A 144,179-nucleotide genomic window follows, 5' to 3' on the forward strand; every position below is an offset into this window, starting at 1 on the left:
CAACCTCGTTGTGCTTCAGCTTCCAATCTATATTTGTATTATCTATATAGTGTACGCCTACATATGGTACAATCTATATTTGTTGGTTTGTTTGTACTTTAGGTAGAAGTCTGAACATTTTTGAAGTATATTGCAAACCTGAAGTTGGCATAAGTGCTGATTCTGCAACAGCTACTATTACATCCTCAAAAATAAAAACCTCTCTGGGACTTTTTCTTCATTTACACAATAAAAGAGGTTGGATTAGAACTTATTTACCCACAAGGTCTTTTCCAGACCTGATATGCTAGCATTCTGAAAATAAAAGTTGTTTAGAAACTATCAGTTTTTTAAAAGATTTTATTTATTTGAGAGAGAGAGAGAGAAGAGAATCTCAAACAGACTCTGATCTGAGCGTGGAGCCCAACACGGGGCTTGATCTCATGACCCTGAGATCATGACCTGAGCCGAAATCAAGAATCGGATGTTTAACCGACTGAGCCACCCAGGCGCCCCTAGAAACTATCAGTTTTTAATTCTTCCTTCCTTTCAGCACAATTCATGATGAAACTGCATTGAGAGTAGCTGAAACTGTAGCACCTAAAGGAGAGGTTAAGTTCAAAGTATTGGGTAAAGCTTGAGCTTTAATAAAACTGGTAAGTGCTTTAAACAGTACTATATAGCAGGGGTTTTCAATCTTGTCTGCACATTAGAATCACCTGGGGAGCTGTTAACTACCTCGATGCCCAGGCTACACCAACCAGAAACTTGGGGATGACACCTAGGCATAGTAATTTTTTAAAACTTGCCAGGTAATACCAATATGAAGCCAAGTCTGAGAACCACGGCTATACAGTATTGTTCAAACATCTAATATTCCTGGACTTTTTTGATTACTTGTACCTTAATAAATATTAACTATCTTAGCAAAGGTACATAATATTAACAAAGGCATAGAGAAGGGAATTGTTCATCTCTTAGGCAAGGAACATTTCAAATTTCTCCATATGACTGAACAACAGTTATGGCAAACCCACCATTGAAAGATGAGAAAGCACAGCTGCATTTCTAATAGAATACAGGTAACCCTTGACTGTTCATAGCAAACTTCCAGTTGTGGGCTGGGTGACTCTAACTTGGTGTATGTTCAAAAGGAATAAAAATTAATTTTAATATTAGCCTAAGCTGAATAAAAGAAATAACTGAGATCTGATATTACAGAATCACTCGATGTCCAAAGTCAAATATGCCTAGGACCATATGACAGCAAAGATACATGAAAGTCATCTACATTTTACTTGGTAACTAAGAAATTGCCTTTGTGATCTTGAGGGGGGAGGGGAAGAATTTTGTGAGTGTTAAAATTTTTTTCTTTCAGTGAGAATTTGTTAAGAACTGGATCATTAGAACTGGGCAAGACACCTGAATCTATATTTTAATGTTATCTCTGAAATTTATGTGGACTATAGCTGCTCCCAATCTCATTTGTCATCGAGCTGGTCCCCTTGCTTTCACTTCTGCCCCCTGCATTAGTAGTATACAGGTTGGACTGCCAGAGACCCAAAATAGTGGTGACATAAACAAGATAGTTTGTTTTTCCCTCATGTAACAGCCCAAACAGGTAAGAAGTACAAAGCTGGTATGGCAGTTCCACAATATCAGGGATCTAGGCTCCTACTAGCTGGTTGGGTTCACATCCCTAGAATTTTGCTCTTCATCTGCAAGGTCCCTGGGATCGAGTCTTCATTGGGCAACCTCCTGGGTGGGGGAGTCTGCTTCTCCCTCTCCCTCTGCCCTTCCCCACCATTTGTGTTCTCCTCTCTCTGTCTCTCAAATAAAAATAAAATCTTAAAAAAAATAAAATAATCAGGACTGAATAATACATACTTCACTTCCCATCAGTGTACCTGCAGATTCTTTGGTAGCAATATTTAAGAAAGAAAAAAAGAAGGAAATGTACCTGAAAAGCAAACCAGTGAAACAGCAAGCAGTGTAAACCATAGAAATGCCTTTGGAATAAAAGAATTGGTTATAACCTATGTCCATATTGGCAGAGGGTGTATAGCTAAAAATATCAAACGTTATTACTGTCATCAAATAAGAGTGACAGTCATTTCTTAAAAGTCCTTTTCTTAATATGAATAAAATGAATGCAGGGTAATTCCATAAAGAAATAAAAATAGAAGAGCAGATACTCAGATTCTTTAATAGCTTACTACAGGATTTCAATGTGCATATCTCATGTGCCATCTAAAGAGAGAGACTGCGGTTCTCCAGTAGATTATATAATATTTCATAATTTACTAACTGATTCCTTAATTTGAAGGTGACATCACAGTAATATATTTGTGTGGCTTTGGAATTAATGAACACATATTGTCACTTGTAGGTAAGTTCTTCTGAGGGTAGTTTGGTATTTTTCTTAGGAAATGCTCCCATAGCTCTCCCATTTTACAACAACCAGAAATGTGGACACAGAAATGTAACTCCAAATTTAGATAGAAACACTTCTAGAATACAAAATAAATTGCCAGGAAAGTTGTTTTTAAAGATCCTAAATTTTCAAAAATTGTTCATATTTTTCATTCAATATGAGAACAGAAATTATACCTGTTAAAGTGTGTAGCTTTGAAATCTCAGCCTGAGGTTTTTAGTCAATAGCCATGTAAGTATTAATTTTTCCCTTCCCCAACATTTACATGTCAGTAAAATTGAACTGCCTTTTAAAGTTTATAATGGTTTAATACAGAAACCCAGATTCCATTTGATAAACAAGTCTTCAATCCATAGGGAAGAATTATATTGGCTCATTTAGCAAGTATATGTAGGTCTATTATTGGCCAAAAAATACGGAGGAGGGCCGTCAAATACATTAAAAATGAGACAAGAGACCAAAAAAGTTATTGTGTTTTTACTTTAATAATACACTCAAAATTTTAACGCAAGAAGGATTCACTATTTTAATTAACATTTAAACACAATTATAAGGAACAGAAGGTGGAATGCTTTTATGAACAAAGTACAGCATCTGTCTTTAGATTCATGAGCTGCCCAAAACATTTAAAATACATAGTATATGAAGTCACAGAACCATAGGGCTAGAATAAAACCCACAAGGTAATTGCTTAACTAGATTCAGATTGATCTTGACACTGAATACTTTTTAACTCATGTGATGGTCATTTTGGTCATCTAACTAACCACATAACTGTCAACCACAGGGCTTCGCAAATGTGGAATGGTGATTTACAGTTAAAATGAAGTATAATAGATAACCAGAATAAAATCCCCTTAGTCACTGTTTTATATTTTCAATATGCACACTTAAAATGTTAATATGAGATAAAATTTCACTATTTAAACTCACATTACATGTACCAAAACTACAAATGAATACAGCAAAAATAGAGACCTATTGTAGCCTCTCTGGCTTTTAAGTTCACGCACTGGTCAAAACATTTAGAAAGTCAAAGGATAAGAAGTCACAATAAAGAGTGGAAAGTCTTAAGACAATTTAACACACTCATTGTACAGCTGACCAAACTAAGGACCAAGGCAACTGGACGATAACAATTCCATGTGTGCTTTTTGAAAATGACAGTAACCACCACAGTCATGAAAAATGCAGGTTGACACCTCCAGGACCTCTCCAAATTTTAGGAGAATTTAATCTTCAAATTAGCAATTCAGAATTTCCCACTACGGGTGAATAAAAGTGGAAGGATGTTAAATATTCACGAGAAGTTACTCTTGTAAGTCAGGATGCCTTTGGCTGAGGCTTGAGAATAAAAGCACTTCACAAATAGAATAGTGAACACAAATGATTACAAGTCAAGAAAATATATAGAAGTAAGGTAGATTTTCTTGATACACAAAAATTGTTTCGATGAACTTTTCAGGAACGAATTTAAAATGAAGTGTGTTAGCTTCAAACACAAGGTGAACATAAAACCACTTAATAACTTTAGAGCTTATGTAATATTCTTGCCAAAAAACAGTTGCTGAAATTACCAACAAAATGACAGAATATCTTTAAAGCAGTGCCCTCCTTAGAGCCTGTAATCATTTCACTTGCCAATTTTTAAGAAGTATTAGTTGGACTATAAATTCTGTGCAGGTAGACTTCTACTTTATTGTTACCCAAATTACAGATATCCAAGATACCGACGATATGCACTCTATCCAGTTTACTCGCAGCCTTTATAATATCACCTAAAAGTAAAAAGCAGATGGTAAGTATTGTAAAATAGTTAAATATTTACTTGGATTTAGTATCACATAAGCTGATGTTTTTTTTTTCTTATAGCCTTAACAATGTCTCTCATCTCCCTTTTCCCTCCAATTTATCACACGTTCATCGAAGTTACATTATGGTAACTTCTGCACATAACAATGACTATATCACACAGATGCTACTACCAATGTCAAGATATGGGCTGGTATTCCAAAGCCATATTTAGTTATTTTTACTTCTTGAATCTTTTTGGTGGAGTAGAGTAAGTCTATATATTTTCAAGGTTATTTATATGGTACCAAGTAAACAACTTATTGTTTACACTTCAAGGGAGTACAACAATCATTTTTTTTTCTATTTTGAAATTTATCAATTCTTTACAAAACTTACAAGACGTAAAGCAAAATGCATATATGTAATTGAAGTTTTTTTCAAAGTATATTTCCTTTGGAGCAGCTTTATTAACTATAACACTTAGCTTTGGATACTCTCAAGAAGCTTTATCAAAAATGGATCAGGGGAGGGACACTACTGTATATGGCGGAGTAGGCAGTTTTAGGGCTGTGTCCCCCCACTAAAGCAACTTACAGGCTGACAAAAACTCTCAGATCAACTTCTGCAGAACTCTGGAATCTATACAAAAACTTAAAACAATCAGGGGAAAGATGAATAGAGAGAGAGCTGCTGCACTGTGGTAAGAATGCGCTATGGTATTTTTTTTTTAAAGATTTTATTTATTTGAGAGAGAGAGAATGAGAGATAGAGAGCACGAGAGGGAAGAGGGTCAGAGGGAGAAGCAGACTCCCTGCTGAGCAGGGAGCCCGATGTGGGACTCGATCCCGGGACTCCAGGATCATGACCTGAGCCGAAGGCAGTCGCTTAACCAACTGAGCCACCCAGGCGCCCTGCGCTATGGTATTTTATTTTTTATTTTTTAAAGATTTTATTTACTTATTTGACAGAGAGAGAGGGAGACACAGTGAGGGAGGGAACACAAGCAGGGAGAGTGGGAGAGGGAGAAGCAGGCTTCCCACGGAGCAGGGAGCCCGATGCGGGGCTGGATCCCAGGACCCTGGGATCATGACCTGAGCCGAAGGCAGACGCTTAACAACTAAGCCACCCAGGTGCCCCATGTTGTGGTATTTTAAATTGCCCATCTACTCCCTGTATCAGCAGCAGCCATGAAGCCGGCAGCTCGCACTCCTGCTGTAGGTGGCTAGTACCAGACGATGCGATGCAGAACTTATTCTCGAAGACATTGTGAGTTTGGACCTGTTAGGCAGTTCCCTCAAGGGCAGATGCAAGAGCTTGCTTTCGTTTCACCTGATTGGGGGCATTCCCACAACTGGGGTAGCTTCCCCAGTGGCTTTTGTTGAAAGCATATGAAGGCAAAAACACTAGCCAGAGCAGCTAGGGCAAAGTATAAAGCCGGGACAAGCAATAGACAGATCAAAAAGCCTGAGGAGGAACGGGTTGGGAAAAGACACATGTGGGAGGGATAAGGGCTTTTTAAAAGCTCCTGTGTACACTGGGGCATCAAGAAGGCTACATGTATGCCCAGTGCTGGATGCATACTCAGAAAAGGCCTGAGAAAAACTCCAATTGTTCACCTCTGGCTGACCATCTGCAGGCTCTGCAGAGCAGGAAGTGAAAGCTAAGACAGGGTTGTAAACAGCCTGGGTAAACACTGAACACAGATCCAATGGCAAAAACTGGAGATCATTTTTGTCCTTGTTTTCCCTTTCTGTCCTCCAGGTGTTTAAAGAAACTCTTCCAAAGCACTAACTGACCACCGCTGAGCTAACGGATCACAGACACCAGTGGCTACACATGACAAAGACTTCATTTTATGTATGAGAAAATGAAAACATTTAGAGGTTAAGAAATTTATGCAAAGTCTCATGGTGATTCTAATCTGCACAGTCTGGCCTCAAGGCATGTGCTCTTAACCTTTGTATGCTAGGGCTACATCTCTGTAAAACTGTACCTAAAAGCCAGTGGTGGATCTAGGTTTTGTGGGGCCTGAAGGGCATACTATTTAGAAGCCCCCTTTATATATACAGTACCGAAGCAAGTGAGGGCTTCTCAGGCTTAGTCTTTGTTAGCTTCACAGTTAAAGCCACGTCCGCTAGACATATTACATAATCTGTTGAACGGTTTATAACTGTGCAAACTCGCTAATGCATGATGAATATAATAACAACAAATCTAGAAAATAACTATATAACTTTCTTCTTCTTTGAATGGGATGGACTTTAACCTAGATGCTTTGGAAAGATTTCGAGATCTTTAGCTTTGATGCTAACAGCAACAACCCAGACCTTAATAATTCTAGTTGTTATCATAAATTGACTTTTACAAGTAATCACTTACAGAGTCCCTGCAACATAAAGTGTAAGTAAATCTACTGTTTGGGTGAGAGACTCTGCCTACTTGTGTTAATGCTTTGAGCAAATGAAGACCTCTCAAACTGCTCATCTAGTACTACATCAGAGAATGTTGTGAAGATTAAATACTCAGGATGTAGAGCACTTAGAATAGTGGCTGACACAGAGCAAGAACTCAGGTATTAGCAACAATCATTTTCTTGTCTTTTTCTTTTTAAGATTTTATTTATTTATTTGACAGAGAGAGAGACACAGTGAAAGAGGGAACACAAGCAGGGGGAGTGGGAGAGGGAGAAGCAGGCTTCCCACTGAGTGTGGAGCCCGATGCGGGGCTCGATCCCAGGACGATGGGATCATTACCCGAGCCGAAGGCAAATGCTTAACAACTGAGCCACCCAGGTGCCCCAGCAACAATCATTTTCTACTTAAGAAAACTTAGTATGAAATTAGCATGTTGTTATTTATATCACATAGGGATTCTCTTAAAAGGACTACAGATTTTTACCTATAAAATGAGCTTCTCTACATTTCACTTTAAATTGTTAGAACTGTGTAAAAACCGTACTTTTTTAGAAACATCACAGATGCATGCAGTGAGGGTGACAAAGGCAGTGCTATGTAGAAGTTCTCCACTCCGTTTCCTCATGGTCACATGGGAAGCCAAAGTGTTCGGCATCTCTTGTAGCTAGGTTGGGATCGTGTAAGTAAGTTTTGGCAAATGAGAATGTGCATAGAAATGATGTGTCACTTCCAGTCTAACATAATTAAAAGTAACATCTCCTTCATCTCTTCCTTGCTCTGCCTACACAGCCCTAGAAGCCACTTGTTTCTGCTGAAGCTGCAACAAGATGGAAGCAGACGGCCTTCCTGAATCACCGCTGAGAAGAACGCTAATAACTAGTGCATCAGGTTTAACTTGAGCAAGAAATAAACATCCATTGTGTTAAAAGTCACTGAGACTTTGAAGTGGCTTTGTAACTGCGGCACCATCTAACCTCTCTTGTAACCCAGTGCGGTATTCCTGCCTGCAAAAGGAATACGGAAAACCCTGATCACCTAGAGAATAATAAAACTGTTTTCTTACATGTGCTAAAACTCTTCCGTATCATGTTATGCTTCTGAAGTGTTTATCAATGGAGATGTTAACTCAATGTGTTCAAAGAGGAGGAGGGTGTGTGTGTGTGTGTGTGTGTGTGTATCTGTAGTTCATAAAGATGATACTAATTAGGACATCATCTCAGTAAGCATTAGTCAATACATGATTTGGGAAATACCACTAACCACTTGGAAAAAAATAAAGCTGTGTCCATTTCTCACTTTCCATACCAAAATAAATTCCAAATGGATTAAAATTTTCAATGGTGAAAATTAAGCCATATTAACAACAAAACCCTAAATAATCCAGTTCAAAATTGGCAAAGAACTTGAATATACATTTCTCCAAAGAAGACATACAACTGGCCAATGAGCTCATGAAAAGATGCCCATCATCATTCATAATTAGGGACATGCAAATCAGAACCAAAATGAGAAACCATTTCAGGATGGGTGGTTTGTTAAAAAAAAAACTAACAGAAAATAACAAGTATTGGTGAGAATGTGGAGAAACTGCAATCCTCATGCATTGCTGGTGGGAATGTAAAATGGTGCAGCTGCTGTGGACAATGGTTTGGTGGTTGTTCAAAAAGTTAAATTCAGAATTACCATACGACTCAGCAATTCCACTCCTAGGTATATTCCCAAAAGAACTGAAAGCAAAGACTTTGATATACTCATACACCAATATTCATAGCAGAATTATTCACAATAGCGAAGAGGTAAAAACAACCCAAATGTCCATCAACACATGAATGGATACACAAAATGTGGTATATACATACAACGAAATATTCTTCAGCTGTAAAAAGGAATGAAATTCTGATGTATATTACAACATGGATGACCAAGTGACATAAGCCAGGCACAAAGGGCAAAGTCTGTATGATTCCACTTATATGAGTTATCTGGAACAGGCAAATTCATAGAGACAGAAAGTAAAACAGAGGTTACCAAGGGCGGGGGAGAGGGGGGCAATGGGGAGTTACTATTTAAAGGTATCAGAATTTCTGTTTGGGATGATAAAAAAGTTCTAAAAATGGATAGCAGTGATGGTTGCACAACACTGTGAGTATACTCAATTTCACTGAATTGTACAGTTAAAAATGGTTAAAGTGGTGAATTTTATGTAAATTTTGTCATAATAAAAATGATATGAGTAAAAAAATGAAACTATAAAAGTACCAAAAACCCATACTGAATTTAAAAAGAAATAATCTTGGACTAAGTGATGTCTTTCTGACTATGGCATAAAACCAGTAGCCACAAAAATAAAAGATTGATATATTTGAGTACATATAAATAAAATTACTTAAAATACCAAAAGAAGCCTCCCATTGAACAAATTTAGTCAAACAGGATAAAAGTATTTGCAACACACAATAAGGGATTAACTCCTTTAATATGTAAATAAAATTTATAAATTAATAAGAAAAAGAACATTCTTATAGAAAAATGGAAAAAATAAAACTAGCATATAAAATTTCATAGAGGGAAGAAATATAAATGGCCAACAAACATTATGAAGATGTTCAAGCTTAGAAATAAATAAGAAATGCAAATGAAAATAGTGATATAACTTTTTTTGCCACCAGTCTGCCAAAAAGTTAACAAGAACAACAATATCTAGCATTTCTAAGGGTGTGAGTAAAGTGGCATTCTTGCTTTTGGTAAAAGTGTAAATCAGTATAAATCTTTTGGATGACAATGTGACAGTACTACCAAAATTTTAAATGTCTACATCTTTGAGTCAGTGACTTCTCTTCCAAGAATTCATCTTACAGATATGTGTATAAGTGCACAAAGATTATGTATACACACACAGAGATAGACAGATAGATACTTATTGCAGTACTCTTTGCTGAGAGCCAAAATATTTGAAAACAATCTCAACACCCATCACTAGGAGACTGATTAAGTAAATTTTGGTACATCCACACAGTGAAATATTTGTAGGTATTAAAATGAATGAAGTAGCTCTCTATATACTAACATGGAAACTATTCAAGTTACATTGTCAAGAGGAAAAAGGTGGTTATGGAATTATGTTTACTATAATTCCATTTATGTGTACTTAACTTTAAGACTGTGTGTGTGGGCGATCAAGTGAGATTTATTCCCAGTTGCAAGGGTGGTTTAATATTTGCAAATCAATCAACGTGATAAATCACATCGATAAAAGAAAGGCTAAAAACCATATGATCATTTCAATAGACACAGATAAAGCATTTGATAAAGTACAACATCCATGAATGATGAAAACCCTCTGCAAAGTAGTTCTAGAGGGAACATACCTCAACATAACAAACGCCATATATGAAAAACCCACAGCTAACACCATCCTAAATGGGAAAAAACTGAGAGCTTTTCCCCTAAGGTCAGGAACATGATAAGGATGACTACTCTTACCACGTTTATTCAACACAGTACTGGAAGTCCTAGCCACAGCAGTCAGACAACAAAAAGAAATAAAAGACATCCAAATCGGTAAGGAAGAAGTAAAACATTCAGTATTTGCAGATGACATGATACTATATATAGAAAATCCTAAAGACTCCACCAAAAAAAAAAAAAAAAATAGAACTGATAAAAAAATTCACTAAAGTTGCAGGATACAAAAACAACATACAAAAATCTGTTGCATTTCTATACAGTAATAATGAAAACAGTAGAAAGAGAAATTAAGAAAACAACCCCATCACAACTGCAATCCAAATAATAAGATACCTAGGAATAAGCCTCACCAAAGAGGTGAAAGACCTGTACTCTGAAAACCATAAAACATTGATGAAAGAAATTGAAGATGACATAAAGAAATTCCATTCTCATGGATTGGAAGAACAAGTATTGTTAAAATGTCTGTACTACTCAAAGCAATCTACAGATTTTATGCAATCCCTATCAAAATACCAACAGCATTTTTCACAGAACTAGATGAAACAATCCTAAAATTTATACGGAACTTTAAAAGATCCAGAATAGCTGAGGCAATCTTGAAAAAGCAGAGCTGGAGGCATCACATCCTGGACTTCAAGTTATATTATAAAGCTGTAGTTATCAAAACAGTATGGTACAGGCACAAAATAGACACATAGATCAATGGAACAGAATAGAAAACCCAGAAATTAACCTACAACTCTATGGTCAACTGATCTTCAACAAAGCAGGAATGAATATCCAATGGGAAAAAGTCTCTTCAACAAACGGTTTGGGACATATTCTATTTGAAACAAATCACCTTGCTTTTGATTACCACATCACTTTTCAAGTGGTTCTTGCCCTTCATGTCTCAAATATTAACTGCTTTGGCAGAATGATACTAGGTTTTTTCAGGTGACTATGTTAGTGACTTCTGGAGAACAACTGGCATTAGCAACTGAGAATTTTGCCTTGATATTTCATATCAATAATAACATATACACATAGCAGAAGAAATGTGATGGAAGTAGATGTTATGTGCAGTAAGAAAATGAATACACAAATATTTGAACTATATATTAGGGCACTAATTAAGAAATCTGGACTTTCTGGAAGTCTAAAGAGCTGCAATATAGGAAGTAATACTGCAAAGTCAACTAATATATCATCTCCAAAATGAACTGTGGAAAAAATAAAAGACTCATAAAATCAGATATTCAAGTTCAGTTTGCAGTAACCATTACTGCCAAAAGTTACTTCATCAGCAGGCGCACCTCATAAGACTTGTTTAAAAACAATATACACTCAAGAGTTTCATCATCTTAGAAAGACCCACCACAAAATCCCAAGATAATAAAGGCTGTCTTAAAAGCTCTTTTAAATGTAATATCCTTTTAAGCTCAGTGAGAACTGCTAGAAACTTTACTACCTGCTTGGGAAATAGAGATGACAATAGGAAGTGGATAATTATAACTGGATACATAATTTTACAGGAATATAGAAATAATATAGAGTTCAGTAAATTATGTAGCAGCCTAAACAATTAGTTGGTGGAAGGGTTTCACTACTGGGATTACATGAACTCCTAGCAGTCCTCAAGGAATTTATTGCACAGCACTTGAATAACTAAACATTTATAAGAGAAAACAACCATACTGTACTACACTATGGAGGTCTTAAAATTTCAGGCAACTGTAAAGTGAAAGACAGATCATTTCGCCTGAGTTAAAAGGAGAGAAGAGTCGAATTGGCACTGCTCCATGTGCATACCACTTAAATCTAATGAATATGTACTTTTAGAAATGCATTATAAGAGAACATTCTTAATGTCTGCCTGGAATAAAAACCATAAATTTGTCCAATTTTATTTAAAATATATTCTCATTTATAAGTCTTGGGGTACATTTACCAAACAACCCTTTAAATTATATTGAATGTTAAGGCTAGAACTGTTTATATAATCACATCTTAAGATTAGAAGTGTTTACAATATTAATTTTATCTTCTGAGTGAAAGGAATACTGAGATTGTCTTACCTGCAAGTGCTCTTGGACCTACCAGTGTGTCATTTCCAGGCCCATCCTGCGGATACACACAGCTGTAATTCATGCAGGTTAGTAATGTGTCGATTTGAGATGTTCGGAGATCTTCTGGACAATACATGGGCAGGAATGCAACATCAATTGCGATCTCATGGTTCAGACCTGTATAGAAAAACGACACTTTGTTAAAAGTGGGTTAGTACAGGAGGCTAATGAGGCCAGGTTTGCTGGTTTGATCCTGACATGTGCCAAATAGCTTCACACATGTAAATGCATGGTTTCAAAGCTAGGGACTAAACCCTTTGCTGTGCAAAACTTTATGAACACATGCAAATGTTTGAAAGAGGAGACACTTTAGTGCAGTCTATCACCACTGCTGGAAATAACAATCCAAAATGTTTTGCCAAAAACCAAAAAACGAAAAAAACCAAAATGTTTTACCTACTGATAGAAGGTTTAAATTTTAATATCCAGAGGATGGCTTGGTCACATAAATGAAGACATGTAGCATATTTTTCTTGGTCATTATGTCAGGGGCCATTACAGAATAGAATAATTCAGAGATGACTATTGGTTCCCTTATTGCCATTTGCACTTAAGGATGTATGACTCAAGCAAAGCCAGGGATGGTAGAAACAAGGTCCCATCTGTCCTTAATTATGCAATACAAACTTCATTTACTCACCATTAGGGCTATAAAAGGTTGCAGTAGAAAAGGGACTATGGGGGAACAACCAAAGTAAATCCTGGCCTGTGAAGGTCATCTCTTTGTATGCGTCACTGTCTACCAGGGTGGATCTAAAAGACTTTGTAGGGGTGCCTGGGAGGCTCAGTCAGTCAGATGTCTGACTCTTGATTTCAGCTCAGGTCATGATCTCTGAGTCCTGGGATTGAGCCCTGCGTTAGGCTCTGTATTCAGCTGGGAGTTGGCTTGAGGATTCTTTCCCTCTGCCCTTCCTCCTGCTTTTGCATGCTCTCTCACTAAAATAAATAAATCTTTTTCTTTTTTTTTTTAAAAAGAAGACTTTTTAGAGGCAAGGCTTTGAGCTGGGTACAAAAGGATGAATAGCATTTAAATAAACAGAGAGAAGGTATTTCAGGTGGGGCAGGGAGTAGCCAAAATTATAGATCAGAGTAAGGAGACCATCTTGACTGGATGAAGGGTAAACACACAGAGCACAGCTTGAAAACCCTATGAATTCTACCCAGTCACACAAAACAGAACCCTGGAGGTTATCCTTAACTCCTTCCTTTTGTTCTTCCGATATTCAGCCAGCAAGTTTTATAGATTCTATGATCTTAATATCTCCTCTACTCATCGCTACAGCAATTCTTAACTACTGTGCTTAGGCCAATGATAGGTAAACAAATTCCTTCCTGTTAAGCTGTAAACTGATCCAGAAAAACAAGTGCATTTTTTAAAAGATTTTGTTTATTTATTTGACAGAAAGAGGACAAGCAGGAGGAGTGGCAGGCAGAGGGAGAGGGAGAAGCAGGCTCCCCACAGAGCAAGGACCCTGTTGCAGGGCTCGATCCCAGGACCCTGAGATCATGACCTGAGCCAAAGGCAGACACTTAACCATGTGAGCCACCCAGGCACCCTATTATTTTTCCTTTTTATGGGCAAATGACACTAAAATTCCACAGCTTTAATTTAACATACAACTAATGGCTACTTAAAGGTTTTAAGGATAACTAAAATTTGGTATTCATAAACTATAATGGTCAGGGTATCTAGAATTTACTGAGGATTTCAATTCAGTATAAGAAGTATAACTACCCCGTAACTCTAAGCAATGTTGCAAAACTCATGTGGAAGTGCACATGCTGGTATCTTATTTCCTTGATTCTTTTTTTTTTTAAAGATTATTTATTTATTTATTTATTTGAAAGAGAGAGAATGAGAGATAGAGAGCACGAGAGGGAAGAAGGGAAGAGGGTCAGAGGGAGAAGCAGACTCCCTGCTGAGCAGGGAGCCCGACGTGGGACTTGATCCCGGGACTCCAGGATCATGACCTGAGCCGAAGGCAGTCGCTTAACCAACTGAGCCACCAGACGCCCCTCTTATTTCCTTGATTCTAAGACCAAATTTAACTCTAAGATATACCATCAACTTAATAACAGTTTTAATAAAAAGGAAATTCAGCATTAAGTGTACCCATTGACCGTAAGATGCATTCCAACTTGCAAATATAACAAAAGAAAGTATGCCTTAGAATTGAGAAAATATCAGAAGTTGGAAATCCTGATATTCTCAGGAAGGTAGTTTGATTATCAGTGTGTCATTGATACTCTTTTTGAATTATTTTCTAAATTATAAAATATGGTGTGTTTAGCTTCATCATTACTCATGAAATTTGTCGTGAGTTCCTTGGTTAAAACTAGAGTTGTGAGTACAAATGTATAAGTAAACAGGCCTCAGAGCCTCCATACTTGCTGTTTCTGTGCCTAGAATGTTCTTTCCTCAGATAACCAGATTGTTCCTTCACCCCCATCAGGATTCTGGTGAAATGTTATTTTTTCAGGGAGACCTAACCCTAACCCTGACCACTCTATGAAAATGTCATCCTTTCCAGAGTGCCTGGGTGACTCCAGTGGTTAAGCATCAGACTCTTGATTTTGGCTCAGGTCATGATCTCAGGGTTGGGAGATCGAGCCCCACATCAGGCTCCACCCTGGGCATGGAGCCTGCTTAAGATTCTCTCTCTTCCAGTTTTCCCCCTAAGATCAGGAACACGGCAGGGACGTCCACTCACCACTGCTGTTCAACATAGTACTGGAAGTCCTAGCCACAGCAATCAGACAACAAAAAGAAATAAAAGGCATACAAATTGGCAAAGAAGAAGTCAAACTCTCACTCTTTGCAGATGATACTTTATGTGGAAAACCCAAAAGACTCCACCCCAAAACTGCTAGAACTCATACAGGAATTCAGTAAAGTGGCAGGATATAAAATCAATGCACAGAAGTCAGTGGCATTCCTATACACCAACAACAAGACAGAAGAAAGAGAAATTAAGGAGTCGATCCCATTTACAATTGCACCCAAAACCATAAGATACCTAGGAATAAATCTAACCAAAGAGGCAAAGACTCTGCACTCAGAAAACTATAAAATACTCATGAAACAAACTGAGGAAGACACAAAGAAATGGAAAAACGTTCCATGCTCATAGATTGGAAGAACAAATACTGTGAAGATGTCAATGCTACCTAGAGCAATCTACACATTTAATGCAATCCCTATCAAAATACCATCCATCTTTTTCAAAGAAATGGAACAAATAATCTTAAAATTTGTATGGAACCAGAAAAGACACCAAATAGCCAGAGGAATGTTGAAAAAGAAAACCAAAGCTGGCGGCATCACAATTCTGGACTTCCAGCTCTATTACAAAGCTGTCATCATCAGGACAGTATGGTACTGGCACAAAAACAGACACATAGATCAGTGGAACAGAAATAGAGAGCCCAGAAATGGACCCTCAACTCTATGGTCAACTAATGTTCGACAAAGCAGGAAAAGAATGTCCAATGGAAAAAAGACAGTCTCTTCAACAAATGGTGTTGGGAAAATTGGACAGCCACATGCAGAAGAATGAAACTGGACCATTTCCTTACACCACACACAAAAATAGACTCAAAATGGTTGAAAGACCTCAATGTGAGACAGGAGTCTATCAAAATCCTTGAGGAGAACACAGGCAGCAACCTCTTCGGCCTCAGCTGCAGCAACTTCTTCCTAGAAACATTGCCAAAGGCAAGGGAAGCAAGGGCAAAAATGAACTATTGGGACTTCATCAAGATAAAAAAGCTTTTGCAGAGCAAAGGAAACAGTCAACAAAACCAAAAGACAACTGACAGAATGGGAGAAGATATTTGCAAATGACATATCTGATAAAGGGCTAGTATCCAAAATCTATAAAGAACTTATCAAACTCAACACCCAAAGAACAAATGATCCAATCAAGAAATGGGCAGAAGACATGAACAGACATTTTTCCAAAGAAGACATCCAAATGGCCAACAGACACATGAAAAAGTGCTCAACATCACTCGGCATCAGGGAAATCCAAATCAAAACCTCAATGAGATACCACCTCACACCAGTCAGAATGGCTAAAATTAACAAGTCAGGAAATGAGAGATGTTGGTGGGGATTCGGAGAAAGGGGAACCCTCCTACACTGTTGGTGGGAATGCAAGCTGGTGCAACCACTCTGGAAAACAGTATGGAGGTTCCTCAAAAAGTTGAAAATTGAGCTACCCTACGACCCAGCAATTGCCCTACTGGGTATTTACCCCAAAGATACAAATGTAGGGATCCGAAGGGGTATGTGCACCCCGATGTTTATAGCAGCAATGTCCACAATAACCAAACTATGGAAAGAGCCAAGATGTCCATCAACAGATGAATGGATAAAGAAGACGTGCTTTTATATACATACAATGGAATATTATGCAGCCATCAAAAGGAATGAAATCTTGCCATTTGCAACATGGATGGAATTGGAGGGTATTATGCTGAGCGAAATAAGTCAATCAGTGAAAGACATGTATCATATGATGTCACTGATATGAGGAATTCTTAATCTCAAGAAACAAACTGAGTGTTGCTAGAGTGGTGGGAGGTGGGAGGGATGGGTGGCTGGGTGATAGACATTGGGTAGGGTATGTGCTATGGTGAGTGCTGTGAATTGTGTAAGACTGTTGACTCACAGACCTGTACCTCTGAAACCAATAATACATTATATGTTAAAAAGAAGAAGATAATAGGAAGGGAAAAATGAAGGGGGGGAAATTGGAGGGGGAGACGAACCATGAGAGACTATGGACTCTGAGAAACAAACTGAGGGTTCTAGAGGGGAGGGGGTGGGGGATGGGCTAGCCTGGTGATGGGTATTAAAGAGGGCACCTGTTGAATGGAGCACTGGGTGTTATACGCAAACAATGAATCATGGAACAGTACATCAAAAACTAATGATGTAATGTATGGTGATTAACATAATATAATAAAATTTAAAAAATGCAAAAATAAAAGATTCTCTCTTCCTCTCCCTCTGCCCCTCCCCCCAAAAAAAGATAAAATGTAATCCTTTCCTACTACCTTACTCTCCAACCCCTTTCTAGCATTTATCACCATCTCTTTTATCAGCAAGCTCTTTTATTTGTTGTGTTCACTCACTTAACCTCATAACCTCAGGACCTAGAACAGTGCTGGGCACACTTAGATGCTCAGTAAATACTTGTTAAATCAAGCAAATGAATGTATGTTTGTGCATTTTTTACCTATAATTTTCAAATACTAGACTTTAAGACATTTGTGCATTATGTGTTCAAATATGAATTCATCTGTATTCCTATTACCAAAGGAGATGAACACAAATATCCTTCCCACAGTGTACATACATATGCACTTTAATGGTGACTTCCTGTTTCTGTGTTACTTCAGTAACTTACACCTTACTGTCTAGGTAAATGTGATCATATATCTGGACTATATTCAAAATTTTAGGAAAATATAAGATCAAACAAGTAAGCTCATATTATTCTTTTGTAATGTGTGTTATATGCAATTTATATATCTTCTTCCTCAATTCTTTGTGATCACTGAATTTCTTTTGCAATAAAAAGTGTGAAAGTGTGTGTGTATATGTGTGCATTGGAGGGGAGGCAATTTATAATCCTGGCACTTAGCACAATGCTTGCAACATACCATATTTTACTTAATCTAAGATGCCACTAAGAAAAATGCTACCAAGTGAACAAAGACATGACTTCAATTATAAGATGCATATCGATTTTCAAAGATGTTAAAGTATGGGGAAAAAGGGTGTCTTATGATGACAAAATCTGATAGTAGGTGCTTCAGGTTTCATGATTAAATTATAATTAATTATGCAATGAAATAAGGGACAGAATTAGGGTATGGCAACAGTAATCTAGCTCTGGAACCCATATAATCCAGTGTACTGCTCTACTGAGATACAAGAGTGGGGAAATCTCATCGGGAAAAGATATCCTGAGGATGTAGCCAGTGAGGGAACCAACAGTGAGAAAACTCAGTGCTACTCAGTTAATGGTTCGAATAGGCTTCAACAAAGAAGGAGGCATATTTTATGGGTAAGAATAATTTGCCCTGAGCCCACAGGCTAGTACCAAGGAGGGGAGGAGTTATGTTGGCCTCCTTGGTTGCTTTAATAGAAGAAAAAAGTCAAGGTAAGTAAATCCTTATTATTTCAATATAACTACAACATATTAAATTGCTTTGATGTTATAATTAACGTTATTAAAAATGCAAATGTATTTTGCAAAAAAGTAAAAGAACAAACCATATAAAAAATTGAGGGGGTTTCTCTTGACTTGCAAGAGACAAAGCTGATGAGCTTCAGAGGTTTACAGAAGGCTGGCTGAATTATGATCGTTATTACCTGAGTCAAGGGCAAATTGAAGAGAGGGCTCTTAAGCTTTGATTGACTCACAGCATTTCACGGGTAACTAAATCAGTGTTAGCAGAGTCGTTGATATACTAATGCCATCTAGGCTTTGAAAACTGTTTTCTTATATTTAAAGGGGGAATAATTCTTAAAATTAGGAGAGATTGACCAATAGATTTTGTAACTGGGCCTAAAGGCACTGAAAATTTAGTTTGTTACTTCATTCCAGTATCTTCTTTTTGAAATGTGTGTTATTTCATAATAAGCAATGGACTGAGGTTTTAGTGCTTACTAAAAATATCTGTTTATTTGAGACAAGTGAGATGGCATAGCAAGGATTTTAATACAAGAACCAGCATTTCTGGAATAGGTTTCTGATATTGCAACAGGTTGTTGGGAGCCATTAGAATTGTAGGAAGGAAGATTCATAATTCCATTCGATGTTCTCAATAATGACTCACCCTAGACCAATCAGAGTTAATGATTGTAACAGAGTTGTGGTGTGAGTAACCTTTCTGGCTCCCAGAATAACACACTTCAAAATTACTGTGTCCTCCAGAGATCAGCAAGATACTGCAGAGAGATAATCAATCACTGGAAGATAGTATCAACGTAGGTGGACAATCCTCATGTTGGAAGAAATTTAAATATCATACAGATTTATCTGCCTGGATTGGTTTAGCTAGTTTTATGTAAAAATAGAGGTCTAGAACAGGGGTCAGCAAACTATGGCCTGGGTGTTCAAATCTAGCTTGCACCTGGTTTTGTACAAACCATGAGCTAAGAATGCTTTTTTATATCATAAATGGTTGAAAAAAATCAAACGAATATTTTGTGATATGTGAAAATTATTTATAAGCAATTCAAATATCAGCATCTATAAATAAAGTTTTATCCAAACAGAGCCATGCACATTCATTTATATATTGTCTATGACTGCTTTCACACTAAAATAGCAGAACTAAGTAGTTGGGACAGATACTGTATGGCCTGCAAAGCCTCAAACATTTACTACTTGGCCCTTTACAGAACAAGTGTACCCCCATGTACTGAATACATATAAGGTTATCTTTCGGTTTTAGGGTTATATCTTTTAACAAAGAGTACATTATTAAGAGATGTAATCATCTCTTTTGAGTTCATTGCTCATGCCATGCTTACAAAGGATTGGCCATTTGGTCTCATAATACAACTTAGTTTCATACTTTTAGAAAAGCTGTAATAAATTCACTACTTTCATATCTGATATTCACCACTTATTTAACCAAAATTTGAGAATATCTGGGGCACCTGGGTGGCTCAGTTGGTTAAGTGTCTGCCTTTGGCTCAGGTCATGATCCCAGGGTCCTGGGATGGAGCCCCGCACGGGGCTCCCTGCCTGTTTCTCTCTTTCTCCCTCTGACCCTCACTCGTGCTTGCTCTCTCTCTCTGGTGCTCTCTCTCAAATAAATAAATAAAATTTTTTAAACCCCCCCCAATCTGAGAATATCTGTACTTCAAGTCCTATTAAGAGAGTAGTATTTCTCAATCTTAATTCTATTCCTGCATACCTGACAAGCAGGACACATTCTTGTCACTGGCTCTGGTGCAGCAGTAAGTCTCCCTTAGGAAGGTAACGGACATTGAATAGGCTGCTTCTCTGGAGTGTACCAGAATCTTATGGAGTGTGGGAAGGTCTCCCTCAGATGATTCTGATAGGCTACCTCTTCCCATCAAGGTTCTATAAGAATCAATGGATCAGCACTAGGTGTTATATGTAAGTGATGAATTGCTGGATTCTACTCCTGAAACTAATATTATACTATACGTTAACTAAAATTTAAATAAAAACTTGAAATATAAAAAAAGAATCAATGGATCAGTACCATTTATTTTAGTTCTCTAGATTTCATTTATGTATTAAGTTAACCATTAGAGAGCTAAGTACTTGCATTTTGTGATAATTAGGTTAAAATACACTCCTTTACAGAAATGTGTTACTAAGATTTGACCAATTATTATACTGATTATATATTATAAGTTTGATGGAAGAATCAATTATCTGAAGAGCATTTCCATATCTTTAAAAAAGAAAAACTATAGTTGAAAATATCAACCTACTGTTATTCTATCCTAAACAATAACTTCATATGGTAAAATCTGACTTGAGATTTTTTTAAGATTTTTTTTTATTTGACAGAGAGAGAGATAGGAGAGAGGGAACACAAGCAGAGGGAGTGGGAGAGGGAGAAGCAGGCTTCCCTCTGAGCAGAGAGCCCAATGTGGGGTTCGATCCCAGGACCCTGGGATCATGACCTGAGACGAAGGCAGATGCTTAACAACTGAGCCACCCAGGTGCCTCCTGACTTGAGTTTTAATAGAGGAAAAAAATAGGCTTCCTATATAGGAGTGTTTGTTTTCTCTGTAATAGGAGATATGTTTACAGACTCAGGAAACATGATTTCTAATCATGGCCTGGGTTCTACCTAGCCAGGGTGTAGGACTAGATGATATCCAAACTTCTTTTAACTTTAAAATTAAATACCTCATCAGGAAAAAAAAAATCCCCTCTTTTTTCCTGCCAGAAAGTTGACCAAAAATTACTGCCAAATGGTAATATAGTTATTTGCAGGTACCTAGTAATATGTACTTTTTCTGTTTCCTTTGAAACGGTCTGTTTTGTTTTATCCACCTGTGACTTATTTTTCACTGTTTTTATTCCTGTAAACCACCTTAAGTCCTTGAAAACAGGTAGGATATAAAACAGCATAATTGTAATGTGGACTAGAGCTGATTGGACAGAATGACACATTTGCCCTTTTCATTTGATTCTTGCTTTTAAGTGATGTAAAGAGACCAAGTAATACAGTCTAGTAAAAAGAAGTATTTGAAACAGGTCTGACATGTCTAACAGAGTCAGGGGAAAGTCATACTTTTCATAGATTGTACACATACACACAATCACACGTATGTACGTATGTGTGTGAGGAGGCAGAGAAGAGGGAGTGTGAGAGAGTAAAAATGAAAAAGGAATCCTGATAAAAGTCAAGGTAATTCATTCCAGTACTGTAGATGTAAAAATCTACGAACTGCACTTTCTTTCAGCCATTAAATTAATTTGCTAATGACATTTCCTCATTCTTTTATTTTAAGGTAACAAGACCTTCTTTTGAGATACAAATACAAATAAACATTTTTCTTGACTCTGAGAATAGCTTATTTTGGCTATGGTTTTATTTTAGAATTAATTTTTTGTGTACATTTTTCATTCATTGGAAAGAAAGACAAAATTAAATATAAGTTTAAAAATGTGTTGACTTTTTAAAAGTTTTTATTTAAATTCCAGTTAGTGAACATACAACGTAATATGAGTTTCAGGTGTACAATATAGTGATTCAACACTTTAATACGTCACCCAGTGCTCATCACAACAAGTACACTCCTTAATCCCCATCACCTCGTTCACCTGTCCCCTCACCCATCTTCCCTCTAGTCACTGTCAGTTTGTTCTCTTAAAAAAAAATATGTTGGCTTGTGTGTGTGTGTGTGTGTGTGTGTGTGTGTGTGTGTGTGTATACACCTCATCTTTTTTTTATTGACTTTTAAATTTCTGTAAGTTCTATGGGTACTTCTCAGTTTTGAACAACCTGAGAAAATCCATTTATTTTTCCTTATAGACCAGGGAAGTTTTTTAGCTTCTTTCTGTTGCAACCTGGTTTAGTTGAGAATTTAATTTTTTATAGGGGCTAAACAGACCTCTGTTCATAGGAGCTTCTCTCGATTAGTACCCTTTTTCTCTTTAACCTACATTTTACCTTTCAGTGGTTCAGATACACTGAGAAAGAGGCAGAGAACATGAGCAAGAAAGTGGAGGCTAAAGAAAAACAAAATCAGTTTTAGAAGTAGTCAGGTAGTCAAGGGTGAGGAAAGTTCCCTTGGTTCCCATTCTTCTCTGCCCAAATACTTTCCCAGGACTTGCCAATGTTTAAAGCCCACAATTAGAGCTTAATGTATTCCAGAATTAGTGCTCCATTCCTCCATTGGTTTGAGCTAAACAGGAGCTCTCCTTGGACTTTATTTTTGGGGGAGGGAGCTTAATTTTTTCAAGCAAAATAGTATCATCTATATTGAAAATATTAAATTAATGATATTCAAAGAAAAGAACACTTCACTTACCTAGGATGGTTACTTCAAAATGTCCAAGGCTCCGGGCACTCTTAAAGTCATCAAGGTTTGGGGGCCTTCCCTCTGGTGGTATGTACTTTGCAGGCTGAGAATTAAACTGCTCAGTAAGAAACTTTCTCTGCTCGAAAATAAATTTTCGTGGAATGCTTTCAGGATAAACATGGCTGTAATGCAGGTGATCTATTAAGCCAAACTTTTTCTCTCTCCACAGCTGACTTTCCCACCTATCGCTTATAGTTTTTCGGGCTTTTCCTGCAGTACTAGTGCTTGCGCTTTCTCGACCTGTTAAAGACACAATGAGATAGATACAATGGACATGCAAACTAACCAAATTAAGTCATTCAGTACAAAAAAGTACAGATTAATGAGGAATAGTTTAATTAACTTTAAAAATCAAACAACCACATATAAAATGTAAATTGAATGTCCAAAAGATAATTCTTATTAATGTGAAGAGAGAACTAAATTCATTTTCAAAATAAACTTTTCCTCCAAAATATTAAAAACGGATATTGTTTTTCTCTGTTGCTGGAATTATGAAAATTTGTGATTACCTTCCTTATACTTTTTCTGTATTTTATAAACTCTCTTAAATAAACATATATTTCTTTTATATTCAGTGACAAATTCAAGTTAAGTCAAATTCTTAACTCTTATAGATGGGACCACCACTCACTATTGGTGGAATTTAAGCTTCTAATAAAATTTGTTAATCTTTGCTAAAAGGAGCCTGAACAGATACAAAATACAGTCTTTTTCATGGATATAACTCTCCTTCAAGAAAACCACTTATTATATATGATACTCCTTTCAGATCTAAATAACATGGAAAACAAAGAGGGAACTAAACTCAGATGAAAGATCTCTTCAATTCTTGATTTTTTTCTATCAAGTCAATTTATCACTTATGTACAGTTTATCTAACACATTTAATTTATAAAGCAGAATACAATTTCTCCCCTACACATTAGACATTCATTCATTCATTCATTCATTCATTCATTCTTTCAGCAAATAATTATTGAGCACTTATTATATATATTCCAGTAACTGTGCTAAAGAATTTGGTAAAATAATATTTTAATTGAATAATACACCCTGGGAACTGAAGACACATGGCAGAATCAGAAAAAATAGATTTTGGAATAAGACTCTCATGTTGTCAGTTCTGCTAGCTGAGACAAACTGACAGCAACTCTGTTTCAGAGTTTACCAAGGTTGCTGAATTGCTTCCTTGCAGGTGGCCTGTGCCTTGGTGCTTATTATTATCCTAGCATAAAAAACCTTGCTAAGGCTGAAGGGGGTTTCAATAGCAAAGTTTCAATGTGGTTAATATACCACTTCTGCTTTTGAAACATACCCTATTCCCACACCACTTTCTTAGTTTTTTAAACCTATCCAGAGACTTACTAAAAATTTCTTATGGGGTAGAGTATTAGACTGAGTTGTAACAGAAAATAAAGAAGTTGAATACACATTTCTTACTCTCCAAGAATTCAAACCACTGCAATATTACAAAAGAGTTTAATTCAAAATTCAGTTGATGAACACACTTAACTTCCTATAATAATGCTTGATAACAAAAAGGATAAAAAATGTAATTGCACATGAAAAAAGAATGGAATTAATCAAAGCCAAGAGAAAAACTCAGTTAATAGGAGTAAACAGAACTGTAGAATGATTTAATCTTTTTTATTTTCTAAAATTGTTCTCCTTTCCCCAAACTAATAAAAGTACGTAATTAGAACAATAAGTAGCTATTACAATGACTCAAGTTATAGTGAACATTTCTGACTTATTTGTTCTAAAATATAGCATGCAAATAACAAATTATAAGCTATTCCAATTTTTAAAAATTAAATAATTACATCTACCTTACAGGAAAAAAAATCCTATGGCCGACCCTGTCAGGAATAAGTCAGAATATTTGCTATGCTTTGTTTGAGTGTTGATATCAAGGACTGGCAAGGTACAAATGTTTATTTGAAAAATTCCTCTGAAAAATCCTGCTTTGTTTTTTATTTTGGTAACTTGGGACTGTAAGTACCCTACCCTGATTATATGTTCACAATTATTACAAATGGATATGAATTCAAGAGATACTGTCAGTCACTGTGAATAGTAAGATTTCAAAGGCAATAATTAGGAGACAAAAATACATCCAGAGTTCAGGTTTTTCTAAAAATATGATGGAAAATTATGAACTGGAATTCTTTTATTTTTAGTTTGAATACTACTGAAATTACCATATGAAACACATTATGTTCTTAAGCCTAATGCACAACAAAGATACAGGTTAATTCCCTAGTAAAATTATGTTTTTGCATATATATACGTACATACATATATATGATTGTTATAATTATAATGATAACTTATTTTAATGATTCATTTTACCCTAATTTCTGGTGAGAACAGACTTATGTTTTAGTGGGGAAAAATTTTAGAAGACCACGTTAAGGTTGTGAGGTAAAAAAAAAAACACATTATAAATGTATGTATGTAGGCATGGTAATTTTGTTTCTTCACAAAATCTACTCTGAGCATTTTATTATATAGATAAAAATGATGGGCAGGGGTGTATGGAAGCATTTGGGAAGGTGAGGAGCTATTTTCTTTGCCTCTTCCCCCCTTTCATCCACTAACTTCACCTTGGTATAAGATCTACAAGGCTAGAAAAGAACAGGGTATTTTTCACTCAGTAGCAAGTATAAAATAGACTTTTAAAAAAAGTGTGTAAGTCAGAGGCTACCTGTAATGTTTTATGATCTCAGTAATACTGTTATTGTCATAGTCAACAGTGAAAAATTGAAAGCATTTTCTCTAAGATCAGGAACAAGACAGGATACCCTCTCTCATCACTTTTCTTCAATAGAGTATTGGGAGGCTTAACCACAGCAATAGGCAAGAAGAAAAAAAGGCATCCAAATTGGAAAGGAAGAAGTAAAACTGTCACCATTTGCAGATGACATAATATACATATTATTAAAGTCTCCACAAAAAAAAACTGTTAGAACAAAAAACAAATTCAATAAAGATGCAGGATACAAAATCAATATACAGAAATGTGTGGTATTTCTATACACTAACAACTATCAGAAAGAGAAATTAAGAAAGCAATCTCATTTACAATTGCACCAAAAGAATAAAATACCTAAAAATAAATTTAATCAAGGTGGTGAAAGACCTGTACTATAAGACACTGATGAAAGAAACTGAAGATGACACAAACAAATCGAAAGACATTCTGTCTTCATGGACTGGAAAAATCAGTATTGTTAAAATGTCCATACTACCCAAAGCAATCTACAGATTCTATGCAATCCCCATCAAAATTCCAATGGCATTTTCCACAGAACTAGAACAAGTAATTCTATAAATTTGTATGGAACCACTAAAGATCCTAAATAGCTAGGGCAATCTTTAGAAAGAATAACAAAGCTGGAGGTATCATACTGGCAGATTTCAAACTATACTACAAAGCTATATAGTAATCAAAACAGTATGGTACTGGCATAAAAACAGACACACAGATCAATGGAAGAGAACTGAGAGCCCAGAAAGAAACCCACATATATATGGACAATTAATTTATAACAAAGGATTCAAGAGTATACATTGGAGAAAGGACAGTTGTTCAATAAATGGTGCTGAAAAAACTGGATAGTCACATGCAAAAGATGAAACTAGACTGCTAACTTACACCATACACAAAACTTAACTCAAAATGCATTAAAGATTAGAATGTAAGACCTGAAACCATAAAATTCCTAGAATAAAACATAGGCAGTAAGCTCCTAAGGCACTAAGACATCAGTCTTAGAGATGTGTTTCTGGATCTGACTCCAAAGGCAAGGGAAAGAAAAGCAAAAATAAACAAATGGGATCACATCATACTAAAAAGTTTTTGCACAGCAAAGGAAACCATCATCAAAACAAAAAGGCAACCTACTCAATGGTAGGAGATATTTGCATATATCTGATAAGTAATTAATATCTAAAATACAGAAAGAACTCATACAACTCAACAATTTAAAAAAAGAAACCTGATTAAAAAAGGGGCAGAGGATCTGAATAGACATTTTTTCCAAAGAAGACATACAGATGGCCAATAGGCACATGAAAACAAGTTCAACACCTCTAATTACTAGGAAAATGCAAATCAAAACCACAACAAAATATCACCTCACACCTGTTAGAATGGCTATTATCAAAAAGACAAGAAATAACTATTGGAGAATATGTGGAGAGAAGGGAACCCTAACACATTGTTGGTGGGAATGTAAATTGGTGCAGCTGCTAGGAAAACAGAATGGAGGTTTTTAATAAAATTAAGAGTAGATTTACCATATAGATTTAGCTGTTCCAATTCTGGGTATTTATCCAAAGAATACCAAAACACTAATGTGAAAAGATACATACATCCTTATCTTCATTGTACCATCATTTACAATATCTCCAATAAATATCTTAGAGCATGTCTCCTTGTGTACCCAACACATAGGTCAGAAGGTATAACATATTTGGTACTGTCAAATTACTCAAAAGTAGTAGAACCACATTTATATAAGAAAGGGGAGCATGACTCTTTTTCTTTGAAATACTTACATATTTGCTTATATTATAAAACAAACTTTGGAAAAATACATCATAAAATGAATTAAAAAGTTACCTACAGTGAGTGAGAAGGAATCAGGTGCAGGGAACTAAAGAAAGAAGCTAAACTTCTTTAAATATATATTCTTTTTCTATATTTGACTATTGAACCATGAAAATAATTTAGAAAATTAAGTGTTTATTTAAATAAATAAAGCAATCCTTAAGCATCAAAATAAAATAAAACAAAATAAAAGAAATGAACCTAAATATCTATCCACCTGATAGTATAACCATACAGAGAGAAATATCACAAATGGCTTTAATGAATAATAATTCATGTATCCCTAGTTGGCATATTTCAAAGACAAAATAATTGCAAAACAAACAAAACAAACCTTCAATTGTTTATAGTAAAATTGTTGATGCAAATGTTCAGGTGATTATTCTGGAATTGTTTTTATATGTGGTGAGTGAAAGCAAACAAATTACTATGTAATATTCTGATTCTATCATCTCCAGGGTCTTCAGACACAAGATTCTTCCAGTGGAAAAAAGCCTCTTCTAGCTTTATCTCCTAAGTAAAAATTCTGTAGTTGTGAATTTGAATTGAAAATATAAAAATGAAATCAAGACATATTTTGTCTTAACTAAGCAACCAACCAGTCAGCTGAGTACATTTTCTAGTTCTGTCCCCTGCAAAGGCCTAGAAATAATAACTAAACCAATATCAATCAAAACCCATAACGCCTAATCTGTAGTCCTTAAATACCAGAGCTCTGTGGAGAAATAGCTGATTCCATGTCTGGGGCAGAAAATGTTCACAATGAACATGGATATACTTTGTCAAGCCGGATACTAAAAAGCTATTGCAAACCATTAAAGTCATATCAAAAGGACTCATGAGCAAATTTTCAGAGTTTCCTACTAGTCAAAAATAAAAAAGCTTGACCAGTGATGAGGATGGTAATTGCGACAGAAAGAAACACATCAAATATATTTAAATTCATGAGTTTATAACATTATTAAAAATACCAAAAACAAACAAAAGACTAATTGGAGATCTTTGGAAAATTCTAGGCATCCAACTCATTATTTTGAAAATTGATAAAGAGAAAGAATCAAGTATCTATCCTGCCTTTCCTCAATGAACAGTATGTTTTAGTAACCAAATAATAAATTAGAAGTTTCTCCTTATAAAGCTATTTCAGCTACTAAATGAAGGAATGATAGAATTAGCTTATGACCACTTTGCAGCCTCTTATGAATTAATGGGCCTAAGCATTTATTATCAGCAGCCACTAACAATATAAAGAAACAATAAAACTTTATAAGTTGAGCAAAATGGCAGAGTAGGCAGCTCAAAGCTTCCATTCCCCCACAGAAACATTAAAAAATATGCAGAAAATGTCAGAAATGACTTTGTCAGAAATCTAGAAAATAATCAAATGTTTACAGGAACAAACGGAATGCCAAATCAAGAAAAAGGTCACTTGCAGGGCGCTGGGGTGGCTCAGTCAGTTAAGTGTCTGCCTTTAGCTCAGGTCATGATCCCAGGATCCTGGGATCAAGCCTCCCATTAGGCTCTCTGCTCAGCAGGGAGTCTGCTTTTCCCTCTCCCTCTGTCCCTTCACCAAATTGTTTTAGCTCTCTCAAATACATAAACAAAATCTTAAAGAAAGGAAAAAGGTCACTTAAAAATATTAGGAAATCTTTGTGGAATTTTTACTTGCCTTTGTCCCACCCTCTCCCCAGCAGGGTAGCATTCTTGAAGAAGGCAACCTGCATTTCTAGTATGGGAGCCTGGTCCAAGGTTCTAGAGGGAGCAGAGCAGATGTTATTCACGAATTATTGTGTAGGTCTGTTCTAACTTGTCTGGAAGCTTTCTGACGGACTGATACAAGAATCCTGTCTCTGTTTCACCTAATCTTGAACCCAAATAGGCTGGAATAGCAGTGGTCATTGCTGGAAAACATTAGAAGGTAGACAAACAACCCACAGACACCTGGGGCAGATTACAGTTAAGACATAAACACCCTAAGGCCAGAAAGGAAAAACCAGGGACAATGTTTTGTTGGGAAATTGGTGCATTCAAAAGCATTCCTGTATCTTGGGAAATTTAGAAAGCCAAGGGCACACTCAGGGAAAGAGGCATATGCAGAAAAGAACTGAGACCTTAACCTTTTACCCTGGGCTGATTCCTAGGCTAGGTGTAAGTCTAGCTAAGTACTGAAAGAGAGCCTGAATATAGAGCCAATCTGCAAAGACTGGAAGGCTAGAATCACAGTTTTTAGTTCATGTTATTCAAAGAAATACCTGTCAAAAAAAATAGCTTAATACATGCTAAGTAAAAGAAATTTCAACGATCACATGCAACAAGAAATAGCCAGAAAAAATTCTGGGAAATGTCACTAGACAAATGGACTACAACTTTTAAAAATTAATAAACTCTGACAAATCCCGAGAAGAATTTCCACAGTTACCATATTATAATATTTTTATTTCTAGGTTTCACAAAGAAATCACAATTATACAAATAAACAGGAAAGTGTGGCCCTTTCAAATGAACAAAATAAATTGACAGAAAGAGTCTCTGAAGAAGTCTGAACTTTGAACATTTGATACAAACACTTTAAAACAACTGTCTTAAATATGTTCAAAGGGCTAGAAGAAAACATGAACAAAGATCTAAAAGAAACCAGGAAAATAATGTATGATAAAAGAGAGAATATCAATAAAGACAAAGAAATTATAGAAAGGAACAAAATAGAAATTCTAGAGCTGAAAAGCTAAATAATTGAAATGAAAAATTCACTAGAGGAGTCAAAGCAGATTTGAGCAGGCAAAAGACAGAATCAGTAAATTTGAAGGTAGTTCATTGATATTATCTAGTTTGAGGAGCAGAAAGGAAAAAAAAAGAATGAAGAAAAGTAAACAGAATCTAAGGGACTGGTGGGAAACCATCAATCAGACCGATATTCACATTATAGAAGTCCCAGAAGGAGATGAGAGAGAAAGGAACAAACATAATGGCCAAAAATCACCAAATCTGATGAAAATTATGAATGTACCCATCCAAAAAGCTCAATAAACTCCAAGTAGGATAAACTAAAAGAGATCCACACAAGGAAGGTTCTAATCAAACTGATGAAAAACAAAAAAAGGGTCACCAGGAAAGCAAGAGAAAAGTTACTCTTCATGAGTAAGGGAGCCTCATTAAGATTAATAGTAGATTTCTCATCAGAAACCACAAAGTTAAAAGGCAGTAGGATGTCACATTTAAAGTACTGAAAAAAGACCACATCAACCAAAGATTCTATATCCAGAGAAAACAAAGGCAGTGGATGATATATTTAAATTGCTAAAAGGAAACAAAAATGTGTAAGCCAAGGATTTTATATCCAGCAAAACTGTCCTTCAAAAATGAGGGAGAAAGTAAGACATCAGAAGATTAACAAAAGCTGGAGGAGTTTGTTACCACTAGACCTACCCTACAAGAAATGCTAACAGGAGTCCTTCAGGTTGACATGAAAGGACACTAGTCAGTAACTTGAAGCTTTATTTAGAAATAAAGATCTCTACTAAAAGTAACTACACGGATAAGTATAAAAGCCAGTATAATTGTATTTTTAGTTTGTAACTCTACTTTTTATTTTCTACAAAAAAACAAACATCTATAAAACAAAATACAATATGATTATAAATCATGTTATAGAGCATACAATGTATACAGCTGTAATCTGTGATAACAGGAACATAAATGGGGGGATGTGAGAGTTGTATAGGAACACCATTTTTATATGCTATTGAACTTAAGTTGATATCAATTCAAACTACATTGTTATAAATTTAGGATGTAAAACTTAACCCCCATGGCAACCACAAATAAAATATCTAAAAAGATATATAAAATGAAATGTGAAGGAAATCAAACCAAGTCACTATAAAAAACCTACTGAACACAAAAGAAGGCAGTAATAGAGGAAATGAGGGGCAAAAAAGGTATAAGAGAAACTGAAAACAATAAATGGCAGAAACATGTCCTTTTCCATCAGTAATTACATTAAATATAAGTGGCTTAAATTTTACAAATGCAGAGACTGGCAAGTGGGAAAAAACAGGCAAATAGATGCTGCCTATAAGAGACTCAATTTAGCTTCAAAGACACAAATAAATTGAAAGTAAAAGAATAGAAAAAGCAATTTAATGCAAATAGTAACCAAAAGGGAGCTGAGGTGGCCATACTAATAGCAAAGTAAAATTAAAGTAAAAAAAAAAAACTGTTACAAGAGACAAGGGAGAACATTATATGCTGATAAGAGTCAAGTTATCAAAAAGATATAACAACTATAAAGAGGCGGAGCAAGATGGCAGAGGAGGAGACCTGGATTTCATCTGGTCCCATGAATTCAGCCTGATAGGGATCAAACCATTTGGAACACCTATGAACTCAACAGGAGATCGAAGAAAAGAATAGCAGCAACTCTCTGAACAGAAAAACTACCACTTTCTGGAAGGTAGGATGTGCAGAGAAGTGAATCCGAGGTGATATTCGGGAGGATAGACGGCGGGGAAGGGGGCCTCCGTCTGCCGCTTCTGGCAAGTGATAGAGCCGCAGAACACAAAATCGGAACTTGTAGAAGTCGGCTCAGCTGAGGGACATTGCTCCAGTGGCTAAGCGGGGAGTGGAACCCTTGCGGGAAAGCGTGGTCTCAGGACCCTCGGGGTCACAGAAAGACCGGGGCTGCCTGAGTGCGGCAGAGCTACCATGTATCAGAGCAGGGAAGCCGGCTGCAGAGACGGAGCTGAGGTGCGGGCTCTCAGCTCAGGGTTGCCATAAACCATGATCACCGGCACAGTCGGGCCACTGCTCCTCCAGCAGGGACCCAACAAGCGGCAGAGCCGGGAAGACCCCCCTTCCTCCCCCGGGAGGAGGGGTGGGAGCGCACCGCAGGGATCTCCTGGGTTTGGAGACTCCACACCGAGTCGGATGGCAGAGATAGAAATGCTTGGTCAAAGGCCAGGTGAGCATGGAGACCGGGGAGACGGGAGTGACTGACCACTTTTCTCTGGGGGCGCACTGAGGAGCGGGGCCCCGAGTTCTCGGCTCCTCCAGGGCGGAGATTGTGAGGCCGCCATTTTCACTCTTGTCCTCCAAAGCTGTACTGAAAGCTTGCAGGAAACAAAAGCTCCCGAGAGCAAACCCGAGCAGATGACTTAGCCTGGACCAGGCAATGGCGGGGCAATTCCCCCTCCGGGAAAGACATTTGGGAACCATGACAACAGGCTCCTCCCCCAGAAGATCAGCAAGAACAGCCAGCCAAGACCAAGTTTACTGATCAATGAGAACGGCAGGACCCCAGCGCTAGGGGAATACTGCACATAGAATTCATGGTTTTTATTTTACCATGATTCTTTAGTCTTTCAAAGTTAATTTTTTTAACTTCTTTTTTGAATTTTTCTTTTTCCCTTTTTCAACCAACATCTTATCAATCCCTTTTTTAAGAAACATTTTTATTTTTCATTTTTAGAGTCATATTCTACCCCTTCATAGTAGTTACCCTTATTTTTGGCATATATATAAGTTGTTCTCTCTTTAAAATTTTGAGATACAGTTTCTTCTAACAGATCAAAACATACCCTAAATCTCTAGTGTATGGCTTTGTTCTAGTCTCCTGCCTGATCATATTCTCTCCCATTTTTTTTAAAATCCTCTTTTCTTTTTTCAAACAACTTCTTATCAATTGCTTTTATAAAATGTTTTATAATTTTCATCTTTACAGTCATATTCCATCCCTTCATTGTATCAACCCTGATTTTTGTACATATATAAGTTTTTCATTCTTTAAAATTTTCGGAGGCACTTTCTTCTAACAGACCAAAATACACCCAAAATCTAGTGTGTGTCACTGATCTATGCACCAGCCTGACCATAACTGATCATATTTTGTTTTTTTGTTTTGTTCTGTTTTTGTTTTTATCTTTTTTTTCTTTTTTCTTTCTTTCCCTTTCTTTTGCCCTGGTTTCAGATATTTTTTTTGATTTGTTTAGAGTATATTTTCTGGGGATGTTATTCCCTGTTAGCATTTTGTTCTCTCATTCATCTATTCTCCTCTGGACAAAATGACAAAATGGAAAAAATCACCTCAACAAAAAGAACAAGAGGTAGTACCGACTGCCAGGGACCTACTCAATACGGACATTAGTACGATGTAGGACCTAGAGTTCAGAATCATGATTTTAAAGATACTAGTTGGGCTTGAAAAAAGCCTGGAAGTTATTAGAGAAACCCGTTCTGGAGAAATAAAAGAACTAAAATCTAACCAAGTCAAAACCAAAAAGGCTATTCATGAGGTGCAATCAAAAATGGGGGCACTAACTGCTAGGATAAATGAGGCAGAAGAGAGAATCAGCGATATAGAAGACCAAATGATGGAAAATAAAGAAGCTGAGAAAAAGAGAGATAAATAACTACTGGATCACGAGGGCAGAATTCGAGAGAAAAGCGATACCATAAGATGAAACATTAGAAAAAATGGGATCTCAGAAGAAAAAAGAGAGAGAGGGGCAGAAGGTATATTGGAGCAAATTATAGCAGAGAACTTCCCTAATTTGGGGAAGGAAACAGGCATCAAAATCCAGGAGGCACAGAGAATGCCTCTCAAAATCATTAAAAATAGGTCAACACCCCGACATCTAATAGTAAAACTTACGAGTCTCAGAGACAAAGAGAAAATCCTGAAAGCAGCTCGGGAGAAGAGATATGTAACCTACAATGGTAGAAACATTAGATTGGCAACAGACCTATCCACAGAGACCTGGCAGGCCAGAAAGGACTGGCATGATATCTTCAGAGCACTAAATGAGAAAAATATGCAGCCAGGAATACTATATCCAGCTAGGCTGTCACTGAAAATAGAAGGAGAGATAAAAAGCTTCCAGGACAAACAAAAATTAAAGGAATTTGCAAACACAAAACCAGCCCTACAAGAAATATTGAAAGGGGTCCTCTAAGCAAAGAGAGAGCCTAAAAGTAACATAGACCAGAAAGGAACACAGACAATATACAGTAACAGTCACCTTACAGGCAATACAATGGCACTAAATTCATATCTTTCAATAGTTACCCTGAATGTAAATGGGCTAAATGCCCCACTCCAAAGACACAGGCTATCAGATTGGATTAAAAAACAAGACCCATCGATATGCCGTCTGTAAGAGACTAATTTTAGACCCAAAGACAGCCAAGATTGAAAGTGAGGGGGTGGAAAACCATTTACCAAGCTAGTGGACACCAAAACAAAGCTGGGGTGGCACTCCTTATATCAGACAAATAAGCTTTTAAACCAAAGACTGTAATAAGAGATGAGGAAGGACACTATATCCTACTTAAAGGGTCAACCCAACAAGAAGATCTAACAATTGTAAATATCTATGCCCCTAACATGGGAGCTGCAAATTATATAAGGCAATTAATAACAAAAGCAAAGAAACACATTCATAACAGTATAATAATTGTGGGGGACTTTAACACCCCCCTTACTGAAATGGACAGATCACCTAAGCAAAAGATCAACAAGGAAATACTTTAAATGACACACTGGACCAAATGGACTTCACAGACATGTTCAGAACATTCCATCCCAAAGCAACGGAATACACATTCTTCTCTAGTGCCCATGGAACATTCTCCAGAATAGATCACATCCTAGGTCACAAATCAGGTCTCAACTGGTACCAAAAGATTGGGATTATTCCCTGTATATTTTCAGACCATAATGCTTTGAAACTAGAGCTCAATCATAAGAGGAAAGTCAGAAAGAACTCAAATACATGGAGGCTAAAGAGCATCCTACTAAAGAATGAATGGTCAACCAGGAAATTAAAGAAAAATTAAAAAAATTCATGGAAACCAATGAAAATGAAAACACAACTGTTCAAAATCTTTGGGATACAGCAAAGGCAGTCCTGAGAAGAAAGTATATAGCAATACAGGCCTTTCTTAAGAAACAAGAAAGGTCTCAAATACACAACCTAACCCTACACCTAAAGGAGCTAGAAAAAAAATAGCAAATAAAGCCTAAACCCAGCAGGAGAAGAGAAATAATAAAGATCAGAGCAGAAATCAATGAACTAGAAACCAAAAGAACAGTAGAACAGATCAACGAAACTAGGAGCTGGTTCTTTGAAAGAATTAACAAGATTGATAAAACCCTGGTCAGACTTATCAAAAAGAAAAGAGAAATGACCCAAATCAACAAAATCATGAATGAAAGAGGAGAGATCACAACCAACACCAAAGAAATCAAACAATTATAAGAATATATTATGAGCAACTATATGCCAGCAAATTAGATAACCTGGGAGAAATGGATGCATTCCTAGAGATGTATCAACTACCAAAACTGAACCAGGAAGAAATAGAAAACCTGAACAGACCTATAACCAATAAGGAAATTGAAGCAGTCATCAAAACTCTCCCAACAAACAAAAGCCCAGGGCCAGTCGGCTTCCCAGGGGAATTCTATCAGACAATTAAAGAAGAATTAATACCTATTCTCCTGAAACTGTTCCAAAAAATAGAAATGGAAGGAAAACTTCCAAACTCATTTTATGAGGCCTCCATTACCTTGATCCCCAAACCAGACAAAGACCCCATCAAAAAGGAGAATTACAGACTAATGTCATTGAATGACCATGGATGCAAAAATTCTCACCAAAATACTAGCCAATACGATCTAATAGTACATTAATAGGATTATTCACCACGACCAAGTGGGATTTATCCCTGGGCTGCAAGGTTGGTTCAACATCTGCAAATCAACGTGATACAATACATTAACAAAAGAAAGAACAAGAATCCTATCAATAGATGCAGAAAAAGCATTTGAGAAGGCACAGCATTCTTTCTTGTTCAAAACTCTTCAGAGTATAGGGATAGAGGGTATATACCTCAATATCATAAAAGCCATCTATGAAAAACCTACAGTGAATATCATTGTCAATGGGGAAAAACTGAGAGCTTTCCCACTAAGATCAGGAATGCAGCAGGGATGTCCACTATCACCACTGTTATGCAACATAGTATTAGAAGTCCTAGCCACAGCAATCAGAAAACAAAAAGAAATCAAAGACATCCAAAGTGGCAAAGAAGAAGTCAAACTCTCACTGTTGGCAGATGATATGATACTTTATGTGTAAAACCCAAAAGACTCCACCCCAAAACTGCTAGAACTCATACAGGAATTTAGTCAAGTGGCAGGATATAAAATCAATGCACAGAAATCAGTGGCATTCCTATACACCAACAACAAGACAGAAGAGAGAGAAATTAAGGAGTTGCTCCCATTTACAATTGCACCCAAAACCATAAGATACCTAGGAATAAATCTAACCAAAGAGGCAAAGGATCTGTACTCAGAAAAGTACAAAATACTCATGAAACAAACTGAGGAAGAAACAAAGAAATGGAAAGCTCATGGATTTGAAGAACAAATATTGTGAAGATGTCAATGCTACCTAGAGCAATGTACACATTCAATGCAATCCCCATCAAAATACCATCGACTTTTTTCAAGGAAATGGAACAAATAATCCTAAAATTTGTATGGAACCAGAAAAGACACTGAATAGCCAGAGTAATGTTGAAAAGAAAAGCAATGCTGGCGGCATCACAATTCCGGACTTCCAACTCTATTACAAAGCTGTCATCATCAAGACAGTATGGTATTGGCACAAAAACAGACACATACATCAGTGGAGCAGAATAGAGAGCCCAGAAATGGAACCTCAACTCTATGGTCAACTAATCTTCAACAAAGCAGGAAAGAATGTCCAATGGCAAAAAGACAGTCTCTTCAACAAATGGTGTTGGGAAAATTGGACAGCCACATGCAGAAGAATGAAACGGGAGCATTTCCTTACATCACACACAAAAATAGACTCAAAATGGTTGAAAGACCTAAATGTGAGACAGGAGTCCATCAAAATCCTAAAGGAGAACACAGGCAGCAACCTCTTCGACCTCAGCCGCAGCAACTTCTTCCTAGAAACATCGCCAAAGGCAAGGGAAGCAAGGGCAAAAATGAACTATTGGGATTTTATCAAGATAAAAAGTTTTTTGCACAGCAAAAGAAACAGTCAACAAAACCAAAAGACAACTGACAGAATGGGAGAAGATCTTTGCAAATGACATATCAGATCAAGGGCTAGTATCCAAAATCTATAAAGAACTTATCAAACTCAACACCCAAAGAACAAATGATCCAATCAAGAAATGGGCAGAAGACATGAACAGACATTTTTCCAAAGAAGACATCCAAATGGCCAACAGACACATGAAAAAGTGCTCAACATCGTTCGGCATCAGGGAAATCCAAATCAAAACCTCAGTGAGATATCACCTCACACCAGTTAGAATGGCTAAAATTAACAAGTCAGGAAATGAGAGATGTTGGCGGGGATTCGGAGAAAGGGGCAACCCTGCTACACTTTTGGTGGGAATGCAAGCTGGTGCAGCCACTCTGGAAAACAGTATGGAGGTTCCTCAAAAAGTTGAAAATAGAGCTACCCTACGACTCAGCAATTGCCCTACTGGGTATTTACCCCAAAGATACAAAAGTAGGGATTCGAAGGGGTATGTGCACCCTGATGTTTATAGCAGCAATGTCCACAATAGCCAAAGTGTGGAAAGAGCCAAGATATCCATTGACAGATGAATGGATAAAGAACAAGTGGTATATATACACAATGGAATATTATGCAGCCATCAAAAGGAATGAGATCTTCCCATTTGGAACGATGTGGATGGAACTGGAGGGTGTTATGCTGAGTGAAATAAGTCATTCAGAGAAAGACATGTATCATATGACCTCACTGATATGAGGAATTCTTAATCTCAGGAAACAAACTGAGGTTTGCTGGGGGGTTCGGAGCGATGGGGTGGCTGGGTGATAGACATTGGGGAGGGTATGTGCTATGGTGAGCTCTGTGAATTGTGCAAGACTGTTGAATCACAGATCTGTACCTCTGAAACAAATAATGCAATATATGTAAAGAAAAAAAAAGAAGAAGATAGCAGGAGGGGAAGAATGAAGGGGGGAAATCGGAGGGGGAGATGAACCATGAGAGATGATGCACTCTGAAAAACAAACTGAATATTCTAGAGGGGAGGTGGGTTGGGGGATGGGCTAGCCTGGTGATGCGTATTAAAGAGGGCACGTTCTGCGTGGAGCACTGGGTGTTTCGGACAAACAATGAATCATGGAACACTACATCAAAAACTAATGATATAATGTATGGCGATTAAGTTAAGAATAAAAAAATTTAAAGAAAAAAATATAACTATAAATTAATATGCACCTAAAAACACAGCCCCAAAGTATGTGAAAAAACTTTTACAGAAGTGAAGGGATAAATAGACAGTTCTACAATAATAGTAGGTGACTTAAATACAGTGCTTTGGATAATGGATGAATATCTACAGAGAAGGTGAGTAAGGAAAGACAGGTGCAAACAGCACTATAAAACAACTAGAACATATATGGAACACTTTTCCTCAACAACAATGGAATACACATTCTTATCAAAAACGACATGAAACATCTCCAGGATAAACCATGTATCAGGCCACAAAACATGCCTCAATAAATTTATAAAATTTGAAATTATACAAAATATCTTGTTTGTTTGTTTTCATTATTTTTAGGTTTATTGAGACATAATTGACAAAACTTGTATATATTTACAGTATACAAGGTGATAGTTTGTTATACGTATATACTGTACAATGATTACCACCATGAAGCTAATTAACATTCATTTCCTCACAGTTACCTTTTTCGTCATAACACCTAAAGTCTACTCTTAGCAAATTTAAATTATTAAATATAGTATTACTAATTATAGCCATTATGCTGTACATTAGATTCCCTAGAACTTATTCATCTTATAAATTAAAGTCTGTATCTAATGACCAACTTGTCCCCATTTCATACAACCCTCAGCTCCTGGCAACCTCTGATCTCTCAGGTTTTCTGAGTTCTACTTGTTTAGATTCCTCATATAAGTAAGATCATACAATCTTTGTATTTCTATGTGTGGAATTTCACTTAGCACAATGTCCTCCAAGTTTATTCGCATTGTCAGAATGGCAAATTTTCCTTCTACTTTATGGCCAAATGCTATTCCATTATATATAGATAGACAGATCACAATTTTTTATCCATTCATCAGTTGATGGACAAGAAAGTTGTTACCATTATAGGCTGCTGTGATAATGGTGCAATGAACATGGGAGTGCAGATATATCTGTGATACTCTTTTTATTCCCTTTGGATATATACCAGAATTAGGATTTCTGGAGCAAATGGTAGCTTGATCTGTGTTCAGTTTACTAAAGGATCTGCATACTGTTTGCCAAATGGCCATATCAATGTACAATTTACCTTCCCACCAACAGCACACAAGAGTTCCTTTTCTCCATATCCTTGCCAACACAAAGTATCTTCTATGACCAAAATGGAATGAAACTAGAAGTTAATAATTGAAGGAAAACTGAAGAATTCACAAATATGCGGAAATTAAACAATATACTTGTGTGTGTGTGTGTGTGTGTGTGTGTGTGTATAGTCTGGGTTGCACACTATTAAGGCCCTAAACCCTGACTTGAAAATGGGCAGTAGCTGCAGAGAAAACCTGCGGCAAATGTGGATTTCTTAATTTTTTTTAAATATTGTATTTCTTTATTTGACAGAGAGAGACACAGCGAGAGAAGGAACACAAGCATGGGGAGTGGGAGAGGGAGAAGCAGGCTTCCTGCTGAGCAGGGAGCTCAATGCAGGGCTCGATCCCAGGACCCTGGGATCATGACCTGAGCCGAAGGCAGACATTTAACTGACTGAGCCACCCAGGCGCCCCATGCATTTCTTTAAATAATACACTCTTAAGCAACTAATAGGTCAAGAAGAAATCACAAAGGAAATTAAAAATACCTGGACATGAGTGAAAACAAAAATACAACATAAAGTTTATGGAATGCAGTAAAAATAGCTACCAGAGGGAAATTTATAGCTGAAATAGAATTAAAAAAGATCTCAATTCAACTACCTAACATTATACTTTGATGAATGAGAAACATAGAAAACTAAACTCAAAGTTAAGAGAAGGAAATAATGATGCTTAAAGCAGATATAAATGAAATGGAGAATAGAAAAATAAGAGAATCTATGAAACGAAAAGTTCATCATTTGAAAGATCAACAGAATTGTTCATCTTTACCTAGACTGACTCCCTAAAAAAGAGAGAAAACACAAATAATTAGCATCAGAAATGAAAATGGGATTCACTACAGAAATAGCAAGTTTTCTAACAGAATGCTATGTATTGTCATATGCCAACAAATTAGATAACCTAGATGAAATAGAGAAATTCCTAGAAATAAATTACCTAAACTCACTCAAGAAGAAATAGAAAATCTCCACAGATCTGTAACAAGAGATTAAATGAGTTTTCAAAAATCTCCCAAACAAGAGAAGGTCCACATCAGATGACTTCAATGGTGAATTCTATTAAACATTTAAAGAATTAATACCAATCCATCTCAAAAGTCATCCAAAAAATAGAAGATGAGAGAATACTTCCTAACTCATTTTATGAGGGCAGTATTACCCTGATACCAAGGTCAGATAAAAAAACCACTAGAAAAGTAAATGACAGATTAACATCTCTTTATAATAATAGATGTATAAATACTCAACAAAATCCTAGCAAACCAATTCCAATAACTTCTTAAAAAGATTATACACCATGACCAACTACGATCTAGCCAAGAAATGGAAGGGTAGTTCAACAAAAAGATCAATAAATATAATACATCACATCAACAGAATGAAGGAAATACCACATAATCATCTTATTTGACGCCAAAAAAGGCATCTGAGAGCCTGAGTTGGGGGGCACATGTGGGAGGAGCACATTCCCTAGCTGAACAGACACTGTGTCCTGGGATGGCTTAAATTATCAGAAACCAGAAAGTTATTAACTAGAAGTTAATAATTAATAAACCAGGAAGGTTTCTGATAAGTTCTGGCAGGACAAATATTCCAGAAAGGAGAAAGAAGATGGCAGTGGAGTAGGGAGGACCCTAGGCACATCTTGTCTCATGAACACAACTAGATAACCATGAAATCATCCTAAATACCTTAAATACCCCATAAATAGACCTGAAGACTGACAAAACTCTACAACTAAAGGGAGAGAAGAGGCCACACCAAAGAAGGAGCAGGAAACATGACTGGCTTTTCTAATGCACAGAAGGCAGAAACAGACAAAATGCCAAGATGTTGGAATCTACTCCAAATGATGGAACAAGATTAGGCCATGGCCAGAGATCAAAGTGAAACAGATATAAGTAACATGCCTGATGGAAAATTTAACGCAACAATCATACAGTACCCACTGGGCTTGAGAAGAGAAGACATCAGTGATACCCTTACCACAGAGAAAAATCAGTTAAAAAAGAATCAATCTGAGATGAAGAATGAAATACATGAGATTGAAAACAGGCTTGATGCAATTAGCATTAAGCTGGAAGAAGCAGAGGAATGAATTAGTGACCTAGAAGATGAAATAATGGAAAATAATGAAGCTGAAAAAGAGAGAGAAAGAAGAATCATGCAACAAGACAATAGATTTAGGGAACTCAGTGTCTCCATCAAATGTAGTAACATTTGTATCATAGGAGTCCCAGAAGAAGAGAGAGAAAAGGGGGAAGAAAATTTATTTCAAGAAGTAATAGCTGAAAACTTCCCTAATCTGGAGAAGGAAAAAGATATCCAGATCCAGGAGGCACAAAACACCCATCAAAATCAACAAAAACAGGCCAACACCAAGACATATTGTAATTAAGTTGGCAAAATATAGTGATACAGAAAAAATCTTAAAAGCAGCAAGACAAAAGAAGTCCCTAACTTAAAAGGGAAAACCCATAAGGCTAGCTGGAGATTTCTCAATAGAACTTGGCAAACCAGAAGGGAGTGGTATAATATATTCAAAGTACTGAATGGGAAAAATCTGCAGCGAAGACTACCCTATTCAGCAATGCTATCATTCAGAATAGGAGAAATAAAGAGTTTCCCAGACAAATGAAAACTAAAGGAGTTTGTGAGTACTAAACCAGCCCATCAAGAATATTAAAGGGGACTCTGAGTGGAAGGGAAAGACCAAAAGTGACAAAGACAAGAAAGGAACAGAGAAAATCTCCAGGAACAACGACAAAACAAGTAATAAAATGGCACTAAATACATATCTGTCAATAATCACTCTGAATACAAATGAACCAAATGCTCTAATCAAAAGATACAGGTTCCTGTACCTCTGAAACAAATAATACATTATATGTTAAAAGAAGAAGAAGAAGAAGATAGCAGGAAGGGAAAAATGAAGGGGAGGGAAATTGGGGGGGGAGACAAACCATGAGAGACTATGGACTCTGAGAAACAAACTGAGGGTTCTAGAGGGTAGGGGGGTGGGGGGATGGGTTAGCCTGGTGATGGGTATTAAAGAGGGCACATACTGAATGGAGCACTGGGTGTTATATGCAAACAATGCATCATGAAACACTGCATCAAAAACTAATGATGTAATGTATGGGGATTAACATAAAGAATTTAAGAAAAAGATACAGGGTGTCAGAGTATATAAAAAACCAAGACCCACCCATACACTGCCTCTAAGAGACTCATTTTAGACCTAAAGACACCTCCATATTGAAAGTGAAGGTATGGAGAAATATTTATCATGCAAATGGATGTCAAAAGAAAGTCAGAGTAGCAATACTTATCTTGGAAAAACTAGACTTTAAACCAAAGACTGTAACAAGAAGTGAAGAAGGGTAGCATACATAATAAAGGGGACAATACAACAAGAAGTCATAACATTTCTAAATATTTATGTACCCAACATGGAGCACCCAAATATATAAAACAATTAATAATAAAGGAACTAATTGATAATAATATGATAATAGTAGGGGACTTTAATACCCCACTTATGTCAATGTACAGATCACATAAACAGAAAATCAATAAGGAAACAGTGGCTTTGAATGACACACTGGACTTAATAGATATATTCAGAACATTCCATACTAAAACAGCAGAATATAATTCTGTTCAAGTGCACACAAGACATTCTCCATAATATATCACATATTAGGTCACAAATAGATGTGACCTCAAAAAATACAAAAAGATTGAAATAATACCATGCACCTTTTCTGACCACAATGTTATGAAAATAGAAGTCAACCGCAAGAAAAAATTTGGAAAGACCACAAATACATGGGGGTTAAATAACATGCTACTAAACAATGAATGGGTCAACCAGGAAATCACAAAAGAAATTAAAAAATATAGGGAAACAAATGAAAATAAAAACACAATGGTCCAAAACCTTTGGGATGCAGCAAAAGCTGTCCTAAGAGAGAACTATATAGCAATACAGGCCTACCTCACGAAGCAGGAAAAATCTCAAATAAACAACCGAAACTTACACCTAAAGGAGCTAGAAAAAGAACAACAAATTAAGCCTAAAGCCAGAGAAGGAAGGACATCATAAAGATTAGAGCAGAAATAAATGATATAGAAAATAAAAAACCCCAATAGAACAGATCAATGAAACTAGGAGTTGGTTTATTGAAAAAATTAATAAAATTAATAAGCCTCTAGCCAGACTTATCAAAAAGAAAAGAGAAAGGACCCAAATAAAATCATAAAGAAGAGAGGAAAAATGAAACCAACACCACAGAAATCCAAACAATTATAAGAGAATATTATGAAAAACTGTATGCTATGAAAGAAGTTGAAGATGACACACAAAAAAATGGGAAGATATTCCATGCTCATAGATTGGAAGAACAAATACTGTTAAAATGTCTATACTACCCAAAGCAATTGAGAGATTTAATGCAATCCCAATCAAAATACCAACAGCATTTTTCAAAGAGCTAGAACAAACAATCCCAAAATTTGTATGGAACGACAAAAGACCTCGAATAGCAAAAGCAACCTTGAAAAAGAAAAGCAAAGCTGGAGGCATCACAATTCCAGATCTTAAGTTATATTACAGAGCTGCAGTGATCAAAAGAGTATGGTATGAGCACAAAAATAGACACATAGATCAATGGAACAGAATAGACAACCCAGACATGAACCCACAACTCTATGTTCAATTAATCTTGGACAAAGCAGGAAAGAATAACCAATGGGAAAAAGACAGTCTCTTCAAACAATGGTGTTGGGGAAACTGGACAGGAACATGCAAAAGAATGAAACTGGACTACTTTCTTACACCATACACAAAAATAAACTCAAAATGGATTAAAGATCTAAGTGTGAGATCTGAAACCATAAAAATCCTAAAGGAGAACACAGGCAGCAACCTCTTTGACCCCAGCTGTAGCAACTTCTTACTAGACACGTTGCTGGAGGCAAGGGAAATAAAAGCAAAAATAAACTATTGGGACTATTTCAAAATAAAAACCTTCTGCACTGTGAAGGAAACAACCAACAAAACTAAAAGGCAACCATGGAATGGGAGAAAATATTTGCAAATGACATGTCTGATAAAGGGTTAGTATCCAAAATATATAAAGAACTTATACAACTCAACACCCAGACAATGAATAATCCAATTAAAAAATGGGCAAAAGACATGAATAGACATTTTTCCAAAGAAGACATAGAGGTGACCAACAGACATGAAAAGATGCTCAGCATCACTCATTGTCAGGGAATTAGATATTAAAAGTACAATGAGATATCACCTCATACTCGTAGGAATGGCTAAAATCAATTCAGAAGAAACAACAGAGGTTGGTGAGGATGTGGAGAAAGAAGAACACTATTATGCTGTTGGTGGGAATGCAAACTGGTATAGCCACTGTGGAAAACAGTATGGAGGTTCCTCAAAGAGTGAAAAATAGAGGACTACCCCACAACCCAGCAATTGAACTACTAGGTATTTACCCAAAGAATACAAAAATACTAATTGAAAGGGATATACGTACCCTGATGTTTATAGTGGCATTATCTACAATATCCAAATGATGGCAGCAGCCCAAGTGTCCTTCAACTGATGAATGCATAAGGAAGATATGGCATACATACACACAAAAAATGGAGTATTACTCAGCCATAAAAAAGAATGAAATCTTGCCATTTGCAGTGACATGGATGGAGCTACAGAGTATTATCCTAAGCAAAATAAGAGAAATATAAATACAATATGATTTCACTCATATGTGGAATTTAAGAAACAAAACAAATTAGCAAAAGGGAAAAAAAGAGAGTGGCAGGCAAACCATGAGACTCTTAACTATAGCGAACAAACTGATAGCTATTAGAGAGGAGGTGGGGAGTGGGAATGGGTGAAATAAGTGATCAAGGAGTGCTTGTATTGTGATGAGCACCAGGTGTTGTATGGAAGTGCTGAATCACTGTCTTGTACAACTGAAACTAATATTACACTGTATGTTAACTTACTGGAATTTAAATAAAAACTTTTAAAAAAGGCATCTGACCAAATCCAATACCTGTTCATTATTAAAAAACTCAGAAAACTAGCAGTAGATGGGAATTTCCTCAATATGAAAATAGGTTTTTATAAAAACTGCACAGCTAACATAATACTCAATGATAAAGTACTGAAAGCTTTCCTCCTAAGTACAGAAACAAGTCACGGATGTCCACTTTCACCACTGCTATTCATCATTGTACTGGAAGTTCTATTCAAATAAATTAGATAAAAAAAAGGAATAAAATGAATCCATATTAAAAAAGAAATAAAATGACCTCTGTATGCATATGACATAATCCCATGTATACAAAATCTGCAAGAATCTGCAGGAAAAGCAACTAGAGCTAATAAACCAAATCATCATATTTGCAGATTACAAGATCAACACACACAAGTCAGGTGAGTTTCTATGAACCAACAATAAATAATCTGAATAGGAAATTAAGAAAGCAATTTCAAGTATAATAGCAACTAAAAGAATAAAATATCTAGGAATAAATTTGAGCAATAAGGTAAAACACTTGTGTGCTAAAAACTACAAAACATTGCTGAAATAAAATAAAGAATACATAAATGAAAAGAAAGACATCACATGTCCACAGCCTGGAAACTTTAATATTACTAAGATATCAATACTATCTGAAGTGATCTACATATTCAATGCAAACCCTATCAAAATTTTAAAAGCCTATTTTGCAGAAATGGTAAAAACTGATCCTTAAATTCATATGGAATTACAAGGAGCCCTGAATGCTAAAACAATCTTGAATAAAAATAACAAAGTTGAAGGGCTCACACATCCCAATTTCAAAACTTAATACAAAGCTACAGTAATCAAAATAATGTGATCCTGGCTGGCATAGGGACAGACATATAGACCAATAGAATAGAAGTGACTCCAAGAAGAAACATATAACACTTATGGCCATTTGATTTTCAACAAGGGTACCAAGCCAATTCAATGGGAAAAGAATAGTCTTGTCAACAAGTGGGACTGTGACAACTGAATTTCCACAGACCAAAGAATAAAGCTGGACCCCTGTTTCACACCATACAGAAAATTAACTCAAAACAATGTATTTAGGTTATATTCTTACATTTAGGACCAACAACCTAAATATACTAGCTAAAACCATAAAACACATAGACGTAAATAGGAGTAAATCTTCATGATCTTGGATTTGACAATGGAATATTAGATATGACACTAAAATCATGAGATTGAAAGAAATATTTAATAAAGTATTGATAAAGTATGTAAAGAAAGAGAAAAATTGATAAATTATACTTCATTAAAATAAGTAAGAGTAAACCAAGAAGGATGAATTTTACCTTGCTGATGAGTTGGACCTTATTTTACAAATGGTAGGAAGCTCGTGAAATGTTTTAAGCAAGAAATATGAACAGGCTTTTAGTGTTTTGAAAAGATTACTTTGGTACCAGTGTAGAGAATGGATTTAAATGCCTCTTCTTATTATTGAAGTCTAGGAATTTTTATTCTGTCACTATTTTATTGTTTAATTGTTATAAGGAAACATTGATATGTACAAAAAAACCCATTTGTGCATCACAGGACATTATCAGGGAAGTGAAAATAAAACATATAAATTGGAAGAAAACATTTGCAAATCACATATCTGATAGGGATTTTATATGCAGAATAAAAAAAAACCCAAATCCAACAACAAAAAGGCAAACAACTCAATTAAACTAGCAAAGGAAGCCAATGTGCATCTCTTCAATGAAGACATACAACTGCCTAAAAAGCCCTTGAAAAGATGCTCAACATTATTAGTCATTAGTGAAATACAAATCAAAATCACAATGATATATCACTTCTCACTAACCAGAATGGCTATAATTTTTAAAAAAGAGAAAAAAGAAAAGAAGTTATGGCAAGGATTTAGAGAAATTAGAACCCTCATACATTCCTGATGGGAATGTAAAATGCTGCAGCTGCTATGAAAAATAGTCTGACAGCTCCTCAAAATTTAATAAGGAATTATCACATGACCCAGCAATTCTACTTCTAGGTATATACTCAAAAGAATTGGAAACAGTGACCCAAACAAATATCTGTTCACCAATGTTCATAGCAGCACTATTCACAATAGTTAAAAAGTGGAAACAACTCAAGTGTCCATCAACAGATAAATGGATTAACAAAATGTGGCATGTATATATACATTAACATATATATTTATATTGGCATATATATGTATGTGTGAATATTATTCAGCCATAAAAAGGAATGAAGCTCTTGATACACACTACAACATGTATGAACCTTGAAAACATGCTAAGTGAAATAAGTATACACTAAGAACAAATATTGTAGAAGATGTGGTACATATATACAATGGAATATTACTCAGCCATCAAAACGAATGAAATATTGCCATTTGCAACAACATGGATGGAGCTAGACTGTATTATGCTAAGTGAAATAAGTCAGTCAGAGAAAGACAAATACTGTATGATCTCAATCATATGTGGAATTTAAGAAACAAAACAGATGAACATATGGGAGGAGAAAAAAAAGGAGAGAGGGAAACAAACCATCAGAGACTCTTAATGATAGAGAACAAACTGAGGGTTGATGGAGGGAGGTGGGTAGGAGATGGGCTAGATGGGTGATGGGTATTAAAGAGGGCATTTGTTGTGATGAGCAATGGGTGTTGTATGTAAGTAATGAATCACTGAATTCTACTCCTGAAAGCAATATTGCACTGTATGTTAACTAAAATGTAAATAAAAATTAAAAAAAAATAATCTGTAAGAGATTTATCTGACACTTGCAATAGGAGGACCTTATTTGGATCCTAATTCAAATAATGAAAAAAAGTTTTTGATGACATTTATGAGCCCACTGGAAATTGGAATGGTAGGTGGATATTTGATATTAAGAAATTCTGCCAATTTTTTTAGGTATGATAATGACATTGTGGTCATATTAAAATAGTCCTTATCTTTTAGAGATATATACTGAAATTTGTACAGATGAAGTGATATAATATGTGTCCAAATAATATGGGATGAGTGGGTGTAAATATAGATGAAACAAGACTGATGAAGAATTGATAACTATTGGGAACTGGGTGATGGATAACATGGGTATATTATCCATGCTTTTTTTTCATATAAGAATTTCCTTCATACTGTATTTTCTCCATCAATTTATCATGAAAAATTTCAAATATACAACAAAAGTTAAAAATTTTTTATAAGAACATTATATATTCATTATTTAGTTTCTCCCATTTTAAAGCACAGGCTATGTCCATCTCTATCCATCCATTAATCCACCTTATTTGTATTCTTTTCAAATAAATTGTAGACTTCTGTTTCCTTTCTGATAAGTGGTTCAGCATACATATCATTAACCAATTTAATATTTGTTTAAAATATTTTCATATAAAATTTACAATGAAATGTACAAATCTTAACTATGTGCACTTGACAAATACATATACTCAGGTAACCAAAACCCCTCTCAAGATATAGAGCATTGCTATCACTCAAAATTTTCTTTGTGCCCCTTCCCAGTCAATCCCCATACATCACTTCAACCTTTCTACTAAGGCAACTACTGTTGTGATCTTTCTACCACAGATTAGTTTTTCTTGCTCTGGATCTTAATATAAATGAATTCACATAGGATGTACTCTTTTGTGTAATGTTTCTTTAACTCTTCATAATATTTTAGAGCTTCATCTACTCTGTTACATGTGTCAGTAGTTGGTTCCTTTTTATTGATGAATAGTATTCCACTGCATGACTATACCACAGTAGTCTCCCGTTGATGAACAACTGGGCTATTTCCAGTTTGGGCTATTATAAGTAAATCTACTATTAACATTCTTTATAAGCATTTTGTGAATATAGGGTTTTTATCTCTCTTGGAGTGAAATTTCTGAGTCCAAAGATAGGTGTACATTTTGCTTTATAACTGCCAGCCAGAACTTTGTGCAATGTGGTTGTATCACTTTACACTCACACTGCTGGTGTATAAGACTTCCAGTTGCTCCACATCCTCACAAATATTTTCTATTATCAGATTTTAAATGCTAGCCATTCTGGTGGGAATGTAGTAATATCTTATTGTGGTACTAATTTGAATTTTCCTGATGACTAATAATGTTGAATACATTTTCATATCCTTACTGGCTATTCTTAAATCTGTTCTGTAAATCATCTGTTAAAATCTTTTGTCCATGTTTAATTGTTACTTTACATTTTTAATTATGCATATTAGCAGTTCAATTATGTCTTGCACACCAGTCTTTTGTCAGGTATACATCCTGACAATATTTACTCTCCAGTCTCGGCTAGTCTATAAATTTTCTTTTTTTCAGTTTCCATTTTTTAATATTTTATTTTGTATTTAAATAACATTTATATATACTTAAGGTTTGTAACATAATGATTTGATATACATATATACAGTAATATGAGTGATTACCATATAATTAATATATCATCTCCTCACATACATGATGGACACCTGAAATCTACTCTTAGTGTATTTCCAGTATTCAGTATAGTATTAATGACAGTTATTATGCTGTACATTAGATCTTTAGACTTATTCATCCTCCATAGATACAACATTGTACTCTGACTGACATCTCCCCATTTCCCCCACGTCCCTGTCCCTGGTAACCACCATTCTACTCTCTGCCTGTATGAGTCTGAATTTTTTAGATTCTGTATATAAGTGAGACCATGCAGTATTTATCTTAACCATGTGTTCTGATGCTTTGACATCTGGGGCTTTGCTGACCCAGGACAGACTGCCCCTCCCAGGGCTAGCCAATTCTTAGAGACAGTAAACAACTTGCCTTGGAGCTGCACCTTTCATATGCAGACCAACCAACCCAGAGCCCACACCCCAACCACCTTTATAGGGCTCTCATACTCTAAGCCACTAATCCCCTATCCAAATCACCCCGGGACAGGGACCAGACAACTAGGGTCAGCCCTTACAACCCTGAGTCTGCTGAAATTATTGAAACTAGTCAATCCTAAATCTGCTCATCTGCCTTGCTTGCTTGTTCTCACAGAAGCCACAATAAAGGCTCATGCCCTTGTTTTCCTGTCACTCTGCCTCCTGACTGACCCTGGTGCTTCCCTTGGCATTCATTGTGTCCCCTTCTCTTGGGATCTGTGAATATAGTGACTACTTTTTCAATGGCAGTTGTCTTCTGATCTGATGGACTTGCCATACCTAAAGAAAAATAAAACCTATATTTTAAAATGAGGGTTCATTATACTATTCTGTTCACTTCCATATATATGTGAAATTTTTCATAATAAAAATTTCTTAATGACATTGCTGCTATGAGCTGAATTGTATTACCCCAAAATTTATATTTTGAATCCTTAACCCCCAATCCTTTACAATGTGATTGTATAAAGAAAATAGGGACTTTAAAGAAGTGATTAAGTTAAAATGAAGCTGTTATGTGGGCCCTAATCTAATCTGACTGGTATCCTTATAAGAAAATTTGGATATACTGTGACACCAGGGATGTGTACATACAGAGAGACAAACAGGTGAGGACACAGCATAAAAAATGGCCATCTAAAAGCCATGGTGTGAGGCCTCAGGAGAAGCCAAACCTGCTGAAACCTTGATCTTGGACTTGTAGCCTTCAGAACTGTGAAAAAAAATTCTTTTGTTTAAGCCATTTTGTGGCATTTTTATGGCAGCCCTAGCAAACTAATACAACTGCCTACCCCAACTAGAATACCAAGTCCATTAAGTTAAGACAAGGAGTAGGTAAATGAGGCATCCTTGACTCTTCTCATTTCCAGTTTTAATCAATACCTAGATATGATTGATTGTATTTTCAAATTTTTCTCTCATCTCTTCCTCTTTTTTTCTTTATTACCACTGCTCTATTCCTGGTCTTTATCATCATTCATTGGTGTCTTTGACTCTAGAGTTGTTTTCCTTAAACTGTCCTCCACATAGCCATCAGAGTAAGCTATTAAAATGTAAATTAAATTATACCACACCACAGCTTAATGTCTTCCAAAATCTCGCCCTTAACATCTAGAGAAGAAAGTCCAAGTTTCTTCATATGGCATACCAGGTCTTCCATTAATGTCAATCTTTAACATTTCTTCAGCCATTAGACTACTCCCTGCCTTAACACTTTATACTCACTCTAGTAACACCTCAACAGTTGGTGGTTCCTTGAGATTTCCATGAAATGTCTTACTTTTGTACCTGTGATAAAGCTGTTATAGGCTTATATACACTTAGTTAATGCGACAAAACTCTATTCATCTTTTAGGAATTAGTGTTTTAAACTTAACTTTTACCTTCTCTAGACAGAAAAATTGGAAAAATACATAGAATACCATAGTAACTACCAGTATATCCAATACCTAGAATTATACATTCTCAGACTTATATTTTACCATCTTTGCTTCAAATATTTTCATGTTTTAAACTTTTTTATTGTAGAAGTTTTAAAACATTAAAAGTAGATAGGAGAGTACAATGAACCCCCATGTATCTATCATCAAGTTTTAACATTTATCACCACATGGCCAACATTCTTTCATGTATATACTATACTACTCCCAACTCTACTGCTCTACTTCAAAGCCAATTTTTGAGATATCATTTCACCTATAAATAATTCAATGTGTATCTTTAAAAGATAAGGACTTTTTAAAACAAGAAAATAAACATGATATAACACTTATATTATTATTTAATAATTTTTCAATATTATCAATTATCAAAATATCAAATACTTTGTTCAAAAATATTATCAAGTATTTTGTTCATATTTTTCCCATTGCCTCATAAGTTATTTGCATTGATTTGGTTTCATATAGAATATGAATAAAATAATGAAATAGAACATTGAAGATCAGGTTTAAATCTCTTTTATTCTTCCTGTATTCTCTTCCTTCCTTCCCTAGAGACAACTAATATCATTAATTAGCTATGTATTTTTCCATTCCAGAGTAAATTCCTATATATGTATCTATGAACAATAAACACTTTGGCTTTGGATAATTTTAGAAATGTGTACAAATTATATTATAATACTCTCTTGTAGTTTTAAAAATGGTTATTATAAGTTTCATACTCTTTCTTTTCTACAACTGTTTATTTGTAGCTTTCTTTTTTATTCTTGGTCAGTATTGCTAGAGGTTTCTCTATTGTGTAAATCTCTTAAAAGAACCAACTTTAGGTTCTGCTATTCTCTTTTTTGTTTTATATTTTACTAATTTGTTTTTAATTTTATTCTTTTATTTTATTGAATCTAAAATGCTGTAGGGGTGCCGGGCTGGCTCAGTCGGGAGAGTATGCGACTTGATCTTGGGGTTGTGAGTTCAAGCCCCACAACTGGGTGTGGAGATTTCTTAAAAATAAAATCTTTAAAAATAAAATAAAATAAAATAAAATAAAATAAAATAAAATAAAATAAAATAAAATAAAATAAAAATAAAATAAAATAATGCAAATTGTAAAACACCATTATTTCATGTGCCATTAAGAAAAAAATACTTTGCCAATGAAGTCATGATGTATAATTCATTTTGGAATGTGCATCCCAATTTCAGAGATGTTAAAATATGCAAAAATGGGTATCTTGGAATTGATGACATACAGAATTTCCTTCCATCTATTTGAGTTTACTTTTCTCTATTAGATTCTTTTAAACTTATTGAGACTTGTTTTATGACAATATGGTTTATCTTGGTAAATGTTCTATGTGTACTTGGAAAGAATATGTATTATGCCATTGTTAGGTAGAGTGTTTTGTAGATATCAATTAGCTCAAGTTGGTTGATAGTGCTAATTTATTCTATATTTTTACTGATTTACTGTCTAGTTTTCCTATGAATTGCTGAGAAAAGGATGCTGAAGTCCTCAAACATAATTGTGAATTTGTCTGTTTTTCCTCTCAATTTAATAGTTTTCATGCGCTTTGAAGCTTTATTGTGAGGTGCCTACACATTTAGGATTGGCATGTTTTCTTGGACTAATTTAAATAATGTAATATTCTTAATTCCCTGCTCTGAAATCTACTTTGATGATATAAGTACAGCCGCTCCAGCTTTCTTTTACATGCTATATATTTTCCATCTTTTTATATTGTATCTTTAAGTTTAATGTGGGTCTCTTTTATTTTTTTAAAGATTTTATTATTTGAGAGAGAGAGGGAGAAGAAGGCCTCCCATTGAGCAGGGAGCCCAATGTGGGGCTCCATCCCAGGACCCCAGGATAATGAACTGAGCCAAAGGTAGATGCTTAACCAACTGAGCCACCCAGGTGCCCCTAAAGTGGGTCTTTTGAGATGGTATATAGCTGGGTCTTACTTTTTTATCCAATATGATAAACTTGCTTTTTTATTGGGGTGTTCATACTATTTACTTTAATGTAATTAACAGCATGACAGGGCTGCAATTTGTTATTTTGCTATTTTTTCTATTTGACTCATTTGTTCTTTATGTCCCTTTTTCTCTTGTCCTGCCTTCTCTTGGATTGACTATTGTAACAAATAATTCCATTTAGGTCTACCATTGACTTATATTAGCTATGCTTTTTTTTAGGGGTTGCTATAGGATTTGTAATATACAACTTTAATTTATCACAGTCTACATCCAAGTGATTTTATGCCATTTTGTGCATATAGTGTAAAAACTTCCTAACAGTATATCTCCATATCCTCTCTTGCCTTTGTGCACTTGTTGTCATACATTTTACATCTATATAAACTACAGAATTTACATTTTTATTTTTCATTTAAAAGAGATAAAAACTGAGAAAATATATTTTATTTTACCTGTACATTTACTATTTCTGGTGCTTTCCTTTATTTAGATCTAAATTTCCATCTGTATTATTATTTTTCTGCCTGAAGAACTTCCTTTATTATTTTTCATTGTGCAGGTCTGGTGGTGATGAATTCTCTGTTTCTGTTTTGATCTTTATTTTGTCTATTTTAAAAGATGTATTCAGTGTGTATAGAACCCTAGGTTTACAGGTCTTTTCATTGTCCTTTGGATAATATACTTTCTGAAGAGAAATCTGTTGTTATACTTGTCTTTGTTCCTCTGTATATAATGTGTCTTTTTTCTTTTCCCTTTGGCTTCTTTTAAGATTGTTTTTTATTACTGGCTTTCATCAATATATGTGCGCTTTCCTATTTAATAACTTTTTGTCTCCTTGTTCTATTACTTTAAGAGAGGAGTGTGCTATGACCATAAATTTGTCAGTTGCTCCTTTTAAATCTACTGGGTTGGGATGCCTGCGTGGCTCAGTTGGTTAAGCGTCTGCCTTTGGCTTGGGTCATGATCCCAGGGTCCTGGGATCAAGTCTGCATTGGGCTCCCTGCTCAATGGGGAGCCTCCTTCTCCCTCTCCCTCCGCCTACTGCTCCCCCTGCTTGTGTATGCACTTTCTCTCTCTGATAAACAAATAAAGAAATTCTTTAAATAAAAAAAATCTTTAAATAAAAAAATCCTTAAATTAAAAAAATAAATCTACCAGGTTATTTACATTTTGAGGTTATATTATTAGATGTATGCATTCCTGGCTGTTATTATCTTCTGGGTAGAATGTCACTTTTATCATTCTATATTGTTTTATCTTTATTTACAGTTTCTGCTTCATATTTTATCTCATATTAATATTGCTATACCACCTTTCCTTAGGATAAGTCAGGTATATTTTTTTGCCATTCCTTTATTTTCAGCCTTTCTATATAAATTTGCTTAAGTGTCTCTTATATACAACATATAACTAGATTAATTTTTAAAACTGATACCTGAAAGTTTAACATGTTTACATTTATTGAAATTACTGATGTATTTGGAACTATTTCAGTTATATTTTTTAAAAGATTTTATTTATTTGAGAGAGAGATAGAAAAACAGCATGAGAGGGAAGAAGGTCACAGGGAGAAACAGGCTCCCTGCTGAGCCAGGAGCCCAATGTGGGACCTGATTCCAGGACCTGGGGATCATGACCTGAGCCGAAGGCAGACACTTAACCAACTGAGCCACCCAGGTGCCCCTCAGTTATGTTATTTTGTGTTTTTTCTTAATCACACTTTTCTTTTTTCTTCTTTTCCACCTTCCACTGTCCTGATTAAATTTTCACAATTCCCCCTTTTTTTCCGTGCTACTGCTTTGAAAGTTATACCCTCTATCCCTCTTCTTTTAGCATGCCCTTAAAATTTTAAATTTCATGTTTGAATTTACAAAGCCTACAGTTCATCAACCACTGCTTTTCTCCATAAAGATTCAATAACCTAAGAATGCTTTAATTCTCATCTTCCCACCCATCTTATTTTAAATAGTATTTTAGTTTTACTTTATTTCAAATCTCATGAAATTATTTACCATTGTTATTTTTACTGCCTGTTTTTATTTATATTTACCAATATTTTACCAACTTCTTTGCTCACCATTTCTTCTTGGAGTTTCATACCTCTTTTTGGTTTCATTTTACTTCTTTCAAAATTCTTTAATAACTCCCTTATTGAGACAATATGAATAACTCTCACAGTCTCTGAATATCTAAAAATACATTTATTGCACCCTCAAAGTTTATTTATTTACTTTTTTAAAGATTTTATTTATTTATTTTAGAGAGGGTACAAGCAGGGGGGAATGGGCAAAGGAAGAGGGAGAAGCAGGCTCCCCACTGAGCAGGGAGCCCGATGTGGGGCTCGATCCCAGGACCCTGGGATCATGACCTGAGCTGAAGGCAGACGCTTAACCATCAGAGCCACCCAGGTGCCCCGATCAAAGTTCATTTAAACATAGAATTCTAGGTTGGGAAATATTTTCTTTCAACATTTTGAAGACATTATTCCATTATTTAAGGCATCTATTGTCACTGATAAGAAATCTTCCAGTCTAATTATATTCCTTTTGTAGATAAATAGGCATTTTCTTTCTGGCAGTTTTTAAGATATTTACTTACTATCTGTGATGCTGTGCAGGTTCACTATGATAGGTCTGCATATAGATTTATTTAATTTTTCTGCTTAGGATTCTTTGTGATCCTTCAATCTAATGATTCATACATACCCTTAATTTTGAAAATGTACCTCTTCAAATATTGCTTCTTCCTGATTATCTCTAGTCTGTCCTCCTGGAACTTTTATTAGATATAAATTGAACCTTCTCACCCTATCCACCATGTTTCCCAACTTCTTTTTAACCTTTCCAATCTCTTTACCTATCTCTGGTGTGATTTCCACTGTATCTATCTTCCAAATGTACTAATTCTCTCGTCATTTGCTTCCTCTTCAAAGCATATATTTAATATATTAAATTAATATATTTAATTTAATAAATTATACATTAAGTTTATATATTTAATTTGATAAATACATATAATTAATTTATACAATATTATAAATACATATAATTATTTTAATAACTATATATTAAATATATAAATTAAATTTTATATTTAACTTAATAACTATATATTAAGTTAAATGTGTCATGTTTAATATATAATTTATGAAATATAAATTTAATATATAATTATTAAATCAAATTTAAATTTAATATACATTTAATATGTATTTATATATTTAACTTAGTTTCTGTTCATTCCTTTAACTTTTTAAACATGTATTTATTTTAAAGCCTCTTTCTGATTGGTTTAGTATTTCTAGTTCCTAGGCTATAAATTTTCCCACATATTACATCTGATCACATTGCCTCAAAGAAGTTCATTTTCTTGGAACATTTGTAATTTTTTAACCATGAATTCATCTTCTGTAGACATTTTCTATGGGAGTCCCAAATACCCTAGGTTGTAAGATGTCTCCCTTTGAGACAGTTTCACACTTACCTTTGTCAAAACTTTAAGGGTTTCACTGATTTCAGACCAGATGCTACTGTTAACTCCTTAGCTCAGTGTCCTCACCATTATAGTCAATTGAACGGTGACCACACCTCCATGCTGCACAGGTCTGGGATTTCAATTTCTCTCAGGTGGGACTTTTTCCCAACCCTTGCCCAGAGGATACAGGAAGCTCCTTGACACTTCCCCACGCTGATGGGCCTACTTTCTCTGGTCTTTCATAACCTTCCAATTCTATATTAGTCCTACTTCGCATGTAGGAGGTTTGTGGTCTGGACTCTCCTTTCCATATGGTTATTACACCTCAGCCCACAATCAATTAGGCCTCTATCCAGTTCTGAAATGCCTGAGAGCAGTTTTAGTTTTAGTCCTACTCACCACTAAATTTAAATTCTTTTGTTTTTGGCACCTAAGGATTTTTCATTCTTGTTCTAAGCTTGGTCATATATTTATATTATAATGATTCCCCCCTTATTTTCTTTGTTTTAATTTTTTTTGAGGGGGATGCAGACTTTAGATCCTTTTGTAGATTCTTGACCTGCCAGATTGACAAGAAGTCAACCCCAAAATAAGAATAACTCAAAAAGCAAGAAAGACATAAAGTGTTAAAAAGTTCAGTCCAGAGAGATGACACTTATAAGATCAGATTTAAACCAATCACTCTAAGGAACTAAATTATACTACGAAATTTCTTCAGAAATGAACCCAATATTCAAACCAGTCAACCCAATAGCAAAGAAAGGAACTACAACTATCTTTTAAGCTTTACTTATATTTATTTTCAAATAAAAATTAAACTTCCTACTTTATTCTTCTGGTAATTAAAAATTAAAAATCCCTATATTTGAAGGGATGTATTATCAAATAACCAAATTGGTAAGTATAGGTTTGTTTATATTTACTTTCACTTTGGTGATGATATCAAATTGTTTTAAAACTGGGACCAGTACTTTTGACAAGTACCTAAGCTACTGTAAATAAAAAACAAAAACAAAAATAACATTATATATCTATTTAAAGTACTTATATTATGCTGGAGAGAGGCATGACAGAAAAATGCAGAATAAAATCAAATAGTAATCTGTATATAATAATGTTCCATAAAGATTTCATAAATAATAATCATCAAAGCAACATACGTTGGAAAATGCTTGGCACGTCTGGTTTATTTCCTTTTGTCTGTCCAGAAGTTTCTGGCTGAGGTACGGGAACCCTACAAAAGATGGAAAAAAGGTAACAAATAATTACAAAAAGACACTTGAATGAAAAAAAACCTAATTGGTTCCATTCAGAACTTATTTTAATTCAATCAGTTTACAAAATATATAGGTTTAGTTTCTTAAAGTAATGCACTAAAAATTTAAGGAAAATATATACAAGTTATGAGCAAATATGCATACATAACTTAGTTCAAATACTGCAATAGATTTTTTTAAAGATTGTATTTATTTATTTATTTGAGAGGAAGAGAGAGAGAGAGTGAGTAGGGGGAGGGGCAGAGGGGGAGGGAGAGAAAGAGGGAAAGAATCCCAAGCAGACTCCCCGCTCAGCATGGAGCCGAAAGAGGGCTTGATCTCACAACCCTGAGATCATGACTTGAGGCAAAACCAAGAGTCTGATGCTTAACCGATTAAGCCACCTAGGCACCCCAAATACTATTACAGATTTAAATGTTCTTTCAATAAGGCGTATTCCACAAAAGGAAGTATTTAACTTTATTAAATAGCAACTAAAGATGGATGGATGGACGGACAGACTTATATACATATATCTGGGAAACTGTCTGGCCTAACTGTCCAGCCTCCAGCCTCTTTTCAAAGTTTTCTATAAGTCTCATGCTGCTTCAAACTCGTATTCCTCCTTTGAAATTTAACTCAAGCATTAATTCCTAAAAGAAGCCATTCTTGATCTCTAGTCAAAGCTCATTGCTCCTTGTACATGCTGTTGCTGTCATAGCACCATGAATACACTTCTATTATAGCATTCATCACTCTGTGTCGAAATTACAGGTTTATGAGTCTGTCTCTTCCAACAGATTCTGCTATAAGCTCTGTTATAAAGTCTACAAAAGTATAGACTTTATTTATTTTTGTATCTCTATATATTACCTACTCAATAACTATTTATTGAACTGAAATAAATGGAGGAAAAGGGAAGTATCTTATTTTGAAACTGAGGAGAAGCCTACTTTTATAAGGAAAGATTTCCATCTTGTGGGCTATTAGCATATTTCTGTGATGAGGTTTTTTCTATTGTATTTCCAAAACTAAAAGCATAAAGTAAAACAGAATGTCATATTGTTGAATGCCACATAATATTGCTCAAATTATTTTATCAATGGATTTTTTTCTTATAGGTAGTATTCGTTATTTTGCTAATGAGTTATTAATGGACTAAAAAGAAGTAGCTTTTATGAAGGAGGCATGCATCCATTTATTTACCTTTAAACCCCAGCAAATAAAAACATATTTTATAGTTGTAATTTGAACTTCTTTCAATCATTGAAAACATGGTATTTCTAGAAACTAGAAAGCTGAAAACATCACTTGTGAAAGAAATCTAACTAAAAAATAGTTAAATTACATGCATTTGGAGATCCTTAAACGGCATGTATCTACTTTTTAATACATATGATTAGGAAGTGACTTTTTCCATCTGAAACAAATTACAAGAAATAGTTTTCAAAACCCTAACAGCACCATTACATTGTACAGAACTTTTAAAAAGTAGCTTAGGAGATTTTTACTGGAATATGTAATCATCCATTTGTAGGACTTAAATATTTGTCTTAAAGGTGAGGGGATAAATGACAGAAGTGGAGGTATACAATGTCTACAGGTATCAACTGAGGAAAATGAAAAAAGAAAGATGAAAAGTGAAAAGATAAGTATAGAAAAATAACTGAGGAAGAAAGGGAAAAGAGGAGCTAAAGGAAGAGAACATTGCATACACTGGGTAGTGGCAGAATGTTGTAAAAATTATGTCAGAGACTCTAAGTGGTACTCTAATCTTGCACTTTTGTCAACTTATTGACCTTAGGTAAATGTCATACAGATTCTATAGAATGTCATTCTCTCATCTTTATATCAGGATTATAATTAACATTATTGAGGTCTTAGAAAGTATCTTTCATGCACAGAAATTAAAAGTACTTAATATACATACACATATGTATAAATTGTATATTTTATCTTTTCTGAATCTCAGATTTCTCTTTTTTAAAATTGAAATAATTATCGTGTGCCTTCCTCACTGGGATGTTGATGATCAGATGATGTAATATAAATAATTTTACATTGTATATTGAAATTCTCTATACAATTAGATGAAGGAATATTTTCAGTGCCTTCTACCTAAGAAAAGCAGAAGATACTATACAAAAAGAACCAGAATATAGAATTCCTTTGAGAAATTGCTAATATAAGCAAATTAGCAATAATTTACAATGATCAAAAATGCTAAAGTCTTTGTGATCATTGATTCAAATTAGCAAATGCTTTTTAGGCAACAACCATTATTTAAAAACTTTTCCTATGGTGTCTTCTGCTTTTCTTAGGAGGAGAATTGAAAATGATTTTTTTGAAAATGATTTTTAAGGATTCATCTAACCATGGAGTGATTAATTTTCTCTCTTTATAGAGTAAATATTACCAAGAGAATGAACTGAAGAAGTTTTAATGTCTGTTGATTATATTTTATTTCTCAGTGCTAACTTTTGAATGAGTACATGGATTTTGACTACATTTTACTATCTAACAGAGAGCACCATGGTTTACCAGCTACCATTTGTATTAAAACGTTAATATAAGCTCTTAAATGGTCATATTTCTTATTATTATACCAATAGAAGCAGATCAACAGGTGATCTAGGTGGACAAAACAGATAGACAACTTCAAAAGTAAATATCTAAAAAAGAATCAAATGGGCTTTCTACAGCTGAGAAAGAAAATAGCTGAACTTTAGAACTATGGCACAATAAAGAACATATCTGGTCTTTGTCTCTGGTTCCTGGTCCAAAAACCCTTAGAATTTCCATAGTGACAAGAGTACCTCCGTTATGCTAATGAGGTAACTCATGGTGAGCCACTAGACAGTTTGAAGATAAGAACCGTTATCAGATACATTAAGCATACGGCTCAAAGGTTGAAACACCGAACTAGCCTAACCCCTATTACGGGGAGGGGAGCTGAAGATCAAGTTCAATCACATGGCCAATAATTTAATCTATCATGCCTAAGTAATGAAATACCCCCCCCCAAATCTGGACATCAAGGCTTGGTGGATCTTCATGGTTGGTGAACACATTGATGTACCAGTAGAAGCACAATTAAGTTCTAGGGATCTAACATACATTATGGTGACTACAGTTAACAATACTGTAATACATACTTGGAAGTTACTAAGAGTAAATGTTAAATGTTCTTACTATAAAAAAAATAATAGTTATGTAAGGTCATGGATGTGTTAAATAATCTTAGTGTGGTAATTATTTTGCAATACATACATGTATCAAATCATCACACTGTACACCTTAAATTTACAAAGTAATATATGTCAATTATATCTCAATAAAGCTGTGAAAAAATAAAATAAATTATCCTTAGACCACTAAAAAAAGAAAAAAGAAATGAGACATAGATGGTTTCTACCACCAGTTGTATTCAACACTGTAGTAGAGGTCCTAACCAGTACAATAATGCAAGAAAAAGAAATAAAAGCAAAATGATTGGAAAGGAAGAAATAAACCACAAGTATTTGCAGATTACATGACTTTTACAGAGAAAATTAAAAAAAAAAACCTACAAACTCAGAATAAGTGAATTTATCAAGGTTGCTGAATATAATCTCAGGATACAACCAAAAACAGTTCCCTGATTGGGCACAACTACCATTAAAGACTAGAGTTTTAAAAAATCTTAAAATCTAAAATGATTCTATACGTCAACTGCTTTATTAGTGTCTTGGTTATCTTTCTGCTTCAGAAAAACCAAAAATGTTAATTATATACAATTCATAATGGATAAACTTTATATAGGAAAGATTCATGCTTAAATAACTGGTCAACAAATATAAGCTATAATATTTTAAATTTAAATAAAATGTATTTTTTTTTGTAGTTCCTCATTTTAAACTCATTGTCAAGTAGTCCATGCCAAGCGTGGCAGATAAGAGGGCTTCTGTCATGGGTTATATTATGTCCCCCCAAATTCATGTTGCAGTCCCAACCCCCAGTACCTCAGAATGTAATCTTATTTGGAGATAGTTTCACTGAAGAGATAAATTAGTTAAAATAAGTTCATACTGGCATGGGTGGGCCCCTAATCCAATGTATCTGATGTCCTTTTAAAAGGGGGAATTTGGACATAGACACAGATTGGGGGTGAGGTTTCTACAAGCCACAGAATATCAAAGATTGCCAGAAAACCACCAGATGCTAGGGGAGAGACAAGGGGCAGATTCTTTGACACAGTGCTCAAAACAGACTGACCCAGGTGAAACTCTGATCTTGGACTTCTAGCTTACAGAACTGTGAGGTCTTAAGTTTCCATTGTTTAAGCCATACAGTTTGTAGTACTTCATTATAGCAGCCCTAAAAAATGAATGCAGATTTGGGTACCAGGAAGTGGAGTGCTACTGTAACAAATAATTTAAAATGTGGAAGTGGCTTTGGAATTGAGTATTACATAGAGGCTGAAAGAGTTCTGAGAGAAAGCTTTTTGTCTTAGAGAATATGTATGCTTTTTTTGAGAATATATATGTTGTTATAAACAGAATGTTGCTAGAAATATGAATGTAAGAGGTGCTTCCAGTTAAGTCTCAGACAGAAATGAGGAATGGGTTATTGGAAACTGGATGAAAAGTGATCCTTGTTATAAAGTGGCAAAGGTCTTTGCTGAATTGTGTTCTGTTGGATGGCAGGTGAAACTTGTATGCAGTGAACTTGCATTTAGCTGAAGAGATTTTTAAGCAAAGTGTTGAAGGTGAAGCCTGGTTTCTCCTTGTTGCTTATAGTAAAATACAAGAGGGGAGAGAGAAGTTGAGAAATTGTTAAGAAAAAAGGAACCAAAATTTTGATACTTGGAAAATTCTCAGCCTATCTATACTGCAAAAATGAGAAAGCTTGCTCTGGAAGGAACACCAACAGTGTTGTTGGACAACCATTTGCCCAAGCCTTGTGATTTGTGGATCCCATCAACCATCTCAGTAGGCATGCTGCTAGCTTGGACTGAAAGGGATATAGGTGGGATGAAATCCGATTTCTGGGATTCTACAGTCAGGAAATGAGTTGATAAGAGATAACCAACAGTGATTATGTGTTATCTTTCAAGAAAAGGGACAATGATCCCTCAGTTCCAGAGGGCAGGGGCAGCACTCAGGGCCAAGGAAGTGGGGCTACCATCCTGGTGGGCCCAGAAGATACAGTATCCTGCCAGAAAGGATAATTCTGGAGGCTTGAAATCAATTAGAATTGGTCCTGCTAGGTTTTGAACTTGCTTGTGATGCATGACCCCCTTTCTTTCTAATTTATCCCTTTTGAAACAGGAATGCTTATCCTCTGCCTGTCTTATCATTGTGTTTTGGACAGATAACATGTCTAGTTTCACAGGTTCACAGATGTAAAGAATTTTGCCCCAGGATGAAATCACCCTGCATTTCAACAATACATGATTTAGACGATGTTCAGATGAGAGTTTGGACTTAGAGTTGATGTTAGTACGGGTTAAGATTTCTGGGATGTTTTGATGGGTTGAACATATTTTGCATGTGAGAAGGACATGAATTTTTAGGGGCCAGATGGCAGACTGTTATGGGCTGAACCATGTCCCTACTAAGTATCAATATGACTACCAATACATAACCAATTACATCTTCAATAACCCTCAGAATGAGACCTTTTTTGGAAATAGGGTCACAGAAGATATAATTGATTAAGATGAGGTCTTACTGGAGTAGAACAGTACTCCAGAATAGGTCCCTAGTCTAATATGGCTGGTATCTTTATTAGAAGGGAAAATTTGAACACAGGTATGCACACAGGAAAAATGCCATGTGAAAATGAAGACAGAGATTGAAGTGATGCTTCTAGAAGACAAGGAATGCCAAAGATTGCCATAAACCACCAGAAGCTAGGGGAGAGGTATGGAAGAGATTCTGCCTTGCAGTCCTCAGAAGGAACTCACTTTGCCAATGCTTTGATCTTGGATTTTAGTAGCCCTAGAAAACTAATACCACTTCTAGTGGAATTGGTCATTTTACATGGTAGAAATAAAAAAAATTAATATGCTATGTGTATACTTAATACAAATGACTTACAGTTTGGCATATGGCCCTTGCAGAATTCTTTTTTTCTTGGTAGGGCTCAAGCTTGTACATGCAGTTTGAAAACACTGAGAGCTCATAGGATCATCATCTTGATGCCGTTTATTATTATTATCTCTTTCCTGACTTTGATTTTCTCTCCTAGCTGCTTGGGATGTTGAGGGTCGGTTAGCATTCTAAAACCAAAAATTTAGAGAAAACATTTTAAACTAATTCACAAAAATTATTTTTCTTAAAAGACTATAATTTTAGTTTATCCATTTTTCATAATCTTAAGAGTTATGACAACATTTTTGTAATCATAAAAGTGCTTTTATAAAGCTGATTTATAGATAGGATTATATTTATCCTAATGCATCTGGTATTAAAATATTTTTTAAAGGAAGGTAAACAAAAGTCCTTCTTATACTAATATAACTGAAAAGTTGGATTAGATGTTTATTTCCATATGAACAGAAATCCTAGAAATAAGTTTTGAAAGATAAATTCACAGAAAAAATTAACTCATTTGTCTTGATTGTGCCTAGATTCCAGTAATGGCCTTTTCTACTAGAGTCTTTATCCTACAAGAGTCATTGCTATGACTTAAAAAATCTGGGTGAGACTGCCATGCCAGATATGAAGATAAAAATTTCCTGTGAAAGTGTTCCTATAGTTCTGGCCTGGACAAAAGGAATGGAAAGAATATAATCATATATACCACCTGGGAATTTAAGTAAAGAGAGTCATAATAGGCTCAAATTATGCAGAAAGCAAAAATAAGATACCAAGTGTTGAAGGCCTTGGGAAATATCAGAGGCTGTGAACTTCAGCCCAGCCTGCTCCAAAATAAATGAGAGAAAAAGGAAACAAACGAAACACATAAATGATTTTTTTCCCCTCTGAGGTTTACATCATTAAGCGTCAATACATGTGAGTTCTGAATAAAATGTACAAGGTACCAATTGTAATTATGATCGCAGTGCATTCAGAGATATACTATTAATTCTCTGGCACCATACCCGAAGTGTTTCTGATGCTGAGGCACTTTCAGTTGCACTGGCATGGGGGATATACTTTATAACAGTAATTATCCCCTGAATTGCAATGCGCTTTTGTTCCCTATACTGCAAGTCTTCAATCTCCTTCCTCACTTCACTTATAGCTGTCAAGAGCGACTCAACTGCAAAAGAATAATTCCGGGGAAATTGTAAGTTTTAAAGAACTGAAATGATAAAAATAAGAATTAGATTTGCAATGTCATTTCACAACATGAAATCATAAACTTGCTACATAACTTAAATTTGTGAAACTTATGTTGATGCTTGACATCGTTGCCTTATGCAATTTTTGTAAAATAGGCAAAATACAGTTATCAGTTAAATTGTGATACAGTCCTCTAGTCTGGAGTCTTAATTTGAAACAGAAATTTTGCATATTAAATGTATAGTTGACCACTGAACAACAGGGGGGTTAGGGGCACCAAACCCCTTGCAGTCAAAAATCCATGCATAAATTTTGACTCCCCCAAAACTTTACTAATAGCCTACTGTTGACCAGAAGCCTTATCGACAACATAAACAGTTGATTAACACATATTTTCTATAAATATTATATACTGTATTCTTACAATAAAGTAATCTAGAGAAAAGAAAACATTAAGAAAATCCTAAGGAAAAAACACTTATAGTACTGTATGTGTATTTATTGAAACAAATCACATATAAGTGGATCTGTAAAGTTCAAACCTGTGTTGTTCAATGGTCAACTGTAATTTACACATCATATTTCAAAGTATAAAGTGTTGCCTAGCCACTGCACACAAATATACATTTTAATATATACAACCATATACTACATATTGCTGGCATTATGAAGTATAAGAAGATGCCAGTATTTAGATGATGGTAGGTCAGTATTTCAAGGTTTCTCTTTTTTCCCCCAAACCATGCAATTATCCCACAGCTTTTTAAAAAAGAATATACTTATATTAAACTCTTCAACCATATATTAATTCTACTAAAATAAATTAATGTTAGGCCTCTCATCAGTACTTAGTCTGCACCTCATTTATTTTGGTGTCATTTTTATTTAAAGGTAGCGCTCAACTGTGTAATATCCAATATATATCATTCCATAAGAGTAGCATAACACAGTGTCAGTATCTTGATGTCAAATTATCTAGTGTCTCCTTGATAGGAGTTGGATCTACTAAAGTCAGATTTGATCTCAATAACATTGAATCAAGATATGATGTCCAGTTAGTCATCATCTATGTTCTCCCTTCTTCTAGTCTAATATAATCCAAATATTAACCTTTAGGAGGCATGACATGTATTTTTAGATCTTCATAGAGACAAAATTTTTATCAGTGAGTATTGCTACATATTAGCTCATGATATCTATCACACATATGTCATAGAAACATATCATACATGACGAATAATTACATTAGTACCTTTGACAGAACTACTATACTTCGAAAATGTCTCTGGCACTGGTGGATAGGGGTAATATCCACCAATAACAGTATTCTTCACTTCCTCAGAATCGGTCCTTGTTTTAATCCAATGAATAAAGTTTTTTACCTTGGTGTCGTTGGTATATGGCTGGCCCCTATGACCTTTTTGCAAGAAGGGTAAAACCAAAAAATGAGAAAAAAACTCACTGTAATGAATTGTATGGACTTTTTTTGTATAAAAACAGTATATCCAAATAATTTCTTGTGTCACCAAGAAAAGAAGTTCATTTATTCACCGTGTAGCAGATTACACTTAATATGTATACAAAAATTATCAAAGACAGTAAACCAATCCTACGTTGAGAAGGAAATCAGACATATTAGAATTTAAGTGGACTAAACCATAGCTGCCTACAGGATAAAGTCATAATGAAAAGAAAACTAATAATCTGGATTTTTCTAACTATCAAAATGGTTGGCATCTTCTTAAAAAACTGATTTTTCAATCATGTATTAACCTAAAGGTATAGCATCATGTTTGAACTGAGTTGCCTATGATATAGCTCAGCATTTAAATTCATGTTCTTAAAACATACTTAACAGTACCATTTACATCTGATTATTGTTAGTATTTATAAAATGAGGTATTGACAAAGATGTGTATTACATCCTTCCTAGGACTCTTCTATTGACAAATTTTTTTATTATCAACATGGTAGTATTTTAGTAAGCATACCACTCCACACTATTTCTTCACTCTTCTGGAAACTTTAAGCTTTATTGTTTTGACCCCATTATCAGAAAGAACAGAGAAAAATGATGTGCTTGTAGACAACTAATAAGACTCTTCTTGTTATATAAGTAAAATCTGAGATCAGGGACCAAAATTTGATGAACATTTTTAGTTAGTATTTAAAAATATTGTTTATTGTATCCATATTGTGATATAGGGCCTAACAGTCTTCAATCTATCAAAGCAATTTATGATTATCTACCTGACATCAAGCAGGAATTAAAGTTAACCCAAGGACATAAATGCAATTCTCCAGTGAGTCACAAAATCATTGTTTCAGTCATAATTAATCTAGAAGCAATACATTTCATAGGCTAAATATTCTTTGCCAAAACATCCTTACAGCAATAAAGGAGGTCAAAACAAAGCTATCTTGTGGTTGAATGTTGTGATGTAAAAATTAATTTAATTAATAGAAAATATATTACATCTCCAATAAAGTATAAACCAAGACATTGCTCACCAGTAATAAACACTCGACTCTCATTTGTAGTGGTTAGGTAAAGCAGTTTAGGTACTTGAGTGTCATTCCTGACAACTTTCAACTGTGTACACACGAAATACGTCACTGTAGAAAATGAAAACAGTTATGAAGAAACTTCTGCCTTTCGAAGAGGACATACCAAGATCAGTATCTAACACAGTGCTTCTCAAACTTTAACGAACATAGGAATCACCTGGGACAATTGTTAAGCTGCAAATTCAGATTCAGTAGTTTTAGAGTGGGGCCTGAGATTCTCCACTTCTTAATAAGCTCTCGGTGATATTAGTGTGGCCAGCCCTCTGACCACACTGGGAGCAACAAGGATCTAACACTTACCTTCTTCTTTAGATAAAGGATCTAACACTTTTCCTTTAGAAAGTACAATGGCTGCACCTAACTGAAGTTACTGCTTGCACAGTTGAAGACGGCAAGTCTCTCTAATCAGGCATACAACTGAGTGTGAACAGTTATTTCCTACAGAGAAAAAACGCTTAGTTTCTCCAGGATGCTTTTACTGATTAACCCAATCTAACACTGATCCCTGAATTACTCTTGACTCCTTCCACCAGATAGGGGTATACACTGTTAACTTGAATTTCCTTATGCATGTGTTTATCTTAATTAGACTTTAAGCCTCCATGACAGGGCTTATACAACCCATTCTTTACTATTCACCTTGCTGAATTGTTTTCAACTGTCTATCAATTAGTTAGGTAAAGTTTCATTAAGCCAACAACATTTTTTTAAATTTTAACTCATCACAAGCCAAAATGGTTATGGTCGTATGAACTAGGAAATGAAGAAATAAATGTAAATACTTGTATCTCACAATAATGGTAAGTTCTCATTTGAGATAATACTTCCCTAGAGTATGATAATAACGATAAATTCATTTACTGTAACTAACATTTCCTAATTCATTATCTTATAGCAACAAAAATAAAGGAAATCTGTTGAAATTACTAAGAGTAACTCTCAGCTAACATCACTCTTCCTTTATTTACAAAACTACAAATATGTCGTTATTCATGGTTAAAGATATTGATATAGGAATATTACAGAAACTTCTAATTCTCATTTCATGACTGTTAAAAATCAGACATTCCGACCTGACACCTTCTAGCTGTTTGACATCCAAAAAATTACTTAACTCCTCTGGACCTTTGTTTCCTTACCTGTAAACTATAAAAACATCAACTTTTAAGAAGGTAACTAGGAGTACAAAATGAGATAACATGTACAAGCATCTGGTACATAGCAAACACTCAGTATTAGTTCTCCTTAGTTTTTCACTCTCCTTAATCAAAAGTAAAAAAGATTCCCTACTACCAAAGGAGTCTGGTATTATTCTAGAAGATACTTGATCATGTTCCCCTTCATGGGCCTGAAGCCCCCTCAATACTCACCATTCATTTGATAATTTTTTTCATCTTGGTCAAAATATGAACATAAATTGCAAATGTTGTCAACTACTGTACTAGAGTAAATCTCACCAAGGTCTGTATAAGGCTTTCTTAGAAAGATGTATTTCCCATTATCCGAAGAAATAGAACATGTATACTTGGCAACATTTCTGTGAAAAAATCATTATCTAAAACTTGTGTCAACTTGTTGTTTCAAGTGGCTACAAAGAGAGAGGGCCCTGGCCATAAAACCCACCTAAAATGAGGTAATGGAATTGTCATGAGAAGTCATCACTATCAATCATTTATGCCCTGAGAGAAGTTACATGAGAAGTCATAGCTCCACTCACCTTGGAAGCCCATGCCTTGGTTTTGGCTAAAATTCTTTCTGCCCTCTCCCTCAATAGCTGGGGTGAGGTTTAGCTCCATCCAGATATATTTTAAAATTTTAATCTCACAAGCAGATGGTAGGTAATATCTGAATGGTGTGGAATGCCATTTTGCAATAACCAATAAAGGTGTAGCAGAACAACTCTTTATATGGTCTCTAAGTATCCTGATGCTCTACAATTTTTACCTTGTTGATTTAAAAAATTACGTATGGTCAAGATTGGGAGTTTTCCCAGTGTTGACAAACATTTAACAATCAGTATTTTATTCATATAATCATTTGAAAAAATAGTGAAATAACACACTGCAGCTATAGTTTTGTAGCAGTACAAGTTGGTATAAGGAAAAATTCACTGAAGTTGTTAAAAAGTATTAAATATACTTTTTTCTTATCATAATAGATCTGAAGCATACCTTAAAATGTTTTCAAATGAATAAAGTTAGTGGGCAAAATACCTCTGTATCTGAATAAATACAAGGGGGAAAGGTCAACACCAAAGTAACCAAGATATTGACCAGCTGGTATAACATTGCCAGTGTAATATTAATTTAATACTCACATGAAATCATACTTACCACTGTCATTATTTAATTACACAGTCTGTCAATCCTCTACCAGTTAATTCGATATTAGTAAAGTCTTCATTGTCTTTTTTGTGGTCTACTTAGTCAATTTCAAAATGGATTCAAAGGGAACTGATTGCCTATGTTTTAGTTTCACTGAATGTTAAGCTTTTATGCCTGAAATGCTAATAGTGAGAATTGATAAGAGCACCTGTTTTCTGAAAAACTGGTTTCAATCCCAAATTAATTCTGACTAGACAACCAGAAGGTGGTTAGTATCTGTAATACCAAATATAATATTAATACAGAAACAATTTAAACATGCTATCACACTGCTTGAATTTGCTAACTCTGTATCATGCCACCCTGTAAATCAGTACACACTTTAACATTTAAAGTTAATGCCCCCACTTCCAAAAATAAAAAGATGCAAATACTGGATTGAGTACTTGGGTAAATATTCTCAAAGATTTCTGGCTGAGATGTAGAAAACAGCTCCACTATAAATGGCTGTTCTGAAGTCCCATCAGCGATGTGAATCCAACGATATGACCAAAAATCTTCACGGTTTTCTATATGGATAGGATATTAGAATAAATGAAGGTAAACAATTATGCATATATGAGCACAGAACTATTCACCAAAATATTTTTTATGGCTTTCAATATTAAAAGCTTACCTTTCTTTTTTGACCGCTGGACCCTTCCTACAAAAACTAAAATGCCAATAACATCACAGATGTGATTTTCTGGCATATCATCCAGTTCTGACCTAAAAAAAGCAAAATTGTTAAATATTATATCTTTAAACAGTGAAGAAGCATTCTAAAATTATGATTGTGAAAATATATATCTATATAATTGATACTGCATAATTTGGGGTAGATTTTGAGCAATAATAATATACTGTTTCAGTGGCTAAAGTTAAAAATTAAAATATTTAAGGTATTTTACACGAGTATTCTACCTTGTGATAAAGCGGTGATTTAATTTTGGCAATCTCCATTCAGGTTTCACCTGCTTTTCTGGAATGATAATTATGTTAGTTGGAGGATCTCGAAGGTTCAGGCAGATTTCTGAAAAACAAATATATTACTTTAATGTGACATTTAATACAGATAAAAGAATATACATGTGCACAAATTACACAGCAAAATATTAGACTGAACTCTTTTGAGCCCACCACTAACCCTAAGAACTAGACCATTATCAATAGCTTTCTTCTACTTATTCCTACATTATCATATCTACTTATCTCTTGACCAAAGGTTAGCCATTTCTTAGATTTTGTGTTTTATCATTTTTCTTAATTAAAAAAAGGTTTTTGTCATTTATATGTTTTTGCCCAAACAAAATACTGTTTGTTTTGTTTAACTTTATATGGATGAACTCATACCATATTCAGTGTTCTAGGGCTACCCTTTTCACTCAACATTATGGTCCTAAAATTCACCCATGTACCTGCATGGAGTGCTTTTTTTTTCTTATTCCCACTGCTGAACAATGTTCCAGGGTGTTGATATATTACAATTTTGTTTACCCATTATCGTGTTTATGGACATCTGGATTATTTCCTGTTTTTGCTATTACAAACAGGGTCACTATGAACTTTTTGTACATATCTCCCTGTGCACCCAGGCAAAATTGTTCTAGGGCATTATACCCAGGAAGGAAACCCTGGATTGTACAATGTACAAAAGTTCCACTCTACAGGCTAATTCTAAACTATTTTCAAGTAATTAACCTATTTATAGTTCTACCAACAATGTGTAGGAATTCCCATTGATCAGCATCCTCTCCAAACTTCGCTACTACCAAATTTATTTTTTGTCAATTTAGTGACACAAAATGACAATTTGTTGTGGTCTTCATTTGTACTTCTCTTATTACTAATTATGTTGAATAACATTTCATATATTTATGATTCATCCATGCATCATCTTTAATTTTTTTTAAAGATTTATTTTTATTTTAGAGAGAGAGAGTGGGGAAGAAGGGCAAAGGGAGAGGGAGAGAGAGTCTTATAAATCGACTCTGCACTGAGCATGGAGCTGGAAGCAGGACTTGATCTCATGACCTTGAGATACTAACCTGAGCCAAAATCAAGCGTTGGACGTTTAACCAATTGCACCACCCATGAGCCCCTCATGCACCCTCTTTTGTGAAATACCTGCTTGTGTCTTTTGCCCACTTTTTTACTGAATTTTTATCTTATTTTTTTAAGATTTTATTTACTTATTTGAGAGAGAGAGAGAACACAAGCAGGGGGAGAGGCAGAGGGAGAAGCAGACTCCCTGCTGAGCAGGGAGGCAGACACTGGGCTCCAACCCTAGGCTCCCCAAGACATTTAACTGCTTAACCACTGAGCCACCCAAGTGCCCCTGTTTTTTATTTATTTGAAGGACTTCTTTATATATATTGGATACTAATACTTTGTTGACTATATTATTGCAAATATATTCACCCATGTGTGCATTGCTTTTTGTTCTTTTTATGGTGTCTTTTGATGAAAAGAAGTTAATTTCAATGTAGGGGTAGCGGGGGGTCACAGGTCGTGGGGGGTAGGTTCCCCTCTACACTCCCCCATGGAGGAGGTGGCAGCCCCAGATGCTCTCATCTCCTTCGGTACTGAGATGAAGGTGCTACCCTCCCCTGACCTCACCCCAGCTCAAGGGGCGGCCGCCTATGAGGTCTGCGTGGGCCTGTGAGCAGAGGTGACCAGGGCCAGGGCCAGATAGTGGAGGGGACACCACATGGGGAAGCCGCATGGCCGACCTCCAAGTGGAGCTGGAGCTACTCTGCCAGGGTATAAAACTTAAAATGAGAATAAACAGTATTATTTACAAGGAAATGAGAATGAATAAGTCATCTCTAACCGCTTCCAGCCTTTTTTTTCATAAGAGAGATCATATTAAACTTACATATTTGAAGATTGCATAATCCTGCCTCCAGCACCAGTGGTTTGTCTGTTGTGACTCACAAGAACTTTGGTAAAAAATGATCCGGGAGCATGGAAAATAGGACTTTTACATTGGTTTGGGAATGGCTATGAGCTCTAGCATTTTCATTGGCGGGAGTTTCATTTGGAAAAAAAAAAAAAGTCTTCTGTGACTTGCCAGGAAAGGCTCCATGAGAGCAGGTCAAGGTGGCCATGCGTATCTTCAAGAATGGTTGTGGTGGGCTGGATTGCTATCAACGGGAGCAGGTGGGGTGGCCAACCTTGTTGCATATGCCTTTGCACCAGCCACCCTAGCGACTCTAATAGGACCTCTCAGCATCCTCGTAAGTGCCATTCCTTCTTCATACTTTCTAAATGAGAGACTTAATCTTCATGGGAAAAATGGATGTTTGGTTAAGTATTCTAGGATCTACAGTTATGGTCATTCATGCTCCAAAAGAAGAGGAGATCGAGACTTGAAATGTCTCACAAGCAGGGAGATCCAGGTTTTGTGGTCTTTGCAACACTTGTGGTCATTATGTCATTGATATTAATCTTCGTAGTGGGACCTCGCTATGGACAGACAAACATTCTTGTGTACATAACAATCTGCTCTGTAATCGGAGCATTTTCAGTCTCCTGTGTTAAGGGCCTGGGCATTGCTATCAAAGAACTGTTTGCTGGAAAGCCTGTGCTGCAACATTCCCTGGCCGAGATCCTGCTGCTGAGCCTTACAGTCTGAGCGAGCACACAGATTAATTGCCTGAACAGGGCCCTGGATATATTCAACACTTCCATTATGACTCCAATATATTACCTATTCTTCACAACATCACTTTTAACTTGTTCAGCTCTTCTTTTTAAGGAGTGGCAAGATAAGCCTATTGATGATGTCATTGGTACTTTGAGTGACTTCTTAACAATCATTGTGGGAATATTCTTGTTGCATGCCTTTAAAGACGTCAGCCTTAGTCTACCAAGTCTCCCTGTCTCTTTTTGAAAAGACGAGAAAGCAATGAACAGCAATCTCTCTAACATGTATGAAGTTCTTAATAATAATGAAGAAAGCTAAACCTGTGGAACTGAACAACACAGTGGTGAAAATATCTCCCAAAGAAACAGAAATCTCACAGCTTTTTAAGAAAAATGTAATTAGGGACGCCTGGGTGGCTCAGTCAGTTAAGCGTCTTCCTTTGGCTCAGGTCATGATCCCAGGGTCCTAGGATCAAGCCCTGCATTGGGCTCCCTCTTCAGGGGGGAGTCTGCTTCTCCCTCTGCCTGCAGCTCCCCCTGCTTGTGTGCGCTCTCTCTCTCTGACAAATAAATAAAATCTTTAAAAAAATGTAATTAAAAGGTTAATCTATAATTGTGCTATAAAGTGAATTTGAATATCAGAATGTGTCTGAAAAAGCACTGTTCTCAAAAAATGTCCTCTAGAGACAATCTTTTAAAATGACCTCAGTACATGGCCAATTTCTATTAACATTGTATTATTGTAGAGGTACTTTAAATTTTCCTTCACCAAAATCTAAATGCACTACAGTTTTAAGTCTATAAAAATGCTTTATTTTTTCATTGGTGATGAAAATCTGAAATGTACATTTGTCATCCGCACTCCATCAATCCCTGACCACTTGAAGGCTTTCTGATTTAAAAAGGAACAAAATCTTCCTAATACATTATCCTGTGATTTACTTTACCTATAAAAATGAATCCTGTTTGATGAATTATTTTAATTTTGAAATGTTAGTTTAAGAGAATCCTAAGTTATTAAATGAAGAAAAACTCAATTTACCCAACAAAAATGGGTAGGAAGTTGCCTGATGGAGATGTTTCTCATGCTGTGACTTATCACCACACATTTGATGATCTTCCTATTCCCTGATGGCACCTTGCTAAACCAGCGCAACCTGCGTCTATCAGGCTGCAGCCTGACTGGTTTCATTCTTCACTTTCTCTAATCCCTTGATACCTGGAACCTTGGTTACCATTTTACATCAGCTCTTGTATTTTTCAGTATATTTTCATAATGAGTTATATTGTCATTTAGATCCAACAACTCTGGGAAATAAAGTCAAAAGACTAATTTCTTAAATTTAGTTCATGTTATAATAAAAAGATAAATTGAAACCAAAAAAAATATTTCAATGTAAGTTGGGTTTCTTAATCATTCATTTACAAATGCTATTTCCTGTGTCCTAGCCAAGAAATCCTTCCTTAATCCAAGGTCAAATGCCTATTTCTCTATATGTTCTTTTAAAAGTTTTGCCTTTTACATTCGCTATATCTGGAGTTGACTTTTTATACGGTGTAAGATAGGGATATAATGTCATTTTTTTTCTCAAGTATGTAATTATTTTTTTCCAATACTATTTACTGAATAGTTCTTCCTTCCTTGATGATCTGTATAGCACAACTGTCATATCAAATTTTTGTGTGTTTAGGGCTATTTCTCGATCATATTGTGATTTACTGGTCAGTTTGTCCATACCTATACCTATATTACATGGTCATAATTTTTTTATAATAACTCATGACATTTGTAGGAGAAGTCTTTACCCCCTCGACAGCCCCCTATTTTCTTCAGAACTGTCTTGACTAGTCTCTATAATTATGTGCCTCCATATAAATTTGAGTCAGTTTGTCAGTTCTGGAAAAAAAAAATCTTACAGAAGAGCACTGAATCTGCTGATCAGTTTGGGGGTACTTGACATACTTATGAAATTGAGACTGATTTCCTACCTGGGAACATGGGATATTTCTCTATTTATTTAGACGGCTTTCTATCCCCTTTTATGCAGTAGGTAATATTTTCTAAGAATTTGCTGTTTAGCAAACAAAGATTAAAACAGGATGAAGAGGGGGCGCCTGGGTGGTTCAGTCAGTTGGGCATCCAGCTCTTGATTTCGGCTTGGGTCATGATCTCAGGGTCCTGGGATCAAGCCCTGCATCAGGCTCTGTGCTGGGTGTGGAGTCTGCTTGGAATTCTCTCTCTCCCTCTGCCCCTCCCCACCCCCCCACATTCAAGCATGCTCTCTGTCTGTCTCAAAACAAAACAAAACAAAAACAAAAACCTAGGATGAAGATACTTGATTTCTCATCTTGCCTATCAGCAGCCATGTGATTAGAAAATTCACTTTACCTTTAAGAGTTTCAGTCTTTTCATATATAAGTGAGGAAAGTTTGTATTACATGACATGACATTACCTTGCACCTACAAAATAGTTTGCATTTTACAAAGTACTTTCATAGTCATAGTTACCTGATTACATTTAAGTTCCCTTCCAGCTCCAAAATGCTAAGATTTTGAATGAAATAAATAGCCCCTTCCCACCAAAACCGCAGATACTTGATGCTATTACCTCAATGGGTACTATTCAATACAGTCTGAAAAATCTCAAGATTTTAAAATGTTTATTTGGGATGCTAGCTGAATACTATTTGATAAAAGGTAGGACAGAATTATATGCCAAATGACAATATACAAAACCATACATTACTAGCAAATATGTCCTATGTTTTACAAGAGAATTTTCACTTTTATAGGCTTCCATTTATTTGGTCTTTAAAAAATTATATCTTAGTGTCTATAACTTGGAACTACACATGTAAATATGAAAAAATAAATCAAGATCAATTACCCCAATAGTTTGTCTTTCAACATCAATACCTAGAAGGCAGTGATGGTACCACAAACCCTTATTCCCTTACTGACCAACCCTGGCCCCCAATATATACTCTTTCTCATATATCCTACTCATAACATTTAAACTACCCTGGTATTATTTGTAAACCCCACTCACACTTTCTTCTCTCCAACTCATTCTCCCATTCTCCTGACCATTCATTCTTTCTTCAACTACATTTCTGTTTATTTCCTCTCCCCTTTTGTTCATCACATCTTATTTTTACTGTCATTAATCCTTCATTTTATTGTAATCTGTTCATCTTAGTGATCTGTACCATTAGACTATTTTTTTCTCAAGTTTTTATTTAAATTCTGGTTAGTTAACATACAGTGTAATATATTACCCTGTTCAACTAAATTTTTTTTTTAAGGGTAGAACTCTGTATTACTTACCTTTGTATCTCTTGTGTCGAGCATGGTTTACAAAACTGTTATTTCCCTTCCAAAGATCATTAATCCATTTGAGCTTTTTAAAGATCATAAGGCAGTAGTTCTCAACTCTAGCTGTACATTAGAATCGCCTGAGGATTTTTAAAGGCACATCAATGTCTTGGTTCCCTCCTCAGAGTAACTAAATCAAAATCTCTGAACTTGGCATGCCTATGGTTCTTTCAGGCTCCCCAAGCGATACTAATGTCCAGCCAGGGTTGAGCTCTGCATATATGTGTAGGCTCAGCAAACTATAGCCTGCAGATGGTTGCTTGTTTTTGCAAATAAAGTTTCACTGTAACACAGCCATGCCCATTCCTTACATATTATCTCTGTTTGCTTTCACTCTATAAAGGCAGAGCTCTGTACTTATGACAGAAACTATATTGCCTTTATAGAAATACCTCGCTGACCCCTGATAAAGAGGGAAAAAGTTCCATTCCTTATTAAAAAGGTCTGGGATAAAGGAGACTGATGCTAACACTGATAAAAAGTAAAACTGTTTTAAAGACTAAAAGAAACATTTTCAATATATCCTCATCTAAGCCTCTCATTTAAAAAAATAATTTCTATATTTGCAATTATTTACCTGAGAGTATAAATAGCCTCTCACATCTAAAGGGAGTTTCCATTATGAAAATCTGGCCCTGTAATTGTGTATAGCAGAGGTAGTATACTGCTTGATTCAGTTTCAGTGTTACGTTTTAGTAGCTGTTTATCTATTGACCACATGCTATCTATTGTTCTACTTTCCATATGTTTTTAAGGTTTAGAAACAGCTATTAATACCAGACACATTTCTAGATTTGCCCACAGCCATGTAAAAATTGTGATTTAAATGAATTCTCTTTATACCAGAAAAACAGTGTATCTCATAAAAAGAACACTAGGTTAGGGGTCAGAAAAACTAGGTTTTACTTTTCACTGTGCCAGTGATTAAGTGACATCAACAAATTTACTTACCTTATCTGTTATTGACAAATGTCTCAATTTTTACTAAAGCATTTTTTTCCACCTAGATATGCTTGGTTGTGGAAAGAATTTACAAATTGACAGACATAATAATACATGTTGCGAATTAGCTTCTTTTTGCCAGTTTTTTCCTGTATTCTCAAGTCCCAACATCAATATCAGTTTAATTTCTTACCTTTCTATAATAAAGAGCAATGAGATAATGGACTAATTGTACTAAACTACTAGGTAATGACTTATTCATCCAGCAAGACATGATTGATGTCTACCAAATCCTTAAGATTTTAATAAAGAATCATATGAGATTTTTGTAAATAAACATATATTTAAGGAAACAGTGAACAAAGGCCATATTATCTGCACATTCTCCAAGTAATTAAGCTTAATGTATTAGTAGGGAATTTAAAATACATAGAATTACAGGTCCAGTATAAAACTAGTATGAGCCAAAACAATACTTAAACTTGAGTGATATAATCTACCATTTTGAAAAATGGAAAGGCAAAAAATTCATATCCACATCTGAAAACAACCACTTAATAATTGTAATGCTCCAAAAATATTTAGCATGATGCCAAGATGTCAAAACTTTGATTTCAATACTAATTAGGAAAAGCCTTTTCAAAATTGCAGCAATTCAGTTGCATTTGAATACCGACTGCAGGCTAGATAACAGCAATTTATCAATTTTAAATTTCCTGATTTTGATAACTGTACTGTGATTATAGAATAGAATGTTCCTGTTCTTAGGAAATACACACTGAAATATTACTGAAGTGTTTTGAAATAAAGGGGTATGTGTGATGGCTGCCACTTACTCTCAAATGTTTCAGAGGACAAATATATATATAGAGAGAGGTGGGGAATGATAAAGTAAAGGTAAATGTTAACAACTGTTGAATCTGTGTAAAGGGTATATGGAGTTCTTTGTATTATTCTTTCAACTTTTACCTAAGTTTGAAATTATTTCAAAATAAAATGCCGACAAAAGCCTTTTTGAATAGCACCTTACAGTAACAGAAAAGTATATTCGTCATTAATTTAGTATTATAATACAAAAAATAGAACAAAAATAAGTACATCCTAAGTGGAGCTCATTCATTAATCAACAATAAATATCTCATACTGGGCACCTGAGTGGCTCAGATGGTTAAGCGTCTGCCTTCAGCTCAGGTCATGATCCCAGGGTCCTGGGATCGAGTTCTGCATCGGGCTCCCTGCTCCTTGGGAGCCTGCTTCTCCCTCTGCCTCTCTCTCTCTCTCTCTCTCTCTCTCTGTCTGTCTCTCATGAATAAATAAATAAAATCTTAAAAAAATATCTCATACTATTTCTTCTTAATAAATGCAATAATAAATAATTTATTAAGCGATTGCTTAAAATTTGTATAGATACAGGAAATTAAAAGTTCCCCAGGTTCTAACAGATTCAGCAATTTTTAGAAGCCTTTGGCTGATATGGTACTTTGCAAATTTATACAAACAAAATAGCCATAAAACAATACATTTATCGAATACTTAACCCATTGTAGAAATTAGTTTGATCTGTGGATCCACAGGCAGAGGCTGCATCCTGAATGGATAGCTCTTTTTAACAGAATAATCCTGAAGCAGAAGAACTAAACCAACCCGCAAACTTTTATACCATTCAGGACACAGGGCATTCCACATAATCACAGACACCGTGCCTGAACTGTCAGCAACTTCTAAAAAGGTCTAGAAAAAAAGAGTGAAAAAGCACATGCATATTTGTTACTTTTATCTCAGGGCATTCTCATTTTAAGAACAAGAAAGCAAAACTATAGGGGAATGACTGCATAAGTTATGATACAATCTGTAACTATGAAAAGTTATGAGTTTTAGTGATAGAAAATACTTAAGGAAATGTTAAGTGATACAAAATTATACGTACAATATGATTTCCATTTTGAAAGATAATATATGACATAGTCATGCAATATAGGATATGCGTACATATACACATAGATGTGAGATATGTGCATATATATGTTACGTATATACGCAGACATGATATATACATACAAAAAAGGGAATAAAACGCTTGGATATTAATAGTGGCTCTGGTAGAATTTGGGGTGATATTACTTACCAGTTTTATTTATATAGCTTTCTGCATTTCCCAAATTCCCTCAAAGTATGTATAACTGTTATAATGAAAGCTTAATAAAACACCTAAAATAATTCTTCATAACACATGAAAAAATGGTAAAATGTTAAATAAGAAACCAAACAGGACAGAAATCAAGAAGGTAGTTCTCATTGACATTTGATGGCACCGAGAGTCAAGATAACAGAAAAGTATCAGCTAGATTTGACAATGAGAAGGTCTCTAGTGAGTGACCAGCTGAAGAAAAAAGTCAAACTAATTGTGTTGGAAAGTAAATGGGAGGTAAGAAAGTGAAAACACCTAGCAGAGACTATTTCTCCAAGGAGCTTGCCAGAAGAGAAGAAGAGAGGAGTCCTGAGGTCAAAGGAGATTTTTGTATTTTTTTAAAATGAAAGACTAGAGTATGTCTCTATGCTGGTGTAGAAAGCACAAGAGAAGAAAAGGTTGAAGATACAGAAAAAAGTATGGAGGAGACCAGCTGAATCAGAACTACAAGGTACCAATACAGAAAGAATTTCTTTTTGTATAAGAAGTTACATAGAAAAATACCTTGAAAAAGACATGTATGTATGTTTTAAAAATTATTACATTAAACTTATAAAATATTATTTGAACATAAATTATCCTAATATGGAGTCAGGTCTATAAGCTATAATCTATAACTATTACATGAACATGTAATCTCTTTTCATTACTTATACCTGGTACGGCTCAATCATCTTTTTATCAGGTTTTCCATAGTATCGCAGTTTCGATTTATGCAAGATTCTCACAAGCAATGCAGGAAAATTCCTTCTGTTAGCCCAAGTCATTTCAAGGTGAGACAGGGAAATTATTTTGGTATCTAGAATAAAAAGATAGGATAGAAAAAAAATCCTACTTAATATGTCATGTAATTTAAAAACTGTAATTTAAAAATGGTAGCTAGATCATCCCCAAAGCAACTCCTACTCACCAGCTAAGCCAGTCTATATACTTCTCACATACAAAACTTAATAATACATGCTATCCTTAATAATAATAGCTAATATATAGGGGTTCCTGGGTGGCTCAGTCAGTTAAGTGGCCAACTCTTTTATTTCTTTAAATTTTTTATTGTTATGTTAATCACCATACATTACATCATTAGTTTTTTTTTTTATGGAAGAAATATTTTTCTCATACAATTGCTTTATTTTTTTTAAATTTTTTATTGTTATGTTAATCACCATATATTACATCATTAGTTTTTGATGTAGTGTTCCATGATTCATTGTTTGTGCATAACACCCAGTGCTCTACGCAGAACGTGTCCTCTTTAATATCCATCACCAGGCTAACCCATCCCCCCCCAGAACCCTCAGTTTGTCTTTCAGAGTCCATCGTCTCTCATGGTTCCTCTCCCCCTCCGATTTACCCCCCTTCATTCTTCCCCTCCTGCTATCTTCTTCTTCTTTTTCTTAACATATATTGCATTATTTGTTTCAGAGGTACAGATCTGTGATTCAACAGTCTTGCACAATTCACAGCGCTCACCATAGCACATACCCTCCCCAATGTCGATCACCCAGCCACCCCATCCCTCCCAACCCCCACCACTCCAGCAACCCTCATATGAGGAATTCTTAATCTCAAGTGGCCAACTCTTGATTTCGGCTCAGGTCATGATCTCAGGGTCGCTGGGTGTGGAGAGCCTGCTTAACCTGTTTAAGATTTTTTCTCTCCTTCTGCCTACCACCTTTCCAACTCTCTCACGCGCATGCATTCTCTTTCTCTAAAAAAAATAGCTAATACATAAATATGCCTTACTATGTGCCTGGCACAAAGGTAAATACTTATATTAACTAATATACTATTCCATCTTGAATGTCCTCTGCCTTGTCAAACTGGGTAATTACTTCCTGAAAGACTTGGATCTAAACTCATCTCCCCCTGGGTGGCGGGATGGGTGAAACAGATAAAGGGGATTAAAAGAACACATATTCTGATCAGCACTGAGAAATGTATAGTTAAATCATTATATTGTACACCTGAAGCCAATATAACATTGTATGTTAATTATACTTCAATAAACTCGTCTCCCTTAAGAAATTTTGTGGGAAAAACTCAATGCCACGGAATATTTTCCCACCACCAAGCACTTACATGTTTAATTTATAGAATTGTTTTATGACATATTTCTGTATTGCCCTCACCATTGTTTTATATGTGTAAGTTCTATATTTCCCAAACATGCCAGACATAGTCCTGTACCAGGGCCTTTGCACTTACTGTTCCCTCTGTCTGGAATGTCTTCTTAGATACCAGAGTGACTTCCCTCCTCCTCTCCTTCAAGTTTTGCTCAAAGGTCACTTTCTCAGTGATGTTATCCCTTACTACCCTATTGAAAACCGATCCCTTTTCTTATGCCCTGTCCCATCTTATTTTTCTACATAGTACTCATTATCTTCTCATATGTCATATAATTTACTTTGAAATTTTAATCTCCATGCCTGCTGGCAAATACAAAAACTGCTTAAAAGCTATTCACCATCTTTAAAAGATTAACTTGTATTTTTTATTTTATTCTTCCTTGGGTTAAGAGAGGTTCCATCTGCAATTCCATCTACATTTTGCTCTCTCATAGTCCAATCCCAACTTTTAAAACCTGAATTTGTATTTATTCCAGTATTTCATTTCACAAGATATCTCCCACTTATTTTAATTTACATAATGCATCACCTACTCAACATTTTGATATGAAAACCATATTTGTAATTTCTTTTTAATAAGAATTTAAGTGGAATGTCGTAGTTACACCTGTATCATAAAAAACATACTATTTTTAGTCTTCAGATATCTTGTATAATTTTCCTTCTATATTCTTCCAAAACATTAATAGCTCAGAATCATAGGTCCTAATATTTTCTCTGACATAACTGATTTCCTTTTTAATTAGGTCAGACGAATTTTGGATCAGTTCTGAATTATCTGAAATGTACGTGGAACACTCTTGGTCAATGAAGGCACATATGCTTTCACTAACTAGAATAAATTCAAGAGTTATATGCTTTTGTAAAACCAGAGTTCTAAAAGCCACTGCTTCCACTATAATTGAGTCCACAGAGTTAGCTCTGATCAGACATCTGCCTGGTTAATGTTTTCCCAGTGGGGTTTTTAACTCACAAACTTCATAGAATATACATATCCCTCAAATCCAAAAAGGAATTACAGGCTATACACAGACAACGAAGAATCTGTATAAATTCATAGAAATGTGCTCATTTTCAAAAGAAAGAATGAAAATAAATAAACTAGATATTCAATATAAAATGTTAGATAGCAAGTTATGGAACAGTGATTCTCAAACTTTCTGGTCTCAGGAGTCTTTACATTCTTAAAAATTACTGAAGACCTCAAAAAGCTTTTATTTATGTGGGTAATATCTATCAACACTTGCCATATTATAAAGTAAAACTAAGAAATAAAAAATTATTCATTAACTCCCTTAAAAACAATAAACCTATTATGTATAATATAAATATATATATATATTTTTGAAAAAATGTCTCTATTTTCCAAAACAAAAAATCTAGTGAGAAGAGTGGCACTGGTTTATATTTTTGTAAATCTTTTTAGTGTCTAGCTTAATAGAAGACAGCTGGATACTCATATTTCTTTGGCATTCAGTCTGTTTCAATGTCACATGTCCTGTAGCTTCTGGAAGAGTCCACGCATACTTTCAGAGAATTAAAGTGATAAAAGGTAAATGAAGTCTTAGTATTATTATTATGAAAATAGTTTTGATATGAATCCCTTGAAAAGGCCTTGGGGACATCTCTAGAAGTCCTTGAACCATACAATGAAAACCACTGCAAAAGAATAAATCTGAGGAATGCAAAAAGGAATAAAGAGCTGAAAATAATGTATTAGAAAAACATAGAACTGTTAAATACAATTCCTGGAAAAATTAATGAAAAGGTAGACCTCTGACAAGTGCAACCATGAAGACAGAAAACAAAAATATGTTTGAAATGTGATCAACTATAAACCTAGAGAAAAATATGATTATATGTGATTATATATTACTAAACTTGAAAATATCAGTGAAATTAATAATCTAGGAAAATATGAATTATCAATATTGCCTTAAGCAGAAGAAAACTGGAATAGGTCAATAACCATGGAAGAAAGTGAAAAAGTTCACAAATGATGACCTCTAAAAATGGCACCAGGTTCTAACAATTAATTTTATAAACATAGATAAATCCTGAAAAATTATGACAAAAATAGTACACAGGAAAAAAAACAACCCATAAATCCGAATCATTTATGATGGCAAATATCCTCAATCAAATACTTTCAAACCCATATAGCAAAATGCCAAATTGTATCATGACTAAGTAGAGTCCTAAACACCTTGTATTGTTCAAGAGGAAGATATTATAAATTGTGAATAATTCTGGAGATTGACACAAAAATCAAAGTTTAAATAATTTTGTTGAAACATTAAGGGTAACCTCTAGGAGAATACAAATTAATGTATAACTTCTAAAGCACTAGAAGAAAAAGAAATTTAAATCTTGCAAAAGTAAAAAAAAATAATAATAAAGCATGCCGTATAGTAAACATAAAGTAGTTCTGCGAGAACAGGTACAAAAACATCATTAATGACTTTAAATTTAATTCGATTAAATCCATCTCTTAAAAGAAAAAGAATTGGTTTGGGTCAAAAACCCAAAATCTTAGCTATGTATTTCTTTAAAAAGACAAATGTAAAACAAAATAGAAATAAAGGGATGGACAAAGATACATACACTAGGTCAGTTCTCAAGATGTGGCCTTTGCACCACCAACATCATTAGTACCAGTGAACTTAGAAATGCAAATTCTAGGGCCCTACCACAGACCTACTGAATCAGAAACTGGTGGTGGGGCCCAGAAATCTGCATTTTAAAACCACTTTTGAAGTGATATGGATGTCCATTCATGTTTGAGAACCACTGCCCAAAATGCCAACTAAAAGACAGCAGCAGTAGTAAATAGTACTATCAAGACAAAATAGAATTCAAGGCACAAAATGACAAAAAAATTCCATACTGATAAAAGGTTAAAAATCCACCAACAAGATATTACTATGTTATAAAACTTTATACATTATACATTTAAATAAAAAACTTTTAGAAATACAAAGAGAAATGAACAAAACCACTGTCATAAAGAGAAGCCAATATTCCTCTCAGAGAAATGGGCAAATAAAATCGATTTAAAATAAGAACTGGAATACTTTAATTAAAATTTTAAAAACTTGTTATAGGGGCACCCGGGAGGCTCAGTTGGCTAAGTGGCTGCCTTTGGCTCAGGTCATGATCCTGGGGTCCTGGGATCGAGCTCTGCATCTGGGCTCCCTGCTCTGTAGGGAGTCCGTTTCTCCCTCTCCCTCTGCCCCTTCCCATCTGCCCCCCGCCCCCCACTTATGATCTCTCTCTCAACATAAATAAAATCTTTAAAATAATTTAAAAACTTGTTATAATAGACTTCATATATAATAAGTAAGCTTTTTCTAAAATTTTGAGGGTTAAAGAGGAACTCAAATTTAAAATCAGAAAATATGAGAAATGGGTAAAAATAAAATCTCTATACTTCAAAACCTAGTGTATGCAGCCAAAGCAGTATCCATGGGAAATTTTGGAATTTTAAACGCTTTTGGAAGAAAGAAACAAGGAAATAAGTGAACCAAGCATTCAACTTAAGAAGGTAGTACAAAAATATATGAACAAAGGAAATACAAGAAATTAAAGATAGTGTTAATAAAGTAGAAAACATCTCCCCAATATAGACTTAATTAGTAAAGCTAAAAGTGTTTTTTTTTAAATACTAATAAAAGAGACAAGCCTCTGGCAAGGCTGACCATAAAAAAGGGTAAACACATAAATACTAGGAGTGTAAAAGAGGATGAAACAAGACTAAAACATTTTAAAAATATAAACTAAAATTTTAAAAAATAGAGACTACTGCATACAACTTTGAGATCTAGGTGAAATGAGATTTCCTAGTAAAATACCAACTCTCATAAATGGACTCAAGAAGAAGTGTTATTGATTTCATTATTTTTTCTATGAGAAACTGAAAAGGAGTCATTCACTCAACCCCCAATCCTGGACCACCGCCCCAGGTTCAAATAGTTTTAGGGGTAAATTCTACCAAACCTTCAGTGAACAAATGATTTCTGTAAGCACAGAAAAACAGGCAAGTTTCCCAACTCATTCTACTCGCTAATATTAATTAACCTGATATCACAATATTGGGCTGAAATAGTAACCCCCTAAAAAAGTAAAATCTATGGAACAAATTCACTTTAAATATACAGATGTAAATATAACAACCATGACCAAGTAGAGATATAAAAGTGACTCAACATTACAAAATCCATTAATGTAATTTATTTTATGCATTCCTTTATTCAACAAACACTTATTGAATGCCTACTACATGGTAGACACTGTTCTGGGTATAGGAGAAATGCCTCACAGCAGTGAAAAAAAACAGACTCCTTGCCCTCATGGATCTTATAAATCAGTGGGAGGAAAAAGAAAACAACAGAAATAATAATTTCAGAGTGTTATCAATCCTATGAAGGGCATTTCCATGGTGATGCAATAACAATAAATGGGGAGGGAATACATATTTAAACAACCCTTTTCTAACATGTTTTATATATTCGAGTTGAAACCTGAAGATGGGAAGGAACTTTCCAGAAAGAGGAAAAAAGCAGGAGCAACATACTAGAGGAAGGAAAGAGCAAGGAGGTTTGAGATCAAAAAGAAGGCCCGTATTCTGGAAACAAAATGGTGGAGGAGAAGGGTTAGAGAGGTGAGTAAGGGGACTGGGGTAGGGCAGGGGTCTGTAAACTACAGCCCTTGAGCTAAATCTGGCTTGCTGCCAGGTTTTGTAAATAAAAAGTTCTACTATAAAACAGCCAAACCCATTAATTTACATATTGCCTATGGCTGCTTTTGCTATACTCTGGCCAAGTTGAATAGCTGTGACTGGAGACTATACAACCGACAAAGGCAAAAAGATTTACCATCTGGCCATTTAAAGAAAGTTTGCCCACACCACAGGGCCTTGCGCACCCTGATAGGAGGTCTGGAGTGTTGTCTAAGTGCAAAGGGGAGCCACTGGAGAGATTTAGACAGGGGATTGGCATGATCTAACTTCCATTTTGAAAAGCTGTCTTTTAGATCACAGTATTGGTTACCTTTGGAGTAGGATATTGACCAGGAGAGGGCATTAGGGAGACTTTTGAGATGCTTAAAATGTTCTGTACCTTGATCTGGGGGTGGGGGTGGGGATGGTTTCAAGTTTTATTTTTAAGCTGTATTTTTAAGACTTTAACACTTTGTACATATCATGCCTTAATAGAAAAGTTTTAAAAAAGCACAAAAATGCACCATAAACAATGTTAAGAGAAAGGGGACAGAGTGTGAGAATGTCATTTGAAATATATAGCAAATAATACCCATTAGCAAAGAAATCAGAAAAGTCAAGAGATATAATTTAAAATTAGTACGATATGGGGAAATGGGCATTCATACATATGTTAGTGGGAATGTAAATTAGTAAAACCTTTTCAGAAGATGATGTGTCAATATCCATCAAATTAAAAAATTTAAATATTCTTTAACCCAGCAATTTCACTTCTAGGAATCTATCCATTTAACAGAAATACTTGAACATAAAGAACAAGTATGTGTATATCCTAATGATGTTCAGTGCTGGATCTAAACCTGAAAAACCAGTAACTGCCTAAAATTGATAATTACCCATTCACATGGGCATGATTATATAAATTATGGTATACCCATACTGTGGAAGTGTGTATGTGCAGATGTACATTAAAGATGCTTGAGATAAGTGTAAACAACAAATCATGCCACGCCACAGAATTTTTTTTTTCAATGATACACACCAAACTGTTGAATCTTTGGAGTTTTGAGAGGAAAGTTGAAGGCATAGGAGGAGGAGGTAAAGGGGTCTCTCACTCCACCCCAACATTTTATTATTGACAATTTTAAACATACAGCAAACTTGAAAGAACACCAATATATACCCACTTCTAGATTTTGTCATCAAAATTTTACTATACCTGGGTCTTACCTTTTTAATACAATATACTTTCTTATGTTTACACAAATAAAGTGCTTTTAATATTATCTTGCCCATAGGTGTTCAGTAAGTGTTTGCTTTTCAGTCTACTGCTCTTTTTCTTGCTAGCCAACAATATACTTTTAAATATAGTTTGGATTTTTTAGCACATGGACATTGCCTTTTGTAATAAAAATATGTGTTCAATAATGGATATCACTTTCATAGTCAGAAAAATGAAATATATTTCTACAAATTATTATTCCCCTCTTAATTCTTCTAGACACCAATTTTTCATTTATGTATTCAATCTGAAATATAAAAATGATCAACACTTAAAAGTAGTAATGCAGTGCCGCCTTATTCCATGCTTGAGATAAAAATCATTCCATTATTTCATCCCTGAAATGACTATCTTGCTTTTAAAGCTTAAGTTATTTAAGTCATCCTTGTCCACACATTTCTATAATATCTTTTTTCCCTTATAACTGGACATTAATTTAACTGCATATTTTTGATCCCGTTGTCTTTTCACTTTCAAGCCTGTTGCTGATACACGTCACAGCAAGACTATATATGAGCTAATATGACTGCAATGTAAAAAGAAAAAACTGAAAAGCCGTAAATGTGGAAAATTATCTTTCTTCCTTGAGTACTTTCACTTTTATTTTATTTTTCTTTTTGCGTTTTATTTGGTCCCCATTCCATATACGTACATGCCTATAGTACTATCATTCCCCTTCCATCTCTGATTAAATATGTTTTACAGCAGTTGCTGATGACGAACAGGCATTTTCAGGCTAACTTCCTACTTCTGGTACAGAAGAATTAAACTTCTCAGGTCAGTATTGTCCATGATACGCAACAAGAAACATAAAAATGAAAATTCCAAGCCTGTCCCCAAAAATCACACATTCAAAAAAGCAGTATTTACATACCTGCTACACTCAAAGACATAAAAATGGCGTTTCATTAATGCAAATTATTAAGGAATAAATCACGGAACATCCTTTTTTGAATGAAGGTTACAACACGCAAAACCACAAATATTTCCGACTTTTATGCCGAATTCAAATCTATACACTCGCCAACCAACATAGAAAAGTACTATTTCCACAAGTGAATGGGAATGAAACATAAGATAATCCCACCGTAGGCAAACGCACACCCAAGTAGGTATGCCAGATTAAATCTGAGATGTATTCAGACACTTCCTGAATGGCCACTTGAATAATCAAAGCAAGACACGGGCTGTGCAAATTTCATTAAGGGAGCGCCAATTCGACATCCAGGAGCATTTGTTTATTCCCACTCGCGGCTTGAAATGAACAATACCAATGCACCCTCCTTTCCTTTCCCATTAACGCAAGCTCCCGAAAACTATTTTTTTTTAACCCCTCCATCATTCCCTCCCATTACTTACTGTTAAAATTGTGTTCCTCGGGTTGCTTGTTGGTTAACCAAATATCTCCATATGGATCTTCGTTATTCCACAGGGCCAGGTAATGACTCTTCCCGCCTCTTAGAGGCCTCTCTGGTACCTCCTCGTGCGCACTATTTCTGAATGGAGTTTCTAGAGAAATAGCCTCCAGGGTCTCCCCACAGTGGACGTTATCTATGCACAGGATCCCCTGGCCTAATCTTTTCTCGTTGTAAAGACAGGAGACTCTGGAAATTTTCATTTCTATGCCAACTTTAAGAATATTTTTATATACGAGAAAGTTCAGGCTGGGGTCCAGGTAGCACTTCTCCTGGTACACCCCGTCCGAGATCGTCACATCATAACAGTAAAGGGGCGGTTTGGGTATCGTGTCGCGTGGCTCATCCTCTAACAGGTACCTCTGGACGGCCAGCACAGCGACAGGCACCACCTCCGACGGGGTGACCCACTGCAGAGGTGAATCCGTTATCTGCTCAAGAACCTTTTGGATCCAGGACCTGCGCCCATGGGCACCGGCCCTTCGGATCACCCCTCCCGGGACCCCAGCCCGATTTCTCTCAGGATTCGGAAAATCTAGCCCGGCATGTGAGGGGCCGGCCTGAGGCTGACCTAACTCACCAGACATTGTGGGGTAACTGCGTAGTGTCTTCACTCCTCAAAGCTAAGCTGCCCGGTCCAAAGCTGAGGACTAAGAAACCGCGCGCTTGGGCGACGATCGCTAGCTACTCTGCTCCCGCTGACTGATAAGGCTCCGCCCCCGAAGCGAGGCTGCAAAGACGTTCCGCGTGCCGGCGTCAGCTCTCTCGCCCCACCCCTCTCTCGGCCCGCTTCCAGCTCGCGGGCACTGTTACTAGGCAGTTACACGCGCGGTTACGTAGCAGATCCTCCCACCTGGTGCTAGCCGGGTCGCCAGGGGAGGAGGAGGGGGAGGGACAGCGTTGGTCGCCATGGTTCCCAAAACGTCGCAAGAGGGAGGGGGAGGAGCACTGGTGGCTCTTCTAGAAAGGAGAGTGCTGAGAGGCAATGGAAAAGAGGAAGTGGCTGGAAGCGGGGTATGAGTAGTCCTAGCTCAGGAGTTGGGGGGTTGGGGCCTTGGGCCAGCTACAGAAAGTAAATTAGAGTTCATTAATATACATTAATGCCATACCACAGGTCTCCTATAGTATGAACAAAACCGGATAATGTATGCAAAGCCTTCAGGAAAGTCCCTAGCCCAAAAAGTCCTCCATAAACGTTAGTTGCTATTGCTATGAGCATTAGCATAATTGTCTGTAGTGACTCCCTGAGTGCAGGGTTGGTGAATTAGTGATTAAGTGCAAATGAAAACAGAAAATTATAGAACTGGCTTGGTAGAGAGCTGCCTTTAGGTTAGAATTCTTAAAATGTACTTATGGTTTTATAGCTGGCTTAACAGACAGCTAAGATATAGAATGTCAGAAACTGCTTTTCTAAACTACAAGGAATGTATGCGGAATGACTATAAAGTGAAAAAGCTGATAAGAATAGTCCAATTAAAAATAGGCCATTTGTTATATGTACCCAGGTGTGCTGGTATACGGGCATACTTCTGAGATACTTCAGGTTTGGTTCTAGACCACTGCAATAAAGTGAATATGGCCATAAAGCGAGTCAAATGAATTTTTGGGTTTCCCAATGCATAGAAAGTTATGTTTATACTATACTGTAGTCTATTAAAGTGTGCAATAGCATCATGGCTAAAAAGAACATTGAACGTACCTTAATTTAAGAATATTGCTAAAAATGGTAACTGTAATCTGGGCTTTCAGCAAGTCCTAATCATTTTGCTGGTTGCCTCAGTGTTGATGGCTGCTGACTGATCAGGTTAATGGATGCTGAAGGTTGGGGTGGCTATGGCCACTTCTTAAAATAAGACAAGGATGAAGTTTGTTCCATTGATTAACTCTTCCTTTCATGAATGATTTCTCGGTAGCATGAGATGCTGTTTGCTAGCATTTTACCCACAGTGGGAACGTCTTTCAAAATTGGAGTCAATCCTGTCAAACCATGCCTCTGCTTTATCAACTAAGTTTATGTAATATCCTAAATTCTTTGTTCTCATTTCAACAGTCTTCACAGCATCTTCACCAGGCATAAAGTCCATCTCAAGAAACCACTTTTGCTCATCCATAAGAAGCAACTCCCCATCTCTGAAAGATTTATCATGAGATTGCAGCAATCCTATCACATCTTCAGGCTCTACTTCTAATTCTAGTTCTCTTGCTATTTCCGCCACATCTGAAGTTACTTTCTCCTCTGAAGTCTTGAACCTTCAAATTTGTAAAAAACGGAATACTTGTGAAGTGCAGTAAAGTGAAGCGCCATAAAATGAGAGAATGTAATTGTCCTAAGAATACTTTTCAAAGATGGTTATAGGTTTGTTTTGATTATACTAATCTTCTTTTGCTCTCTATTTCATCGTTGTTTATTAAGTATTTAAGTCCCTACTATGAGGCAGGCACTGTTCTAGGCCATTGGGAATCACAGTAGTTAGGCTCCTTTAGTCAAGCTGCTTCTCATTTGCTTGGGCTGAAAAACACTGACATTATTAATATTTAACAAATTCATTCATTCCACACATATTTCTTGAGTATCTGCTCAGGGCCAGGTACAATCTTGCTATGGAGACCAAAAAACATAATAAGGGAAAAGGGAGTGGAGGGGGCAGGAGTTAATATTTTATATCAAGGAGTATGATGATTTGGAAAGGGCTCTATATTAAAAGACTGAACAGAGTGGAGACTTACAAGAAGTGATGGAGTGGGTATATGGATACTTGGGAAAGGACTTTTGAATCTGAGGGAACAGCAAAAGCAGAATCCATGAGATAAAAGAATGCTTGGTAGTTTAAAGGAAATGCAAAAGCCATTGGCTGGAGAGGAAGGGTGAGGGGGAGAGTGGTAGGAGATAAAGTCAGAGAGGTAGCAGGGCTCTGCAGGCTTTCCTCTGCTTTGAGCAGGAGGTTGAGCCCCACTTCCTTCATGAAGACTCCCATAACCAGTTCATTCTAGAATGATCTCTCTCTCTCATCAGTATCACCTTGTACGTATCACTCATTTAGCATTTATCATCGAATATCTTGTAATTAAAAACAAAACTTCTAATGTATGAAGTTTGTCCCTCTAACTCAGGGTTTCTCAACTTGGACACTCTTGACATTTTGGGACACAAAATTATTTGTAGTGGGGATGTCTTGTACACTGGAGGATGTTTAGCATCATTCCTGACCTCTACCAACCAGATGTCTGTAGGACTAATCCCGCCCCCACCCAAGTCATGACAACCAAAAATATCTCCAGATGTGGACAAATGTGCCCTGAGGGACAATATTGCCCCTCCTTAGGAACCACTAATTTAACTAGACTGTTAGCTTTTTAAGAGCAAAAACCTATTTATTCCTTTTTTTGTTTGTTTTGCATAGTTCTTTCTTTACTGCCATGTAGAAAAGGCACTCAAATATTTTAAATAAATGAAACATGTAATTCCCACTGCCTCTCCATCAAAGGGAATATATATAAGCGTGCCTCTCTATAAACAGATACAATAAACACAAATCCGAACTTACAAAACACAAAATAATTAAGCTCCCTTAGTGTTGGTACTTTGTTGTATTTGCTGCTTATTCTCCAGTGCAAAAATAAGTATGTAGCATATAGTAGGTGCTCAATAGTAATTGTTAAATGAATAAATGAAGTTTTGGATTTTTATTGGATTTACTGCAAGAGACATTAAATAGCAACTATCTCTATTATTTTTCCAAAAAGAACTGGTTTGAAATCTTTCAAATCTGCTCCATCAGGACCCCCTAAAATATAAACTCGGTAAAGTTTATGCATAATAATATTGTAGCATCATATTCTAAGTCCTTCCAGCTAATTCATAAAAGATGAATACTGGCAGTGGTGCTCAGTAGTTAATTACTGGAATCAGGAAAAAATAGAACCCATGTTTTGTTTTTTTGTTTTTTGTTTTTTGTTTTTTTACAATACTACACACAATAAAGATGTACAGTGACGTATGTGCACACATTTGGAGTCTCGTATTGTTCTACTGACAATCTGCTGATAGTGCCTGTCCCTAAGAATTAAGGTGTCTACTTGGGTAGTTATCCTGCGTCTGTATAAATGTTCCCCGATGTGGCATTGTAAGTGTCTCTTTTAGCGTACTTACACAATAGAGTCAGTAAATGACTTTTAGGGCCAATAACAGGTATCATTTAGGTTATTGATTGTTTTCCTCCCCTCAGATCTGGGTGATCTGTTGTAGTCACCCCCCAAGTATAAAATAGTAAGAGCAGACAAGATAATATTTTATTTTATTAAATGGCGATATTCTAAGATATTTGAAACACTTTAAATATATCATGAAATTAATTTTGGTAGTCACTAAATTTGGTGTGCAGATAACAGCCACATTAATTTTCCTCATCTTTAAAATTGGGCTAATGAAAGTAGGCACAGTTGTGGAAAAAATAAGTAAGTTCATATGGATAAAGTGCTTAAAACAGTGTCTGGCACATACTATCGTTTCAATGGATGCTAGTGATTGTTAATATTATTCCAAAAAGAAGATAATGGAATAACATAAAATCATAAAGTACTAGAACTGTAGGAGCCATTAGATAGCCACTAGTTTGGTGTTCTTCAAACTGCACTGTGAGGCATTAATGAGGGCATTGAAGTCAATTTATTGGACCATAACCAGCAATTAAAAATATGAAAAAGAATAGAACAGAAAATGTCAGAGTGCATCACATAAAATCAGGGTAAGGATTGTTTCATAAAATATTTGTTTCAGATTTGTTGGGGTGTGTGTGTACTACGTTGTGATGTAAAATGTTTTTCTTACTATAGATTCTGGCCAGAAAAGCTTAAAAACAGCTGCTATAGTTTAACCCCCTTTTACTACACATGAAAAAATTGAGGCCCAGAAAAGGGAACTCGCATGACCAAGACCACCCAGTGATGAGTGACAGAGAATCAGAACTACCAATTACCCAGCCACTATCCTTTCCGTGACATAAAGCTGGACAGATCCTGAATTATCCCCCAAATATATCAATTTTCTATTTGAAAAACCCTGTTTTATTATAATTTCGGTTATTTTTATTTGAATAATCTTGCTTAATCTTCTCATTCATTTCACTATCTTTTCATTTGTTTGAATCTGGGAGGCAAGTCAACATCATTTCCCCGCCTGAGGCATCGGGCATTGGAGGTACACTCGTAGGTTTATCTCACTTGTAAGATTACGACAGCGTGGGTAGAGATGTGGGGGAGGAAGAAAAAGAAGTGGCATGACTAGTTGGTGTTAAAGGGATGTGGAGAGTTCGGATGCTATCTCAAAGAGTATTTAGGTAAGCTCTCTAAACATCACCACGGTAACAAAAGAGGGCCTGAGGGTGGCTGCCTGGCAACCAGAGCACTGCAACCTCCGGCTCAGTGCTGCCCTTTTCCAACATCTTTCATTTTTAAGGCTGCTCTTGATGGTTTTATTAACTACATATCCTCCGTGTACAAGGATGAATCTGCATAGTTTACAATACCCCTAGCTCACTGGAATTGGCAATGTTCCTATGTTACCTTTCTATCTGATATCGAATCTGTTTTGATTTATTTGTTGGCTATATATCTAGAAACAAAGGTGTCTAACACAAGCTCACCATAACAGTGGTTTTAGGCTAAGCTCACGATAACAGTGGTTTTAGGCTCCTTTTGCCCCTCAGGAACCCAGTTACAGGATCATATTTGTCCCCATGCCTTTGTTTATCCTAAGTACATATTAGATGCACAATAAATAGTTAATTGATGTTCTTCCCCCTTCTCTTCTGCCCATTCCAATCCTACTGGTTGTTTTATTTTATTTTATAGATCTCAGTGTGTTAGCTTTTCTTCTGAATCTCAGTATTATATATCCATAAGAGACTTGGAGTTTGAAATAGGATTTGATCTGTTTTAATGTATTAGGTCTTTGTTTCCCTGCTTGACAAAGGGACACTGCCAGTAAACTCCCAGGATTCTACAGATTAATTTATTCCTGCTTATCCTTATTTGTGGTATTTAGCATGCGTCAGTGTTTACATTTCTCCTCTGAAGAATTTGTTTGTTGAAATGTGGCTAAAATTTGATGACATTTTGGAAATATGAACACCTGTGTGTATACTGGGTTGCCTTACCTGAAATGGACCTGGACCAGAAAGTTGGTTCTCAATAGGCTATTTACCTAAAGATGCCCATGTTAATTTATTTTAAAAACAACAGCGTTATTGAAATATAATTCACAGAACATACAATTCACCCATTTAAAGTGGAAAATTCCATTGTTTTTAGTATACTCAAAGAGCCATCACCATAATCTAACTTTAGAACATTTTATCATCCCATAAAGAAACCCTATACATATTAGCAGCCATTCCCAATTCCCACTTCCTGCCCCAGCCACTGCAAACATTAATCTACTTTCTGTCACTATGAATTTGCCTATTCTAGACATTTCATATAAAGGGAAACATAACATTGTGTCTGGCTTCTTTCACTTAGCATAACGGTTTCAAGTTTCATCCATGTTGTAGCATACTTCATTATTTGTTTTTGCTGAATATTATTTCATTTTATAGCTATACTACGTTATGTTCATTCATTTCTCAGCTGATGGACATTTGAATTGCTTCTACTTTTTGCTATTGTAAGTAAGGCTATTATGAATATTAGTGTGTGAGATTTTGTGGGGACATATGTTTTCAGATTTCCTGTATAAATACCTAGGACTGAAATTGTTGGCTCATATGGCAACTCTATTTTTAACTTTTTGAGGAACTGCCAAACTGTATTCCAAAGTGTTGTGCCATTTTACATTCCCACCAGCAATATACAAGAGTTTCAGTTCTTCCACATCCTTGCCAACATTTGTTATTTTCCGTCTTGGTTTATTGTAGCCATCCTACTGGGTGTGAAATGGTATTTCATTGTGGTTTTCATTTGCATTTCTGTAATGACTAATAATTTTGAACATCTTTTAATGTGCTTATTATTGACCATTTTTATATATTCTTTGGAGGAATCTTGATTCAGATCCTTTGCTTATTTTTAAATTGAGTTATTTATCTTTATTATTAGTCATAAGAAGTCTTTATGTATTTCATGTATTCTGGATACAAGCCGCTTACCAGATATGTGATTTGCAGAAATTTTCTCCGATTGTGTGGGTTGTCTTTTCACTTTCTTGATGGAGTCCTTTAAAGAATAAAAATTTTTAATTCATATATATATTTTTTTCTTGCTTGTGCATTTGGTGTCATATCTAAGAAAACATTGCCTAATCCAAGATCACAAAGATTTACTCTTATGTTTTTTAACTAAAAGTTTCACAGGTTTTTGTGGTTATATTTAGGTCTATGTTCCATACTGAGTTAATTTTTTTTTATGTGAGGTGAGGTAGGTGTCCAACTTCATGTTGGGCCTATGGATCTAGGTGTTCCATCACCATTTGTTGAAAAGACTTCTTTCCGCATTGAGTTGTCTTGCTACTCTTGTCAAAAAAAAAATCAGTCAACCACAATTTTAAGGTTTCTTTCTGGACTCTCAGTGCTATTCCACTGCTTTATAGATCTGTTCTTTTTTTTAAAGATTTTATTCATTTATTTGTCAGAGAGAGAGAGCATAAGCAGAGGAAGTGGCAGACAGAGGGAGAAGCAGGCTCCCTACAGAGCAAGGAGCCCGATGCAGGACTTGATCCCAGGACCCTGAGATCATGAACCAAACCGAAGGCAGACGCTTAACTGACTGAGCCACCCAGGCATCCCTATAGATCAATTCTTATGCCAGTGCCCCACAGTCTTGATAGCTGTATCTTTGTAGTAAGTTTTGAAATTGGAAAGTGTGAGTGCTCCAACTTTGTTCCTCTTTTCTAAGATTATTTTAACTATTCTGGGTCCCTTACATTTACATAGGAATTTTAGGATTAGCTTATCAAATCCTGCAAAAATGGCAGCTGATATTTTGAATTGCAGACATTAGTCCATTTACATTTTCCCATCTTGATTGAGATATAATTGACATATAGCATTGTTTAAGTTTAAGATGTACAATGTGGTGACTTGATATATATATATATTGTGAACTGATTATAATAAGGTTGTTTAACACAAACTTCATCTCATATAATTACAATTTTTTGTTGATGTTGTTATGCTGAGAACGCTTAAGATTTACTCTCTTAGCAACTTTCAAGTATTCATTACAGTATTATTAACTATAATCATCATACTGCACATTAGATCTTCAGTACTTATTCATCTTATAACTGGAAGTTTGTAGCTTTTGACCAACATCTCCTCATATATCCTACACCACAGCCCACAGCCCTGGAAACCACCAATCTACTCTGCTTCTATGATTTTGGCTTTTGTAGATTCCACATATAAGGGAGATTATACAGTATTTGTCTTTCTCTAACTTGTTTCACTTAGCATAATGCTCTTAAGGTTTAGCTATGTCATCACAAATGGCAATATTTCCTTATTTTTTGTGGCTGAAACATATAATACTATAATATTACACACACACACACACACACACACACACACACACATATACATACATACGCAAAGAAGTGTGATCAACATTCTGCATGAAATTTCCTCTTGAGGCATTACCTGACTTTTAATCTGTGCCTGTTCAGGGTGAGAGGCAAAGAAACCAAGCATAAAGTAGCTGCTAAAATTTGACAAAGCTAAACAGTCATAATATCACAGAATGTTAAGAAGGCAAAAATGGGAATTCAGGAGTCTCCAAAGTACCCTAGTAAACAACCTAGGTTTTTAGTTGAGCCCCAGGAAGGGTTGCACCATGTGAGTAAGGTTAAACTGGCAATAGACCAGCCTCAAATGCATTAAGATGATCTACTCCCACTATGTCTGTTGTTTAGAAAAAAACATTTTATCTTCTTCTGAGGAAGATATCATTCAGAACCACTACAATTTTCTATGCACAAAGTCTAGCATTCAATAAAGAAATTACCAGATATGCTAGGAAACAGGACCAAATGACAAAAAAAAATCAAGAAAACAAACAACAGAAACAAAAACATAGGTGATTAAAAAGTTGGAGTAAACAGAATGAATGGCCTTTAAAATAACTATGAATAATATGTTCAATAAATAAAGTAAATAACAGATAATTTTACCAGAGATACAAAAATTATAAAGTCAAGTGAAAAATCAATAATTAATCAAATAACTGAAATTAAGAATTCAATGGATAAATTTCACCAAGATTAAACAGAAGTGAGGATTACTAGACAGGACACTAATAGGTCTAGTATCCAGACTAAAGCTCAGAGAGAAAAACATTGGATAATATAGAAAAAAGAATGAGATGGAGAGAGCATGGTGGAAAGATCTAACATATATGTACCTGGAATCTGAGAATAAGAGAAAAAGAGGGCAAGAACAGTATTTGAAGAAATATTTGTCAAGGATTTTTTTTACAACTGAAGAAAGTTCTCAAGCTACATGTTCTAGATGCTGTATGAATCTAAAGCAGCATAATTACTGTGGCAGGCATACTAATTCATTCCCCAAAATGTCCATATCCTAATCCTTACAACTGTGTATATATTACGTTACATGGTAGAAAGGAATTAAAGTTGTAGATGAAATCAGTGTTGTTAATCAACTGAATTTTTTTTTAAAGATTTTATTTATTTATTTGAGAGAGAGAGAATGAGAGATAGAGAGCACAAGAGGGAAGAGGGTCAGAGGGAGGAGCAGACTCCCTGCCGAGCAGGGAGCCCGATGTGGGACTCGATGTGGGACTCGATCCTGGGACTCCGGGATCATGACCTGAGCCGAAGGCAGTCGCTTAATCAACTGAGCCACCCAGGCGCCCGTTAATCAACTGAATTTAAGATAAGAAGGGTGTCCTGGATCCAGATGGGCCCTTAAAAATGGAAGAAGAAGGCAGCAGTTGAAGATGTGAAATGAGGACTTGAACAATCATTGTTGGCTTTAAAGACAGAGGAGGGGATCATAAGCCAAGGAACGCAGGTGGTCTCTAAAATTTGGAAATGGCCCTCAGCTTATAGCCTGCAATAATACTGGGCCCTCAGTCCTGTAAGCACAAGGAATTGAATTCTGTGAACAGCTTAAATGAGTAAAAAAAAAAAAAAATTGATTTTTTTTTCCTAGAGCCTCCAGAATGAAACTCATCCCTGCTGACAACTGTATGTTAGCCATTGAGGCACATACTGGACTTCTGACCTATAGAACTATAAGACAAAAAATTTGTGTTGTTTTAAGTCACTATACTTATAATAATTTTTATGGCAACAATAGAAAACTAATATAGTGAGGAAGAAACCCAGGCATAGGTACATCAAAGTAAAACTGATGGATACCAGAAACAAAGAGAACAATTTTAAAGTAACTAGAGAACAAAGACACATTATCTTTGCAGGAGCAATAATCTTGACAACTAAATTTTCAAAAGAAATAATGAAAGAAGAAAATGACCTGACATCTCCAAACTGCTAAGCAAAATACGTTCCGACCAGGCAAAAATTCTTTCAAAATGAAGGTGAATCAAAAAGGTTTAAGAGAAACACAAAATCTGAGAGAATTTATAACTATCAGACAAGCACTACGAGAAATACTAAAGGGAGTTATTTAGGCAAAAGGAAAATGATCCCAAATGGAAACAAGGTCATTTAAGAAGGAATGAAGAACACCAAAAGAGTTAATATAGGTAAGTCTACATAAATATTGTCTATTCAAAAGAACAACAATGGTATATTTTGGAGTTTTAAAATATATGTACAATTAAAATACATGATAATAGCACAAAAGATGAGAAGGTATAAATGGAGTTGAAGTGTTATAAGGTTCTTACCTTGTCTGGAAAGTGGTAAAAGCACTATCTTAAGGTAGATTTTTTTTATTAGTTATACATTATTTTTATTTTTTTAATTTTATTATTATGTTATGTTAGTCACTATACACTACATCATTAGTTTTTGATGCAGTGTTCCATGATTCATTGTTTGTGTATAACACTCAGTGCTCCATGCAATATGTGCCCTCCTTAATACCCATCACCGGGCTAACCCATCCCACCACCCCCCTCCCCTCTAGAACCCTCAGTTTGTTTCTCAGAGTCCATAGTCTCTCATGGTTCATCTCCCCCTCCGATTTCCCTGCCTTCATTTTTCCCTTCCTACTTTTTTTTTTTAACATATAATGTATTATTTGTTTCAAAGGTACAGGTCTGTGATTCATCAGTCTTACACAATTCACAGTGCTCACCATAGCACATACCCCCCCTAATGTCCATCACCAGCCACCCTATCCCTCCCACCCCCCACCACTCTAGCAACCCTCAGGTTGTTTCCTGAGATTAAGAGTCTTTAAGGTAGATTTTAATAAGCCAAGAAGGATGTTGTAATTGTGAGAACTTAACTATTAGTAAAAAAAAAAAAAAAAAAGGTATCACAGAGAAGCAACAAGTGTTAAAAATGAAATAATAAATAACTTGGTTAATCTAAAAGAAATCAGTAAAGAAAAAAATAGAATAAAGAAAACAGGGCAAACAGAAAACAAGTAGTAAAATGGTAGATTAAACCCACATTTCCCAGTAATCACATTAAATATAAATGGAGTAAGCACTCCAATTGAAAAACAAGATTGTCAGACTGGATTTAAAAATAATTACAACTAGGGCGCCTGGGTGGCTCAGTTGGTTAAGCGACTGCCTTCGGCTCAGGTCATGATCCTGGAGTCCCGGGATCGAGTCCCGCATCGGGCTCCCTGCTCAGTGGGGAGTCTGCTTCTCCCTCTGACCCTCTTCCCTCTCGTGCTCTCTATCTCTCATTCTCTCTCTCTCAAATAAATACATAAAATCTTTAAAAAAATAAAAATAAAAATAATTACAACTATGTGTGACTTATAAGAGACATACCTTAAATAAGATAGAAAGTTTGAAAGTAAGTGTTGAAAAAGAATAACATGCAAACATGAACCAAAATAAGGCAGCTAAATTTAAACTACTATAAGACAAATTAGACTTTAAGGCAAAAAGCATTATGAGAGAGAGATACTAGGATATATCTCAATGATTAAAGGATCAATTCAACAAGTTAGAGAAAACCTTAAGTAGTATGCACAAAATAAAACAGCTCCAAAATGTATTAAGTGAAAGCTGACAGAACTCCAAACATAAATAGATAAATCTACAAACATGTGTGGAGATTTTGAATAAGCAGACAAAATAAAAGGTATGGGTATAGAAGCATGAACAAGACTATCAAATATGTCCTAACATATTTAAAACATTGTATGAAACAAATGTTGAACACATTCTTTTCAAATTGTTCCTAGACTATTTATCAAAACTGACCATATGCTGAGCCACAAAGCAATTCTCAACAAATTTCAAGTGGCTGAAATCAGAGTATATTCTCTGATCACAGTGGAATTAAGGTAGAAATCAATAACAAAAAGACTAGAAACCTCCAAATATTGAGAAATTAAGCAATATGTTTCTAAATAACCTAATATCAAAGAAAGATTCAAAATGGAAATTATAGAGGTGCCTGGGTGGCTCAGTCATTTAAGTGTCGAACTCTTGATTTTAGCTCAGGTCATGATCTCAGGTCATGAGATGGAGCTCCACATGGGGCTCTGTGCTGGGTGTGGAGCCTGCTTAAGATTTTCTCTCTCCCACCATGGACTCTGAGAAACAAACTGAGGGTTCTAGAGGGGAGGGGGTGGGGCATGGGTTAGCCTCATGATGGGTATTAAAGAGGTCACGTATTGAATGGAGCACTGGGTGTTATATGCTAACAATGAATCATGGAACACTACATCAAAAACTAATGATGTAATGATTAGCACAACATAATAAAATAAAAAAAAAGATTTTATCTCTCCTCCCTCTGTCCCTCCCTCCCTCACACATGAGATGAGCTCTCTCTCTCTTTCTAAAAAATAAAATAAAATAAAATAAAGCAAAATATAAATTATAAAGTATTTTGAACTGAATTATAATAAAACTATGACATTACAACTTATCTAATGCATCTAAAGCAGTTCTTAGAGAGAGAGCTTTAAAGCCTTATATGTATATATTAGAAAGGATGAAAGGCTAAAAATCAATGATGTAACCATCCACCTTAATAAGATTAAAAGATAGCAAATTAAACTCCAAGAAAGGAGGAGGAAGATGATAAGAGCAGAAATCAAAAAAATAGAAAACAGACAATGGAGAGGATTAACAAAGCCAAAAGTTGGTTCTTTGAAAAGACCAATTAAATTGATAAGTCTGTAGCAATATTACAAGAAAAACAGAGAAAATATAAATTACAAGTATCAGTCATGATAAAGGGACATCAGTACAGAATCTATAGATATTGAAAGATGAGAAGATATTATGAATAATAAATTTGATAATTTGCATAAAATGCACAAATTATGTAAAAACCACAACTTACCAAAACTGGTTTCAAGAAGATATATAAAATCCAAATAGTCTTATACGTATTAAACAAATTGGTTCCACAATTAAATATATTCCTACAAAGAATGGATGGATTCACAGTGGATTCTCACTAATATTTCAGGGAATAAATAACATGAATGTTACTTGAACTCCTCCAGAAATTGAAAAAAGGAGTGAATGACACACTTCCTTATGTGTTTTATGAGGCCATTATAATCTTGATGCTAAAACCTATCAAGGACATTATAAGAAAGGCATATCATCTACCAAATCTCTTGTGACTGTAGATGCAAAACTCCTACATAAAATATTAGCAATATAAATCCAGGGGTTATGAGGATAGTACATCATAACCAAGGTGGATTTATTCCAAGGATGAAAGAATGGTCTATCACTTAAAAGGCAGTGTGGTGATGAGCACTGGGTGTTATACGCAACTAATGAATTGTTGAACACTACATCGAAGACTAATGATGTACTATATGGTGGCTAATTGAACATAATAAAAATAAATAAAAAGCAATAATGTAATTCATCACATTAACAGAAAAGAATATATGATCATCACAGCAGAGGCAGAAAAAAGGTCTGATAAAATTCAACACTTATTCATGTCAAAAAATCTTGGAAAACTAGGAATTGAAGGAAAATTTCTTAATCTGATATAGGGTATTAAAACATACCCAACACAAGGCATATTAATAGTAAACTATTGAAAGCTTTCCCTCTAAGATCAGAAATGAGACCTGGTTGTCTGTATTACCATTTCTAATCAAACTTGAACTGGATATTTTAAGAAAATAAATTAAGAAAGAGAAATGGAACTTACAAAGATTGGAAAGGAAGAAATAAGTGTTTCATTATTTATAGATGACATGGTTGTAAATTTGGAAATTCTAAAAGTATTTACAAAAAACTTATTAGAATCAATCAATAAATCTAGCAAGTTTGCCTGATATAAGATCACTGTATGTATTGGTTAGTGTTCTCTAGAGAAACAGAACTAATAGGATATATATAGGAAGGGATTTATTATAAGGAATTGCTTTACACAATTAGGGAGGTTGTGAAGTTCCACAGTCTGCCATCTGCAGGCTGGAGATCCAGGAAAGCCAGTGGTGTAATTCAGTCAGTCTGAAGGCCTGACAATGAAGATCCAGGCCAGCAGAAGATTGATATCCCAGCTCAAGCAATCAGGCAGGAAGGGCTAGATTCTTCCTCTGCCCTTTTGTTGTATCCAGGCCCTCAACAGACTGGATGATGCCAACCCACACCAGGGAGGGCAAATTACTTCATGGGTCCACCTAGTCAAATGCTAATTTCATCCAGAAACACCCTCACAGACACACCGACACACTGAGAAATAATGTTCAGCCAAATATCTAAGCACCCTGTGATCCAGTCAACTTGACAGAAAAAATTAACCATCACAGTATACAAAAATGATTTATATTTCTATGTTAGTGACAAGCAGAAAATAAAATGAAAAATACCAGTGGTATTAGTTTCAAAAATTATCAAATATTTAGGATTAAAATTAACAAAAGATGTACAATACCTTTACAAAGAAAACTACAAAAACATTGAGAGAAATTAACTAAGACCTAAATAAAAAGAGAATTGTATATTTTTTACTATTATTATTATGTTCAACTAGCCATCATATAGTACATCATTAGTTTTTGATGTAGTGTTCAACGATTCATTAGTTGTGTATAACACCCAGTACTCATCACAACATGTGCCCTCCTTAATACCCATCACTCGGCTACCCCATCCCCCCACTTCTGTAACCCTCAGTTTGTTTCCTGAAGTCCAGAGTTATTCATGGTTTGTCTCCATCTCTGATTTCTTCCCATTCAGTTTTCCCTCCCTTCCCCTATGGTCCTCTGCGCTTATGTTCCACATATGAGTGAAAGCATATGATAATTGTCTTTCTCTGCTTGACTTTCACTTAGCATAATCCCCTCCAGTTATATCCATGTTGATGCAAATGGAAGACTCTATATTTTAAAGATGCTAATTTTCCCTAACTTGATCTCTGATTCAAAATAATAATGCCAGTAAACTTTTTAAAATGAAAATTGACAAATGAATTCTAAATTTTACATAGAATTACAAATGGCAATAACAGTATTAAAAATCTTGTAGAAAAAACAAAGTTTGAAAATTTACAGAAATCAAATTATTTTACAAAGCTATAATAATTTAACCGGTGTACTATTGTTTCAAATATAGAAAATTTGAACAATGGTATAATAGAGTCTGAAAAGAGATCTACATGTATACTGTCATTTAATTTATGATAAAAAAATCCATCACAAGGCAGTAGGGGAGAAAATGGTCCTTTTGGTAAGTGGCTCTGGACCAACTGGGTTACCAAATAAATCCAAATGATCCTTTTTATCTATTTCAAACTATATACAAAATTTAATTCCAAATGGACCATAGATTAAAAGTGAGAGGTGAAACAAATAAACGTTATTGAAGATAATATAAGGTAATGTCTTAGTGACCTTAATATAGTCAAGCATTCCTTAAAAAGGACACAAAAAGCATTTACCCGAAACAAAAAAATAAATTCTACTTTATTAAAATTAAGACATTATTCAGAGAGTGAAAGGCAGGTCACAGAATGGGAGAAACTATTTTCAATACTTATATCTGAGAAAGGACTTATATTCAGAATTATACAGAACTACAAATCAATAAGGATAAGGGTAACCCAATTATTATTTTTTATCATTTTAAACAAGAAGTTATTTAAACAAGATGCCTTCCCTTCAAGGAAAACTACCTAGGATTCATTTTTTTTATCCCTACTTAAGGACAGATTGCCCTATATGTAAGAGCTACATACAAAAAGTTATAAAATTGTCCTTGGTTTTACAATGGTAAATGAAAAACTTTAAAATTCTCCAATTGAACAAGGTATGCATGGATTTTTATGTTCTTTTTTTGTTAAACAGCGAGAACAAAACAGCTTACTGGAAATAAAGATAAGAGCTGAATGAGCATGCTACTAATGGAGAAAGGGCATTTTCACAGAACCAGTATTTTTCCCCATCCCATCTCCATTTGATGTCGATCAAAACATACCACTGGCCACTTAGTTAAAAAAAATGCAATATGCTTGTGCATATACACAGTTACTTTATGTACAATAAAGCAATAGGGGAGGGGAACATGAAAGAATGGAGAAAACTATACTATAGTCCTATGGCAGGGTGCAGTGGAACCAAATTGCGGTTTTCTTTTTTTAGAGAGGGAGAGAGAAGGAGATGGGGAGGGGGAGTGGCACAGGGAGGAGGAGAGAGAGAATCTTAAGCAGGCTCCGCATCCAGCGTGGAGCTGGATTACAGGAATCTATCTCACCACCCTGAGATAATGACCTGAGCCAAAATCAAGGGTCAGATGCTTAATTGAATGAGCCACCCAGGTGCCCCCCAAATTGTGGTTTTCTAATTGAGAATGTCTTCTTGGTTTCGAGGAACAGTTCTGGAGTAAAGTAGCAGGTTCCCTTTTTAGTAGACACCTCCTGTCTGCTGCTGGAACACACCAGTTGTATCTTCAGCCTCCATTTCCAACTGTGTGGGTATGTCTGTTTCATTGATTGGCTGTCCATCAAATAGGAATCTGATCTGCCTCATTGATAAACCCTATCATTCACAGCAGGTTTTCATTAGTTTACTAAGTGGTGTATGCCTCTTTTTTTTTAAGATTTTATTTATTTATTTGACAGAGAGATACACAGTGAGAGAGGTAACACAAGCAGGGTGAGTGGGAGAGGGAGAAGCAGGCTTCCTGCTGAGCAGGGAGCCCGATGTGGGGCTCGATCCCAGGACCCTGGGATCATGACCTGAGCTGAAGGTAGACGCTGAACGCCTGAGCCACCCAGGTGCCCCAGTGGTGTATGCCTCTTAATCTTAAACTGTTACCACAGAACCATCCTGTCCCTCTACCTTCCAATTAATATGGTCATTGTTCTCAGTCTTGACTCCTTCCTTGGTCTTTTCATCAGCCATGTGAGTACCAGAATCTCCTTAGCTGCTGCTTCACAAAAGAGGTACCAGGTCCACACCCAGTGAGCACACAAGCAGCACCAGGAGTGACAGAAGAAGGAGGCAACCTAATTATTTTTAGTGACAAATCTTGAACAGCTGCGTCAAAAATACAATATCCAAATGGCCAATAAGACAATAAATAGGCACTCAATTTTGTTAGCTATCAAGTAAATGCAAATTAAAATCACAATCAGATAATACTCTACATCCATTGAGGAATGCTAAAATTAAAAAAAAAATAGACATGTCAGCAAGGATGTGGGAACTAATACATTGCTGGTAGGAATATAAATTGATAAAATTGCTTTGGAAAACTGAGGGGTTATACATGTCAGAGCTTACCATATTACCCAGTAATTCTAGTCAGGTATATAAGCACAACAGAAATGCCTATATATGTGAACCAAAATAAAAGTATGAGAATGTTCAAAGCAACGTTATTTGTAATAGTCCAAAATAGTAAATAACCCAAATGCTTATTAACAACAAACTAATGATGTTATATATTCATCCAAAAAAATTGTAGCAGCAGTAGAAAGGAATGAAGTACTATCACAAACAACATGAATACATTTCAAATATAATATTGAACAAAGGAAGTTAGATGCAAAAGAATATGCATGTATGATTCCATTTATATAAAGTTCAAAAATAAGCAAAACTCATTTATGGTTATAGAAGTCAAAATAGTGGTTTACATTGTGGAGCTAATGACTGAGAGAGACATGGAGGAGTGCAGGTGATGTTTTATATCTTCGTCTGGGTGTTGGTTCCATGAGTGTGTTCATTTTGTAAGCAAAAATATCAAGCTGTACATTGATACTTTATTTATGTTGTATTTCATTAAAAGTATTTACAAAAGATGTGACAACATCCAGAGCTGGAAAGGATGTATGGAAATAGGTACTTTTGTACATTTTTATTTAATTTGATTGCTATATCCCTTTTGAACACTGAAAGTTATATTTATGGAAATTTCAAATATGCCTGTCATTGACCAAGCAATTCCACTTCTGGAAATCTATCTATAGTAGTCAATATCGTTGTTTGCCTAATATTTCTGATTCTCACTCTAGGTGTGTTGTTGGATTGTTCTCAACGTCCTTGGATTTAGGCATTGCCATAAACTGACTTGGGCCAATGAAATTTGAGTGGAAGTGACATTTCCACAAACAAAATTAAAATGACCAATGGTTATGTAAAAACCAAATAGCCCTCCCCTCCCCCCCAAAAAAACCTCCCCAACCTCATTAACAGTTAACTAAATCCAAATATAAATAATAAAGAGATTTCATTTTTCACCTATTTGGATATGCAAATTAGAAAAAGAAAGACCTAGCCCAATGTTGCAATGGGGCAAGGGACTGAACACTGTTGGCCTCATGCCCCAGGTCACACAGCTGGGAAGGGGGAAGCTCAAATCCGAACCCATATCTATCTGTATTCACAGCAGGTGGGCCTGCTCTTCCTATCACTCATTATTCATTCCTGGTCTACCATCTTTGTGGTAGAATCTTTGAAGGTAACCCTAACCATGCTATGAATTGTGTCATGAGCTACATTTCAAGTCACTAATTCTCACTGTCCCTCCAAATCTGTTTGAAAAGTAGAAATTATGAATGCGTTGAAGTCATAACTGCAGCTTGCCTTGCTAGTCGGGAAAAAATCAGACTGTGAACCACCGTTCAACTAAAGCACTATGTCTATAATGCAGTCTTCTTGGATTTAGGGACAGTTTCTCTACCATAAGTGAAAAAACATGGACAGGGGTCTGCAACATGATGAGGTTAGTTTTTATGGGGTCAGCTTTTAGCGTCATTTTTTCCAAAAAAGGAATCATTTAACCATGCTATTTTTGAATTTGCTTCTTTCACATAATTTAATATCACTCCATATCACTTCAAGGAGTTCAACTTCAATCATTTTATCAGGCTACTTAAGTATTCCATTGTATGTATGTTTATATGTATAAAGGTAAATAATTCATACAGTATCATAACCAGTAAGAAAAATAAAATTTAATATCTTCTCTCTCTCTTCCTCATGCTCTCTCTTTCTCCCCTCCCCTCCATGATCTCTCTTCTCTCCTTAGAGAGCATAGAAATACTGATAAGTAGCAGCTGCTGACCAGAGCTAGTCATCTACATAGGTAGATGACAAGGAAGACACCCCTAGGGCAGTCAGGCAACTGGAGATGAAAGATGTACAGGCCGCACTGCTCAGCCATGGAAAATTCCATTCTTAACTAAAGACAAGGAAGTATATGTGTTCATGTGTGAAGAGATGTGGTGTGCCTAACAAAATGGGATGTAGCAATTTCAGTTCCTTTTATTCTGATTATAATACTGTGATCTGAAGAGAGAGATGTTAAGAGAAATACACTCCAAGCAGTCGGACAGCTCTTGATATTAAGTACATATGCAGCACTCTACTAACCAAACTAGCCCCATGGAAAATTCCATCCTTCCATCCTCACCTAAGGATAAGGCTGCCTGTGTGTGTGTATGTGTGTGTGTGTGTGTGTGTGCACGTGTGTGTAACAAAATGTAATAGGCCATTTCAGCTTTATACATGTTAGTTTTTACAAATGTTCATTGAAACATCTTAAAAAGATGATGAAAATTATAAAGAATGAAATATATGTAATCAGTAATCTTATCTTCCAGAAACATTTGGTGTTTATATTTAGGTCTATAAACTTCTGCATTATTATTCTATTGCTGTGGCTTAAATTGTATTCCCCCAAAAGACATGTTGAAGTCCTAACCCCTGTTACCTGTGAATGTGACTATATGTGGAAATAGGGCCTTAGCAGATATAATCAAGTTAAGATGAGATCATACTGGATTAGGATCCTAATTGAATATGACTGGGGTCCTTATAAGGAGAGACAAAAAGAGATATAGAGACAGAAAGAGAGAAATGCCATGGAAAGACACAGACATTGAGGGGAGAAGGCCAGGTGAAGATAGAGGCAGAGATTGGAATGATGCATTTACAAGCAAAGGAATCCAATAGTTGCCAGTAACTACCAGATGCTAGAAGAGGCAATTTCTCCCCTATAGCCTTCAGAGAGAGCATGGACCTGCTGACATCTTGATTTTGGATTTCCAGCCTTCATAACTGTGAATAAATTTCTTGTGTTTAAAAGCCACCTAGTTTATGGTATTTTGTTATGGCAGCCCTAGGAACTAATATACTGTTTATGCATTTTTTTATTAAGTTCAATTAACCAACATATACTACATCATTAATTGTTGTTTTTCAGTTGAGGATATTTATTTATTTATGTTCAGTTAGCCAACATATGGTACGTCATTAGTTTTTGATGTAGTGTTCAATGATTCATTAATTGTGTATAACATCTAGTGCTCATCAAATCACATGCCCTCCCTAATGCCCATCACCCAGTTACCCCATTCCTCCAACCCCCCTCCCTTCTGCAACCCTCAGTTTGTTTCCTGGGAGATAAACCACGAGAGACTCTGGACTCCTATTCATACATTTTTAATAAACTATTTGAAAATAATTTTTAAAATATCTTCTATAGCATATTTAGCGTCCTTCCCTGTTGATACTGCCCATATCATTACTTTGTTAATTGGTTGCAGAAGGAATAATTTCTATATATCTTCAAATTTTTAATTTCATTTACTTTTCTGAGTATAAAGGTAGTATATGTTTCAGATAAACAAATAGCAGGGAAAATCTGTAAAATAATATTTAATTGCCCTGTGACCCCACTCCTAGGCCCCTTTCCAAGATATTATCTATAAATGGTTTTGGTATATATTATCCCAGATATCTTTCACTTCAGATTCAGTACCAGGAGAAACCTAACTCTTTTCCTCTCCCTCTGTCACTGTGAGATGCTTATTTTTTATTGACACAGGATATAAGCATAAGAGTGCTTATATTTTTATTGAAGTGTATTTGATATACAATATTATGTTAGTTTCAGATGTACTACATAGTGATTCAACATCTCTATACATTACAAAGTGATCACCACAATAAATCTAGCTACCATCTGTCACCATACAAAGTTGTCACAGTTTTATTAACTATATTCCCTATGCTGTACATTACACCCCCGTGTCTTACTTGTTTTGTAACTAGAAGTTTGTATCTTTTAATCCCCTTCCTCTATTTTGCCCAACCCCTACCACCTCCCATCTGGCAACCATCAGATTGTTCTCTGTATCTATGAGTCTTTTCTCTTTTGTTTTGTTGGTTCATTTGTTTTGTCTTTTAGATTCTACATATAAGTGAAATCATATGGTATTTGTCTTTCTTTCACTTATTTAAATTAGCATAATACCCTCTAGGTCCATCCATGTTGTTGCAAATGGTAAGATTTAATTTTTTTTATGACTGAGCCATACTCCACTGTAGATACATATCACATCTTCTTTAGCCGTTCATCCACCAATGGACACTTAGGTTGCTTCTATATCTTGGCTATTGTAAACAATGCTGCAATGAACTTAGGAGTGCATATATCTTTTCAAATTAATGTTTCAGTTTTCTTCAGATAAATACCCAAAAGTGGAATTGCTGGATCATATAAGAATGCTTAGTGAAGCATTATCTATAATGGCAAAATATTGGAAACTAATATTCACCAATGGGTGGAAGCCTGAACAAATCATTGTATATTCATAATAGAGCATTTTCCTCAGCAACCAGAGAATGAATAAGTTATATCTATATTAATGACTTGGAGAGATATTCATGATATACCAAGTAAAATACACACACACACACAGAATACTGAGAAAAGTATGGAATAATACACTGGAGTTTGGAAGTGAGGAAGGAAAGGTGTGTGTATGTGTGTGTGTGGGGGGGGTAATTATATGTATTTTCAATAAGATCATTATATTATTTTATTCCATTGTTTTCAGGGAACACATGCTAATTTTATAATTCTTGAAGAATATTTGATCATAGATTGAAAAAATATACAAATTTGAAAACTTTTATCTGATATGAAGATATCATTATGAGCTTTAAACTTACAATAAATTTAGTACCTAAAAGAAGAAAAAATAACATATTGCATAAACCCTGAGTATTTAGTGCCATGAACACACAAAATATGTTTAACTTATGAGTCATTTCACAGAAAAATCTCTATTTGTAATATACACTTATTTCCTTAGAAGGGCCAAAACATCATTCCAGTAATATGAATTATGAAATTTTATTTATTAAAAAATCCTCATTGATTACAAATAAAGGTTGGATAAAATTACTTAGGAGGTGTTGTAATAGCATTTGCAGAAGCCAGACAAAAAGGATGTTACAAACAGCTCTTTTGAGAGGCTCTTCAGGGTCATTTACTTGCTTTTGCTATGTGTTTCCTTTTCAAATTTCTATTTCACCATGTAATTTTGGAGTAGCTCCTGATTATAGTAAATGACCATTGTTCTACAAAATTTGATATTTTGCAAAATGAAATAGCCTCTGTCACATTAATTTTCTTCTTGTCAATACGTTGCTATCATCATGGTCCTCACTCTAATTTATTGTGGGGAGTGTAACAGTGTCAGTATTTTCCCAGTCGGCTAAAGACTGGTAAATGACTGAGAACTGTCATAATGTGTATATTACAAGTGGTACTGCCATGATGTCCCCGAGATTATCTGCAGCAGATTTTACTGGTCATGATCACAGCTTAGTGGATCACAATGTCTTTATGCACCATGCATTATATAGAACAATAAGTTGCATGTTTCCTGTGTGCCAGGAGCTGTGCTAAGAATGTACAAGCATAATAGCACTTAAAATAAATAATTATCCAATTAGATAGCTATTATTATCTGTACTTTAAACCAAGGCTCAGGGTTTAAGCCATTTGTCAGGTAGCAAACAGCAAAGCTAGGGCGTGAATTTCGGGCTTATGAACTCCAGTTGTACTCTTTACCTATAAGCTATAATATTTTCAACAGTATCTGAGATATACATTGCTGGAGTTCAACAGTGCCTGGTTCTTCCATTTTATGCACATTGGAAGGGTATTTTTCCTAGCTTTCTTGTAATTAGGGCCATCTAACTAGTTCTGGAGAATAGGCTATGAACATAAATTATAATTTTTGTTTTCAGGTTGAAATATTTAATTGCTAAGATGTTCATCGTCACTATCAGGGAAATGTAAATTAAAACTACAATGAGATATCACCTCACACCTGTCAGAATGGCTAAAATCAGCAAAACAAGAAACAAGTGAGGATGTGGGGCAAAAGGAACCCTCTTGCAATGTTGGTGGGAATGCAAACTGTTGCAACCACTGTTGCAACCACAGTATAGAACTTCCTCAAAAAATTAAAAGTAGAACTACCCTATGATCCAGCAATCACACTACTGGATATTTACCCAAAGAATACAAAAACACTAATTCAAAGGATACATGTACCCCTATGTTTATAGCAGTGTTATCTATAATAGCCAAGTTATGGAAACTGACCAAGGGTCCATTAATTGATGAATGGATAAAGAAGAGGTGGTATACACACACACACACACACGCACGCGCGCACACACACACACACAGGAATATTATTCAGCCATTAAAAAAGAATGAAATCTTGCCATTTACAATGACATAGATGGAGCTAGAGAGTGTAATACTAAGCAAAATAAGAGAAAGACAAATACCATATGACTTCACTCATATGTGGAATTCAAGAAAGAAAACAAATGACCAAAAGGAGAGAGAGTGAGCAATCAAGAAACAGACTCTTAACTATAGAGAGCAATCTAATGATTGATGGTCACCAGAGGGGAGGAGGATGGGAAGATGGGTTAAATAGGTGATGGGGATTATGAAGGGCACTTGTGATGAGCACAGGGTTATGTACAGAACTGCTGAATCACTATATTGTACACCTGAAACTGATATAACACTGTATGTTAACTAACTGGAATTAAAGTTAAAAACTTTAAAAAAAGAAATATTTAATTGCTAATGTGCAACTCTCTTGCCACCTCTCTTCTCTAGCTGCAGCAACTGAGGAGGCCTTGTGTTGAGATGCTAGAGCTTCAAGTTTAAAGTAGCTTGATTACTCAGTCACCATATAGAAGGAAGATATTCTGGAGAATTGCTTGAATCCACAATGTAATTTGTATAAGTCAGAAGCATGCTTTTGTTGTGTTAAGCTACTGAGATTGTAGGACTGTTTGCCACCATAGCCTATCTGATTAATACAGAAATTGGCACTGAAAGTGTGGTATTCACTTAACAAAAACCTGAAGTGTGACATTGGCTAAGTGGTTTTCTGGTAGGAGTTTGCAGTGGCAAAACTTTGGTGAAATTGTAACTTATAATAGACTTAGCACATATGATTAGGGAATTTGTAAATATAAGGGAAGAGTTTGGATAACAATGTTAGTAGGGAAATATAGAGGAAGGGGCTAGAAAAAATGTTAGTACTGTTCATAGGAGTGATAGTAGCGTTTGGTGAGTGCTGTGATGGTTCACTTTATGTGTCAGCTGGACTGGGCTAAGGGATGCCCAGATAGCTGGTAAAACCTTGTTTCTGGGTGTGTCTGTGAGGATGTCTCTAGAAGAGATCAGCATTTGAATCAGTAGACTGAGTAAAGTGGATTACTCTTACCAATGTGGATGGGTATCCATCAATCTATTGAGGGCCTTAATAGAGCAAAAATGTGAAGAAAGGGCAATTCATTCTCTTTGCTTAGGCTGAGACATTCATTTTCTCCTGCCCTTGTATATCGATACTTTCGTTCTTGGGCTCTCAGATTCAGACCAGCAATTACACCATCAGCCCCCAATTCTTAGGCTTTCAGACTCAGACTGAATTACACCACTGATTTTCCTTGTTTTCCAGCTTGTAGATGACAGATTGAGGGACTTCTTGGCCTTCTTAACAGTCTTCCTTGGAGAGGAGGTAAGTATGGTTTCCCTGTGGAAAGAAGAATGAAGCAAATATTTGGTAGACTATGATGGAGATTATTAGTGTTCACCAATACCAATTTCTCCTCTACCTCTTGGTCATATAGAAGATCCCTTCGGATGTAAATAGAGCCATATGACTAATACTGGCCAATGGGTTTTGAGGACAAATGACAGGAACATTTAATTGCTTTTGTGCACTTTCCTCCTTTTTTATGGTAAAAGAGGAGGTCTTAGGTTGAGATAGCAGTGCCATAACTCAAAGCAACATGAGTTACCCCTTGGAGGAGAACTGCCCTATGCAGCCATTTGATTATGTTGAGTGGTTTGGTTTGTTTGTTACCATGGCATGGCCTAGCCTATTCCTCTCACAGATATGAAACAATTGTTATTATAAAAATATTAAGTGTAAAAAGAAATTAGAAAGATTGTTAAATATCTCCCAAACATCTTCAAAGAATAGGTATCTCTTATGCTATATAAACTAATCCAAGCACGCAAAAACATGCACAGATATTAAATTAATTTTATGAAGCTAGCAAAACCTTAACACAAACCTGGTAAAGATAACTAAGAATAATAGACTGATTACATTTTTGAGTAAAAGCACATAAATTTCTTTTTTTAAGATTTTATTTGAGAAAGAGAGTGAGTGAGAGAGAGAGCACAAGTTGGGGAGGGGTAGAGGGAGAGGGAGAAGCAGACTCCCTGCTGAGCAGGGGGCCCGATGTGGGGCTTGATCCCAGAACTCTGGGTTCATGACCTGAGCTGAAGGTAGACACTTAACTGGCTGAGCCACCCAGGTGCCCCAAAGCACATAAATTTCTAATAAATGTAGTAGATATTGTGGATTGATTAACTGAAACTCCATTCTACCCTCATAATTACAGTTAGAGCTCTGATAGTGAATTAGGTTCTAACAATTAGAGAGACTCATTAGATTATTTGTGAGGTAGAAGTGAAATGGAGGACATCTTCCTGCTGCTGTTGCTTCTGGCAAGGTCATGGATAAAAGAATGGCAACTCGATTTAGCAAAGACCACCTTTGAGTCCAGGTGCGGCAGACATATTTGGATCTCCAAATTACATTTGCACAACATTATCTCTGACTTGTTCTGTGCATGTCAGCCAGCCTCTGTCCTTGGTCCACCCCAGTGTTTGCACAATGGGTGTATGAGTAGAGTAGCCATGATGGTAAGAAAAGAGGCAATACATGGGTTCAAAAGCATGGAGTACTCACTGACAGCAGCCAGAATCTCTGTGGTCAGTTAATTATTTCAGACCATTCTACCATAGAGGATGGCGTGATTTGTCCTTAACAGAATTGACACTTTCTCCAGATATGGGTTTAAATTGTCTTCTCTGCCCTCAGTATTTCTGCTGGTATCACAATTTGAAGCTTACAAAATGTCTGATTCAAGGGACCCATTCTACGGTGAAGAAGGTGTGGCAACAGACACATGACCACTGGTCTGATAATATAACATTGATTGAATGGCCTGTTAAAGTGTTAGGTAAGACACAAGACAGAGAACAACACCTTGCAGAGTTGGAATATTGTCCTCCAGAATGAGGAATATATACTCATATATCAACAACTGTTATGTGATACTGTACTCCTTTTTTTATGTTTGTTTTTATTTTATTTTAGTAATCTTTACACCCAATGTGGGGCTTGAATTCATGACCCTGAGATCAAGAGTCGCATACTCTTCTGACTGAGCCATCCAGGGTCCCCCATGTGGTACTATACTCCTAATAGCTAGAATACATATGTATTGGAACCAACACAATGACCCACTTATAAAATTTGTGTTTCTTGTTTCTACATCTCAGGTTCTCGTAGTTTAGAGGTTTTGCTTCTCAAGAGGGAATGCTTCCACCAGGGGACACTTTAAGGGTTCTACCAAACCCAAACATGATCCATGCCAAGATGAATATATTACTAGACAGATGAGTAAATATATAGATATAGGCAGTTAATTTTAAAATAAACTTCTGGAAACCACAAAAAATGACTTATGGGAAGAGTTAATTGTTGCCAATAGGAATTTTGATTTTTAGATGTGAGACATAAATTTACCTGTTCATTTTGTTCCATTGTGCTCTTCATCATTTTAAAAGAATGTACACTCGGCCCATTATATACTTTGGTGCCTGCTATTGCCAAAGCTCCTTGTCAAGCTTCTTTTAGTGGTTAATCTAGGAGGCTGTCATTATGTAAAGACTTCATGTGGCGCCTACCTATTTATTGTCTCATGTTATGTTTTTGTCCTCTGAAAATTATATGTTGAAGTATTAACCCCCCAATGTAATGGTATTTGAAGATGGGACTTTGGGAAGTACAGTTAGATGAACTCATGAGGACAGGCCTCTGGTCTGATGGGATTAATGCTCTTATAGGAGAGCTTGCTCTCCCCTCCATCCCATCTCTCCACACATACAAGAAGAAGTCATGTGAACACACAGTGAGATGGCGGTCATCTGCAAGCCAAGATGAGAGTCCTCAGAATGAAACCTACCATGATTTTAGACTTCCCAGGCTGCAGAACTGTGAGAAATAATTTTCTGTTTTTTAAGCTACCCAGTCTGTGGCATTTGTTATGGCAGCCCAGGCTGACTAAGACACCCAAGTAAGCAACCATCAGTTGCAGTGACTGGAGCAACTTTGCCACCAGTTAATACAACTGGACCTTGGCAGCCACCTGAATTCTAGTCAACCATTGGCTATCAAGCTTGGACTATGAAATAGTAGTATTTCTTTCCAGTAATAGTAAAGAGTATTGAGTGTATACGTTAGGAGTTTTTGAAAAGGAAATCACAATTTTGTTAATAATTTTGATTTAATCAGTGCAGAAGCAAATATAATATCAGAAACATATATTTTACCTCATTCAATCCTCAAAAGAAGATTATGAGTTAAAATTAACAAAAATTTTACATTATTGGGGATTTTTGAGGATTCAATGAAATAATACACAACTGGTTACCAAAGTCTCCAGCCTAACCATTAAATAAATGTCAATTGTAATAATTTAATATTAATATAATATTAAATATTTCTAATAATCTTAAAAGAATGAAAACCTTGACAAATATAGAATTCTTTTTAAACATCTTACATAAAGTGAGTAGAATAAATTTCTTTCTATGTTTCTATTTTTTTGATATCCTAATCAAACTTTTAGTGAAAATGCTATTGTTCTCATTATATAACTCATTGTCTTACATAAAATATGGAGAAAGTTCTAATTGCAGAGCTCTGAATTAACAAAATTAAGTGCCATGTACCCTAATTTTAAAACCTTCCTTATGATCCAACAAACATACCAATCCTTAATAGAAGAAGCTGAAATATTTCATGTAGATATGTCAGTATATGTGTGTGTTTGTGCATTTGTGTGTGTAGTTATGAAAAAGTAGGTGTTAATTTTAACAAGAAGCACTTATAGAACTTCCTTTCAGATAGGTAGTTTGTAAACAATAAATGTACACATAACTATATTTATTTTGTTAGATACAGAATGCTATGTAATTATAACATAATGGTTCTTGCTGATTTCCCATTCTGTATTCCTAAAATATTTTAATTTTTCACCTCATTTGATCCTCACAACAAACTTACGTTACAGATCAATACTGGTTTCCATGCCATGCATTTGTTGTGATGATGAAATGAATTAATCTACATGAAGTCCTTAAGTACACTGCATGCAAGGTAAGGAAGCATTTAGCAAATGTTTATTCTTTTTATACTTTTTAAATCCTTCTTATCATTTCTATAATCATCATCCCTGTTACTACTATTACTATTGCTTTTAATACAACCTATGTTACTCATGATAATAGTAAGTTCTTTGATCACCTGTTAACATGTGGGAAATTTTCATGCCCTAAATGATTTATTGAACACCTTATAACAAGTTGTTTAAATATGTGTATGGTGTTCTATTTAACTTCCATATCAAATGCAGTAATGTTTCAGCATAATTATTGACCAATAAGGAAACACTAGTAATCTCCCCTATAGATCTTTCACTCTACATGTTAATTTTAAGCTTCTGATTAGCTTTCAGTGTTATTTTTCACATGTTTGCAAACATATATGGACCAATATTCAATTTTACATCCCAATTGTGCATTGAATTTCTTTTCATTTAAAAGGAAACATACTATGTCCCACGGTTATGTAACATCTTTTCTCCTTAGAATATTACACGGATAATCATGGTGAGGTATATACATATTGTATATTTCAACCTGTGTATAAATAGAATATGAGATAATTAAATGGTGCTTTTAGGTTAGAACTTAGAATACTTTCAGATTGTTCCATTTCATGTGCTCTCTTCTATTGAACATTTTATCATTAAGTTGGTCTTCAACCTATTGTTTTCATAATTGCATTATAGATTGATTTTATGATTTGGTGCTTGCTCTTGAGCTAGTGTATCTTGCTGTCTCTTAGTGCATCTTATGTGTCTCAAACTAGTGTATCTTTTTCAAGGTTAATCTAGTTGGATATCACTTGGTTAATATCAAATGAAGACATTAAATCATGGCTGTCAAAGTGATAATGTATTTGGAAAAGGAAATCAGTGGTGAATTTTAGAGATTAATCGACATTTTTCATGGTCCCACAGTGAGTAGTGTGAATTCATTTATAGTTTAAGGAAATAACTGATTTCCCTAATCAAATTCTTGAAGAAAACTATTGTTCACCCACATAATTAGTCAGCCTAGGCAAATGCAAGAAAAAACTTTGTATATATTCAATTGCTCTCTCTTAGTCAAAATCAGTATTATGATTCTTCAATATTTTAATATTCTTTATTTTCCTCCCAGCTTTAACTATGTATGGTTGTCATTATATTTCACATATTTCTAAGTGGAGAATGATAGCTTTATATTTTGTGAGTTATAATAAATAAAGCCTTATTCTATATCATCATAATCAGTGAGTTGCAAGAGACCATTTCACTTCTGGAAGCTTTCCTTTCCCATAATGGATTGAAAGGGCTTTCCTGCCAGCCCCTGTAAGGTTTTCCAATCCTCCAACTAGAGTATCAATAACTAGTCTTTTTGGTTTAAAGGAAAACAACTAAATAGTGGTGGTGAACTATCGCTAATAGAAGCAGAAAAGAAAACATACATCCTGATGATTAAGCAGGTTGTAAATAGGAAATGAACATGTCAGAATTGTTTTTTTTTTTTAGGTACAGATTTTTCCACTGTGATAATAATATTTATTAATTTCTCTGTTGCTTTTCCAGTTCTGAAAGCATCTAGTCATGTTGTCTGATTAATCCTCATGACAAACCCCTGTCTTTTAATTAGTACAAGATTCAGTGATACAGCGTTGGTTTTTTTTTTTAAGATTTTATTTATTTGTCAGAGAGAGAGAGAGAGAGAGAGAGTGAGCACAAGCACGAGGAATGTCAGGCAGAGGGAGAAGCAGGCTCCCCGCTGAGCAAGGAGCTCAACGTGCAACTTGATCCCAGGATCCTGGGATCATGACCTGAGCCGGAGGCAGACACTTAACTGACTGAGCCACCCAGGCATCCTAACAGTGATACAGGTTTATTGAGAGGGTTAAGAGATAATCCACCCCAAAACCCCCAAGACATTGTATGCTTGGTAAGTCACCAGTTATGCAATATAACTACTCTTTTTCTTTCTCCTCTTCACAGTATTAGTGGTAGTACAAAAGAGATTATTACTACTACTTTCAGTAGTAAAAATAAGAACACATTTAATAATCACCTATGTTAGGTGTGCAATCTGGTTGTCAGCAATGGCAACAATTTTGCTTTTAGTTGATACATTTGGGCCATGGTAGCCACATGGCCTCCAGACACAATAGAGAGAGAAGCACTAAACATGGGAGATGCAGAGTAGGTGTTAAACTTCACTAATAATAACTTTTCAAAAAATAATTGTGTGGAAGGGATTTCTGAATAGGATATTACTGTCAATAATGAATTTGGGTTGGTGGGTATGGAAATAAATGTGGTGACAATATAATCACTTATGTTTATTTTTCACATTTCAGGTAACAAAAGTATTTTAAATATATTGCCTCTTTCAAACAGAAAACAATCCTGGGTTACAAAATGCATAGTAATTTTACATGATAAGGGACTATGAGAATTAAATGAAATAAGCCACAGGTCTGTATGATGTATGCTGCTTGATAAGACCTTGCTCATCCCTTGGTATAGGTACCTAATAAATTTGCAATCCAGATTATTATTCTTTAGGGAATTCTGCTTCTTCTTAGATGTTTGGAAAGGATACAATGATGTTGTGCCTAACAATCATATTTTTGCTCCTGTTTTTATTATGTTTGTATTTTCCCTGTGTGTGCCGACTGATTTTGGTTTGTGGACAGGTGACCTATTGATTTTTGTGTATTTACTTTTTGCTATAACACCTTATCTCTATATCCTTCTCATTATTTTCAAAACTATTCTACTTGGATGATTATACTTATAGGTTTTCTGAAATAATTTTAAATAAATATCTTGCCCCATAATTTCACTGTTAAGTCCTTTAAATCATAATACCTTCTAATCCAGCTTTACCATGGGGTCTTCCTGAAGCACTGACATCTAGAAAACCTTGGGTATAGGAAAAAAGAGAATTTTAACTCATATTAAAAATTCCTGAGAAAATTTACTTCTTGGTAGTTAGATAAGTAGGTTTCAAATAGGAATTCAACCTGTCTTATCAAATGAAATTTGGTAGTAAAGGAATTTATTGTTATTATATATACTATGATTGCTTTTGTATTTCTGTGACTTTTCAGTTTTCAATGTATTTTCTACATGCTTCCTCAGTTAATTCTCATGACAAATCTGAACCGTAGAATTAACTGTCTCTTTGGTATTTTTGTTGTGAGTTTCAAATATGAAAATTCACAGTAAAGTCCAAAGTACAATATCTGGAAAGAAAGTAATCATTCAGCAAAATTTCCTTTTTATTACTACTACTGCTACTAGTACTACTACTACTACTTTTACTATTACGACTACGACTACTACTATATCTAATTCTGTCTGTCTTAATAACACTACAATTACTTTTTTAGTAATATGAAAAACACATTTATCACTCCCAGGATATGGTAGTTTCTTTTTCATATACATATTGGACCATATTCAATTTGCTTTTTTTCTAGGACATTTCATGGATACCCATGCCAAAATAGATTATTTTTTTTTATTATAATTCATGCATCAGAGCCCTGCAGACACATGAAGGGAGAAAGTTAATGGTTGCCAATGATAAACTTTCTGGATTTTGTTCATTTAAGTATTCTAAATAAATAAATAAATGCATATCAGAATAAACCAAGGATGGCATTGTTTTGGGGATAACCTAGAATGAATGTATATGTACATGCATATACACATATGTGTATCAAAACAAAATAAGTCATCTTAAACTTTATTATTCTAATGTTAGTAATATTAATTACGACTGATTCACAAGTATGACATGGTACAGCACTTTAGAACCACTTCCATTCTTCACTATATGAAGAAATATATAAGGCATGTAAGTCTATCATCCAGGAGTTCACAATCCAGTGAAGAAAACAAACACAGACATTGCTATTAACCCTGATAGAAGCTAGAATGTATTCAGTGCTATGCTAGAAGTACAAAGAAAGCCTTGTGGAAAGAGAGATGAATCCTGATCTTCCAGCTTACTTCTGTCCTTGGAACTGGGAACTGGGGATTTGGGGAAGGAGTTATTTCTAGAAATAAGAATTGCACAAGTGGTTGGTGTTTAGCTGTCAGGTGCCTTTGAAGTCTGAGCAGAACAAATGGGGTGCAGAAGGCAAGGAATCTTCTAGGAATTTACAAACATGGCTTTGTGTTAAAAGAATTATATCTTGGGGGGTGGGAGGTTGGGCAAAATGGGTGAAGGGGAGAGGGAGATATAGTCTTCCAGTTATGGAATGAATAAGTCATGGGAGTAAAAGTCACAATATAAGGAATACAGTCAGTGATATTGTAATAGTAATGTAACAGGACAGATGGTAGCTATGGGTGTGGTGAACATAACATAATGTCTAAACTTGTCAAGTCACTAAGTTATACACCTGAAACTAATGTAATATAATGTGTCAAGTATACTCAAATTATATATGTAAAATTCTTTTAAGTCTAAAGTGTTAGGCAAATATAAGTTACTATAAAATATAATACTTTTCATGGCAAAAGCAGAAAAAAATAATGCATTGTGAATGCAATTTTATTCTTTTATGTGACTGTGAATACACATTTGTGGAACAAATAAATATGTTATTCTTCCTGAAAAAAAAATGAAATTACATTGTAGTTTCTTTGTAAATAATAAGTCAAATGAATGGAATAAAACTAAGTAGTGAAGTATGTTGCCCAGTGGGCATGGAAAATGAAAGCTTTGGAAGACCTGATGATAAGGCTGTGAGTAGATTACATTACAGGTCAGATAACTGGAAATCCAACATTCTAACACTCTATAACTACCTGCAACTAATTATACCCATAACTAAGTATAAATAAAACCAGCTATAATTAATCATAAAGATACCCAACCAGAAAAAGCAATAAATGGCAATCAGAACTAGTTAGCATTCATGATAGTAATTGCAACTGGGTAGTAATCACAACAAGTAAACACAACTAGTGAATAGATATAATTAGTAACTATAACTAGTCGAGAATCATAACCAAATGCAAGCACAAAAACCATAACTAAAACTAACCAGAATTACAAACTAACCATGCCTAGTAACTATAACTAGTTAGTAGCTATATAAAAAGCACATATTTAGTAGTCACTATAACTAGCAACTGTGACTAATTAGTAGCCCAAACTAGTAGCCATAACTAATGAAGAATAATCAACCACAAAATAAAGAACCACAACTATACCAAGTAACTACAACTAACCATACATAGCAACTAAAACTAGTCAGCACCCACAAATATCAATGATAACTAGTTAGTAGCAGGAACAAAACATATGAACAGAATACACAGAACAAACATAGCCAAGAACAGAACTAGTTAGTAGCCACAACTAATAAACACAACTGGTTAGTATTTAAGGCTAGCAACATCAACTAATTAGCCAATCACAACCATAAGTAACCATAATTGCAACTAACTATACATAGTAAACACAAGTAGTTAGTAGCCATAACTACTAACCACAGCTAGTTAGAATCATAAGTGACAACTAATTAGTAGACACAATAACCATAAACATTTAGGAATAATAACCACCCACCACCATACCTAATATATGTGACTTTGTGTTGAAAGACATTACACTTTATGTTCTCTGTAAGTAACAAAGTCAAGTGATTGTGATTGAATAAAATAGTATTGCCCAGTGGGCATGGATCATGAAAACTTTGAAAGATCTGAAGATAAGTCTGTGAGTTTATTATATTCTAGATAAAATAACTATAATTTGAATACCATAACTACCTGTGACCCACCATACCTATTAAAACTATACTCATACCTGACTACAACTAACCATAAGTACAACTAACTACAATTACTACCAAACATCACCTGTAATGACAACACCAACCAAATCCAGTGGCCACAACTAGTTAGTAGCCACAACTATCTATCACAAGTAGCTAGTAGCCATGTCTAATAGCCATGACTAGTTAGCAGTCATGAATGGTGTCCATAGCTAATTAGTAGCCATAACTATTGACAATGAATAGTTAGGTATGGTGACTACATATGATTAGAATTAACTAGAATTATCCATAACTGGGACCCATAACTATATTAACTGTAACTAATTATTGATAACCATAAGTAGCCTAACCATAACTATAACCATAACTATAACCATAATTCTACTATAGCTAACTATTGCAGTAACTACAATGATGATAACAATAATAGCTATTACTGACTATAATATAACCATATTTGAAGCAAAAATTGATGATATAGAAACTGAATATCAAAAGATCTAGATTCTCTATAACTTCATTTGATGTTGGGGTATGAGAATGCAGCAATGTGGGGAAGAAGGGAATGTTGGGTGCTTTGGGAAAGCTGGAATGTGAAGAGAATGTGTAGGTCCTGCTCTGAGGTTTATGCTCTTTTGGAGGAGCTGCTGCCTGGGGAAGACAAAAACAAGGTAGTCAACTTTGAGCCCCTAATTTGTTGACAGCTGTGGATTCCAACTGCCTAGTAACATATAGGGCTAGAGAAGAATGAGTGACTGTCAGTTCTAGGAATGGGACTTGGGATAGAGGTTAGAACATGAATGCTAACTGACCAAATGCATTAGTCTAATAATTGTAAGGACTAGTTTGATGAAGTAATACTATCCCCTGAAAAGTATTTCCCAGTCCAAGAAGGCAGGAAAGGGCACATAATTGAGAGTGCGTTGTTGGAAGGCCTTATTTTTAAAAATAATGGGAGAAGAGTGGTAAGTAAGAACAAAGGGTTGATTGGATGTGAACATTATTTCTCTCTGCATAGAGCCACTTCTGATTTTCTTGACTGTTTCCCTATTCTGGAAGCAGGTACACAAACAAAAAAATGGCATATGATATTTTAATTGTGCTGCAACAGAGATAAATAAATTTTCCACTGTTCAATGAGGTCAACATGAGTTGGTTTCCACTCTAGGTTGATTGGTATAGGGGTGACTTTGATAACTCTTCTAGAGAAGTTTTTCTGGATCTGTGGAATGTCAGCCACCCAGTGACTTTTATCTGCTTGACATTCACTCTGTACCTTATTTCTCTTGAACATTCTCTCATCCATGTATATGGCAGGTAGGCTTAGTAACTTGGATGAAGTATTCTCATGCCCACTAACGTGAGCTTGTACCAACCTTATTTTAGATTGGGGTGGCCACTTTTTAAATCTCACATCCTAATTCCATGTTATGGTGAGTTGGTGTTGGAGTATGGAATGGTATTTGGGGTGGAACCAGATTTAGGGGTCATTGGTGGGTCACTTGTGCAGCGACTGGGTTGTTCCAGCTGTGCACTTAAAGTAAGGGCTTGCAGACCTGGTAGACCAGTCATGAAATTATAAACATTAGGCTTCTGATGGATTTAGCACAGGGACTTCCAACTGCTTGGAAGCATAGGAAAGATGAGTGACAGCCAACTATAACACTGTGGCCTGGAGCAGAGGAACTATATTTGGAAGTGGGAGTGGGGAACATTGCTCAGTGGCTGTTTGCACTCAGTGGGGCTTTTTTTACTATGTGTAATTGAGGATGTAGTGGTGAGATGAGACCAAAGCAGGGTCCTCCTGAACCTAGGTAGCTCCTGCCTGTGGGGATGTCATCATCCTTGCAGCTACCACCCTTGAGAAGGCTCCAATATGGTAGAAGTTAATGCAAATTTTCCCCAGAATATCAGAAGTATCTTCTGAATATCTGGCAGCATTCCTTTAGATTGTGTGACCACAAAAGCAGAAATTGGAATCACAAGTGGGAATTTAAAGTGTACATGTATTCAACACAAGGCACTGTTAGGGTGTATCTGGAAATGGAAATGACTGCTTTACAAAGTTGTGAGCTAACTGTCACTGCTAAGTGCTTGAGCAAAGACTAGACAAACAGTTGTCAGATTGAGGGGTTGGTTGGATGGCTTTTTTTCTATCCTTTTTTAAAAATTAATTTTATTTTATTATGTTAGTCACCATACAGTACATCATTTTTCTATCCTAGTTCTAACTAATAATAATCCTTAGGCTGTATACCTGATGAAAAAAATAAGGTAAAAATTCACCAAAGCAGCTTTATAGTTAGCCACCAAATAGCATTCATATATCTATATCCCAGAGTCCCTTCTCATTACTCTGTTTACTTGATCTTTCAGTAGCAGTGGGCACAGCTGATCACACTCTGCTTCTTGAAATACTATCTTCACCAGAATTCTTGGAAACCATACTTTCCTAGGTTTTCTCCTACCTTTCTGGTGGCTCTTTCTTTGTCTCCTTTGCTGGATCTTCCTCATATCCCCAACTTCTAAACAATGGAGAACTCCAGGGATAAGCCTTTGGATGTCGTCTCTTCTCTACTTAAAGTCACTCCCTATAGGAGCTTGTCCAGATTATGCTTTATATGACATCTATCTACTCATGATCCCCAGGTTCATACACCCTGCCTAAACCCACGTCTTAAACTTCTGCTTCATATATCCAGCTGCTTTCTGAGCATCTCCAATTATCTGTCTACTTCTGGGAAGATGGAGTAGAGTGATTTTCCCTATTCCTTTCACTAGGTGCAACTAAAACCCCTTGATATTATATACAAAATACACATAAGACTGAAGTGTAGAGAGAAGGCAGACTGATTAAGGACCTCAGGACCTGAAGAACAACACAATATCTCTGGGTTTTCTTTTTGCCTTATATATACCAGATATGGAAGTGAAGAAGCTGGCAACCCAGAAAATTCAACAGATGCAGACAGAAAAGCTTCAATGAAAGCCTGCTCTTTCTAGCCAAAGGACCAGGAAAAGGGCGGCCTAACAAGGCAAATTTTTTACACAATAAATGCTCTACTCCAGCCAAACATCACAGGAAAAAAAATGTGCCCCACTTTCACCCATGTTAGCACCTAGTACAGAACCTAGACTTTCACTCTCCTGGGGTTATAACAAGCACCCCAACATCCCACTGGGATGGTGTCAGAGAAGGCCAAGTAGGGAGCCTAAAATTTTCATCCTTGCTGGCTAGAAATGATCTAAATATAATTAAAAACAAAAATTGACCAAATGGATTAAAAATATGACATAATTATATGCTATCTACAAGAAACTCACTTCATGTATATAGGCACTCCTTAGAGATAGTGCAGGTTCAGCTCCAGACAACTGCAATAAAGTAATTATCACAATAAATTGAGTCAAATGAATTTTTGTTTCCCAGTGCATATAAAAGTTATATTTACACCATACTGGTCTATTAAATGTGCAATAACATTATGTCTAAAAAGATATATACCTTAATTTAAAATACTTTATTGCTAAAAATTACTAATGATCATCTGAGCTTTCAGTGAGATGTAAATTTTTTTTGGTGGTGGAGGGTCTTGCCTTGATGTTGATGGTTGCTGACTGGAGTGATGGTTGCAGAAGGTTGGGGTGGCCGTGGCAATTTCTAAAAATAAAACAATGAAGTTTGTCCCGTTAACTGACTCTTCCTTTCACAAATGATTTCTCTGTAATATGTGATGCTATTTTTTTAAGATTTTATTTATTTATTTATTTGAGAGAGAGAGAGAGAAACAGCATGAGAAGGGAGAGGGTCAGAAGGAGAAGCAGGCTCCCCGCTGAGCTGGGAGCCTGATGTGGGACTCGATCCCAGGACTCCGGCATCATGACCTGAGCTGAAGGCAGTCGCTTAACCAACCGAGCCACCCAGGCACCCCAGCATGTGATCCTATTTGATAGTATTTTACCCACAGTAGAACTTGTTTCAAAATTGGAGTCAATCCTGCCAAAACATGCCACTGCTTCATCAACTAAGTTCATGCAATATTCTAAATCCTTTGAGTCATTTCAACTTTCTTCACAGCATCTTCACCAGGAGAAGATTCTATTTCAAGAAACCACTTTTTTTTTTTTTTTTTTTTTTTGCTTATCCATAAGAAGCAACTCTTCATCCTTGAAAGTTTTATCATAAGACTGCAGCAATTCAGTCACATCTTCAGGCTCTACTTCTAATTCTAGTTCTCTTGTTATCTCCCTTGAATCTGCAGTTACTTCTTCCACTGAAGTCTTGAACCCCTTAAAGACATCTATGAGTTTTGGGATAAACTTCTTCCAAACTTCTGTTAATGTTGATATTTTGACCTCTTCCCATGAATCACAAATGTTCTTAACAGAATCTAGAATGGAGAATCCTTTCCAGAAGGTTTTCAATTTACTTTGCCCATATCCATCAGAGGCATCACTATCTATGGCAGCTATAGCCTTATGAAATATATTTCTTCAATAATAAGACTTCAAAGTCAAAATTATTCCTTGATCCATGGGCTGTGTAATGGATGTTGTGTTAGCAGGCATGAAAACACTAATCTTTTACATGTCCATCAGAGCTCTTGAAGGACCAGCTGCATTGTCAATGAGCAGTAATATTTTGTTTTAATTAATTAATTTGTTTATTTTTTATTTTTTTAAAGATTTTATTTATTTATTTGACAGAGAGAGACACAGCAAGAGAGGGAACACAAGCAGGGGGAGTGGGAGAGGGAGAAGCAGGCTTCCCGTGGAGCGGGGAGCCCGATGTGGGGCTCGATCCCAGGACCTGGATCATGACCTGAGCTGAAGGCAGACGCTTAACTACTGAGCCACCCAGGCACCCCCTTTTTTTGATTTAAACACAATTCGTGAACATATAGTACATCATTAGTTTCAGATGTAGAGTTCAATAATTCATCAGTTGGGTACAACACCCAGTGGTCATCACATCACGTGCACTCTTTAATGCCCATCACCCAATTATCCCATCCTCCCACCAACCACCCCTTCAGCAACCCTCAGTTTGTTTCCTATAGTTAAGAGTCTCTCATGGTTTTTCTCCTTCTCCGATGACTTCCCATTCAGTTTTCCCTCCCTTCCCCTATGATCCTCTGCACTTTTTCTTGTATTCCACATATGAGTGAAACCATATGATAATTGTCTTTCTCTGATTGACTTACTTTGCCCAGCATAATACCCTTCAGTTCCATCCATGTCAATGTAAATGGTAAATATTCATCCTTTCTGATGGCTGAGTAATATTCTCTCTCTCTCTCTCTCTCTCTCTCTATATATATATATATATATATATATATATATATATATATATCACATCTTCTTTATTCATTCATTTGTCAATGGACGTCTGGGATCTTTCCACAGTTTGGCTATTGTGGACATTGTTGTTATAAACATTGGGAGTGCAGGTGCCTCTTTGGATCACTACACTTGTATCTTTGGGGTAAACACCTAGTAGTGAAATTGCTGGGTCATAGGGTAGCTCTATTTTTAACTTCTTGAGGAACCTCCATACTGTTCTTTAGAGTGGTTGTACCAGCTTGCATTCCCACCAACAGTCTAAGAAGGTTCCCCTTTCTCTGCATCCTAGCCAACATTTGTTGTTTCCTGTCTTGTTAATTTTAGCCATTCTGACTGGTGTGAGGTGGTATCTCATTGTGGTTTTGATTTGTATTTCCCTGATGCCAAGGGATGTGGAGCACTTTTTCATGTGTCTGTTGGCCATTTGTATGTCTTCTTTGGACAAATGTCTGTTCATGTCTTCTGCCCATTTCTTGATTGGATTATTTGTTTTTTGGGTGTTGAGTTTGATAAATTCTTTATAGATCTAGGATACTAGCCCTTTATCTGATATGTCATTTGCAAATATCTTCTCCCATTCTGTAGGTTGCCTTTAAGTTTTGTTGACTGTTTCCTTTGTTGTGCAGAAGCTTTTTATCTTGATGAAGTCCCAAGAGTTCATTTTTGCTTTTGTTTCCCTTGCCTTTGGAGATATGTCTAGCAAGATGTTCCTGCGTCAAGGTTGAAGAGGTTGCTGCCCATGCTCTCCTCTAGGATTTTGAAGGATTCCTGTCTCACAATTAGGTCTCTCATCCATTTTGAGTTTATCTTTGTGTATGGTGTAAGAAAATGGTCCAGTTTCACTCTTCTATATGTGGCTGTCCAATATCCCCAACACCATTTGTTGAAGAGACTACCATGCTTCCATTGGATATTCTTTCTTGCTTTGTCAAAGATTAGTTGATCATAGAGTTGAGGGTCCATTTCTGGGCTCTCCATTCTGTTCCATTGATCTATGTGTCTGTTTTTGTGCCATTACCATACTGTCTTGATGATTACAGCTTTGTAACAGAGCTTGAAGTCTGGCATTGTGATGCTACCAGCTTTGGTTTTCTTTTTCAACATTACTCTGGCTATTCGGGGTCTTTTCTGGTTCCATATAATGTCTAAGATTATTTGTTTCAGCTTTGTGAAAAATGGTCGATGGTATTTTGATAGGGATTGCATTGAATGTGTAGATTGCTCTGGGTAGCACAGACATTTTAAAAATATTTGTTCTTCCAATCCATGAGCCTGAAATATTTTTCCATTTCTTTGTGTCTTCCTCAATGTCTTTCATGAGTATTCTATAGTCTACTGAGTACAGATCTTTTACCTCTTTGGTTAGATTTATTCCTAAAATTGAGGGTGCAATTGTAAATGGGATTGACTCCTTAATTTCTCTTTCTTCTGTCTTGTTGTTGGTGTATAGAAATGCAACTGATTTCTGTGCATTGATTTTATATCCTGCCATGTTGCTGAATTCTTGTATGAGTTTTAGCAGTGTAGGGGTGGAGTCTTTTGGGTTTTCCATATGAAATATCATGTCATCTGCAAAGAGTGAGAGTTTGACTTCTTCTTGAACAGTAATATTTTGAAAAAAAAAGTTTTTTTTTTTTTTTTCTGAGCACTAGGTCCCAACAGTGAACTTTAAATATTCAGTAAACCATGTTGAAAACAGATGAACTGTCACCTAGGCTTTGTTCTTCCATTTATAGAGCACAAGCAGAGTAGGTTTAGCATTATTCTTAAGGATCCCAGGAGTTTTGGAATGGTAAATGGGCATTGACTTCAACTTGAATTCACCAGCTGCATTAGACCCCAACAAGAGAGTGACCCTGCCCTTTGAAGCTTTGAAGCCCGGCATTGACTTTCTATGAAAGTCCTAGATAGCATCTTCTTCCAAAAGAAGGTCCTTTCATTTACATTGAAAATCTGTTGTTTAATGTAGCCACCTTCATTAACTATCTTAGCTATATATTCTGGGTGACGTGCTATAGCTTCTACATCAGCACTTACTGATTCACCTTGCATTTTTACATCTATGGAAATGGTTTCTTTAAATCTCATGAACCAACTTTGCTAGATTCTCCCTTTCTTTCCTGCAGCTTTCTTACCTCTCTCAGCCTTCACAGAATTGAAGAGACCTAGGGCTTTGCTCTAGAGTAGGCTTTGGCTTAAGGGAATGCTGTAGCTGGTTTGATCATCTATCTAGACCACTAAAACTTTCTCCATATCAGGAATAAGGCTGTTTTACTTTCTTATCATTCTTGTGTTCACTGGAATAGCACTTTTAATTTCCTTCAGGAACTTTTCCTTTGCATTCACAACTTGGCTCTTTGGTGCAAGAGCCCTAGCTTTTGGCCTGTCTCAGCTTTTGACATGCCCTCCTCACTAAGCTTAATCATTTTTGGCTTTTGATTTAAAGTGAGAGACATGTGACTTTTCCTTTCATTTTAACACTTAGATGCCATTGTAGGGTTATTAAGTGGCCCAATTTCAATATTTTTCTTTTGTCTCAAGGAATAGGGAGGCCCAAGGAGAGAGAGAGAGATGAGGGAATGGCCAATCAGTGGAGCAGTTAGAACATACACAACATTTGGTGATTAAGTTCACTGTCTTATATGGGTGCAGTTTGTGGTGCCCCAAAACAATTACAATAGTAACTTCAAAGGTCACTGATCATAGATCACCATAATATAATAATGAAAATTTTGAAATATGAGAATTACCAAAATATGACACAGAGACACAAAGAAAGCAAATGCTGTTAGAAAAATGGTGCCAATAGACTTGCTCAATGCAGTTGCCACAAACCTTCAATTTATAAAAAAAAAATAAATGCAGTACCTGCAAAGCAAAATAAAGCAAAGTGCAATAAAATGAGGTATGCCTGTGTATACGTTTATAATTGTTATATATTCTTGATGGATTAATCTTTTTATCAATATATAATATCCTTCTTTGTCTCTTGTAACAATTTTGACTTAAATTCCCTTTTGTCACATATTAATATAGCCATCTCAGCTCTTTTCTTGGCTACTATTTGTTTGCATGGAATATCTTTTTTCATTCTTTTACTTTCAACTTATTTGCATCTTTGGAAACAAAGTAAGTCTTATAAACAGCATAGAGCTGGAACACCTTACTTATTCATTCTGCCAACTTCTGACTTTTAACTTAGAATTTAATTCTTTTACATTAAGGTAATTATTAATAATGAATGGATTACTTTTGACCTTTTGCTATTTTTCTTTTTTTTTAAGATTTTATTTATTTATTTGACAGAGATAGCGAGAGCAGGAACACAAGCAGGGAGAGTGGGAGAGGGAGGAGCAGGCTTCCCGCTGAGCAGGGAGCCCGATGTGGGGCTCGATCCTAGAATCCTGGGATCAGGACCTGAGCCAAAGGCAGACATTTAATGACTGAGCCACCCAGGCGCCCCTTCTATTTGTTTTTCATATGTCATACTTATTTTGCTCCTTAATTCTTCTATTACTACCTTCATCTGTGATTATTTGTAGTATATCATTTTAATTCTTTTCTCATTTATTTTTATATTTAAATTATTTTTTAGTGGTTACCTTGGGGCTTACAATAAACATTTTAAACTAATAACAACCTAGTTGAATAAATATCAACTTTGCTTTAAAAGCATTAAAAACTCTCTATACATTGCTGTTACTCCTCCTTTATGTTGTTATTCTCAGAAGTTACATCTTTCTCTATTGTGTGCCCATTAATTTTAGTTTATAAAAAAACAGGGTTTTAGAGGGGAGGGGGGATTGGTTAGCCCAGTGATGGGTATTTAGGAGGGCACGTACTGCATGGAGCACTGGGTGTTATACGAAAACAATGGATCGTGGATCACCACATCAAAAACTAATGATGTATTGTATGGTGACTAACATAACATAATAAAATTAAAAAAAAAATCTTAGTTTATAATTTCAAATGCATGTCTTTTAAATCATATAAGAGAAATAATGTTACAAACCAAAAGTACAATAATATTGGTTTTTATATTTACTTATGTCATTACATTTTCTAGTGTTTTTTTATTTCTTTATATGGCACTGAATTACTGTCTACTGTCCTTTCATTTCTATCTGAAAGACTCTTTAGCATTTCTTTCAGGGAACATGTACTAGCAAGGAACTTCCTTAGCCTTTTTGTTTGTAAACTGGGAATGTACCAATGTGTATTTAATTTTGCTGATTATAAGTGTCCTTGGTTGACAGTTTGTTTTTAATTTCAGCACTTAAAATATGTCATCAACTGCCTTTTGCCTTCCATGATTTCTGGTGAAAAATTGGCTATTAATCTTATTGAGGATCCCCTGTATGTGAACATTCCCTCTCTCTTGCTGCCTTCATGTTTCTGTATTTTTTTGACAGGTTGATTGAATGTGTCTTTGTGTAGATCTCTTTGAATGTATCCTACTTAGAGGTAGATGAAGTTTCTTGGATGTGTAGATTTGTGCCCTTTTTTTCAAAGTTGGAAAGTTTTCAGCCTTTATATCTTTAGATATTCTTTCTCCCCTTATTTCTATCTCCTTTCTTTCTGAGGCCCCTACTATATATGTGTTGGTTCACTTGATGGTGTCATACAAGTCTCTTAGGTTCTATTCATTTTTGTTCTTTATAGTTTCTTACTGCTCTTCAGACTTAATAATCTCAACTGACCTATTCAAGTTTGCTGATATTTAGTCTGCCTGCTCAAATCTGCTGTTGAGTCTCTCATGAATTTTTCATTTTATTGTACTTTTGAGCCCCAGAATTTTATTTTGTTGCATTACATAATTTCTATCTCTTTATTAATCTCTATTTTGTGAGACTCTATTCTTATAGTTTTCTTTATTTCATTGTCAGTGGTTTCCTTTAGCTCTTTCAGCATATTTAAGACAGCTGAGTTTTCTAGTAAGTCCTAGCTCTATTAAGTCCAGTGTCTGTACTTCCGCATAGAAAGTTTCTGTTAATTAATTTATTTTTCCTGTGAATGGGCCATACTTCTCATTTCATTGCATGCCTCATGATTTTTTGTTTGTTGAAAACTGGACATTTTAATCATTATGATGTGTTAACTCTGGAATTCAGATGCTTCATCCTCCTTGTGATTTGTTGTTGCTTGTTGTAGGTTTTATTTGTTCACTGTTCAAAAAATTGCTTCTTCTAAGCAATTTTTGTAAAGACTGTACTTTGTCTTGTACTGTCTCCGAAGACTCTTGTTATTTTACTTTACTGCTAAGCTAAGCTAGAGGTTTGACAGAGATTTCTTTGAGTGCTGTGTTTCAGTGGCCTTTCTTCTAGTTAACTGTTTTGGTTGCTGTTTAATCTTTAACTATCTTACAGTGTTTTCATAGGGTTGATTCTGACAGTTTTTGCCAGGTTATTAGGTATTTCAGAGAAGGAACAGGCACCTGCAATTCCTACTCTGCCATTTAAATGGATGGATGTCAATATGAAAAATTCACTTTTGAGTTTAAAAGGGAAAATTCGCAAATAGTTCATTCAAATATGTATGTATGAAGAAAGTAAAAATTTTAAGTATATAAACCCAAGTGTTAACACAAAATGTCCCTGGCTGTTTGTCCTCCTTATAATTTTTATCATCTTTTTAGATTTTTCAGTTACCACTTTTATAACCAGAAAAATTGAGCTAAATATGGCATATCTCATTTTCCTACATCATGATCTCCCCTCCCCCCATGCACACATAACTGTGTCTTTAGGTGAGGATGGAATTTTCCATGGATCTGGAGGTTGCTACATATGCACTCAGTGTCACTAGTTGCCTGATTGCCTTGAGTGTTGTTCTCTTTCCATCTCACTATTCAGACCACAGTGCTGGCTCCTGTAAGCAGGTAGCACTAGCTGTAGTTATATATAAGCTCAGAGGAGAGAGAAGTTATTAAAATTTTTAAAGGGGGTAATGAATTATTGTGTGGCATGATACATATGTATAAATAGTGGAATAGTAATGTAACTGTTTAAAATAATGAGGTGGAACTTGAAGAAGTTACATGGAATGATGTCAAGTTGTATGAAAATAGCAAATTGCAGAATAACATGAATTGAATGATCTAACGTCTGGAAATAAAACAATGGCATTAAAAATAAAAAATAAAGTAATTCCATAGGTTACACTCCCCCACACCTTTTTATTTATCTATGGAAAGTGAGTCTTTCTGTTCACCCAAGAAATCTGTATACACACACAGAGTCTATACGTGGCTGGTGGTTCAGGTCTGCTTTCTTACAACCTTGAAATAAAAGCAGCAAGTATAACTTGGATACTGATTTGTGTTTTCTAACCTTTGAAAAGAATTAATATTTTGAAATGCAGCTCATGAATTAGCACATAGCATAGTTAAGGGCCCTTTCCTGGGTTCTATCATGAAGACTTGATTCTGCCTGTCTAGTTTGAAAAACCATATGTGACAGAAAACGCTTTTACTCTGATGACAAATTTATACAGTTCTCAACTCTACTTAATTTTATTTACATTTTTACCATGGTCTCTGACATCATTATCCATTGTCAAAGTGTAAGTTTCAGCATTTCCTATGGAATTCAATTTCCCCAATGAGATACATCGGATATTATCTCCCTGGGCTCCTATTACACAGGGCACTGTGGGTGTTTCCCTTTAAGGGAATTATTTTTCTTTCACAACCATTTTCATACTGCTGTAGTGTATTCTGTTTAGAAACAGTAAAGGTCAGGCTTTTCTTCATATGATCTATACTAAAGGGGGGGGTTATTTTCCAACTGTCACTGAGGATGAATTAGTAATTTCTGATTGCCTTGAAAAATTGGCTATGTCAGTGCTTGAGTGACTGGATTGCTTTTCTCTGAACCCAGGGGACTCATTCTCACTCTGCTCTCTGCTCCTTATATTATTCCAAAGTGGTCAAGAGTCTTTGGATAGTCAACTTGTACAAACCTACCTGGCATCATGACAGACCTTGGGGACTGTTGTGACCAGAGAATCTCCCCTCTCTCCCTCCCCCTTCCTTCCTTCCTTCCTTCCTTCCTTCCTTCCTTCCTTCCTTCTCTCTTCTCTCTTTCTTGAATCTCCACTTCCTATATAAATTAAATCTGATTCCTACATATTCCTCAGGTTTGGCTTTCTTATTGGATTAATTTCTATATGCAGTGTAGTGTGTTTGATGGTGGCCCCCAAACAGATGTATTCATATCTTAATACTTGTATCCTGTGTGTTACCTTATTTGGAAAAAGGTCTTTACAGACATAATTAAGTTGCAGGTCTTGAGAAGAGATCATCCTGGACTATCTATGTGGGTCTTAACTCCAATGATGTCCTTATGAGAGAAATAAGAGAAGGCCTTGTGAAAATGGAAGCAGAGATTGGAGTTAGGCAGCCATAAGCCAAGTAACGCCTGGTACCACCAGAAGCTGGAAGAGACGAGGAAGGATTCTTCCCTAGAGACTTTTGAGAAAATAGACCTATTGACACCTTTATTTTTGACTTCTGGTCTACAGACCCCTGAAAGAATAAATTGCTATTGTTTTAAGCCATCAAGTTTGTGGTAATTTGTTATGCCAGCCACAAGAAACTATTGCATGCACACTTTGACATTTTCTGTCATAACTCATTCGTTCATTCATTCAGTTTTAGCATTGTAAAACATATGTGAGCAATTGAGGTGTTCTGTAAGGTTACACTTCTGAGGATAAATTTAGGGCCCCATTGAAAGGCCCAGGTGACTAACAACTGTGTCAACTTGGGCTGCAGCATTTTTTGTCTTGCAGTAGATATATTGGGCAGTTATGCACTGACAGGATCTACTGTATACCAGGATCTGATATCAGAAATGTCAAGTGACCCAATCTTTGTAGAACTGAATGTGTGTATTTGTTGTAGGGTGGATGCAGGGAACCAGAACCTTCTAGGTAGAGATTCAAACTTGAGGCACTCAGTTAAGGACATTAGACATGTCTCATACATGCTCTTATTCTCTCCATCTTTGAGTTTCAGAGTCATCTGTGCCACCTAAATGGTGACAGCTGTGTATAATTTGAGATGCATTACAGCCTGGCAGTGTAATATGTCAGGCTCTAAGGTGTTCCTAAATAGGAACTGGATTCTATCTTTGTTTACATTAAAAATACCAACCTATTAATCATCCTTTACTACCTCTATATCCCAGTGTTTAAAATGTCCCCTCTCTCTCCAATGCATATTCATTGGTGAGTGATTGACATTGTCTCCAAGATTTTATATTTTCATTTATTCATTATATTGGGATGGATTTGTGTGACTAAGTATAGTTAAGCTTTGGTCTTTGGGGATGAAATTAATACTTTCTGATTGCCATAGACAGCAGACTTCCAACAAAACATTATGATGACATTCTGGTTTCTATACCATTTGGGATATTCCAATGTGTCTTGAAAGTAGGAACATTTAGCCAGTATATTTCAGTGCAATAAGGCTAGAACAACTGTATCAATATCAGGCCTTTTTGGTATCTACCATAACTTACAGTTTTATTTTGTGTATATATGTGTTTAATGGGTCGTATGTATATGCATCTATGTGGTTGGGGGACAAATGATTTAACTGGTACAAAAGATGTCTACATAGTCCTGTTTTGTGAGGGAGGCTTTTAGAACCTGCTGAGTGGAGACTGAAGTGGCTGAGTCATCATTCATTATTTTTCACTTTCTGTGTGTTCAGATGACAATTGTGTTGTGGTCTTTGAGTTTTATAAATTAAAGTCTCCAAACATTTCTCATCATGCAGCCCTGAAATACACATACCCACCTCCCCCCCAAATATAGTGAAGAAATAATATTCTTACAATATGAAGCACACCAAATTTGAAGATTATAAAGGAATACAGATGAATATAATCAAAAATTCTAATATTTTCCTCTTTGACTTTAGTGGATCTTCTTGTGTATTTCCTGGATCATTCTCACTCTAGTTTGGAAACTGTTACTTTAAAGTATAAATTTTGTCTTGTCACACCACTTATTATAATCTTTAAATGGCTCCCATTTAGTTTCAAACTTGTTAATACAAACCTCTTAATAAAGTTCCTGATCTGATTGGCTGCTTTTCTTTGTTTTAATTGAGGTAAAATTCTTATAACATAGAATTAACCATTTTAAAGTATACAGTTCAGTGGCATTTAGTACATCCACAATTTGTGCAACCATCACCTCTACCTAGTTTCAATATATTTTCATCATCACAAAAGGAGACCACATACATATTAGCAGTCACTCCACATTTTTCCTCTCCCTCTAACTCCTGGCAACCACTGATCAGATTTCTGTCTCTATAGATTTACCTATTACAGATATTTCATATAAATGGAATCATCTAATATGTGGCCTTTTGTGTCTGAATTCTTTCACTTTGCATAATGTTTTTGAGGCTTGTCCATGTTGTAGCAAGTATCAGTACTTCATTATTTTTTATGGCTGAATAACATTCCACCGTATGGTTGTACTATGCTTTGTTTGGTTATTAATCCACTGATGGACACTTGGGCTGTTAATAGCCACCTTTTGGCTATTGTGAATAATGCTGTCATGAGCATTTATGTACAAGTTTTGTTTGAATACCTGTTTTCAATTCTTTTGTTGTGTACTCAGGAGGGGAAATGCTGTCACATGGTAATTCTACATTTAGCTTTTTGAGGAACACTAAACTTTTTTTTCCATAGAGACTAAACCATTTTACATTCTGAACAGCGATGTACAAGTATTCCAAATTCTTCATATTTTCTCATTTATTTTCCATTTTTTGATTATAGCCATCCTAGTGGTTATAAAGTGGTAATTCACTACAGTTTTGATTCTCATTTCCTTAATGATTAATGATATTGATCATCTTTTCATGTGCTTCTTGGCCATTTGTACATCTTCTTTGGAGAGAATTGTTTTGTCATTTTCCTTTTTGGATAGCTCTTTGCTAGTGTATAGAAATACAACTGATAATTGTGTATTGATCTCATATCCTGCAACTTTGCTCTATGTGTTCATTGTTCCAAGAGTTTTTTGTTGACTTTTTGGTATTTTCTATATATAAGGTCATTTGAGATAAAATAGAGATATGCTATAGAGATAATTTTATTCTTCCTTTTCAATTTAGTTGCTTATTTCTTTTTATTGCCTAGTTTCTCTGGCTAGAATTTCCTGCACAGTGTTGAATAGAAGTGGTGAATGTGACCATTCTTGTGTTGTTCCTATCATAACTGGAATTCTTTCTTTCACCAATGAGTATAAAGTTAGTTGTGGATTATTTTTAAATTTCATTTTTCACGTTGAGGTACTTACCTTCTATTCCTAGTTTGTTGAGTGCTTTTATCATGAAATGGTATTGGGTTTTGTCAAATCCTTTTTCTGCATTAATTGAATTGATCCTATGTTTTTCCCCTTCCTTTTATTAACATGATATATTACATTGATTTACTTTCTTATGTTGAGCTACTATTTCATTCCTGTGATAAATCCCACTTGATCATTTGTTTAATACTCTTAATATGCTCCTGGATTTGGTTTGCTAGTATATTGTTGAGGATTTTTGCATCTATATTTATAAAGGATATTGGTTTATATTTTTCTTTTAATGTGATGTTTTGATCTGGCTTTTGTAATAGGGTAATTTTGGTCTCATAGAATGTTAGGTTGTATTCCTTCCTCTTTGATATTTTGGGAAGTTTAAGAATGTATTAACTCTTGGGCGCGTGGGTGGCTCAGTTGGTTAAGCGACTGCCTTCGGCTCAGGTCATGATCCTGGAGTCCCGGGATCGAGTCCCACATCGGGCTTCCTGCTCAGCAGGGAGTCTGCTTCTCCCTCTGACCCTCTTCTCTCTCGTGCTATCTCTCATTCTCTCTCTCTCTCAAATAAATAAATAAAATCTTTAAAAAAAAAGAATGTATTAACTCTTCTTTAAATGTTTGATAGAACTTACCAATGAAGCTCATCTTATCCTGGGTTTTTCTTTGTTGGGACACATTTGCTTATGGATTCAATCTCTTTATTTATTATAGATCTATTCAGATTTTCTATTTCTTCTTGAGGCAGTTTTGGTAATTTTTGTTTCTAGACATTTGTCCATTCCTTTTCTAATTTGTTGGCCTATAATTGTTCATACTTTTCTGTTACTTTTTATTTCTGTAAGGTTTGTAGTAGTGTTATTTACTAGTTTGCTAGGTCTGCCATAACACAGATTGGGTGGGTTAAACAATAGAAACATATTTTTCTCACTGTTCTGGAGGCTAGAAATCCAAGATTAGGTTGTTGGCAAAATTAATTTCATTTTGAGGCCTTTCTTGTTGGCTTGTAGATGGCCATCTTCTCCTTTTGTCTTCATATGGTCTTCATATGTGCAGCTGCACTCTAATTTCCCCTTCTTATAAGGACACCAATTATATTGGATTAGGGCCCACTTCAATGATTTCATTTAAACTAATTACCTCTTTAAAGATTGTATCTCAAGTACAGTCACATTCTGAGGTAATAGGGGCCAGAACTAAAACATATGAATTTTGGTGTGACACAATTCAGCTCATAACATGTCCCCACTTTCATTTTCTGGTTTTAATGACTTAAGTCCTCTTTTTTTCTGGTCAGTCTAGACAAAAGTTTGTTAATTTTGTTTATCTTTTTGAAGAACCAATTATTGGTTTTGTTGATTCTCTTTATTGTTTTTATATTATCTACCATTTACCTCTGCTCTAATCTTTATTATTTCCTTCTTTCTCCTAGCTTTGGGTTTACTTGATCTTCATTTTTTATCTCATTAAGCTGTAAAGTTAGGTTACTGATTTGGGATTTTTCTTATTTTTAAATATAGGCATTTATAACCATAAATTTCCTGTTGAGCACTGCTTTCACTATACCTCATAAATTTTGGTATGTTTTGTTTCCATATGCACCCATTTTAATGTTTTTTCTAATATCAGTTGTGCTTTTCCCTTTGACCCATTATTTTTTTGTTTAGTATTTTAAAATTTGTATGTATTGGCACATTTTCCGGTTTTCTCTGTTATTGATTCCAGTTTTCCCCTATTGTGGTCAAAGAAAATACTTAATATAATTTCACTTTTTAAAATATATTAATTGTGATGAGCACTGGGTGTTATATGCAACTAATGAATCATTGAACATTATATCAAAACTCATGATGTACTATATTTTGGCTAATTGAATTTAAATAAAAAAGAAAATATATTAATTGTTATGTGGCCTAACATATGGTCTACCCTGGAGAATGTTTCATGTACACCAAGAAGAATGTGTATTCTGATATTGCTGTTGAGTGGGGTGTTCTGCATATGTCAATTAAATTTAATTGGTTTATTGTGTTGTTCAAGGCCTCTATTTCCTTTTTGATCTTCTATCTAACTGTTCTTTGCCTTTTTGAAAGAGGGAAATTGAAACCTCTAACTGTTATTGTAGAATTAACTATTTCTCCCTTCAATTCTGTCAATTTTTGCTTCCTATATTTTGGGGTTTTGTTTTTATGTGGGTATATGTTTCTAATTGCTATATCACTCTGATTGACATTTTTATGAATAAATAATGTCCTTTCTTATTTTTAATATCTTTTAAAATTCTTTTTGTTTGATATTAGTATAGCCACCCCAGCTTTCTTTTGGTTACTATTTGCATGAAATATTTTTTTCTACCCTTTTACTTTAAATTTATCTATAGTGTGTCTCTTCTAAACTGAATATAATTGGATCATGTTCTTTAAAAACCCGCCAGCTAATTTCAACCTTTTATTTAAGGGCTTAATCTGTTTAGATTTAACCTAATTACTGACAACAAATAATTCCTCTCCTGTATTTTTTTTTTATTGTGGTAAGAGCACAACATGATATCTACCCTCTTAATTTACTTCTTTTTTTAAAAATTTTATTATGTTATGTTAATCACCATACATTACATCATTAGTTTTTGATGTAGT

The 144,179-nt window shown here is 35.4% G+C and overlaps 1 protein-coding gene and 2 pseudogenes across 2 annotated transcripts; 1 reads left to right on the forward strand and 2 right to left on the reverse strand.

The window, feature by feature from the left end:
- Positions 1-2,912: 2,912 nt before the first annotated feature.
- RADX (RPA1 related single stranded DNA binding protein, X-linked) lies at positions 2,913-91,619 on the reverse strand. 2 transcript variants are annotated; one of them, XM_028089742.2, is made up of 14 exons: positions 90,862-91,619; positions 82,034-82,176; positions 80,728-80,920; positions 72,148-72,256; positions 71,861-71,952; positions 71,631-71,753; positions 68,804-68,908; positions 67,545-67,709; positions 66,109-66,269; positions 65,102-65,283; positions 58,926-58,999; positions 22,747-23,037; positions 12,150-12,317; positions 2,913-4,191 (listed from the first exon to the last, which is right to left on the reverse strand). In XM_028089742.2, the coding sequence occupies exons 1-14, from the start codon at positions 91,502-91,504 to the stop codon at positions 4,061-4,063; spliced, it is 2,580 nt and encodes an 859-aa protein (XP_027945543.1). In that variant the 5' UTR covers positions 91,505-91,619; the 3' UTR covers positions 2,913-4,060. The 2 variants fall into 2 exon arrangements, with proteins under 2 accessions (XP_027945543.1, XP_027945542.1); XM_028089741.2 differs by having other exon boundaries at positions 71,619-71,753.
- Positions 74,178-75,259, forward strand: LOC114198349 (magnesium transporter NIPA2 pseudogene; annotated as a pseudogene).
- A 16,292-nt stretch (positions 91,620-107,911) lies between the features above and the next one.
- LOC114198370 (small ubiquitin-related modifier 2-like) lies at positions 107,912-108,412 on the reverse strand (annotated as a pseudogene).
- Positions 108,413-144,179: the final 35,767 nt, after the last annotated feature.

Source organism: Eumetopias jubatus, unplaced genomic scaffold, assembly GCF_037043125.1.
Source record: "Eumetopias jubatus isolate StellerSeaLion01/CBP00866 unplaced genomic scaffold, mEumJub1_p1.0 scaffold_11, whole genome shotgun sequence".
Taxonomy (NCBI): domain Eukaryota; kingdom Metazoa; phylum Chordata; class Mammalia; order Carnivora; family Otariidae; genus Eumetopias; species Eumetopias jubatus.

Bases quoted from the DNA above. Each gene is read 5' to 3' on its own strand.
- RADX (XM_028089741.2), bottom strand. From the start codon at position 91,504: ATGTCTGGTGAGTTAGGTCAGCCTCAGGCCGGCCCCTCACATGCCGGG. The intron at 82,177-90,861 runs GTAAGTAATGGG...TTTTTATTCTAG, and splicing joins CGAGGAACACAATTTTAACA to ATACCAAAATAATTTCCCTG. The intron at 67,710-68,803 runs GTGAGCAATGTC...TCTTGCAAAAAG, and splicing joins GAGTCGAGTGTTTATTACTG to GTCATAGGGGCCAGCCATAT.